The sequence below is a fragment of the Elgaria multicarinata genome, chromosome 2 (genome assembly GCF_023053635.1).
Source record: "Elgaria multicarinata webbii isolate HBS135686 ecotype San Diego chromosome 2, rElgMul1.1.pri, whole genome shotgun sequence".
Taxonomy (NCBI): Eukaryota; Metazoa; Chordata; class Lepidosauria; order Squamata; family Anguidae; genus Elgaria; species Elgaria multicarinata.
In genome coordinates this window covers 79,353,946-79,498,124 of record NC_086172.1, presented here as the reverse complement: position 1 = coordinate 79,498,124, position 144,179 = coordinate 79,353,946, and the positions used below count along the sequence as shown (strand labels likewise).

The window sequence follows — 144,179 nt, the reverse complement described above, 5'->3', positions numbered from 1 at the left end:
GTTGGACGGCAGCTCCCATCATTCTGAGCTAGTGTGGCCCGTGGGAGTTGTGGTCCAACACATCTGTAGGGCACCAGTCTGGGAAATTGGTAGGAGGCACGGCCATGCTGGCTGGGAACACCAGCTTGGGGAACCTGGTGTCGTGCGATGCAGCTCTGTTGCTTCACAGCAAGCTGTGGAGGCTGGTGGCTCCGATGTCAGTGAGCTGGTGGATCCATTCTGGGTTTCACTCAGAACCCTGAGTGAAACCCAGAACCCTTCTACACCTTGGATATCTCTTTTTCTGACTGAAACCCGGAGCTGATTTACCACCCCGCTGTTATTGGTGCCACCGGCCTCCACTGACAGCAAGTGGTATTCCATGGAGGTTCCATATAAATATCATAACAAATCCCCCCATGCATTTCTCTAATCTCCTTTTAAAGGTACCTAAGCTAGGAGCCAGCACTGCAATTTGCTGCATTATTGACGTGTTGGCTGAAGACTTCCTTCTTTTTCTTGGTCCGCCTGAATCTATGCCCAATCAATTTGATTGTGTGCTCCTGAAGAACGTTGGCCCTGTTCAGAAGACACATTAAATTACGGCTTTATCCACAGTGAATAAGGTAAAAGACGGGAGTGGGGGAAAGGGGGGAGCCCTATTTAGCATGGTTAAAGCCATGGTTTAAGATGTCTTCTGAACAGGGCCATTATCATAGTGGCGGCAGCCTCTGTGTAGTGCACATGAGGATGTTTGTGCTGCCTAGTGTGTCCTGCCTAGATTGTCTACTTCAATGTGTTCACAGGTGTCAAACCTCTTTCAGCTCAAGGGTTGAATACAGTTTTGGAGAAGCTCTCAGGGGCTGCATTACAGTGAATGGTGGGACTGAAGGCAAAAGAAGATGAGCCCCCAAATACCAGCATACTTTATGTTAAAGTTCTTACTGCCAATGACTAATCTTTAGGAGAAGGGGGGCAGTGGGAACTGTGCAAAAGCATGAAATCAAATGATCAGACAGTGGCTGATGGAAAGGGGCGGGGCCAGAAGAAGGAGGTGTGGCCAATTGCAAAACACCAAAGGGCAGGATGTGGCTCACAGGCCAGAGGCTCTCTGGTAGGGAGCAATGGCTGGGGGCGGGGGGGGGGGAAGTCTATACTTTGAGGGTTCATTTCTATACTGTCAAACTAGAGAGGTGCAATCAAAAGTGATTGGATGAGCAAACCATAAGGAGTCAAATTGTTCTCTTCTGAGCAGGAAGTGAGTGAGAAATGCTACATTTAAGCAGCTGCTGTTTACTGTGGATGACCTTTCTGCTTTCCTTTTTTAAGGCAGTTGGAGAGGGAGAACACAGACTGAGTAGGGAGTGAGATGACATGCAGGGCCGGCCCTACCATTAGGCAATGTGAGGTGGTTGCCTCAGGCAGCAAATGCTGGGAGGGCAGTAGCAAGGTGATGGAGGAGAGAACTGTGTGCCATGTGGCCTTTCCTAACCCTCCTAAGTGAGCTTTCTGCCTGCAGGTGGGGCAGAGAATGCTGTCCCATCCATCAGTGTTGAATAAAAATGTTCAGTATTGAAGAAGGCCTTTGAACATGGAATGGGAGGGGGCACCATCTTGTTCTTCACCTCAGGCAGAAAAATATCTTGAGCCAGCCCTGACGAAATGGAGATGGCATTGGAGGAGATGTCAGAAGAGACTGGGAAAGGCTGGGGATGTTAACTCCTGGCAGTTGGTTTTGCACTGGCCCCAATTCTGGCCAGTCCCACTGTGTGCCCCTTGCAACGCAGAGATGCAGCCCCATGTCACTAGGCTGTGGACCTTCAAGATACAGGTCCATTTTCTTTCCCCTTTCCAACCATTCCCATCTCAGATGATCAATCAGATTATTATAGAATAGTAGAGCTGGAAGGGACCTATAAGGCCATCAAATCCAACCCCCTGCTCAATGCAGGAATCCACCTTAAGCATCCCTGTCAAATGGCTGTCCAGCTGCCTCTTGAAGGCCTCTGGAGTTGGAGAGCCCACAACCTCCTTGTTGGAACAGTATTGTGATAATGTTCCAACAGTCAGGAAGTATTTCCTGATGTCCAGCCAGAATCTGGCTTCCTGTAATTTGAGCCAATTGTTCTGTGTCCTGCACTCTGGGATGATCAAGGCAACCTTTCAAGTATTTGAAGACTACTATCATGTCCCTCAATCTTATCTTCTCCAAGATAAACATGCCCAGTTCTTCCAGTCTCTTCTCATAGGGCTTTGTTTCCAGACCCCTGATCATCCTGGTTGCCCTCCTCTGAACACGCTCTAGCTTGTCTGCATCCTTCTTGAAGTGTGGAGCCCAGAACTGGATGAAGTACTCAAGATGAGGCCTATCCAGTGCCGAAAAGAGGGGAACCAGTACCTTGTGCGATTTGGAAGCTATACTTCTATTGTTTGTTGTTTATTCGTTCAGTCGCTTCCGACTCTTCGTGACTTCATGGACCAGCCCACGCCAGAGCTTTCTGTCGGCCGTTGCCACCCCTAGCTCCCCCGAGGTCAAGTCTGTCACCTCCAGAATATCATTCATCCATCTTGCCCTTGGTCGGCCCCTCTTCCTTTTGCCTTCCACTTTCCCTAGCATCAGCCTCTGCTCCAGGGTATCCTGTCTTCTCATTATGTGGCCAAAGTACTTCAGTTTTGCCTTTAATACCATTCCCTCAAGTGAGCAGTCTGGCTTTATTTCCTGGCGTATGGACTGGTTTGATCTTCTTGCAGTCCACGGCACTCTCAGCATTTTCCTCCAACACCACAGTTCAAAAGCATCTATCTTCCTTCGCTCAGCTTTCCTTATGGTCCAGCTCTCGCAGCCATAGGTTATTACGGGGAATACCATTGCTTTAACTATGCGGACCTTTGTTGTCAGTGTGGTGTCTCTGCTCTTAACTATTTTATCAAGATTTGTCATTGCTCTCCTCCCAAGAAGTAAACGTCTTCTGATTTCCTGGCTGCAGTCAGTGTCTGCAGTAATCTTTGCACCCAGAAATACAAAGTCTGTCAGTGCCTCCACGTTTTCTCCCTCTATTTGCCAGTTATCAATCAAGCTGGTTGCCATAATCTTGGTTTTTTTGAGGTTTAACTGCAACCCAGCTTTTGCACTTTCTTCTTTCACCTTTGTCATAAGGCTCCTCAGCTCCTCCTCGCTTTCAGCCATCAAAGTGGTATCATCTGCATATCTGAGGTTGTTAATGTTTCTTCCTGCGATTTTAACTCCAGCCTTGGATTCGTCATGCCCAGCACGTCGCATGATGTGTTCTGCATACAAGTTGAATAGATAAGGTGAGAGTATACAGCCCTGCCGTACTCCTTTCCCAATCTTAAACCAGTCCGTTGTTCCGTGGTCTGTTCTTACCATTGCTACTTGTTCGTTATACAGATTCCTCAGGAGGCGGACAAGATGACTTGGTATCCCCATACCACCAAGAACTTGCCACAGTTTGTTATGATCCACACAGTCAAAGGCTTTAGAATAGTCAATAAAACATAAATAGATGTTTTTCTGGAACTCCGTGGCTTTCTCCATTATCCAGCAGATCTATTAATGCAGCCCAAAATAACATTTGCTTTTTAATAATAATATAAAATAATAATAATAATAACAAAAATAATAATAATATATTTCTTACCCGCCTCTCCACTTGGATCGAGGCAGGGAACAACAATGAATATAAAACACATTAAAAACTGATTAAAAACATAACATGCATAATTAAAACATCCTTAAAACATCCTAAAATTTCACTGGGTAGGCCTGCCGGAATAGATAAGTCTTTATTGCTTTTTTAAATTCTAAAAGACTGTTAAGCTGCCAAATCTCTTCCGGCAGGCCACACTGATGAGTTCATGGTTGAGTTTATCCACGCTCTGCTTCTCAGAGTAATAGTATAAGGTCCCAAGATGTTGCAGCTCTACCTTCTTGGGCAGCTGGTGATGCCAGAAGAAATTGTAGTCTAAGTGCAGCTGAATGTCAGATTCTGTTCTCGCTGGAAGTTGGCAAACGATGGCTTGCTGTCTGACTGTCATTGTGGAGCCACAGGCCAGTAAGGCTGAAGGGAGAAAAGAAGCCAATTCAGCTGGAAATGCCAGAGGAAATCCCTGGAGACTGTGGATTAGTAGGGAGATCAACAAGAGGGGGAACCAGCCTGGGACACACAGGGGGAAATGCGTGTCTAAGGAGGACAGCAGACCATGTCCTCACCACCAACTTCTTGAGAATTGTGCCCTGTTCATATCAAATCTCTCATCACACCAGAGGGCAATGAAGAGGAGGAGGTTGGACAGCTCAGAGACCCCATAGTTGGGCCAAATGGATGTTGAAGCCATGTCTGTCTGTTATTGAGACTAGGGGTGTGCACGGACCCCCCGCTCCGCTTCACTTCCAGATCCGCGATTTTTCGATCAGCCCGCCTCGCTCCGCCCCTGCTCCACCCATGTCCGCTCTGCTCTGCTGCGGAGCTCCGGATCCGGATCAGAGCTCCGTTCCCCCCCCCCCATAGGCTTGCATTAAGCTAAAAAAGTATTCAACTTTTTTTCTGTGAAAGTTAGAAACCTCAAGTTTGGCACCATGACACCTCATGGAGGTATACACACACATGCCAAGTTTCAAGCCAATCCCATCATCCCCTGATTTTTGGGGAATTTGTGAAAATCGGGCACCCCATTCACACCCCTTTCGATAGCTCCGTCAATTTGCACGTTAGAAACCTCAAACTCGCCACCATGATAGCTTATCCAGGGATACAGATGCATGCCCAGACTCAAGGCAGTCCCATCATCCCCTGTTTTTTGGCGGGGCTTAAACCTGCAGACATCTCAATGGGGCCATTTCAAAGGAAATCCCAACATGCCATGAATTGGGGAGTAGAGATCATCAACCTAATATGAATCTTCTTCCACACTTGAAAAATGGATTTGGAACTTCCAAAACTCTAAGTGAGCGCAGGAAGGACTTCTCCCCTGAGTCAAAGCCAGACACAAACCATCCCTGCGAGGCGGGCAGGGGAGGAGAGAGGGAAGGTAGGCTGGCAGCAGACATTTCTGGGGGCATAAGGAAGTGAGCCAAGTATAAGCCAGTAATGCATATAAAATGGAATAAATAAATAAATAAATAAATAAATAAATAAATGAAGGAGGGGTGGAATTAAAAGCAGCAGTGTTGCTGAATAAACAACAAGAAGAACTTTTTTAAAAAAGGCTATATCTGTCTTTTACCAGCAATAGGGGGACGTGCCCAGGGGAGGGGGAAGCAGCTGCCATTTGACTGGTCCTAGTAACTAGTCTTTTAAGAAGCAACGCTGTCAGTTCAACTCATGAAAGCCATTGCTCCACCACGAGAGCTCTGAGAAATAGAACTCTCACTTCAACTCATGATAGGCATTGCTCCACCGGGTTACTCTCTTTGGAAGGCTCTGATGGCCCTCCAAGTACAGGAGAGAGTGAGGGCACGTCCACATGGGATGCCCTAGGAGAGCTCATCCCCTTGCACCACATCTTTTCAGTTGTTCCCCAAAGTTAGGGTGGGTAGCAGTGCTGTGTTTCTATCTCTTATTATTGGCTTAGTATATGATTTCACAGGTTGTGTTTGTGCATTTGGTGGGGCTACTGTTTTAAAAAACACTGGGAAAAGTCCATTCAGAGTAGAAAGAGAAGTTCCCAGAATCCCAAGTTACCCGTTTTGCCTATCCCCTCCTCCAGCTTTGGGATCATGTGATCATGACTGGGAGTTGACTCTGCCCCTCAGCCCTTCGAAAAAGGTATTTCCCGCTGGTTTTTAAAAAAATTCTAGCGCACGACCTGCACCACGCAGAGAGGTGAGAGTAGTCTCAAAATGACCCCCATCCACGACTCTCCAAGCACAAGAATTTTCAGAAAGATAGCTTCAAAAACAACACAGTTATCCCCCTTTCTTTTCTGCAATGCAATCCTATGGGCGAAATGTTTCAAGATGGCGATAGAAGCGGACTGCGGAAACCGGAGCGCTCCGAAAATGGGCGCTTCTCTTCGCCTTGCTTCTAGGGGTCTGCGGTCCACTTCTACTCCACCTCTGGGCAAGGTGGAGCAGGCCAATTCGCTCCTGCTTCTGCGCTTCTAATCGGAGCGGAGCACATGCCTAATTGAGACAGCAACTGGAAAGAAACCAGAATCTGCTAGATTTTCTGTAACATCTATGCAAGAAGGGCACAGGTGTTGCTGGTGGATGGAGGAGGGGACAGGAAGTGATACTGACACTGAGGCAAGTACCAGACTTGATGGGCCTGAGCAAGAAGACTCAAGCAGAGCCTGCACAGAGATGGGAGTCCAGTGATCAGTCCCTCCACATTTCTTTGACTCTCTTTCTTATGTTGGGTTTCTGGTTCTTCCAAGAGACTGTTTGAAAATGGTTGGTTGCCTGCACCTGCTTCCTTTGATGCTCACAGGCCTGATTGTTATGGATTGAGTGTGAGTTGTTATTGAACTGTGGGTTGTTGTATTGTACAAACCCAGCTGTGCTAACAAACCATGGTTTGTTAATCATTAAACAGCCATGAAGACAACCCATGGTTTGTTGTTTGGTTGTGAACTATGGGTTATTTAACTTGTGTTGTCTGAACCCAGCCTCTGACAACTCATACTCAACCCATACCCTGGGTTGTTGTTACATGCAAACAGGTCATAGTTTCAAAGAAGATATTATTCTCTGTGATTCTCTAAAGTCTTGGACCCCAGAGTAAGGGCTGCATTTATTTTGTGCTTTCATCACATACAGTAGTTATTTTTTGCAAATATATTTCTGGTCCTTGGGATTGCAAAGATAGAATTGAAAATGTGTGGGCAATTCCTATGGGATCTCAGAAGCTCCTGAGGAAGAAGACATGAATGAGACTTTCAGTAGTTGTAGCTTTACAAACCCCTCCATGGCTAGCAAAAGAAGAATGAATTATGCAAAATCAGAAAATACATGAAAATATTCTTGATTTCAATAATCTATACAGATTGCACCTTGGGTTCCATGGAGGAAAAAAGGGGGGATATAAATGCAACAACAACAACATTTCTTGGCACAACATTTTGGTTTATTTATTTTTTTAAGTGGAGGGATTGCAGAGCTCCCAAACACAGCCAGACAAACAATAGGTTGTTCAGGTTTAGGAGACCCACATTCCAATCCTGGCTAAGCTGTAAAATTTAGTCCCTGGTTTCCTGAATCTTTTCCTCTTGCTTCCTGATTTGGAGCTCAGGCTCTTCTCCACTCTACTACACCACCTCCTCACCATTAAGCTCTCTACCAGTAAATTAATTGACTAATAAAGGGAGGTATATACCCATGTTTTATCCAACCATTCTTGGTTGTTTTCATTTGTTTCTAATACTGAGCATATGTGATCCTCACAGTGATGAGATTTCTATCATTTGTGGCTGAAATGTATATGGGCCAAAAAGACGGGGTGGGTGGGAAGGGGAATGACAAATAGTAGTTAGCTTCTATTTAAATCCAACTGCTATTTCTCATAACATATATTAATGATAAAATCCCTACTACTGATAGAGGTCTACAATTCTCTTTAATTTCCATATTCAGGAAGAATGTGCTGGACAACCTCAAGGCATTCCTGAACCTTAAACCTTTCATTTCCCTCCATCTTTCATAGGAAGCCTGATGGGTTTGGAACTCTTGGAAAGACATGTGGCGTAGCCACTGTGTTTTGGGCTGCATGCTCATCAATTCTCCTGTCAAACATTAGTTAGCCCTTAACTTAACCAACCAGCCCACACTTCCTATTCACAATCATATCACTCAACAAATAGCGTAGATAATGAAGATTCTAATCTAAGCTCATGAACTGCCCTTTATGCATATATTCAGTCAGTGGTAGGCCCCGTGGAAATCTGTGAGGCATTTGCACCAACAAGATGCATAACGTTGCAATCTTAACTTTAAAAAAGAAAGAAAGAAAAGAAAGAAACAAGAGAGTGCTAGGGGGGGACACCATGGCTGTAATAACAGAAAAGAGCAACTAAAATCATCAAGGGGCTGGAGCATCTCCTTTATGAGGGAAGGTTACAACAGATGGGATTGTTTAGCTTGGGGAAAAGGAGGCTAAGGGGAGACATGAAAGAAGAGTACAAAAGTAGGCATGATGTGGAGAATGTGGACAGTGGGACATTTTTCTTCCTCTCTCACAATACTAGAACTCAGGGACATCCCATGAAGCTGGTTAGTGGGAGATTCAGGAAAGATAAAAGGAAGTACTTCTTCACATAGTGCATCATCGAACTATGGAACTCACTATCACAAGATGTAGTGATGGCCACCAATTTGGATGGCTTGGAAAGAGGATTAGATAAATTCCTGGAGAAGAAGGCTATCAACGGCTACTAATCCTGATAGCTATGTGCTACCACCAGTAGCAGAGGTGGTAAGGCTATGTACACTGATTGCTGGGGAACATGGGTGGGAGGGTGCTATTGCACACATGTCCTGCTTGTGGGTTCCAGGTTGACAGCTGGTTGGCCACTGTGTGAACAGAATGCTGGATGAGATGGACCCTTAGTCTGATCTAGCATAGCTCTTAAGTTCTTAATTACACTTTAGCAAACAATCTTCATTTACATTGTGGCAGTTCCAAGTTACCCTTAGTTGTTAGTGGTTGGATCAGGGAGAAGAACTCTGTAGAGAAAGAGTGTAAACATCTTCTGCTACTTAGCTTCTACAGGTAATTATCATCTTCACACTCTTTACTGTCTTCCTTTTTTACTGCATTAAAAATTAAAATAAATAACAATAATAAATAAAAAAAATCATCTAAAAAATTAAAATGAATAAATAAATAGATGACAATACCCAGCAGTTTTAACTTTCAGTACATTTGCAAATAAAAAGATTTGGAAAGGCTGCAGGGTTTTTTTTTTAACCAGCATGGAGATGCAGTGATGGGAAAAGCTAAACCTGCTGAGTTTCTTCCTGATATACCGGTGATAAAGGCAAAAGGGCATTTTAGGGTGGGTTGGGCTGAGGGGGAGAAGAGCAATCCTATATCTTCACTGCAAAGGAGTAAAACAACTCTTTTACTTGTTGCTAAGTCATGATCTGCTTATCGGGGGTGGAAGTATGGCTGATTAGACTGATTTGCACATGCATGATCCTTGCTTGCTGACTGCAATACAAGAGGATGGACTTCATTTGAGAATGGGTGTTTGGAGCTTAAACTTCACAGAAAGCACTTCCATACTCTCTTTGCATTACCTCAGCACAATGAGTCTGAGGGGCTGTCTTCAAGGTGCTGGGTTGGCGCCGCCTCCCTCTGAAACCCTGCGGTTTCACTCTTTTGTGGTGGCATTGGTTAGTCCCAATGCCAAGGAGGGAGTGCAGGGTTTCCTGTGAAGATCTGGGTACCAGGGTTGCCCCTGCCCCCTCCCTGGTGGAAGGCGACCAATTGCCAGTTGCCTTCCACCAGGGACCACCCCCAGATTGGCGTCACTCTGATTGAAAAAGTTTTTCAATCCACAGCTTTGTGAGAAAGCCCCACGGTGCCTGCATCGTATAACTGATGCAGTGCAAATCTGCAGCCACTGTGGGGCTTTCTCTGCATATAGACAGAGTTCACAGTTCATTCAGCTGTGAGTGATCAAATGATGCAACATCAAGTGATATGTGTGGCCTGTCTTGATGTGTAAAAAACATTCGACACCCTGAAAGACATGATGCCAGTGGCGACAGCATTGGCATTGTGCTGGCACTGTGGGAGTGAAGCCATTTGCGTTGAGCTGGCTACTGTGTCCTTGGTGCACATAATGCATTGGATATGATGCACGGTATAAGATTATGGCTTCAACATGCCCAGAGATTCTGCAGAATGATACTGCACGCATATGGCATTGGGTGGGTTTCTTTTCAGCTGCACAGGGGGAAAGCTGGGGATGTTTCTTCCTGGCACTCAGTTTTGCACCAGTGCCAAATCCTGTCTCTCTCACTGTGTCTCTTGCAGCACACAGATACAGCCCTGTGTCATCAGGCTGAAGATTGGTGAGATGCAGGTTTATTCCCTTCTTCCCACCAGTCGTATCATTCCTTTCTGCTGTCAGACGGTTGTCCCGGGTGGAGTCCATTTCTTCCAGTTGGGTACTATAAGTGAAGAAGATCCCAACAACTTGTAGTTCTGTCTTCTGGGGCAGCTGGTGATACCAGAAGAAGTTGAAGTTTGAACCTTCAACAAAGCAGTGGAATGTAAGATTGTCCCCTTGCCGCAAGCTAGCAATTAATGGTTGCTGTGTCACTGTCTCGGTGGAGACACTGACCACTAAACCTGAAAGGAGAGAAAGGGAAGAGTCAGCTGTGAATGCTGGAAGGAAGCCCTGGAGACTGTGGATTCATTAAACCAGTGGAGATCAATGAGAAAGGGATACACATTCTTAGGTCATGAGGGGAAATAGAGATATGTAAGACTGGTAACAGCCCAAACCACCTCTCTCTGTCCTGAGAGTTGTGCCCCTGTTCATATCAAAGCACTTACCACACCAGAAGGCAATGAGGGTGGGGAGGGAGCAGAGTTGAAAGATGCCATAGCAGGGTCGAATAGGGGTTGAAGCCATGTCAGTCTGTCGCTGATACAGCAACTGGAAAGAACACAGAAGCTGCCTGACTTCCTGTAAAGTTCCATGCAAAGAGCATGCAGGTGGTGGTGCTGGATGAAGGAGGAGACAGGATGTGGTTTCCACACTGAGGCAGTAGTAGATTCATTCTGATTGGCTGAGCCCAGCAAGTAGACTAAAGGAAAGCCTGATGCTCATCCAATGGTCTCTCTCTGTATTTCCTTTGCTCGCCTTCTTTTGATGGGTGTCTGGCTACTCCAAAAGAGGCCATTGGTTGGTGGTTGGTTGGCTGCACCTGCTTCAATGTTTATAAATAGTTTCAACGAAGGTGTTATCTTCTGATCCAGGTGTGTCTCCAAAATCTTTGACCCTGGAGTCAGGGTTACATGTATTCTATGCTTCTACAATCACATTGTTCTTTTCAACAAAACACGTTTCTAGGCCTTAGGATTGCAAAGGTAAGGTTGAAAATGGCAATTTGGGCCATTCCTGTGGGAACTCAGACTCTGCTGGGAAAGGGGGCATGAATAGGACTTCCTGTGGTTAGGGCTTCAGTGTCCTGCATAGCTCTTCACTCCATTCCATGGATAGCAAAAGCTGGGTAAATTATGCAATATCAGTAAAGCATGCAAACATGCTTGATTTCCATACGTTATAGCTTGCAAAATCCAGTATTTCTGGTTGGGAGGGTCTAGGAGACCCAGATTCCTATCCCTGCTCAGCTGTGGAGCTTCCTGGCTTGCATTGTGAGTCTTCTCTCCCTCCCCTGCATGCATTCAATCAACACTAGGAGGGGGGAAATGGGACTGAGGCCACTAGCCCTGCCCTCTCCCAATCTTGACTGAATGTGGGAGGGGAGCACCAGAAGAGGGCTATGATGTTCAAACCCACCATTGTGTGGACTTGGTTGTTGTGGGTTGTTGTGCTCTGGGTAGAGCAGCCACCTCTCCAAGAGGCAGGAGAGGCTTGCAAGGAGGAGGTTTAACCCTTTCCTCTCCTCCCCAGATCTTGATGATGATCCTTTACGGTGGTGGGGAGCAGCTGGACAAAGGCCTTTTTCACCTCAGCATCCAAGGCAAGGAAATCATGGTTAAAAACATCATACCATTATTAGTAGCCCTCCATGACCAGAACTGGGATGCAGTGGAGCTTCAGTTGTATCTGGTGAAAGTGGTAGACGTCCTACAGACCACCCACACCTATGTAAAGAATCCCGAGGCATTGAGGGGAAAGCAGGTCTTATTTTGAAAGATCTGGAGAGTGAGCCAGAAGCTGAGCAGCTCTCAATCCCTATCAGGGCAGCCATTGTGGCTGATGAGTGCATGAAAAGGTGCTGAGACAGGTAGAATCTCCAAGAATCATGGAAGTTCTTCAGCCTTTCTGTTGCTGAAGTGAAACTGGAGCGGATGGAGGGTAGTCAGTTTCCTGCCTTCTGGACTGATTCTCTTGTATTGCAAGAGAAAGAGAGTGGCAGTTGTTCCATCTCTTTTCATGTATGCATTAGTGTACATAGACCAACTGTCAGGTTTTCTTTTTTAAATAAATGATTGAATACATATCATTGCTATGGATGCTGTGGAAGTGGTTCCTCTCTCTCCCCCAACTGCCACCAGAAGGGCACCTTAGGAAATATCTCACCTTGAAAGGATGGGAGAAGAAACAGGTCAGGCATGAACTCAAAAGAAGAGAAACTGCAGAAGAGAAAAAAGAAAAGAGGAACAGACCAGCAAGAACAAACTCTCGAAGGACAATGGATGGAGTACAAACCTGAGTTCAATTTGTTAGAAAGTATGAATATAATGTGTATTGTTGTTAAAAATTCATTGTCTTTCATTTGAGTGCTATTCATAATGATCTTTATGATCATAAATGATGATTTATTTATCATAATGATTATAATGATAAACAAATGGTCAAAGAACACCTAATTTCCTTGAATGAGTTCAAATCACCAGGGCCCGATGAACTGCATCCTAGAGTAATGAAGGAGCTAGCGGAAGAACTCTCAGAACCTTTGTCTATTATCTTTGCAAAATCATGGAAGACGGGTGAGGTGCCGGACGACTGGAGGAGGGCTAACGTTGTCCCTATCTTCAAAAAGGGCAAAAAGGAGGAACCTGGGAACTACAGACCAGTCAGTCTGACATCCATCCCTGGGAAAATTCTGGAGCAGATTATAAAGAAGTCAATCTGTAAACACCTTGAAATCAATGCGGTGATCACTAGAAGCCAACATGGATCTGTCAAGGAAGTCCTGTCAGACAAATTTGATCTCATTTTTTGATAAGGTAACCTCCCTTGTGGACCGTGGGAACGCTGTGGACGTCATATATCTTGACTCCAGCAAAGCTTTTGACAAAATGCCCCATGATATTCTGATTAACTAGCTAAAAGTGGGCTAGATGGAATAACTATTAGCTGGATTCACAGTTGGCTACAGAATCAGACTCAAAGAGTACTTATCAATGGAACCTTCTCAAACTGGGGAGAGGCAATGAGTGGGGTACCACAGGGCTCAGGCCTGGGCCCAGTGCTCTTCAACATTTTTATTAATGATTTGGACGAGGAGGTGCAGGGAACGCTGATCAAATTTGCAGATGACACAAAATTGGGTGGGATAGCTAATACCCTGGAAGACAGAAACAAACTTCAAAGTGATCTTGATAGGCTGGAGTGCTGGGCTGAAAACAACAGGATGAAATTTAATAGGGATAAATGCCAAGTTCTACATTTAGGAAATAGAAACCAAATGCACAGTTACAAGATGGGGGATACTTGGCTCAGCAATACTACAAACAAGAAGGATCTTGGATTTGTTGTAGACTGCAAGCTGAATATGAGCCAACAGTGCGATATGGCTGCAAGAAAGGCAAATGCTATTTTGGGCTGCATTAATAGAAGTATAGCTTCCAAATCACGTGAGGTACTGGTTCCTCTCTATTCGGCCCTGGTTAGGCCTCATCTAGAGTATTGTGTCCAGTTCTGGGCTCCACAATTCAAGAAGGATGTGACAAGCTGGAGCGTGTTCAGAGGAGGGCGACCAGGATGATCAGGGGTCTGGAAACAAAGCCCTATGAAGAGAGACTGAAAGAACTGGGGATGTTTAGCCTGGAGAAGAGAAGATTGAGGGGAGACATGATAGCACTCTTCAAATACTTAAAAGGTTGTCACACAGAGGAGGGCCAGGATCTCTTCTCGATCCTCCCAGAGTGCAGGACATGGAATAACAGGCTCAAGTTAAAGGAAGCCAGATTCCAGCTGGACATCAGGAAAAACTACCTGACTGTTAGAGCAGTGCGACAATGGAATCAGTTACCTAGGGAGGTTGTGGGTTCTCCCACACTAGAGGCCTTCAAGAGGCAGCTGGACAAGCATCTGTCAGGGATGCTTTAGGGTGGATTCCTGCATTGAGCAGGGGGTTGGACTCGATGGCCTTGTAGGCCCCTTCCAACTCTGCTATTCTATAATTCTATGATCTGTGTATTCCAAGTGTAAGTATAGAGTGATTAGCTATGTGTGATATAAACTAGCTTTAAGTGCAAAAATGTGCTCTTAGGAGTGGAGCAAAGAAGCTGGATTGATTAATTCTTGGAAATAAAAAGATCGTTATCTTATGAGGAGATGGATCTTTGCAAGAGGGCTTCTGAAGCAGCTTGGCAAGAGGCTCTCTTGAGGTCATGAGTAAGAGCTATGAGTAGGTCCCAGAAGTCAAGGTGCATAGATGTGTGTTAAGGTAAAAGGACGTGAGTGATTGCTACATAGAATGTTAAAAGTCGTAAGATTTTCACATGGTTGACCAGAGAAATCCTGGGAGAATCAGAAGCCAACAAAACACGATTACCTAAGCTCTGCCAACCATGCCTGCCAGATAGGTAACTATAAGAGCTTAATGATGACTACTTTGTTAGTTGAGAGGAATAGAACTTTAATTTTGCTATGCTAGCCATGATTTCCCATTATGCCTCTTATCATCCTAATTCCATTGTATGTAGCAAAGTGTTTTGCTTGTTTTATCATTGCAAAGTTTTGCTAATCCCAAATACTGTTTGAGCAATAAATAAATATGCCTTTTGTGGTACCACTTTGTGTTATTTGGCTTGAGGGGTGTTTCAGGGACCACAAGACGTATCAATTAATTCTTCAAGCCCAGAACACTCAGCTGGGATTTACACATCTGTTGCTGAGTGGGATATACAGCCACTGTTTTCTCTCTTGGTCAGGTGAGTCACAGACGCACCTGTTCATGGAAGAGAAACAAACTAGTGAATGGAGCAGAAATGGGTCCCTCTTCTGAAACTGAGATATTCCCATCCATCTGGGCCATGGCGTGTTTTTAGATGGTGAGCCTGCGGGCAGTGGCTGATGGATGGCTGATTCTTGTAAGCCACTCTTGACTGCAGAGCACAATAGACATGCTTTGAATGAATAAATAAATTGCACACACGAATAGAAGTCGTCTTGTTTCTGATTAATCCATTCAGTTTCTGTCTTTAAGAAAAACCACAGAAATATAATTGGGTGTTTTTGCCATCTCTCCCTCATTTTTCACTTGCACGTGCCCACCTGGCTGAATAGGAGGAAGTGGAGAAATGACAAAGCCACCTTCATCTTCTCGGTAGGGACAAACTGTCATTTGGCACCTCCTGCTATGGTCTCACTCAGGGGCCACGGGAACTGGAAGTGAACAGAAAAACCTAAGAGCCACACTGGATCAGACCAAGGGTCTATCTAGTCCACCACTCTGTTCACACAGTGGCCAACCAGCTGTTGACCAGGGACCCGCAAGCAGGACATGGGTGCAACAGCATCCTCCTGCCAATGTTCCCCAGCCACTGGTATATATAGGCTTACTGCCTCTGATACTGGAAGTAGCATTTGTGCTTATTTCCCTCTTTCCTGCTTGCCCGCCTTCGTCATTTTTACAATCCCTATTAAATTGTAAACCCTTATTTTAAACTGTGAACCTCTGGGTACATGGGCTGAAAGCTGGTATATAACACTAGAAAATAATAGCACTTAACATTCCTGCAGCGTTTTCATGTGCTAAAAGCACACCACATGTGGATTATCTACTTGTAACCTTTACAAAACCACTGTAATGCAAGTTTGCATTATTGTCTTCCATATTATGGGGGGTGGAATGGGGTGCAGTGGGGTGGGCACTGAGGCTGGGAGATATCGGCTTGCTGAAGTCCATCAGATGAGATCATGGCAGAGGCAATATTTCAACCAAGGACTTCCTGGCTGGGAGTTCAGTGTCTTCACCACTACTCTACGCCAGCTTTCTGCATTAATCTCTCTACCGAGGGGTACATTAATTATGTAATAAACAGAGGCATATTCTCACATTTTATCTAGCCAATGTTTAGTTGCTGGGTTCTTTCATTTGCCTCCAATATGGAGTATATACAATTCTAACAGCAATGAAATTTGTATCATTTGTTGCAGAAATATGTTGACCAAAAATGCCAGGGGGAAAAAATGAAACAATCATCATGGGAAAAGTTGTAGTAGATAGGATAGTTATAGGAGATAGTCCTAATTGATTTGGATGGAACCCAAGTTAAATTAACTGGATACTATTTCTTCTGACATAAATTCATGATAAAATCCAGATTACTGACAGAGGTCTGCAATTCTCTCTCACTTGCATACTCAGGAAGAAGGTGCTGGACAACCTCAGAGTATGTCTGAACCTTAAACCTCCCATCTTCCTCCTTGTAGGAAGCCTGATGGGTTTGGAGATGCACATGGACATGCATAAAACCTTTTCAGTGGGGTGGGGAGGGGGCAAGGGAGCCATGAAAACAGAGATTTCTTACCACTGGCCCTAAGACCTGATCTGACCATTTGAGGTGGGGGCAATTCACACATGCATGCTTGGTGACATCAGCAGATGGATTGTATCTGAGAATAGGCGATTGGAGATTAAACTTCACAGAACGCACTTTCAAACCCCTTTGTGTTATCTTGACACAATGCATCTGAGAAAGAGCTGTGAGTGATCTCAAATGATGCAAAAATCAAGTGATATGGGTGGCCTGGCCTGATGTGTAAAGACCTTTAGACACCCTGAAAGACATGACGTCAGTGGCGACATGTTTGGCATTGTGCGGGCACTGTGGGAGTGAAGCTGGTTGTGTTGAGCTGGTTACTGTACTGTGTCCTTGGGGCATATGATGCACCGTATGTGATTATGGCTTTGATGTGCTGTTTGTGTTAACCTAGCTAGTGTGTCTTTGGTGCACATGATGCGTTGGATATTTTGCGCTGTATAAGATTATGGCTTCAACGTGCCCAGAGATTGTGCAGAATTATACTGCATGGCATTGGGAAGCTCTCTTATCAGCCGCTCAGGGGAGAGGCTGGGGACGTGTCTTCCTGGCACTCAGTTTTGCACCAGTGCCAATTCCTGTCCTTCTCACTGTGTCCCTTGCAGCACACAGATACAGCCCTATGTCATTTGGCTGAAGATTGGTGAGATACAAGTTCATTCCCCGCTTGTTATTGTCCAGCCATTTCCCTCTCAGCCATTCCTTTGGTTTGTGTTCAAACACTTCGGTTAGCTTTTCATCATAATAGGAAAAGGTCCCAAGGTGTTGCAGCTCTATCTGCCCAGGCAGCTGGCGATACCAGAAGAAACTGTACTGTGTGTCAGTGCTATCATGCGAGCAGCTGAATGTCAACTCCTGCTCTTCTTGGAACCTGGCAAATGATGGCTGCTGTGTCACGGTCAGCATGGAGCCCCTGCCCAGGAAAACTGAGGAGAAAGAAACGAAAAAGTCAGTTAGGATGCTGAAAGGAAGCTCCGGAGATGGCAGATTAAGCAAAGGCAATGGGGGGGGGGGGGGAGGTACCAGCCCAGTTCAGGACAGACCAGAGGAAATAGGGGTATCTAAGGATGGAAAGGGTCCTCTCCAGTTCCTTTCAAATCACTTACCGCACCAGAGGACAATGAGGGAAAGAAAGAAGTGGAGTTCAAGGGAACGATAACTGGACTGAATGGATGTTGAAGCCATGCCAGCCTGTTGATGATACAGCAACTGGAAAGAAATCAGAAGCTGCTAGATTTCCTGTGATGTGCATGCAAGAAGGATGCAGGTGGTGGTGGTGGAGGAGGAGACAGGATGTGGTGTGCACACTGACGCAAATGGAAGACCTTTTCTGGTTGGATGAGCCCAGCAAGAAGACTCGAGCAGAGCCTGTGCAGAGATGGGAGTCCAGTGGCCTGCCTCTCCATCTCTCTTTTGCTCTCCTTCTTGTGGTGGGTTTCTTTCTGGCTCATCCAAAATGAGGCTGATGGATGGTGGTTGGTTGGTTGCACCTGCTTCCTTGGCTATAAATAATTTAAGAAGGTAATATTCTCCTCTCCAGGTGTTTCTCCAAAACCTTTATCCCCAGAGTAAGGGCTGCCCATTTTCTCTGCTTCTACCATCACATTACACAAGCAGTGGATTTGGCATAAGGCATAGATTTCCCTACCTGAGAATCTCCGCCTTTCTGTCATTTTCAACAACAACAAATTTTAGTTGTTAAGTTTGAAAAGGTGGGCTTGGAGACCTACACACAGTGTCTGTGAGACCTCAGAAGCCCCAGTGCTCAAGAGGGGGCAGAAACCATGTTCCCAGTGGTCAGGAGTCCCACAGCTCTTCAGCCCTCTCCATGACTAGCAAAACCAGAATAAATTATGCAAAATCAGAAAACACATGCAAATGTGCTTGATTTCCATAATTTACACAGGGTTCAAAACCTAATTTTTTTTGGAGCAAAATACATAGCAGAGGGATTGCAGACCCCCAACCCACAGACATTGTTTTAATCTGGATGGCACAATAGATAAGATGTATTTAAAAATAGTGGGGTGGGGGGAACCAGGTTCAAATCCCAGCTCAATCATGACATGCACCAGCTGCTCCCATGGATTCCAAGACCAATATTGAAATTAATTTTGAAGATTAAAGAAGTGTGATAGAGATCATAAAGCCAGCTCCAGACTATTGTCTGACTGGAGTGTCGTCGTCTTCACTTTGGGGACACTGTACCCTAGAATGATCAATGGGTGGCAAAGTGTGTGTGTGTATACATGTGTGTGTGTTGGACTACAACCCTCATCACTCCTAGCCAGCATGGCTGTGCTGTCTGTAGATAATGGGAACTGTAGTCCAATGCATTTGCAGGGCGCAAGGTTGGGGAAGGTGGGGGGGGGAGAGAGAATGAGAATTATTATGCTCAACTAGCTTTTGGTGTAGGGCCAGCTGCAGCCACCATTGGGAGCAATTTAAAGGTGCCGCCTTATAGAGATTATTTATGTGTGTCGGGCCTTTCTTTCTCCTAGGCAGGATCTACACTACTGCTTTAAAATGGTTCATAACAGTAGTGACAAGTGCTGGGGCTTGGGACACACGTCATATGCAGTTTTCAAACCTTTTTCAAAGTGTCATATCCTGTCTCGCTTCTCTCACTCCACAGTATTCTGAGCTGTCAGAGGCTTTCTGATAACAATGACAGGTGCCTCTTGTCCATCATCATCATCACCATCATCATCATCATCATCACCATCACCATCATCTAACAAAATCCCCATTGGGATCATTGGCAGCAATGATTAGGGTGACAATATGAAAAGGAGGACAGGGCTCCTGTATCTTTAACAGTTGCATAGAAAAGGGAAATTTCAGCAGGTGTCATTTGTATATATGGGGAACCTGGTGAAATTCCCTCTTCATCACCACAGTTACAGCTGCAGGTGCCCTGCCCTCATTTAAATCTGGTCACTCTAGTATAGCTCTCGCAGCTTTAACTGTTGTGATGAAGAGGGATTTTCACCAGGTTCTCCATATATACAAATGACACCTGCTGAAATTCCCTTTTCTATGCAACTGTTAAACATACAGGAGCCCTGTCCTCCTTTTCATATGGTCACCCTAGCAATGATGCCAGGGAGCGTCAGCTCTGCCACTCCACATCCTGCCACCCAGGCCATTGCCGGGCAGCCCTGCCAGGCCTGGCCACATTCTGCCATCGCCCAGTGGTGGGCGGCTTGGATGATGGAATGCAGAATCTAGTGGTGGTTGGAGTTTTCTTGCCACCAAAACGCCTTCCCTGTAATGCCTTTCTTTTTATATACTGATCTGCATAGGATATCACATGGATAGCACAATTCTGTGCATGTCTACTCAGGTGTAAGTCCCACTGAACTCAATGGGACTTACTCCCAAGTACATTTGTATAGGATTGCATCTTCTTGGAAGTAAGTCCCATTGAACTCACTGGGGCTTCCTTTGAGTAAGCATGTGTAAGATTGCACTGTAAAGCTCCTATTTTCTTATTTTTATTTATAAGGTCTGCCGCTTCTTTCTTTCCTTCCTTTCACAGCTCTGTCTGCACCCGGGGCAATCGATAGAGATCAGAAGGCTCTCAGTGCTGACCCCTGAACACAGGCAGTAGCTCCTTCTTCAAGATATTTTTAAAACCAGAGGTGGTTCTCCAGTAGTTGCTTAATTTGCTGTTTTGCAGTGGTGCCATCAGGGTAGTGATGAAAAGAATTTCAGCAGGTGTCATTTGTATGCATGCAGAACCTGGTGAAATTTCTTCTTCATCGCAATAGTTAAAGCTGCAGGAGCTATACTAGCATGATTAGATACAAAAGAGTGCAGGGTGCCTGCAGCTTTAACTGTTGTGGTGAAGAGGGAATTTCACCAGGTGCTGCATGTGTACAAATGAAACCTGCTGAAATTCCCTTTTCTACACAACTATTAAAGATACAGGAGCTCTGTCCTCCTTTCCATGTGGTCAGCCTATAAGCAAAAGGAAAAGTAGATGCAAGAGTAGCTTGCATGGCAGGTGATTATCTGGCCTACCTGTAAAAAACAAAAGGGTTATCATCTGTGCAAAACACGTGACTAAATGCAGCAGGCAATGTGAAAGCTTCAATCAAACCACTTTGACTGAGGAAATGCGATACATGATGCGGCAACGGAGGTTATTTTGTCACTCACTTGTGCTGCCTTCCTGCACAGCACCTATTTTTCTGATGATTCTTGTGGTTTTGCGGTCAATTCACAACGCCTTCCGGCACTTATGTTTGCTATACATCTCAGCCTTCTCTGCTCTGTGGTTTTGCTTGTTCTACAAGTATGTGAAAAGAAAGTCTGATTCTATGCCAGGTTACTCAGAAGGAAGTCCCCGCTGTATGCAAGGAGTGGGGAGGAGGGGGGGGCACAATCTGTATGGTTCCAAGGTACAGAAAAGAGGGGGCTTTGCGTCAAGGCCTCAAAGATGTTGGTCAGAAGTCCAGCCTCCTGTTTTCCTCTTTGATTTCCTGGCAGCAACTTCAAGACCTCTACTCAAAAGAGTACAACGAAAGATCCAAAAGGATTATTTTCTGTTGGTGGCTCATTTGTGAATTTGTTCTGTAATCCTTGAAACCTAAGGTGCTTCCCGGTAGAGGGCTGCTAGTGCTAATATTCATTAGACATTGTTTTAGCTAGTCCATCTTTCCTTTCCTTTCCTCTTTTTCATAAGCTTTTTTTTCTGGTAAGAAAAAAAGTTGGAAGAAGCAGTAGAAAAACACGAGAGGGGCCTGCCACGACACAGTCTCTGAACACCAAGCCTGGCTGCCGCTACTCCCTGCTCAAGCCAAGCACCACCGCTTGATACGCCTGAGGCAAGGGATAAAAACCACCTTCCTCCAAACTATGTGGAGAAAGGGGTTAAATGGAGAAGGATTTCAATATATAAAATAAAACACTGTGAGTTATATGTGCTGAGGTGAATTATTGTCAGAGTGGGTGCTAAATGTGTAAACTTCAGATGATAAATACCAAACAGACACGTGGGATTTTTGTGGTAGTTATAAACAAAATAATTAAAATTTCTTTTTAAAAGTTCACAAGCTTTGTTTCAAATAAAACATTTAAAAACCTTCTTTTAACTTTTCATCCAATCCTTTCACTTATTCACATACGTGCTTCCCTTTTTCTCACACAATCACTCTTGAGCTTTCTTTATTATCTGTATTGATTAATATACATCAACTATGTGCACACCACACTCCAAAGACACCACTCTCTACACTGAACCTCAAATTTCCCAGAACTTAAGTACTCTAAACACAGAGAGCACTAAAGACTCTAAGAGTACCTAAAAAGTTCCTTCCAATCCCCTCAGCCATTCCCTTATATATCACTCATCCCCCTCCCAAGACATTCTAACTCCGCCCACTCAGGCCAACATTCTACAAACCACAGACTTACAAACTGCAGACATACATTTGGGAACTGACTTGTGGGGTGTAACGCCACATGGACCTTGTCTGGACCCTGTGTAAAATTCCATGAATGAGGCAGAGCAATTGCACAATGAAAACCTCATCTGGAAGCACCCATGTTTCTTCTGTTTCTTGCACCCTTCCATTTACAGCTATAGAAGAGAAACAAATCGAGCACCTCTTTTCTTGGACAAATGAATGGAAAGTCCTTCTGGATGAGACAGAAATCCATCTTCAGCTCTCTCCTTACATGATAGTACACACTCCACCTAGTATACACTCCTCTTCTTAGGGCACAATGCTATGCATGTTTAAACTAGGGTGACCATGTGCAAAGGAGGACAGGGCTCCTGCGTCTTTAACAGTTGTATAGAAAAGGGAATTTCAGCAGGTGTCATTTGTATGCATGCAGCACCTCATGAAATCCCCTCTTTGTCACAACAGTTAAAGCTGCAGAAGCCCTGCCCTCTTTTGTATCTGGTCAAGAGGGCAGGGCGCCTGCAGTTTTAACGGTTGTGATGAAGAGGGAATTTCATGAGGTGCTGCATGCATACAAATGACACCTTCTGAAATTCCCTTTTCTATACAACTTTAAAGATGCAAGAGCCCTGTTCTCCTTTGCAGAAGGTCACCCTATTTAAACAGAAAAATATCCTACACCTCCTAACATTCCCCAGGCAGCCTGACTGCCTTGGGAATGTTGGGAGCTGTAGGATGTTTCATGTGTAAACATGCATCGGATCGCAGCCTTGATGCTTCTCTCACCTATTGACTGCCCTCGGCTTTGAATACAGAGCTGGATATGGAACAGGGGTGCAGTGAATGGTGTGGAAAGGCTTGATGCTGCAGTATGGCTAAAGCTACGCAGTGCTGGGCCTGCTCAGTCCTTTGGATGGGAGAACCATTTCATGCCCAATGTAAGAGAAAGCTATTCATTTTATAAATAAATAGCTCAAGAGCCAGTGCTGTGTAGTAATTTGAACCCGGGTCCTGAGAGACCCGGGTTCAAATTCCTGCTGGGCACAAAGCTCATAGGGTGACCTTGGGCAGGTCATTCTCTCTCACACTAACCTACCTCACAGGGTGGTTGTAAAGAATGAAGGGGTGTGTGTTCACACTGCCCGAAGCAACTTGGATCAAGCCTGGGATAAAAATGTAATGAGTCAAAATGGGGAAAGTGTATATTCTCTATCTTTCTCTCCACCTCCTGCTCTGCATTTGGTGTATTCGGCTTATGTGTCTGCTTCTCCACCCGTTTCCCTGCCAACTGTCCCCTCCCCAGCCCCCAACATCAACAGAGAGTTGAGGGAGTCTTACAGATGCTCTCAAAACATTTTAGTGGTGAGTATATATTATTGCTCCTTAGGCTAATCAATGCCCTGACTACTAGAGCGAGCAATCAAGATTTAAAGACGTTCAAGTGGAGGGCCCAGCCATTAAGACAGATGAGTCACGATGAAGTGCATATTGAAACTGGTGCTAAGCTGGGCTGCTGCAAATCCCACTGCAGGAATGTTGAATGAGCAGATATTTTACCAAGGTGAATTATGTAGAACCGAGGGAGGGCTTTATTGAATTCATAACCGGAGTGCAAGAGCCTCCAGTCTAGAGTCTGAAATCAGGGCAAGTTACAGAAGCAGGATCTCAATGCAGCAGAGAGCAGCTATGGATTGCACCCGAGGGAAGAAGAGACAACAAGGTGGGAAGTTGTTTTATGTACCACCTCCACAATATCAGGAGGTGGGGAGGGGGCTGTGATAAAAGAAATGGAATTAAAACACAGGCAGGAAATTTGAAGCATGTTTTTTAGCGATGGCAGAGGTGGCATCGCCCTAAGAAGCAACTGGGCAGGGGTCAGGTAACCAGGTGGAAGGGAGTGAGCCCCAAGCATATTGTTCAGGGATGGCCCAAGAGAATTTGCCACCTGACGAGAAGGTAAGAGGGTGCTACCCCGGCCGCCCCGCCCCCAGTTCCATGTACAGAAGCCGAGTGGCCTGAGAGTTGAATTGTACTTGGACGCTTGTGATGCTACAGCACCCTCCTCCACACCAAAAGGCAGTGGGTTAGCTTAGTGGGTGCAGGGAAGGCCATGTGGCACCCACAGCCCTGTCTTCCAACCCCTAGCTGTCACTGCCCACCCTCCCTCCAGCTACTGCTGCTTGGTAGGTGGCTGCCTCACGCTGCCTCAGGATAGGGCCAGCCCCAAGTCCACTGCCTTGAGTGGGTCACACTTGATGTGGGCAGGTCTGTACTTTTCTATCCCTCAGCACTGGACTAATTCTCTCCCACAGAGGGGCCAGTTCACACATACGCATATAGCACTTCATTTTTCTGCATGTGAACTAGCTCCTCTTGAAAGCAGTGTGGCTGAGGAGCTATGGAAGTTTCACCCAGGAAGGTATATCTACCTCCAGTATCAGAGGCAGTAAGGCTATATACACCAGTTGCTGGGGAACATCGGTGGGAGGGTGCTGTTGCACCATGCCCTGCTTGTGAGTCCCTGGTCAACAGCTGGTCGGCCACTGTGTGAACAGAGTGCTGGACTAGATGGACCCTTGGTCTGATCCAGCCTGACTCTTCTTATGTGTGATGATGACCCATTCATGGATTCAAGCCTCCATTGATGCTGCAGTGATCCAAGGGATGAGCTGGCAGGAGTGAACCAGCCCCAGGCCAGTGGCTCTCAACAGCGAGTGATGGGCCTCCCTCGGGAGGCCTGGGCAGTTGCCAAGGAGGCCCACACTTCCTCCTGACTTCTCTCCATCAGTATCTTGACTAGACTATGAGGCAGAGGGCCAATGCATTAGCGCTAAAAGGGAGATGGCATACCTCATCCCTGCTTCTGTTTATTATTAGTGCAAGGGTATCCCTGAGTCCATCATCTATTTCACAGAGGCCTTTTCATCCCCTAGGGTTCCTCCTGTAGGAATGTTAACAAACAGTGATCTCATGCAGCAGCCCCAGCTTGCTTGGCTTCATTTGATCTGCTTGCTTCCGGATTGAGGAGAAAAGCATTCACTGTCAAGCTACACTGCCTGCCGTTGTTGTTTTTGTTCAGGCCCAGCGTCGAGAGTAGGCACGGTCAGGCACCTGCTGAGGTCCCAAATCCCAGCAGGGGGACACTGGCAAGAGCCCCCTAGACGTGCTCCTCCCTTTCACCATTGCAAGCTGCTTGTTCACCTGCCTATTGTGCTGGCCCAGACAACAGTGGTGATGGGATGGAAGAGCAGTAGATACCACTACCCTCTTGCTCACTGGCTGTCTGCCTGTCAGTCAAGCAAGTGATAGCAATGATGAGAATGAGGAGGAGGAGCCATCACAGCTGGTGACAACGGAGGTGAGAAGGCAGACTCACTGAGGGAGGGGACCCATGGAGGGTGTCTTACCCACGGGTCCACAAAATCCTGGAGCCAGCGCTGTTTGTGTCACTTGCCCTAAGCTAGGGATAAACTTGAGGTTCACAGTGGCAGGGCTTTGGTATCCTTTGAAAAAACTGCAAGCCTAGGTGGTTGTCTAGGACAGCCTTTTATGAGAGGCAGAACTTTCGGCAGCAGTAGCTTATAAAAGTGTTGCAGTGCATGTCTCTCTGTTGCAGAGGTGCAGCAGGGCACGTGGAAGGAAGTACTTATGTAAGGGATCAAGGAAGAACCAGAAAACAACAGGCAGGAGATCCTACTAAGAACACAGGGCCGGCCCTACCATAAGGCAGGGCGAGGTGGTTGCCTCAGGAGGCAGATGCTGGGAGGTGGCAGCAAGGTGTTGAAGGAGAGAGCTGTGTTCCAAGCATCCTGCCCTGTGCCACCTATACTAGCCTGATGCCTTCAGATGTGGTGGAGGATGCTGCACCATGGTGAAGAAGGATTCTGCTGCTAGTCCAGTCAGCTTTTGTACATGGGGTGGGAAGGGGCACCATCTTGTCCTCCCTTCTCCCTCTGGCAGCCAAATGTCTTGGGCCTGTAAGAAAAGGAAGGAAGAGAAAAGAATATGGGTGAGGCCTGAGTGGGCTGAACAGCCACAGCCCATAGGGAGTAAAGCTTATGGAGATGCATGGTAGTAAGGAAACCTAGTCAGCAAGTATTGCTGCTCTTGTGAAGGAGGCCTTCTTGTGGTAGCACAACAAGATGGTAGAGAAGAGACTGTCAGGCCAAGATTCTCCAGGATATTGTGCCAGAGCAAGGAAAGGGACATTAGGGTGACCATATTGAAAGGAGGACAGGGCTCCTGTATTTTTAACAGTTGAATAGAAAAGGGAACTTCAGCAGATGCCATTTGTATGCATGCAGCACCTGGTGAAATTCCCTCTTCATCACAACAGTTAAAGCTGCAGGAGCCCTGCCCTCTTTTGTATCTGGTCACTCTAGTATAGTTCCCACAGCTTTAACTGTTGTGATGAAGAGGGAATTTCACCTGCTGAAATTCTCTTTTCTGTACGACTGTTAAAGATACAGAATCCCTGTCCTCCTTTCCATACGGTCAGCCTAAGGGACATCATTTCGTACTTTATAGTTTAATTTTTTTTTTGTGAGCCATCCAGAGTGCTTCAGCTATTCGGCAAGATAGAAATGCAATAAATAAATAAATTTTAATCCTAGCGTACCAAAATTCTTAATGACTGCTCTCTGGTAGGGTGGTGCTTGCTTGCAGGAGGAAACTTGTAAGACAATAGTGTGGTGGAAAGGTATGTCCAGCAGGTGGCACTGTAGAACTATGTCAGTCTGCTCTGGAGCCAGAATGCAAGGGGTGTAGAGCCACATCAAGGTTCCCTCCCTCCCACCCCCCTGGGGGTGGGGGTCGCTGGAGAAAGCAGTAAAACGGACCCCACCCTTTATAAAGCAAACCACATTGAAGCCAACGTCACTCATTTCCAATGATTATTCATTTATTAACGTGTTTGAGACTTTTACGAGCTGGAATGCATGATCTACTTAGCATCAGCAATGACAACATGGACAGAAATAAAGTGTTAGTAATTTAACATTTAAATGTTAGATGTAGTACAAAAACAAAACATACCACAGGTAATTTCTTCCCCAGTATTTAGCCTTTATTTAGGTGCATTCTCTCTCTCTCTCGGCATAGATAGATAGTTATAAATAGGGTGACCACCTGAAAACGAGGACAGAGCACCTGTATCTTTAACAGTTGCATAGAAAAGGGAATTTCAGCAGGTGTCATTTGTATGCATGCAGCACCTGGTGAAATCCCCTCTTCATCACAACAGTTAAAGCTGCAGGAGCCCTGCCCTCTTTTGTATCTGGTCACTCTAGTATAGCTCCTGCAGCTTTAACTGTTGTGATGAAAAGGGAATTTCACCAGATGCTGCATGCATACAAATAACACCTGCTGAAATTCCCTTTTCTATTATTTTGTGATGCGTTGTCATCAATTATTTTAAATACATGTAAAAGCACTGCACCTTTCACAAAAATGATTTCTTCCCAACTTTCTATAAGTTCTGCGCCCTGTGAGGCATGAGCTAAAGGATAGATTTGTGTTGTTGGGTGTCAGTTGGATTTTTGTTTAGCTGAATTGAGTGGAGCAGCCCCATTCTCTGACTTCCAGGGCTCTGGCACCTGCCCCACTTGTCTGTTGCTCATGGTGGTGGCTAATGGCACCCCTGTTCCCAACTACCATGTCTCGTTGTGGTTTCTAAGGGAACATGCCATCTAGAACTGGGATCTCAAGAGCTCCTATTGAGGAACAGGGTTAGGTTAGAGGCTGCACCTTGGATAGCTCCTTTAGAGTTCTGGCAGAAACCCAGAGTGGATTCACAACCCTACTGACATTGGAGCCACTAGCTTCCACTGGGCTGTCATCTTCTAGAAGAGCTCCTGTGCCTGTAACAGCAGCTTGACAAGCAGAAACGAAGCAGGTGAATGTCAGGCTAGGCTGGTAACCTTTCTTCCTGCCAGGCTTTTGTGAAAAGTACAGGAGAAAGATCATTAAAAAAAAGTGGCAACCTAATTGATCAAGAATTGGCAAAAGGGTAGATTTCCCCCTACTCTTAGTATGTGCATTTATAAGTGGTGGTTCTAATCCATTTGGGCTGCAATCCTGTACAGACTTACTGGGGAGTAAACCCATTACACTCAGTGAGGCTTCTCCTTGAGTAGACATGTATAGGATTGCACTGTTCGTGGCTATAGGGAAGGGGCAAGAGGAAGGTACAGCTGGATCTACTGGTACGGCTCTGGGTGATTGGCAGCAGATCTCTGGTAGTTCTCTGAGTGATTTGCAGTAGGGATTTCTGACTCCCAACTGTTTGACAATAGCAGTAACAAAAATATCCCTTCCAACGCTAAATTATACTGCTGAAATGAAAAATGCTTGGGGTAACCCAGGAATGGATTTGTGTCTGGAAGAAGGATTGTGAGCTCCGTTCAGTTCTGGGAGTCAAAAACAAATTCCTGAGCTCAGAATTCTTTAATTCCAAGTGTATCTCTTTTTCACTGTGCTTTGGTTCATGTCTCTTGGGGTTCTAGTAAAAAGAAAGAAAGAAAAAGCGGTAGATCCCATGGGCTTTAAGTCTGCCCACCCCTGCTGTAGGGAACCTGGAGAGCTCGATATTTGGGGATTAATTAATCTGGAATAAAAGGCTGTAATGTTGTAGGTGTACACATACAAAACGCCACATCTTTAGTTCTTTAGTATTTGTTAATCCAAATAGCTACCACCTGCAGCTTGTTTTACATTCACAATTGATTAGAATGTGGGCTTCAGCTATAAGGATGGACTGAAAAGGTGGTGGAAGCCCCAATCCATGTTGAGGGTGGCCTTTGAAGATCAAGAGAATAATTCTTAGTCCCATGACTAGCCCAACACAATGACTGAGTTTCACACAACAGCTGATCCTCAAGGTTGAGTATGGGTTCAGTGGGGGTTCTTGCTGAATCATGGGTTGTTGAAACATGGGTTGTTGTGTTGTGCAAACCCAGGCCCGATCTACACCAAGCAGGATATAACACTTTAAAAACGTTATGAAAATGGTATATGTAATATGTCCTGGGCCTGAACAGTTGTCAGAACCATTATAAACCATTATAAGCAGTAGTGTAGATCCTGCCCCAGCTGTACTAACAAATCATGGTTTATTAACCCAAACAACCTATGAAGAGAACCCAATTGTTTGTTGATGGTTTGTGAACTGTGGGTCGAATGTGGGTTGTTGAGTTGTGTGAACACGGCCTACAAGTCTGCTATACAAGTGCCCGCAGGATGTATGTGTGTAATTCCAAGAGTTGCAGGCTAATGTAGTAGGGATGTGTTCCACTTCTCCTCGAACTGGAGAAGCAGGAGTGGAGCGGGGGGCTTCGCCTACCCTTAAGGCAGAGGCGAAGTGGATTGGGGGGCCGGCGGAGCATGGCGAAGAGGATTGAGGTGAAGGCGGATCCTTCGCCTCGATCCGGAGCTCCGCCAGAAAGGTAAGTGGGGTTTACCGGGCCCTGCCGCTGTCGCCCATGCGGTGACAGCGGCAGGGCCCGGTAACCCCCCCTCCCTCCTCTCCCTTACCTGCGTCTGTCCGCGGTCCCTCAGCTTCTTCAATTGAGCCCGCGGCTCAACCAGGAAGTCTAGGCCGCACTTGCGGCCCAGACTTCCTGGTTGAGCCGCGGGCTCAATTGAAGAAGCCGAGGGACCGCAGACGGATGCAAGTAAGGCGCCCCTCCCCCTTGGTCTCTGCAGGTAAGGGAGAGGAGGGAGGGGGCCTTTACCTGGCATCACTCCCCTCCACTGCGGAGCTCCGATTCAGAGCCAGAGCTCCGCGGCGAAGAGGAGCGGACTATGGGCGGAGCTGCGCGGAGCGGAGCGGGCCGATCCATGCACACCCCTATAATGTAGCACCTTCCCTGCCTGCCCCCATTATTTGAATGTGAATGGAACAAAAGCCTTCCTTTGAGCCATTCAATTGTATGGATCAGGGAAAAGGGTCTGCAAACATCCCTGTGGTTCTTCTTCGGTTTAATTCAGTTTAAGATAATATATGCAAACTGAGACCAATGCTATCAAAGCCCCCTCAAAAAGAAAAGAACAACAAAAAAGAACAAAAAAGAGGAAGGTCCTTGACCCTCTTCAGACAACACGCTAAGCCACGGTGGTTGCGCATTTTGAGCTAAACATTATGGCTCAGTGTGTTGTGTGGACCATTCCTAACCATGGTGGCTACATAACCACAGTTTAAACATGTTCACTAACTATTTGCTGCAAAATGGTTAGTGGCCTAACCATGGCTTAGCGTATCGTCTGAACAGGCCCCTTGTCAGAGGAAATACAACTGCCCCTTCCCACTTTCCAATAAGCTGTCTTATTCTCCAACCCATTTCCCATTCAGTCGTGGACTACAACTCCCATAATCTCAGGCCAGCATGGCTGGGGATGATGGGGGCTGTAGTCCAAGACCTCTGGAAGGTGCCAGGTTGGGGAAGGTGCACACTGGCTGGCAGCTCTCCAACTGCTCTTCCATAGCTCTACCTGGAGAGCCTGATCCTGGGAACATCTGTATCCAAAGCATGTATGTTGCCACTGATCACCAGCCCTATAGCTATGGGGAAAGAATGGGGTGGGCGGAAGCAAAACTAATTCCCATTTGAAGGCAGCAGACAAGCTTGTGGTGGCCGTGCCGTTGGCGTTTCTTCTGAGGCTGAAGTCAGTTCAAAGCTCCTTCCGTGCAAACTGAGCCCAATGTGATCAAAGCAAAAAGAAGAAGAAGAAGAAAAGAAAGCCGGAAAGTAAAAATTGGGAGGCCCTCCGGGTATTATTTATTTTATTTATTCATTGATTTCATTCTTAAATCACAAACCCACCATTCATTTCAAATGAGCCCTCCTCCCTGGCTTGAAACGGTTTCATGGGGGGCAGACGTCCAACAGGTATGGTTTCCTTTCCAGTCACAGCTCCTTCTGCTCCATTTCTTGAATTGCTGCCTGTGGTGCAGTTGTTAAAGGCACAGAAGCCCTTTAAGGTGGTGATGGGGCTAGGAACGGAGCGCGGAAGGAGGCAACCCGAATTGAAAAGCCCAGGGCACGGAAGGACATGCGATGGTCCTTCATTGCTGGCCTCCAACCCACCCCCCGCCCCCATTGCCAAATATGCTTCAAGGGATAATAAGGGGGCGCGGGGGAAGGCGGCAGCGATGAGCAAACGGAGGGACGGAGGGAGGGAGAGAACTAGGAACGGGAAAACAACGTGTTTTTTGCTGCTTAACAGAGAACAGATGGCGCGAAAGGGCTGCATCTCCTGCGGGGGACGGGATTAGGGAGGGGCCCCCAGCAGCAGAGACAGCACCGCGAAGGATTAAACCCTTCGTTTCCCAGCCGGGGGGTGGGAGAGTACAGGGAAGGCAGAAGAGCTCTCCCTTAGGCCACGCCCTCTGGCCCTTTCATTCATAGAGGGAGCTGGCAAGGGGAGCCGAGCGAATAGGGAGCAAAAGCAGGTCTGAGAGCGTGGATTTAGTGATTTTCTTTCCAGCACAGCCAAAGGATGAGGTCCCATCCGGGGATGGGCTGAGCAACAGCAGCTCTTTTCACCCCGAGATCCAGTTCTGGGTGACCCGCAGAGCCCAAGCTGTTTCCAACTCCAAGGACTGGGACATGAATGAAGTTCTGGGAGAAGGCTTCTCTTGGGCACGTGCAGAGTACGTTTTGATCCACATCAGGAACCAACCGCAGCCCATCCCGGGATAGCTGAGGCCAGACTGGGAAGGGCTTCCAGATCAGAGGGTGTGGGTTCCAGGAAGGCGAGCAAACGTGGCACCTGGTTCTGAAACAGCGAGGAGAACAACAGCCATGATAAAGTACAGATGTCAGTGGGGAGCGCTGCCCTGAGTAGAACAACACATGCCGATCTTGGCTTACCCAACATCTCCTCTCCTTGCATTCTGCTGGGGCTGGTGCAGCATTAGCCAGGGCATTGGGCCAGTAGCCCCTGGGAATCACACAGTCACCATAATACGTGTCTCCAGTGGAGGTTGGTGGCTTGATTTCGGCGGGGCTGTGAATTCCATTCTGGGTTCCAATCAGGACAAGCCAGAGCTCTAAAGGAGCTCTGCAAGGTACTGAACCATGGCTCCAAAAGATGTTCAGCACCTTGGATAACTCCTTTTGTGTTATAGTGATGGGTACAAGGTCATAAAGTGAGCAGCAGGGATTTTCACAATGGTCTTCCCAGTTTTCAGTTTTCATCTGACATGTTGTTTATGGCCAAGCCACCAATGTCAGGATCAGAGGGCAGATTTTTGTTCCCATCACAACAGTGTTCTCAATTGCAGTACTTTATATATTATAGGAGTAAGGCTGCAATCCTAATACACACTTATCTGGGAGTAAGTCCCATTGAACTAAATGGAGTTTACTTCTGAATAGACATTTATAGAATTTCACTGTAATTGGCAACAATTCACTAATGTGGGGAAAAGTGGAGAGGTGTGCTAAGGAAGACCACTGGGACAGGGGCTAAATTTGCCTTTGCCCTAGTGACCCCATTATGTGGGGTAATAGGTAAATGTCTCCATTCAACTGTGTATCCCTGTTGGACACAATGTAGTGTGACTGATTGATGGAAATAGGTTTTTATATTGATTTGGGAGGGTAAATGGGAAAACCCCTAACAAATTATCAAGTGAATATTATTAGCTTGAGGGCTAAAATGACATTCCCCTTTCAAACCTTATTTCCAAATCCAAACACAACTTAAAACAAAACACTGAGTGTTCATTTTGAAACAAGAGGAAAACATTTTAGTGTTTTGCACCTACTGGAGACAAAAGTAACAGTGCAGTGTGAAATCTGTTCTCCAAACAACCCATCAGAAATGAGGAGGAGCCATTAAAATTTCAAAATAGATCAGGTTTCAGTTAAAAATGAAATACAAAGGGGGGGGGGAAAGGTGGTGGAGGACAGACAAGTGTTTAGGTTTCGAATAAGGCAACAAAATGTCAGTTACACTTTCAAAAGTGTCCTATGAGAAAGCAAATTATATCTGAGAGGGGATGTTGCCTAGTGACAGAATACAAAACACACACAATTATTTTGGAAAACTGGGTGCGCTGACTTTAGTCTGTTGAATGAGACCAAGTGAAATCATGCATCCTCTCCACATACTTCTGTTTTTCTAGCTGTTTGACTGAGATAAAAGGTGCAATATCAAATTATTAAAATGATTGACGCTGTTGCCATTGAATTCAATGAAATGAGGGTTATACCCTTTCAATTCCTTACTGTAAATGGTTCAGCGCATATGGATGCATAAAGGCTGGGGGGGGGGAAAACACAACTTGATCTCCGGAATGTTTTAAAAGATGACATTCTAGCCTCTCTGTTTAGGCATAATAGCCTATAACAGGGATAATAGACAAACAGCCATGAATATGGTATTCACGTAGATGCCACTTTGCTTATCAAAGCAAGGATATTTAAGAAACAATGCTATACCAAAGCAAGCAAGAAGACTGCTCTGGACTCCTCAACCTTTCTATACCACCTTCCTCCCTTCAAAGTAATTTGCGTGCATGTCTACTTAAGTAAGTGGGTATCAGATTGCAGCCTTAGCACAAGCATTTTATAGCAGGCTTGTTACTGGGCACTTGCAGATTTTTGTAGGTCCTTTTTATGGCGCCATCCACCTCCTGCAAATCTCCTGCTCCTTCTGCTCTTTTTCCCATTGCAAAGAAAGATCTGTAAAATCCGACTTTTGGGGCTGTAGTGAAACGTGCCGCCTTTTCTTGCTGTGAATGGGCCACCTGGTCACTCGTTTCCACTTTCTTTCCAATGTGAAGAAAGAGGAAACTGTTTGTCCCTATTGTGGGACAGAAAAGCGACGGTAGGGGAATGTGATTTCCCCTGTCTAATGATGCTTTTACAAATGTGTATCTTGTCTGTTCTCGCAACAACCCTGTGAGGAAGGTTGCTATTGGCATTTTGCCGACACAAAATGATGGGTGTAAGAAAGTGACTTGTCCCAGGCTAACAGGGGAATCCAAGCCTCAACAAGGCTATGAATCCATTCATCCCAGGACAGAAGAGTATACCAGTCCACATAGCTGGATCTTGTGTAGCTCAGTATTATAGTGAATATTAAACAGCAGGGAAGGGTTAATCCTCAGCACTAGAGCAGTCGGGAGTGGGAGGGAAGGAGCTGGTTGCCACTTACTCATGACTGCAAATTCCAGGAACGTGTTTCATGTTCGGGGGATCACAAATAGAAAGGGGAAAATGTGTTAATTAAGATAGAATACAGATGAGGGGGGAGGGAGAGAGGAAAAAGAATAGGAGGAGATAGGAAAGGTGAGGCAGAAGAAGTGTGGAGCCGTGGGGCAGGGATGCCAGGTCCAAGGCTTTTGTGGGCTTTGTCTGGGTAATGCTTATGAGTTCATCTGTGGCAAGAGCCGGACCAAGATTTGCTGGATCCTCAAGCGTAAAATCCGGATAGTCTCCTTCATTCATGTTAAAAAATATATTTAAAAATTGCTGGCAATTTACAGCCTTTTAATGGGACCTTTTATATGTCACCTGAAGCGGCAGTCTCACGCTGCCTAATGGCAGGACCAGCGCTTCTGTGCTGTGTATAAAGGTTATGTGGCAGAAAAGGAATTTGCTATCATTAAGCTTTCTCTCTCCCTTTCCCTTGCCAGAGTCGGAGGTCTCTAAGTCATGTGAAAAATTCTGATGATACCTCCAGTGAAGTGACTGGCATGATACAACAGAGCGACCTCCTATTTATGAAGCTGCCTTTCTTAAAAATGAATTGAAGGTGACCCCAAGTTTCTTTTCAGTCTGTTTCTGACATAGGATGAACAATCCCAGATGGGTCGAAAGAGATATTTTAGTGCTACTGTATGTGTAATAATTCCACTTCTTCCTCCCAGCATTGCTGCTGTGAAGTAACACTACAACAAAGCCCTCACAGCCCTTCAACAAGTAATTCCCACGAATTCACGCCAGAGCACAACAGCCCCCTGGGGAGGACACACCTTCTAGTTTTAGTCCCAATTAATAGTTTTTGCTTTTGCCAGGGGGGAAAAATATTAATACCAGTGGAGGCTGGTGGCTCTGATGTGTGTGGGTTGGTAAATCCGCTCTGGGTTTGAGTCAGAACTGGTCAGAACTCTAAAGGAGCTGTCCAAGCTGTCTGACTGGTTCTGATTGAAACCTAAATTGGATTCACTGCCCCACTGACTTCGGAGCCACCAGCCTCCATGGATTGCTGCTGTCTCCCTCCCGCCACCCCCCCTGTCTCTCCCTAGGAGTCCTCAACTAGTTGTCTTGCTCCTCTCTGTGTCTCTTTCCCCTTTTTATCACAGGACAAGGGCTGAAGGACAGCGTGGGAAAGTGAGCAGGAAAAGTCTGTATTAAGCTGCCCAGCTTGCAACAGAAATGACAGATAAGCTGTCCTGTAGTAAAGCATCCAGGCAAACAAGGCTAACAACATGAGAAACATCCTTCCAAGAGATTCCCCCTTTGTTGTTTAGACTCAGGGTGGACAGACTTCAGGTTTGTGGGATCATCTACTACTACTACTGCTACTAGAACCACCAACCACTTTGGAAAGGCAGGGATATAAATTGAATAAACAAACAAACAAAGTGAAGCTCGGTGCAAAAGACATACCTTTAGCATTAAAGAATCTTGAGCTTAGGAATTTGTTTTGAGTGCCAGGACTGAATGGAACTCATAGTCTTCTTCCTTGCACAAATCCATTCCTGTGTTTACCCCAAGCTTTCTTTCATTTCAGCAGTATAACTTGGTGTGTGTGGGGGGGGGTGTCATTTTTTTGCTGCTATTATTAAACCGTTGGGCATCAGAAATCTGTAAATTATCCAGAGGTCTGCCAGTAGATCTAGATCTACCTTTTGCCCACCTGTGTTTTCACAAAGGCATCTGCTCTTCCTCTGCTCGACCCAACCCCAACCAGCATCCTGTTCCCTGCCTTCCTTTCGCTGCCCAGCCTTTTTCAGCACAGGCCTGAGCAGAGAGACAGGTGCATGGATGAGGACACAGAGAGGACATCGGCTGGGCCGCTGGCTGAGCAGATCTAGGCAGGATGATAAAAGAGGGAGTGTCTCTGGGGGACAAGGGTAAAAATGCTGATTCAGAAGGTCACAAACTGGCAGAAAGAACGTGGAGATTGGAGACAGCAGGAGGGAATGAGTGCAAATGTTAAAAACTTCTCTTAGCACACATTCTCAAGATCATGAGTTGGTGAATGAGTTAATCCCTGAACATTTTTGTAACTACTCAGGTTAAAAGGGGTAAAAATGTGTGCATATGGAATTGGGGGGAGCTCTTTCCTCATTCAATCCATGTTCCTATGAATGCTCTCAGGCACAATCCTGTGCTAATCTGAAGGTTTTGGACTGGATTAATTAACCTGGAGTGGCTAATTAATCCACCATAACGTGGATTAAGCTCCCCACTCTTTCGATGCTCTGTTTAGAGGAGGAAATGGGAGAGGACAAACTCTGCCTCAATGCCACACAAAAGGAAAAGGCAGGTTCATTCTGGAGGAGAGGGTCCAGGGGAACAAGCAGAGGGTGGAGTTGAAGAGTTGGAATAGTACAATGGAAGAACAGGCAGCCCTGTAAACACAAGGGAACAACTGGAGAGTCATGTGGTGAGGAGATGTGAGCACGGTGGATGAGGATGCTGGAGAAACCCCCTCTTCCCTCCTCCTTATCAGGGCTGGCCCAAGAGATTTTGCTGCCATCCCCCCCCCCCCCGGTCCCATGTACCTCAAAGTCAATTTGCCTAGTACCCAAGGCTAGTCAAGTTATTTTGGCACCTGATACAGAAAATCCCACAAGTACCTCTCCCCCTCGGTGGCAGTAAAAACACAGCAATAATACATTGATGAGCTATTGAACTGAAGGTTACAACATCTGGGAATCTTTAGCTTAGAGAAAAGGTAAGTGAGGGGAGACATGACAGAGGTGTACAAAACTATGCTTGGTGTGGAGAAGGTGGATAGGGAGACATTTTTCTCTGTCTCTCAAAAGTCTACAACCTGGGGTCATCCCATGAAGCTGATTGGTAGGAGATTCAGGACAGATAAAAGGAGGTACTTCTTCGCACGTTACTGAGTTAAACTATGGAATTCTCTACCACAAGATGTAATGCTAGCCACTAATTTGGATAGCTTTAAAAGGAGATTGGATAAATTCCTGGAGGAGAAGGCTATGAATGGCTACTAGTCCTGATGGCTATGTATGTGCTACCTCCGGTATCAGAGGGAGTAAGCCTGTATACACCAGTTGCTGGGGAATGGGGGCTGCAGGGTGCTTTTGGATTCACACCCTTCTTGTGGGTTTCCTGTGGGTAGCCAATTGGTCACCGTGCGAACAGAATGCTGGACTAGAGAGAGCCAGTATGACTCTTATGTTCTTAACAATTGGCTGCCCTTTCTGGACACTAAAAATCAGCTACCTGAGGTGGTTGCCACACTTTGCCTAATGGTAACTCATGAACCTCTTGGGTTGGGATCATTTGGGGAGATGGGGCAGGGGAGATGGTGGGTGAGGGGGCAGGAGAGGATGGGAAGATGGCCTTGGTCTCAGGTTTCAGCAGGTCTGATGGGACAGGAGACATTAAACATACATGGAGGTAATTGGAGTGCCCACTCCTAAATGCCACCCCACCCTCCACCCGCCGCTCCCCAGGCGCATTTCCACTGGCCCGCATTGTCTGCATGCTAACTGTGCTCCTCTCACATTACATGGTTCTGCAGCAAAGAATGGGCACTGCCAGTCATGGTGCAGACACAGAAAGCTTCCTTCTGACAGTGTCCTGCCAATGCCCAATCAAAGCACCAAAGGCAGGAGTCACAAAATAGTGCTCTCTCAATGCCCAGCTAGGGTTGCAGTATCAAAATTCATGCAATGGTACTGTGGCGGCTTTTAGGAGAGAGAGAGAGTGACCTGAACTCTCATCCACCTCACAGTGCCTTTGCTTTGTAACTTGTGTACATAGGAAAGGAGGATGTGTGCATCACAGAAGGCACAACTACACTGCACTTATTTTATGCCTCTTTTCATTGTCATAGCTTCTCCCCACCCCACTCCTAAGAATCCTGGGAATTATAGTTTAGTGGAGATGTTAGAAATTGTGAGGCCTGTCTCACAGGACTGCAGTTCCCAAGGCTCCCTGCAAGAAGTAATGGCAACTAAGGATGCAATCCTATGTATGTTTAGACAGAAAAAAATCCCACAGCTCCCAGCATGCCCCAGCTAGCCATAAATAGGAAACATGCATAGGATTGCGCCATAAACTAGCTTGTCTGCTAGTCTTGTGCTCCTAGAGTTGGAAAGTACCAAGTGCCATCAACACTGTGAAGTAGTTGTAGCTATGTGGTAGAGCAGTTGCTTTGCATGGCAAAAGTCCCAGGTTCAATCCCCAGTATCTCCAAGTAGGGCAGGTAAAATTCCTACCTGAAACCCTGAGGAGCTGCTGCCAGTCAGTGCAGACAATACTGGGCTAGATGGGCCAATGGTCTGACTTAGTATTAGACAACTTCCTGTGTTCCTGTTGCCTGAAAGCAGGGCTATCTCCCCACTTTGATCTTTCAGGGGTGTATGAAGAGCCTACATGAGTACAGCAGATTCTGCCATGTAGGTGGGGTGACAAAGATGCAACCAGGGATGGGGTGGGGGCAGCAAGTACAGCCCTGCTCTCCCTCCTCACGCCATTTGAACTGTGCATACTTGAATGCTTGAATAAGAGTTTTTCTTGATTACCCAGGATTCTTGATTACATCAGCATTCATTGCTAGTGGCCAAGCCCCTAAGCAGGCACATGACAATGGGCCTATACAGACGACATGCTAAGCCATGGCTAGGCCGTTAACCCTTTTGCAGCAAATGGTTGGTGAGCCTGTTTAAACTGTGGTTATGTAGCCACTATGGTTAGGAATGGTTCACATGAAACACTAAGCCATAATATTTAGCTCAAAATGTTTAACCAACATGGTTTAGCATGATGTCTGAACAGGATCTTTATTGACATTGAGTATGGGGCAATACTTTGTGTCCAGAACTATAGAACTGGAAAGAACCAAAAAGGTCAAAAAGGTCAAAGGTTGCATTATCAAAGCCCTGGTGGTGGGTCACGGTGGACTGTGTTTGACTTGGCCAGTCCAATGCTGTGCCCTCTTCCCAACATAGCTGTAAAAGATGCCTGCTGCCTAGCCTTTCTATTTTATTATTTTTAATTAGATTTCTTACACCCCTCATAGACAAAAGTCTCTCTCGGTTTTGTGCAGATTAAAACACAATAAAATATAATAAAATACACAAACAATTAAAAACCAGCACAGATGAAAAGTCCAACAGAGACATACCAGCATAGGACCATAAAATACATGACGGATTACAAAAGCTAAAAGAGAAATAAAGAAAGAAACTAAGAGACTAAAATGCAGATCTTAAAAGCCTGTTGTTGTTTTTAATATCCTCTAAGGAAGCCAATTATGCACTCTTCCTAGATACCTTCCTGTTGACAATAGTGTCCCCTTATTACCGGTATCCTATGGCATGGCATCCATAGGATGTGCTCTTCACGCAGATCCTTTCCACAGTAGGGCCTTTTACCACCATTGAGACATGGCTCTTCTGCGTTCTGCTGGAAACAGAATGAAAACTGTGGTTCCACACAGCACTTAAAGGACCACTATATACTACTTTAAATAGTGTACTTAACATTTTCACAATGCTCATTCCTATGAGGTTGAGATGTCAGAGAAATTCACAACTGATTCCAATGAGTTCAGATTTCTATGACTCTGACTGGCAGATTCCACAGCAGACTGGCATTCCCTGAGTCCATAGATTCTGTGGAGTTGCAACTGTTTTTTGCTTCTTCTTTTTTACTTTCACTTTCTGGGATTTCATGCATATTTAGTCACAGAATAACATGAAAACAAACAAATCACTTATCAAAAATGTGCATTCCCCCTCCCCATAGGCTAAAACTTGAAAATGCTCATTATCGGTTAATTTGCACATTTTCGGAAGTGCACATTTGTGCAAGTGTACATATGCACAAGCGTGCACAAATACAAGTTTGGGAAATTGAGAAAAATCCAATTCTGTCAATGAGCGGACTACAGAATGAAAGGTGCCTGGAAATCCACATAATACAGATAGAATGGATTTAACAAAATCTATACATCCGTAATATGAGCTAGATCATTTTTAATCAGAAGCAAACCCCATTCAGTTCTAAAAAAAATGCATAGTTCAGCTTTCAGTCGGCAAAACTCTCTTTTAGTATGGTTTAAAGCAGCTCCAGTTTCTACTGAAAACAGCCCTCTAATTAGTCATTTCCTGTTCCCTCCTGGCAACCAGCCTTACTGAAATTGACTGTTTAATTACCTCTTTTCCTCTTTGCAGTCAGAACAATCCCACCATTTGCTCATTTATCCAAAATGAATAAATAAAAATAAAAATTATTGATCAGCACAGCTGGACTGTAGTGAAAAAATGAAATAAAATAATTTTAATTCCTGCACTTCGACTTTGATGCAGTTTCCAATACTGCCAGAGCAGTAGTGGAACCTACCATGAACAAAATGGGAACCTGGTGGCTCCAGAAATGAGTGGAAATGCTTGTTTCTGGAACAGCACAGGTGAGCAGAGCTTGCAGAAGGAGTTTTGTTGACCTTTCCCATTCTGGAAAGGAGCATTTACTGGGATTCCTTTAGGAAGATTTAGTTCCTGTTGCACTCATGGTGGGTCCGGTGAGCACAATGGAACCAGCTCAGGTGCACTGGTGGTGTTGGATACTGCCCATTGCACTGAATGTCAGAAAAATGGCCACAAACAGGGTATTAAAATGACAATGAGGAAGACAACATGGAAATCACTGCATTGCAAGTGTTTGGCAGCACCATCATTTGGATCCTCTGTAATAACGGTGTAAACACAATGATGTCAATCAACCAGAGAAAACGGCTCATGTAGAAGCAGCCAATGTCACACAGACACAAGTGTTTGCGTGTGCATATTTTGTGTGCTTAAAAGCTCAACAAGGCATGTTGTGATTACAAAGGTATGTAACAGCAGGAGCCTTCTGCAGGCCTCTGTGACTGTGTCCTGTTCTGTACGATTGTGCTGTGCAAGGTGTATATGTGTGTTGATCTTGGTGAGTCTACTACATGCAAGTGAAGGTGTATGAAAGTATGTGTAGCGTGCGAGAGAAACTGGGAGTGGACGTACAGGGCATGTGTGAAAGGTTCTCTTGGATCCCAGGGACACCCGGTGTTGTCTTGCCTCTTGCTGACTGGCTGGAAATTGGGTCACTGAAATGCTGTGATGTCACACTTCAGTGCTCTGCTAGAATTACAGTGAAGGGGGCCCCTCGGGAGGAGAAACGGAGTCACTGTTAAACAATAAGAGGAAAACCACTTAAAATTGCCTGTCTTCTGTGAAGTGCACCCGCTGCTGCTGGCCCAGTGAGACATCCTTCACACCATGTGGGAAGCTTAGAAACACTTTGTGTGCCCTGCCCTAAACTCAGAAGGTGCCTGCTTTGGGATTGAGAGACAACTCCATGCTCCTGGATTGGCAGTTTGTGCACCATAGCAGAAATAATCGTGAATACTTTCACACCTGCATGGTACTGCTTCTCTCAAAATCCCCATTCATCTCTGCTCAGGCACAGGCTTTGAAACCTGCCAAAATGTTTCCTTCTTACAAATCAAAGCTAGTTATTTAACCTGGGCTCATCTGTTCTACACTGGAAGTACAAGAACACTCTCCTTACCCCCACTGAGACACTGAAAAAAATAAAAATAAAAATAAAAGTGAATATGTGAGTAAACAACAATTAATGTATTGTTTTTATATACTCTCAAATTAACATGTTTGTATTTGAACAACTACGAACGGAAGCAGCTTTTTTTTTAAAAAAACCACACCATTAGCTCACAAGACCATCTTGAATTTTTTGACAACATTCGATATTCCAAAGCAATGATGGACATTGCCATTTCAGAATTGATGATTTTGGTTGCTATTGTGTATACATTTGCCTGGAAGAAAATCCACTGAATACAATGGTACTAATTTATATTTGTTACATTTATATCCTGCCTTTCCTCTGAGGAGCCCAAGACTGTGTACATGATCCTCCTCTATCCTCCTAACAACCCTGTAAGGTAGACTCATTTCCAAGGAAACATGCAAAGGATTGCACTGTCTGTGTAGAAAGTGACCACTAGGAGTTCAAAGAGCAATGAAAGCTAGACGTTCTCTGTGACACAAGTAAATATCACCCCCTCTCAACTTAATTTCACCAGACATTTTTCCAGTGAGGCAGGAATGTTGTCAACAAACCTGCCTTGGCCATGTCCAATTATGGGCTTGAAAAACTGTACACCTTTAAACACTCCAGAGATATGGCTGGCCTTTTTTCTGAATGGCACCAGAGACACTGTGATTTTGTGGGTAGAGGTATTGCTAAGGGAATAATAACAATCACAATAACAACCCCCACTACCCCCACCACCACCTAGTTCAGGATACAAATTTGTCCCACTCGGAATGCCCGGCTGGAGATCAAGAGGTTCTTCGCTGGATGCAAACATAAAAGGAGATTCTGCACTCATTGTTTAGGCTGGACAGGCTACTTCATCAGCACATGCACGTAAGTGTTTTTAATGTTATTCTCACCCTTACTCTCAATGAAACTTTTGTTGAAACTCATTGATCACTAAGAAACAATGTGAATGACAAAGCCAGCTGTTTTGTAGGCTCAAGTGCAGGAGTCCAATGGAACTCTCATTGATTGCTGTGAACTACATGACCAAATTGCCCAACCAAGCAGCATTTTGTTTAAGGAGCATCTCTCTAGTTGAGTCACTTCTTTCTCTCTGCCGTTACTTGCCAATGCTTTATGTGGTGGTGTAGTGGTAAATTTTTAAGTGCAGGTGCTCGTTATGACAGCCCCTGTACACCCCCACCCCTAGGAGAGGCCAAAAAAGTTATGTTGATCCATCTATATGTGTGTATTACATATATGTGTTTTGTAGGTCTTTTGACCCATCCAGGAGCAAGCTCCCCCCGCCCCCAAATACTTTATATTACAACAGAGATAGTGCCCAACAATATATGGTTGCTGGGAAAATCCATTTCCCTCCAGCTATTGTGAGGACTGCAGCAAAGCTCAGAAGGAACAGGAAAGTCTGAAGTGGGGTGGCAGATGACATCCATGTCCCTGCTAATCAAAAAGTCCTGGTGCTCTGACCCCATGAGCCCTGGCTCCACAATGCCACTAGTTTTATGTGGTGGTTGTTCCCCACTCACATCTAAAACATTGTCTTGTAACTGGGTGTGTTTATTTTGGCCATGTGTGTGTGTTTCAATTTCCAAGTGGCTCTCAACCATAACTGATGCTGAGTGGGAACTGCAATTCCTAGAAGCCAATATGATCAGGCGTATGTGCGTGGCACCATCATCATGCATGCCCCAACATTACTTATGAGCCAGGAGAAAACTCAGAAACAGACATATTTCCAGCTTACCTCCCAAAACAACCACCAAGAAAGCTTGTACAATCTCAGCCAATTCCAAATGGAGCCAAGGAGAGTTTGCCCAGCACTGATTTGGTGGGTGGACTGGAACAGGTTGCTCCATCCAGTTTTAAGAATGTAAAGGATGCTCTCTCTCTCTCTCTCTCTCTCTCTCTCTCTGAAACCATCAGCTCTTAAAAAAAAGACAATAAGAAATTAATTTGGCATTCTATCAGCAAGTGTTGGGTATGAATCATTCAGGGTTGTGAAAGGGGACTTGTGTACAAAATCATTATTTCTGGCTGCATCACCAGCTACTAAGTAAGTAATGCATCCTACCCCAGAAGCAGCAGCCTTTTTAATAAAAAAGTGATCAGATGTCCATGATCCAGAAAGCCTGGTGTTTTCCCTTTCAGAGTGGTCAATTCCAGAGGCCTTGTAAGAAACGTAAACCGCCACAGGACATTAATATCAGGCAGCAGTCCTCAGCACCATTGCCCTGTTTCCAGCTTTGCAGCGCTTACCTTCCACAAGCGGGAGTGGAATGACCAGAACACCATTGCTGATACACCCTCATATCCCCATTTTCCACGCATGTGTCTTGGCCTTCTCGGAACACAGTGTACTCTTACCCAACCCTATCGCAAATATCCATTGCCCTGTGGCTGCAATCCAGGACAGAGAAAAGCATAAAAAGGCCATCGATTTCAGTGACACAGTCGGTCATACCATTAGGCAAATTGAGGTGGCAGTCTCTCTCAGGCAGCTGATTTGTCTATCTGGAAAGGGCAGCAAACCATCAGTTATTTACTACTACAACTACATCATCATCATGTTTGTCGTGGTGGTTATTTTACAGCCAAAGAGGAGGGGAGGGACGCTTAGGTGCCAAAATAACTTGGCTGGCCTTGGGTACCATGCACCTAGACTTGGGGGGAGGGCTGCCATTTATTTGTCAGTGCAGTTCAGGCAGCAGACTTTCTTGGCCCAGCCCTGTGCAGTGGGCTTTTTGTGCCCAACTAGATATGACGTGGATGGGAGAGCCATGATAGGACCTCTTGGTGCCATCTTCTGGGCTTAAAAGCAGTCTTGAGGAGAGGTTGTGCTCTGTAGTTGCCGTGCTAAGGGAAGAGAGAGGTATGATCTTCCTCCTTCACCATTTCCCTGATTTAATGATAATCCCCCTCTCCTCTACCCAGAAATTGCAGTTAGCCATGGAGGGAACAAAGATAGAGGTAGCTATTTCTCTCTGTGGTGAATGTCAGCGTGTGGGTGTCGCTCTTAATGCAGGAGAAAATGTAGTTAACCCCACCTCCTGTAGCACTGCATCTCTGATCCAAATTTCCCCCACTCCCCTGCATGGCTGCTTTTAGGCAAAGAAGCAGAGCACAGGAGATCCAACCATGGGTCTCCCACTTCATGCCTTCTTTAGTCTTTAAGGCTGTGCACCTATCTGGGAATAAACCCCATTGCTCATTGAGGATTACGTCTGAGTAGACACATTGTGCTGTAGGCACATTTAATTCCATGCTGGATGGTCACCCTTGTATTAAAAATAGTTTTGTTCTTAAACTTGGGAAGAGTTCATCTCATTTGGTGACTTCTGTATTCAATTAATATAGTAATAGTCCTGATTTTAAGTACCTTTTTTATGTAACACTTCATCGTATCAGGACTCTTGTCTATACATGCCCAAAGCCCCGAGGTGGCTGCGAATCTGTGCTCTGTCAGTTATATGATGCAGCTGCAGATTTGCAGCCACTGTGGCACTTTCACTTGAAACTCCAAAGAAAAAATGGTCAGAGATTTACGCCAGCTTTTCTCTCTGTAGCAAGGCAAATACGGCATATATTATTATTATTATTATTATTTATTTATATAGCACCATCAATGTACATCTGCCATCTAGCCTCGCTCCAGAGTCACAGCAGAGGTGTGCCCCAATGGAAGGTAACCCCCGAGTGGTCGCCATCTGCCTAGGCATATGGCAGAGGATGGGCTCGGCTCTGGAAACCCTGTGCTTTTGCTGCGGTAGCAGGATAGCTGTTGCCACCCTGCAACAGCAAAACTGTGGGGCTTTAGCAACCTGCTGCTGTATAGACTGTCCCTTAATTGCCTGTGGTGTAGTGCTTAAGCCAAAGAATCTTGAGAAAAAACAGCAACCCAAGGAATAGAACTCTAAAGTGGAAGGTATCCCGTACTAGTGGCCTTGTGTAAGTCCTGTGATACCTCTTTGTAGGTGCTGTGATTGAAATGCCCCAGGGCTGTTAGCAGTGTGAGGTTTATAAAGAAGCCATTATTCAATGGTCGCTTATCCTCTGTTAAGCACATCAGAACATCAGAAGAGCCCCTGCTGAATCAGACCAACAGTCTATCAAATGCAGTGTTATGTTCACACAGTGGTCAACTAGCCGTTGACATGAAGCCCACAAGCAGGACATAACTGCAACAGTACCCTCCTGCCCATGTTCCTCAGCAACTGGTATGCATAGGCTTACTGCCTCTGATAATGGAAGTGGCATAGATAGAGGCATCAGGAGAGACACATTGAATCAGGCTAAAGGCCCATCTAGTCCAGCATTTAGTTCACACAGTGGCCAACCAGATGTGTACAGGAAGCTCACAAGATGCAGAACTACCTTTTGTGAGGGAAACACAGGGGCCTCAACCGCATATTTCTCTTGTAACACTAATGCTTGGATGGGAGCATTTTCCAGGGGATAACTGTCAGGTGAAAGAAGGATGCTTAAAACTTTCCCCACCTGAGGATTCTCCCTTTCAAATGCCCCTAGTTCTGCTAAGGAAGATGGTTTCTGAAACCAGGAGTAATCCCAGCTAGGGGAAATTGTCTCAATAGAGCCTACGTATGTGTGTGCATGATTCAGGAGGCATGAGATTGGTGCAGCACCCCTCATTTCCACCCACTGGTTCTCCCCAGATCCTGATGAACATGGCTTTGGGGACATGAATTTGCCAAGATAATAGAATGGACCTAGTGTTAGAGCAGACCCATTGAAACAAGTGGGGTTGGATCCAGATTTAGGTATGTGCAACTGGATTGGCAGAAGCAGATTTCTCCATCCCCTCCTCCCCATGGCACCACGTCCAGCCCCCTGAAAATGCTGCACAGAGGGCCTAGGGACCCTGTTGAATGGGGTAAACTGTGATGCTCAGAGGGGGGATCCCCTGAAATCTGGCAGAGACATCTTCTGTGACTGCAGCCATTCCATCAACAAAAGGCAGATCCTGGCCCCTACTCATGGGACTTAAGTTAGTCATGCCTAAGTTAAGTCCCATTGGTGTCAATGGGTCACCTCTAAGCATGTCTAAGGCCTCATGTGCACTTGAACCCTCAAGAGAGTTCAGTGGGAGTTGTGCAGATGTTTACAAGCCCAGGGAATGGAAATAGTTTTCCTTCCCCAGATGCATGTGTTTGATTCACTTCCAGTGCCTCATGTTCCTTTAATATCCTCCATATGGATGTGCCAGGAAAGCTCAAAGTTATAGCTAGCTGTCACTTCAGGGCTCAGTGGAAATCACTGGCCGGTACAGGATTCACTTCTGTTCCATATCATTCCAACTACATCTTTTAATAGATCATTCCATCAGTTCCTGTTTTTTTGTTTTGGAAAGCTCCTCACTCCCTTGAATGGATCCCTGGCATCCCCCCACATCTGCCTGCCAGTCGACTTTCCTCCGCCCCAGCCTGCTTGCTCATTCTGGCTACCTTCACCGTTCAACGGATCCCATTTTCCACAGCCTGGATGAGGCCTGCTTCTCCTGCCAAAGTGACCTCCCCAGCACCACATGCACATGCTGCTGGGAGGGGTGTGTGTCTTCCTGGTTTGATGCTTACCTCCATTGTAGTGTGGATCTCACAGACAGAAGCTGCACTATTCCCTTGCGGTGGCAGCTGCAGTGGACGGAGACTGAATGTGACCTGCAGGCCTTCAGCGAGTCAAGGCTCCCAGCAGCGATTTGGCCACAGTGGCCCTGCTGCTGGGTTCATTGAGATGTATTTGTGTTTAAAGAGTCCTGTTGAGCCCAGCGGAGTTGACAGGAGTTTCGAGTTTCTGCCCTGAGCGCTAAACTCTGTCCTGCTGTCAGCAGCTGAAGCATTCTTATATTCAGCCTTCTCATAGCACTGCGACTGACAGTGGGGGAAATGGCTAAATCCCAGACAAGTGAATGCAGCCGGACAGGCCTTGAGGCACCCTGAACTATAGTTCCGCAAGTGTGCTGCTCTTCCTACCCAGACCCACTCTGCTTCAGTTCCTTGTGTCTCTTTGAGTGAGGGACAGTCCAACACCGAATGGCAGCATTCTGTCTCTTTTCCACACATGGAGAGCTTGAGGGAGCGAGGTGCCATTTCCTTGTCTTCACTTTCTTTCTTTGCGTGTGTCATCAGGAGAAAAGCCATGCCCTCTTGCCTAGAGCAGGGATGGGGTGATTTTGAATGTTTGCTTCTAGGGTGAAAACAAATCTAACTGCTGCTGGTGGGGACGCGAGGGCAGCCCATGTGGATGGAGGTAGCCCTCTTCCTGAGGCTGGCTTACTCTCTGTGCTGCAGGAGGTCTTAAGATCAGGAGAAGATCACATGAATGGTGTGGAAAACGTGACATAACTGAAGCACAGGGCAACCCAGAATATGGTTCACTGGAGGACACCAAAATCAAAGAATCCTCAGAGGCCTCCCTGCTATATGTGTTTGGGGCTCACGTAGAGCTTGGTTTACTCCTGACACATTTGTTGAAGGCTTGCATCAGGCTGGAATTGCAGAGTATACATGTGTGAAAACTTGATACTGTATGAAGAATGATATGACACTGGGACTGGTCCTGGATCAGGCCAAAATGAGGACCTCCTTTTGGGAGGTTATTGCAGGAAAACAACCTCCCTGTTCCAAGAAGGCAGAACTAAGCTTCCCAGTTCCTCATCCTCTCTTCTAGGGTGACTGGATTCCCTGGTGCCCAGTGGAGGCTGGTGGCTTTGATGTCAGTGGGGCAGGGAATCCACTCACACCTTGGATAGCGTCTTCAGAGTTTTAACTGGTTCTGACTGAAACCTGGAGTGGATTCACTGCCCCACTGACAACAGAGCCTCCAGCCTCCACTGCTGATGCTGCTGTTTTATGGCCTGGGCTCTTGAAATATCTTCCCTTTCCACGTTACTATCTAATAGCCTTATGTCTTTAAGATACAAAACCATTTAAGGCGTTTATCTTTTGCTTTCCTGCTGCCTAATCCGCCTGATCCCCTTCTGAACAGCTGTTTCTTCCATCAAATTGGAATGCAACTAACTTTAGATTGAGTGACCACCCAATGAGTTGTGGCAAGATGGCCAAATTCCCTGTTGACCCTTGAACAGGGGCGAGATGGGTGTAGCTGAGTTATTACCAGTTGTAATCCACTCACCACCAATGGAAATCACAGAGCATCCTTTCGCTTGAAGAGATGGGGAGGGAGCGCCTGTCTAGAAAGTGGGAGGCAGGCAAAGTGGGGCGGGGGGGAGGAAGGTGCCCAGGCACATACAACAGGTCAATGATAGAGCTAAAACAATAACCTAGTGCAACCTTTTCCAAACTGGTGCCCTCCAGATGTTTTGGACTTCAACTCCCATCAGTCCCAGTCAGCATGGCCAATGGTCATGAGAGCTGGGAGTTGTAGTCCAAAACATCTGGCGGGCACCTGGCTGGGGAAGGTGTTTGTTTCAAGAGAGGTGATTCATTACTTTCTAAAACAAGATGCATGGAGGAGAAGGTTAACTAACCTTGGAAGTGTTTCAGAGAGCAGAGTAGGAACCCATAATCCTAATACACAGCCAGTCATAAATTCAGCACACATTTCTTTTCTGTGAGCAATGTTGCAACTGCTCTCCTAATACAAGGGCCAAAGTAGATGAGATGCCATTAGTAATGGCATGAATGGCCCTTTAAAAAGTAAGTGGCAGGCTCAAGAGCCCCAGTCTAGTGTGGAAGCTGGGCAGAGTGTAAAAGGGTCTTTAAGGCTCTGAACACTCCCCCCAATGCAGACCCAATTTGGATTGGGGGTCGGTGGGCGAGGTGCTTGCTATCTGCTTTGAAAAAGTAAGATGACAGTACAGCCAGGACATACATGTGTGTGTGTGTGTGTGTGTGTGTGAGAGAGAGAGAGAGAGAGAGAGAGAGAGAGAGAGAGAGAGAGAGAGAGAGAAAGCCATATTGGGAGAGAAGCCTTCACAGAAGCCAGCCTCTGATCTGGAAGCCAAGCCCCTTAATCCCAGATGTGTAAATGATCAGAAGTATGAAAATGATGTTCTGGTCTGCATTCACGTAGAGGCCAGTGCTCAGATTTTACAAAACAACATCATGCATCCATCATGTGAGAGATGCCGGCCCAAGGACACACATGACTTCAGCTACCCCAGTAGCCGGGCTGGGGGGGGCTGGGGTGGTGGTTGAAAGTCCAAACAGGCGAGCTCAGAGTCCTTTTGGCATAGGTATGTATGGCTCAAGGCAGGCATAAGCCATATTTGTCATCTGACACAAAGGGAGTCCAAGCCAAACCTTTGTTGGGGAAATGCTATTTGAACCTCCTGGCTGAATCCAAATGAAAACAGGGAGAGGGGGATGGGATAAAGAAAAGAAAAAAAGGGGGAAATGCAGGCTACTGATTCAGTAGAAACAATTGACTTAAAACAATAGTACCAACCAGAAATAATCCCAAAGATATAAAATCAGAGCCTGGGAAGATGAGAAAAGAAAAGAAAAGAAAGAGATTTTGTTCAGAGATATCCCTCTTCAAGAACTAGGAAAATGCAAGCATGACAGAGGCCCTGCTGCTTCAAGACAATAGACATCCATAGCAGACTGAAGATGAATGAGATTATGGCAGGGGTACCATTTGGGGGCTGGGAAGCCAATCATTTAGTCTCTCGACTCCCACATGCACGGTTGGAGTCAGGGGTTAGCATCACTGGGCTCCTGCCCAGGACTACTTCCTGAACAGGGGTTGGGAGGGGGGATACTTCTGACTCCTGACACTGCCAGGATCTCTTCTCTATCATCCCAGAGTGCAGGACACGGAATAATGTTTGTTTTATTATGGTTTTAATTTTTGTGAACTGCCCAGAAAGCTTCGGCTATTGGGTGGTATAAAAATGCAATAAATAAATAAATAAATAAATAAAGGGCTCAAGTTACAGGAAGCCAAATTCTGACTGGACATCAGAAAAAACTTCCTGACTGTTAGAGCAGTACAACAATGGAACCAATTGCTTAGGGAGGTTGTGGGCTCTCCCACACCAGAGGCCTTCAAGAGGCAGCTGGACAGCCATCTGTCAGGTATGCCTTAAGGTGGATTCCTGCATTGAGCAGGGGGTTGGACTCGAAAGCCTTATAGGCCCCTTCCAACCCAACTATTCTATGATTCCTCCTTGCTCTCCTTTCCAGTTCACCATCCTTCTTTGCACATGCAAGCAGGGAGGAGTTGGGGCAGCATCCTTCACTTGCCTCAGGCGCTCTGTGACGTCACACGTATGCATATTATGAGTTTGTAGTTATAGATATGTATTCCTGTTCTGTGAAAGTGGGATGAGTGACAGGAGAAATGGTGGATTAGCCTATGGGAGATGACTGGCTGAGCGAGTGCAGGGGGTGGTGGAGTAGATCAGAGAGGGAGGTTGGGAGAGATGGGATTTGTGTGGGGCCAGAAGAGTTGGATTGTGAAGAATGAAGCAGAAGAGAGAAGAGTGACTGGAATTTATGTGTATATAGGGGATATACACAGCTAGAAGCTTCACCAGTTACTGATTTACTGTTGAACAACTTAATGTTACAATTAATAAAGATTTGTTTGTGGTATAAAATCTACACCTTCTGCTCTTGGCTATGTAAGGGTTACAGTAATAAAGGAAATTATATAGGTTATAATAAAGCTAGTGTGTCCTCACAACTTGAAGACAAAGTAAAAAAGAGTTGTACCTGAGCCTAAAGGTTCTGGTGGCAGAGTTACTTGGGGGGTAGCAGATGATGTTGCCTGCTGTGGGAAAGGCCTTGGTGAAGAGATATTCTCACTGGGAACAGGCAGGGACACCTCCCTCTCCTTCTGGGTAGTTGTGTGGCTTGGGACTAGGAGGGGTGGACAAGCAACTGGGTAGAGGTGACAGTGGCAGTCGCTTGGGGAAGGGTGCTAACTGAGGCCATTTTGCCCAAGGGCCCCCTAGAACCTGGAGCCAGTGCTGACTACATGGTATTTTTCTTACTGCTCCTACACACTAAATAACAATTGTTAGAAACAACTAAATAGGTCTACAAACAAGGTGTGCATGCCAAAGTGCAAATCCCTTTGCTCATCTTATTTGTTTTTAACTGTTTGGCCTGTAATGATGACACTGTTATAGTTTCCCTGAAATATAAATATGTCACCACAACACATATCCTTAGAATGCAATGCTTTTTAGGGCGACTGAATCTTGAACACATCCCAGTGTGGAACTTCGAATCTTGCCGAAAATTTTGTCTTCCCTATCCAAATCCCTCACCCCTCTCCAAACCTAAAACGGGTCCCCTGCTTGGTAGAGGAAGGGGAAAAAAGGGTACAGAATAATCTCTGCTTTACCTCATGTTGTGCTCAGCCATAACCATTACCTTTTCTTTTTAATCCTTGAAGTAAGAGGAACATATGCATTGTTTCCAGAGGGTAGCCATGTTAGTTTGTTGCAGCAAAAACGAAAAAGCAACTTGTGGCACCTTAAAGACTTACAAACTTATTTTAGCATAAGTTTTTATGCACAACAGCCCACTTCATCAGAAGCTTGGAATATTGTGGAGAGTTTCAGATTTATAATTTATTTTTGTATTTATATGCCACCTGTTTTCTGCTCTTTTGTACATGTGTACTTTGGACCTGAAACACTCCATAATACTCCATGCAACCCATGAAGTGGTCTGTAGTCCACAAAAGCTTTTGCCAAAATAGATTTGTTAGTTTTTCAAGTGCCACAAGACACCTATACAAATGTGTTGTTGTTTATATGCATAGTTGTAAATTCAAGCGTGAGTTCCAAGCCAGAAAGGCTGTATTTATGGTGGCTAAGCCCATGGGGTCCCATGGAGCAACTTTCCAACAGCCACGCTCTGTGAGACAAGACAAACTCAATCCATGAATTTGCTTTTTCCCTATTGAACTCCAGAACCAAATCAGAAGAGGCTTCAATGACAGTTGAAGCAAAGCCCTAACCACACCGAAGTTCCGTAATTTAACATGGCAGTAGCGTTGCCAACTTTCCCTCCTCTAAGGGCTCCTGTGCTTTTAGAAGCTATGTTACAAACAGAAGTTCAATAGATAATGCTCGCCACCCACCTCGCCACCCAGTACACAGATACCATGATGTGAAAAGTTTTGCCTGCTTGTTGCAAAGCAATTTAAGGCAGAAGAGTTTGTAACACAAATCTCCACTGTGTTATCCAATGGGACAACAGAGTGGCCATTCACACAAAGATCAGTTTTCTGGAGTCTCAAATGTTCCTTGTACACACCAGTCTTTGAAATGCATCGTTGACCTTTCACCTAATTGCTGATTTGCATGTCTGACAAAACACTACTGTGCTCTGTAACTGAATGTCATTTCCATGCTGAAAGAGGAATTTGCTTTGTTTATCATGTGAATGATGCACATAAATTGCTTGAACACAAATGTGAACCAGCCATACAGTTGGTCTGTTGTAATCTGCATCATTAGATGCCAAATAAAACCATTGCTGGTCTTTGCCTGACATAGAGAGTGCGTTTTCCTTAACATTGAACTCAGATCTGCTTTTCCTATACAAAATGCATTCACAGGTTCCAGAGCAAGCACAGGTTTAAATTAAAATCCTAACCCCTAGCCCTAAGGAGACCTGTGCTTAAACCAAGATTAACTTTCCCTCAAGGCATCACGCAATGAACTGTATTGCAGCGAATAAGTGAAAAAAGCTTTCACATTCTAGTTTACTGGTTCAAACCCAGATATGGCAGCAGAACGGCTACATCAATATATGTTCACAAATTAATTGACACCCTTGGTGCAGCGGCATCTTGCAATTCAGGAGGTTTCTTTGCAGGCTGATCCCCTGCATGTTCAATCAGAAGCAAGCTTCACCAATCTCAGTGGAGCTTCCCCAACGTGGCGCCCTCCAGATGTGTTCAACTCCCATCCATCCTTGCCAGAAGAGCCTGTGGTCAGAGATGATGGGAGTTGTAGTCCAAAAACACTTGGAGGGCACCAAGTTGGGAAAGGCTGCTGTGGCATGATCCCAAATAATTTCTGAATGTGGCTGGAGGTTTTCCACGCTGCCCACGCCTACCTTTACCGGGACCCCTGGGCAGAGGGCTGTGCAAGCCACTTGCATTGATCTCTCTCAATCGAGCTTGGAAAAGAAAATTCATCTTTATGACTCGAACACCTGGCTGCATTTAATTTCTTACCATGCCAGGGTTTGCTTAAGCAAGCTCTTCATGATGGCACTTCTCCATCTGTAACACAGAGGTCCTTTATATGCAGCTCTTGATTGATCCAAGAAATTTAGTGAGCCTTTAAACCCCCCTTCCCCATCCGTGCACAGAAATAACTCACTCCAGGGATATTGACATTGCAGATTCCTCCTCCTCCTCATCCCCCAGAAGGGCAGAGTTAAGGTTATGAATGCATAAGATGGCACATTACTACTGGCTAGCTCAAACTATTCTTGTGGGAAAGGGACACAACAACAGTCTCTTCGCTCCTTGAACCACGGGAAGGAGGAGTTAGGGTTCAGAGCAGCAATCTGCATTTCATCAAGCTTCATTTCGAAAATGAGAAATGTCAATAGTTTTAACTCCTTCATTTATTTACATACGGCTTGGGGGTGGGGGGAGAGAAAGGTCACATTGCCCTCTGCAAAGCCTTATAACTGGATTGTCATTAGTAAACAATGGATTAAAAAAAGAGAGAGCAAGGGACTAGTTAATTCAGTGCTCGTTAAGCTGGCCACACAGAAAAACGCAACCCCAGACTCCAAATGGTTTTCTATTTTACCTCCGGCAACTGAAAGTGAACAACATGGAAATGGACAGATCACTCCCTAATTACCCTCTCCACAAGCTCCCTCTGAAGCATTTGGGAATTGGTCCCTATTACAGAAGGGCCATGGCTCAGCCAGCACTGTGTATACTTTGTATAGCCGCAGAAATTAAATTCCACACCAAGGTAATACAATTTGCAGCTTGAATAAGTGGTTTGAAGTAAAGCAGATTTTGCACCGTTTGTTCTGTTTCAAAGAGCCGCAGCAGTGGGGCAGAGCATTCCAGCTCTGTGCCCACCCCACCCACACCCAGTCTTGCTGAGTCTCCTTATAACAGGAGTGAGCCACTTGCAGTCCTCAAGGTGTGTTGGCCTACAACCCCCATCAGCCCTAGCCAACAAAGCCAGTGGTGAAGTTTCATGGAAGTTATAGGCCAAAACTTCAGGAGGGTCACAAGTTGTCCATGCCTGCCATAGATGGTTTCAAAGATTGCACCAGCACTAGGCAAGATTTGCATGGCAAGAAAGCTGAGAAGCCCAGGAAACTGAAGCCCATGCCCTATAAATGCTATCCTCAGGGAAGGAGGCCTCGCTGCATGGATGCTTCTCATGTTTATGAGGTAGATAAGTTTTGGGACCATCTCTCTAAACAGAAGCATTGGTTAGGGGGGGATGCTGACTATTTTAGGAGCAGATGTAGCATAGCGGACGAAGAACATGAGCTGCAAGACCCTAGATCAAATCCCAACAGCCACAGGCAAGCCAGACTCTTTCATCAACAATTTGGGCACAATCCTAGGAACATCAGAACGTGCCCTGGCCTGAATCAGACCATTGGTCCATCTAGCCCAGTATTGTCAGATCTTTTGTAGCCCTACTTGGAGATGCTGATGGAACTTGGGACCTTCTACATGCAAAGCATGCACTCCACCTCTGAGCTACTGCCCTCCTGGTTTAATTACAGGGCTCTAGTACAGATGACTGAGCAAGTATAAAGCCGTTACAAAACACACCAAAGCATTTCAGAGCCAATCCTTCCTTGAACAAGTGCACTGCACATGGAGAAGGGTGGGGGACACAGATCTTCCCCTCTCCCTATATATGTACCAGCATTCCAACTTCTCAGGGCATCGGAGGGATGTGCTTATCTCTCTTATCGCCATGTAGCCCTGATTCCTCATCCCTTGACCAAGCGGAACTTAGGGGGAGGACTGGATGAAGAAATGGAGATATGCATGGGGTTCCTGTGCTCCCAATGATGCTGGTATGGTACTTGCACACATGCCACTTTGAGGGGAGGAAGGGGGAGGAGAGAAGAATGGAGCTCAACTATGCCTTATAGCAGGGGAAGGCAAACTTTTGGGCTCATGGGCACATTTGGAAACGTGAGATACTGTCCTGAGCATAAAATGGCAGCCATGGGTGGGCATGGTTAGTCAACCAGAACAAGTAACCTGTCCAGAGGCAATCATGGGAAATCAAGATGGCCTCAATTAGACACTTCCACTTCACTCTGAATGACATTAAGAGTGTATTAAAATGTTTTTAAAATAAAAATTGGCAGTAGTAGGGTGTCTTGGGGGGAGCCAAGGGAGGTGTCATGGGGCACATTGTTGCCTATGAACACCCCACTGTCTACCCTTAAAAAGGGCCTCTGGAAATTATTATTTAACAACACCCTGCTTGTGACTTGCCCCAGCTCAACAGATTTGCCATTCTTGCTTAAGGCTGAAAATATCTAGCTCCGGGGCAAATTATTCTGAAACGTTTAGCACCCTGAACAAATGGGCTACACAGAAGCTAAGTTGGCATCTGTGGTTACTTGCCAGAGAAACCTCAGCCTGTCTTATTGCAGGAAGAGGTCACTGTTGACTTAAGTTTTTTTTAAGGTTGATTATTATTATTATTATTATTATTATTATTATTATTATTATTATTATTGCTGGGTTCTACAGGAGGGCCAAGCCCCATAGAGTCTGAATGTGCATTCCAGCGCAGCAAGTAGATTTGGTGGGAGGGAGGCTAGGCAGGGTGCACTAGGGCCTCACTGGCGCTACAGCAAACAGGTCACTCCCATCTTGTATGTGGCCGGCAAGCCACATGTGCACAAGCTGCAGAGTTGTTTGCCTGCGTTTCAGAGAAGGGTGGGCAGGAGGTACCAGGACGTGTGTAATTTGTAAAGATTCATGCTGCGACGTATCCGTGTGTGAGAGAGTGCGTGTATCTTCCTGAACTTTCATTCTCACATCCCCCCTCCACCCCCCCGCTGCTCTGAAATAGCATCTGGGATAAGGGGTCATGAATATTTCACAAGGATAATTACCTGACCTGGAAAGACTGAGCCCGCTGGAGTCTTGCTGGCAGATTTAATGGCACTTTCCTCCCATTTCACGGCTCAGCATGGCCTGCTCTGCAGCTCTGGCCTTAGCCTGCCCCCCTGCCAATTAACCCTAACCTCAGACCCATTCAACTCTCAGCCTAGCCCCCCCTTGACGTTACAGCCATATAGCTGCTTCTGTTGATCTGCTCTCTCCCGGCACACACACACACACACCCAACACCCCATCTTCTGTTCTTATCGTCCTCCTGCTCCTAAACCCCTTGGTGATATTCTGCCGGTCTATTTAACCCTTACTCCCTCTGCCAACAAGCACACGCACAGACATCGGCAGGCATATACTGCACCTGTGCTCTTCACATTTAACTCTGGCTACTAACAGGCTTCCGAATGCTAAAAATAACCCACTCTTCCAGCTCTAACTTCTTCTCTCTCTCTCTCTCCCTTATGTGAAGTTAAATTAAGAAAGCTGCCCTTCGACTAGAATGTGCATCCTCTCCTTGCCTTTTCACTCCTAAGAGATGCCCCTCTTTCCACATATTAAAATGATGCCCCCCCCCAGCACCCTCTGTTAGCATTTACCGTCCCTAGGGCAATATTAAAACAGGACAAACCTCAGAATTCGGGTGCCAGCCATCAAATCCACACCCTCCCTGAAGCCCAGAGATCTATCGAATTTTATTTTTGAAAGCATGGGATCTTTCCTATCTCTACAAAACATACTTGGGGCCCTTTTTGAAAACTAAACAACAAAACCACAAATCCAATGGTTGCAGAAAATAGAACATTTTCAGCTTTGGGATATTCTCCTATTGCCAAACACGATGGGGAGAAAGGGAAGAGACAAGCAGAGACATTGTATTTTTTAGCATATTGTGTTGCCAAAAGATGTCATGTTTTGGCAAATAATAAAAGGAATTAAGCAGAACAAGTCCTAAAAAATATATCTGTGTGAGTAATGCCAATGCAGAACATTTTCATTTAACATGCCATTTAAAGACCAAGTTTTTATCCACTGGAATTATCACTGACAAGCTTCTCTCTTTAGAATGGGGAGAATAAACCTGTATAAATGTGTGTATGACAAGGATCTTGCACAACAAGAAAATAAGAGCTCAGGAGGAGTATGTGAATACTGGTATTCTGTGCATCATATGCCCAGTGCTGGACTGGCAGGGGTCCTCCTTCAGTCCCGGGTAAGGCCATCTTCTGGGTGGTTGGAAAGAACTCTTGGACAGATCTGAAAATGAAACGTGTTCTCATTTAATGCTCTGACCCTTCCATATACCTATAGGAAGTCTTACAAGGACCTTCCCTCTTTACCTGCTTTTTCTTATGGTCCATACTGCCCATCCCAACCTTTCCCAACCTGAAGCCCTCCAGATATTTCAGACTACAACTCCCACCATTTCCAGCCATTGACCATGGTGGCAGGGTCTGATGGGAATTGAAGTCCAAAACATCTGGAGGGCACCAGGTTGCAGAAGGCTGGTTTATAAACTTTCAGAGGGGTACCATGTTTATTCTCTATGTTGCTAAACAACCAAGAAGCAAATGTATTATTACATAAGTTCTTATGGACTAGAGTCCACTTCATCAGATGCAACATCGGAATGCCATAATAAATGAGTTGGCTTTAAGTGGCTACAAGTCTTTAAATGCTTTTCCTGCCCTTAGTGTGTTTCTTCCAAACTGCCCTCCAACCAAACCTTACATAGCCCCTGATTTCTTTGTAGTGTAACCTCTTGTGCCACCCAGGCCCAATGCTTGGCAATCTACTTCCACTACAGCACTATTACCCCTATGGCTACTGTGGGTCTAGCCAGGCTACAACGAGAACAAGGAAAACAAGAGGTTTTAGGCAGCTGTTCCCCCCGCCCCTCCAGTAGCCTCCATCACCAGGTGCCAAGAGCTGCTGACACCATGTGTCCAATGAGGCCTTCAAGGAACATCATGTCCATGGAAGAGGGCAAATTAAAGTGCAGTGAAAGCTTTAGAACAGGGGTGGACCACCCTTTCCCCTTCCCCTGTCGATGGCCACATTCCCTCATGGGTCATCTGCCAAGAGCCACATGTTATAGGTGGGTGAGGCCAGAGGCAGAAGTGTGTGGGACAGTCCTCTTCTCTTTCTGCCACCCTTTTGCGCTCTCTCTCTCTCTCTCTTCATTCCATACAATGGGCTGCCAGGGAAGGGACAGAGGTCTGAACTTGACTGCATGGAGACAGCTTTTGAGATTTAGGCCAAGGGTTCGCAGGCAGCCCTAGGGCTGCGGGTTGCCCACCTCAGCTTTAGGAGAAAGGTGTTTCGATTGTTGTCCAATTTTACCACGGCAAACACTTTGGAGAACTTTTCCTTGAAAGGCAGTAAATAAACATTGCAAAAGAAACTATGTTACAGGCTGACAGGATGGAAATAGAGGCCATTCAGACCGAAGGTTGTAAAAAAACCAAAACAAAAAGCCTTTGTATATTTAGAACTGGCCTGGTTCCCAAACTACCACAGCCCATTCACTTGAGGTCACCTTCATCACATTACATCATTTAAGGATACACCTTTACAAAGAAGACATGTGAATGTGAGAAACACTTGTATCATAACGGTACACGTCAGGGAGCAAGGCTCAGCTAAGTTATTCCGCCGAGCGTACACTCTTCTGTGATAAACTCAGGTTACAGAACAGCATAAATGTGCCACGGCCGCAAACCCAGGAAGACCAGCTGCGATAATGGTATTTTGAGTAAGCCAAATAGCACGGATGATTGAAACCTTGATCTCTTTCAATGGCCAAATTGGTGGATGATGGGGTGAAGAGCTTCTCCAACAGGTATCAATAGAAGAATGTGTGTTGGGGGACAAGAAACCTCCGGCTGAGGAAGCAGCTAGCCTTCCCCAGTTGTCTTCCTGCCAGCTGGACACTGTGGGATTCTTTAAGCAGCTTTTCCCTCAAAATGGTTCTCTCTGCATATTCCAGTACTCATTTCCTTGAGTGACCGAGTCTACCAAGCCATACTAAAATAGTTTAATAGTTCTCCAACCAGCCACATTTTTTTTTAAAAAAGGGGGAGACATGGAGGCACCAGGGGAAAGACACTCCTGCAAAAATGAAGACCAGATGTTACAACCAAGGGCCAATTCACATGATTGTGTTTCATTGTGTGCTAACTGCGACCGCTGCCTAAAGATGTAAATCACAGAGCCGGAAGAGATCCATCTCCCTTCACCCCCTGCTGATGCAAGAAATCCACTGTTGCAGCATCCCTGATCAGTGACCATCCAGCCTCTGCCTAAAAACCTCTAGCGAAGAAGAGTCCGCCACCTTCCGACTTAGGTGCGTGAAATAACCAAGAGAGCAGCCTTTACCATCACGGAGGATCATCCTTGCCATGAAGAATAACTTAACCAGTAAAACCTTGTGCTTGGTTAACTATCACCTCAAGCAATTATGTGAATTGGTCCCCTGGTGTTACCACAAAAAACCAAAAATAAAATAAAAATAGATCAGATAATGGGGATAAGGGCCCAAGATTCCTGTTGTCTTCTCCAGCCCTGGAAGTGGACCACACTTCCCTTTTTAGATGAAGAATCCTGTCCTACTGGACAGAGCAGGGACTTGTGTGCATGGCAGGACACTGTCGAAAGAACAGAGGCTCTGAAATACAGTTTCTTGTCCATTCCATCTTTCCTTATCAGGCACAGAAGAGTTCCTTGCTCTCTCCAGGATATGGCAAACAGAGAAGGCCTCAGGAAGCAATAGTATTTTGGGAACATCTCTAACAGAAGAGTTATGCAACTCCCCAGAAAAAAAGGGGCAACATTGCCAAAGGTTCACAAAATAGGACAGATACCACCCAGAAAGTGGCTCTATTGATAAGTCTCACAATTGGCCAGGAAAGCAGCAGCAGCAACGGATCTAGTCTCCCTTTACCCCTGGGGTGAAGGTTAATCACTTTGGCCTCAGCTAAGTGCTGGGTGGGGATCCGTCCTGGCTTGGATCCCCCCAGTCTCAGTTCCCAAAGCCAATGAGCATCCAACAGAGCAGCCACCCCCACCCGCCGTGGTCAAAACCAGGAAGGTCCCAACAGCATCAATAGGTAAGGAAGGGGAAGCAGCAAGAAGCCGATTCTGATAGCTCCAGAGTCCAGGGTTGAACAGCCAGGTCCGGGGCACCCCTTTTTCAGCTGTCCTCCTTCATTGCCATAGCCCCCCCAATAGTCATCCTCTGTGGGTGGGTCATACTTGGGGCTGCGGATGTCATTGGCTGGTACGTCCCTATAGAAGGAGGAGGGATCAGCAGGAGGTGACCCTCCTAGGCCATAGAGGTGATTGGATGAGCCATTGGGGTGGGGGTGGGGGCGGGGAGGAGATGCTCCATTCTCCCACTCAGGGCGGCAGCCCCAGTCAAACCCAACTGGGTGGTGTTGGACCAGAGGGCAGCCCTGAAAAGCAGTTTCCCTTAAGTAACGCATGTCGCGGCCCTTGCGCTCAGCAGGGGATGCACACAGGACATCCGAGACGGAGACGCGCGTGCGCTGGAACCAGCCCCAGAGGGAGCGGGCGCGGCAGTCGCAGGCCCACGGGTTGTTGTTGAGGCGCAGGAACTCCAGGGAAGGCAATTCTGAGAGTGTTTCCCCAGAGAGGGTGGTCAGGCTGTTATTGAACAAGTATAGGATGGTGAGCTTGCCCAGGTCGCGGAAAGCCCACGTCGGGACGGTCTGCAGGCGATTCCGGTGCAGCAACAGGCGGTCTAATCCAGACAGGCCCCGGAAGACATTCTCGGAGAGCTGCCAAATCTTGTTGCCATGCAGGAAAAGGTGGCTCAGGTTAGCCAAGTCCACGAAAAGGTCATCCTGGGAGATTGAGGGAGAAGGACAAGCTATGAAGACCACCCCAAGAGGCCTCTGCTTCACAAGGAGCATTTTAACCTGGCTACAGAGACCTTAATTCGAGGGTAGGCAATGTAGTGCCTATGGGCCCCAATGCAGCCCCCACCTCCCGGAGTCCTTTCTTGGTGACTGCCAAGGTGCCCTCACCCTCGCAATTTTATAAAAAAGTTAACCCATTTTAACTTGCTGTTGAACTAGGTTTCTGTCGGTGCTGAAAACACTGGGTTCAAAGAAGTTGCTTAGACCCCATTCTTGCCTTCTCCTCAGTCTTTTGCCTTGCCTCCCATGGCAGCCATTTTGTGGGGATGCTCACAGTTTCTCAAATCGCCAAATGTGTCCATGGCCCAAAAAGCTTAGCTACCCCTGCCTCAACTCATTACTCCCCACATCCCTGGCATTTCCACCTCTCTCTCTCTCTCTCTCTCTCTCTCTCTCTCTCTCTCTCACACACACACACACACACACACACACACACACACACCCCTGCTCTTTCTGCAGGAATGTACCCCTGGGTGTAAACCCAGAGGTTATTGTTCAGCTGACTCCTGCTTTGGACGTCTCGCACTGCAAGAGCGTAGCTCACTCCTTTCCTACTCATTGAACGTTGTCCTTCCCCCACCCCCCTCCACTAAGGATGTGGCTTGAAGCACTGAGGCATGATCTGCAAATGCATTTTTACTGCTGCAGGCCAGGCTGCAGTTTCCCTACTCTTAAGCCACAGGGCCCAGGGGCGGATAGGCATGTGGTTTTTAAGTGAGTCGCTGGCAGGGCACTGAGCATCTGCCTTTAGGGGAGAACCAGCATGCGGGGGAGGGCTGAGTGCCACACTGGTTCTTTGCCAGTCTCCAGATATAGGGTGGAGGGGCCTCAATTTGCCCCCTCAAGAGTCCACTCACATGCTAAACCATCTATTTTGAGGCCCATTGTCAACACTCACTCCGCCGCCCCCTTCATCTGCCAAGTGAGGTGACCACCCACCCATCCTCAGCATTCACTCAAAATTTGGAGCCATATTTCTTCCTCCACCCTCACTGGCCATTTTTTCCTCCTTCCCAGGCTCTGCAACCCCCACCATGTAACAGCCACATAAACTTTTCTTGGTTTATGATGAGAGCACATTTTCAAAAGGGCCAAAGGTCCACAAATGGAAAGAATTCTACCCAGAGGATGACCCAAAGAGAAAGGGAACCCTACACTCGAGGTCTTCAAAATGCAGCTGGACAGCCATCTGTCAGGGATGCTTTAAGATGGATTCCTGCATTGAGCAGGGGGTTGGACTCGATGGCCTTATAGTATTAGGGTGACCATATGAAAAGGAGGACAGGGCTCCTGCATCTTTAACAGTTGTATTGAAAAGGGAATTTCAGCAGGTGTCATTTGTATATATGGAGAACCTGGTGAAATTCCCTCTTCATCACAACAGTTAAAGCTGCAGGTGCCCTGCCTTCTTTTGAATATGGTCACTCTAGTATAGCTCCTGCGTTTTAACTATTGCGATGAAGAAGGAATTTCACCGGTTCTCCATATATACAAATGACACCTGCTGAAATTTCCTTTTCTATGCAACTGTTAAAGATACAGGAGCCCTGTCCTCCTTTTCATATGGTCACCCTAGGCCCCTTCCAACTCTACTCTTCTATGATTCTATTTCACCACCCTCCTACAAAGCAGCTCTCTCTATAGCAGGGATGAGAAATCTTTCAGCCTGAAGTCCGAATTCAGGTTCGGAGAAGCTCTTGAGAGGCCCATTCCAGTGGGAGGCAGGGCCAATGGCAAAAGGGAGCGAGGCCCAAACACCAAAAAACACCAGCAGACTGAAGCTTAATGCTCTTACTACAAGCCATTAAGCCTTAAGATGCATTTCAGCCTTTTAGGACTGGGGCGGGGGAACTGTGCAAAAGATGGGAAAACTCCAAGCAAACTGGTGGGGTGAAAGAGGGTCGGGCAAGAGGAAAGGGGGCGTGGCCATCTGGAGAACCCTGAAGGGCTGGATTAGGACCCCAGGAGGGCCAGATGGGGCCCGCGGGCCTGAGGTTCCCCACCCTGCTCTAGAGGCCAGCGGAAATGGCCCATGCCCTAGGCTGAACCAGAACTGGTGGTTTGCTCACCTGCAGGCAAAGCAGGTTGTTCTCCTGAAGATAGAGGTATTGGAGGCTGAAGAGGTTGCGGAAGATGGTGTTTGGGAGGCTGCTAAGCTGGCAGCGGTAAAGGTGCAGAGACTGCAGCCGTTCCAGCCCCCGGAACGTCTCTGGGTCAAGAGTGCGCAGGTTGTGGTTGTCTCCAAGGTCCAGCTCCTCGAGAGCTTGGAGGTGGCGGAAGGTGCCCGGGTGGATGGAGGAGATGTTGTTGGAGTAGAGGCAGAGGGTGGTGAGGCTGGGCCCAAACATCCCAGCGCGCAGGGTCCCAATCAGATTGTTTTGCAGGAAGAGGCGCTGTGCATTGGGCGGCAGGATCCGTGGCACCGAGGAGAAGTTGTTGGCCTGGCAGCTGACGGTGGGTGGAGAAAAGTAGCAGGTGCAAAGCATGGGGCACATGGGCGCACCCAGAGGCACAGCTAGCAGGAGGAGGAACGTGGGAGCCAAGCCTGGAAGGGAAGAAGAGGGAATGAGCCCCTTCACTCACTGAGCTCCTGCTTACGTGGCATACTCCAGCACAGGCTGCTCTAGCACTACACTCCTAAAACACACACACACTCACCAGTACGTGGGCTACTTCAAAACAGCTATATTATTATTACCCGGCCATTACTCTTACCACTGCATCAAGGAGAAGAATTCCATCTTGCAGGATCTACCTTTTCTTTTTCTTTTTTAAAACCCTGAGATTCACCAACTGGAGACTGCTACAAAAGACAGAATCTAAGTCCATGCATTGGTTTTGATTGAATTCTACATTGAAATGCAGTTCACAGCCCTTCCACACAAAAATCCATTCCTGGTTACCCCAAGCTTTCTTCATTTCAACAGTAAACTTTAGGGCAAAGAGAGGGGGTATTTTGTTGTTTCTATTGTCAAACAATCAAAAGTCAGAAATCTTTGCCAATCCCGAGATCTATTAGTAGATCCCATTCTGCCTTTTGCCGCCCCCCACTGCACCACACTCTCTTTAGTACTGCCCACTGAGCACAAACCACCTGCTATTAAAAAGGCTTAAATAAACAAATGCCAGAAGATTTAAGACCCACAGCATTATATCCTTGATTGGTTACCTGTTGTTGTTGTTGTTATTATTATTATTATTATTAACCTATCATCATCATCTTTGATAGGTATATTTACCAGCTCTTGTTCTTTCCTTGAGAACTGACTATTTACTCTGATGTAAATTTTAGAAAGCCCAAAGCCTCCCACTTTGCAAGAGCTGAGATGCGAACAGAAAAATCCTGTATCGTGTGACTTCCAAAGTCACCCAAGTTGGCAACTCTGCCAAGGCATAATCCCACATGAGAAGGCCAGCATACGTGTGTGTGTTTGTGTGTGTGCTTCCCTAGGCAAGCGAGCGTTGATTTTCACCATGTGCGGAGGGGCACAGATGGTTTCACGTGAGCACTCCGCTGCGCACGTGCACGGCTCCCAACCTCTGTCTGTATGTGTGTAGGTGGCGTGACGTGGTAAACGAGTAACACAAGCTGCTGATGCCGTTTCAGGAGTTCACACTACCTCCACTCGGGCCCTACGCTCCCTTCCCACTCCCTCCATCCTCCATCCTGCTGGTGACAAGTGCCACGCAGAAGCAGAAGTCCTTCAAGCCGCCTCTACCATACCTCTCACAGAGTGGGACAAATACAGCCTCCTCCCATTTTCCTTCAGCAAGGCGCACATCACATTCCCCTTACCAGGGGAGGCTGATGGCTCTGACGTCAGTGGGGCTGTAAATCTGCTCTGGGTTTCAGTCAGAACTCGAAAGGAGCGATTCAAAGTGCTCAACCCAATCCCTCCACATAGGTTCAGCACCTGGGACAACTCCTTTAGAGTTCTGGCTGCTTCTGACTAAAACCCAGAGAGGATTCACAGCCCCACGGACATCAGAGCCACCAGCCTCCACTGCCCCTTGGTACAGCCACTGTCTGGGGTCTCACACGAAGTTCAGTTTTGGCTGGAATGCAACAGGGTTGTGGCTGCTCAGAACAGCATTTGATCTTTTAAAAAAGCATTCTGGGCTTCTCATCGGGACGTTTCCCCTGGAACCGGAGGCCTCGGCCCTCCCCTTTCTGCGGACTGCATGCGATTTGAAATGGGAAACAGGCAGAGGGAAGCTGGAGCGAGTTTCACTCCACAGGTCAGCAGCCTCAATCTGCGTCTCCTTCCAGGCACGTCCCTGCCCTCCTCTGTCCCCTTCCTTTGCCATAAGATTACCAGCCGAAGTCTTGCACTGACCCAGTTAGACAGAGCAAGTCTTCCTCCGCGCCGTCTGCAAGGGGGTGGGCGAGGTGGCCCAGCCGTCACCGGGGCAGGGGGAATCAGGCCAGCTGATCACAGCCGCCAAGGGGAGAGCGGAGGGCTCGCTGCCTTGCAGCCACCACGGGATCCCATTTCCAACACCGTGAAACAGGGAAGGAAATCCAGCTCTACCTGTCTCTCCTCACCGCCCTGCTATAATAAACCCCCCTTCCTCCCCAAGCCTTGGGTGGGGCGAAAGGAAGCCGGTGTTCCTGGCCATCAGCAATGACCATTTCCTCCCGTAATGGTAGGCCGATTGTCCCCTCAAGGGAAAACGGGGGGGGGGGGGAAGAGAAAAGCCTCTATCTTGAGCTGGGAGGGCGGAGGGAGCTGCAGCTTGCTCATGTTGACTGCTTCTGTCTCTGGACTCTTCGCTGGTGCGGTGGAACGGCTGTAACCCAAGGAGTCTCATCCATAATTCAGGCCTGTGGCTTTCGCTGGAGCTTGGGCAGAGAAAGAGGAGAGGGGAGGGGACTGGAAGCTGCTCCTCTCTCCCCATAAAAGCCCTCTGGCCTCTCTGCATCATCTTGGGGGAAGGGAGCTTGCAGGCAAGTTGGAGATACTGCTGACTCCCCCCACCCCCCACCCACCGCGCAACACTTTCGTACCAAATTACTTCTCAAGCCCACCACCCTGTCCATTCCCCAATAAATCCAGGGGCCGTGCTCAGCCACCTGCATCTTCCCACTATCCCCCCCCCCCCCAAAAAAAATTCTCAGTGTCCTGCAGGAAAAGCTTTACTGGGTTTTTCTCAGTGAAAGTCAAGAAATGGCTCACTCATAATTTTCAAGCTGAAAATGTCAAAGTAGACCGAGCACATTGTACTATGCTGAAAAAACTACTTTCCTGCCCCCTTCCTAATACACGACGCAAAGGACGCCCCCGGTTCCCCCGCTGGGGCACTGATCATTTGTACCCTGTAATCCCCACCCAAACCTATATGAGTTAAGGCATTTCCCCTCTAAACTGCTTCTTCAGAGATTAAAACCTTTGATCTTTCCCTCAGAAGCAAACTTCCCTGGACGTTCATTAACCTTGCCAGATCATTCAAGTTTGTATGCCTATTAGCACAAGCCCCTCAGCGTCCTCCAGCTTTTCACCAGAGCTATGATGAATTACCACTCCCTTGGGAAGGCAGCAGTAACAACTCAACCCATGATGGGGAGGGAGGGAGGGAGAGAGCAGCAGCAGCAGGCCAAGGCAGAGGTGCTGCCTTTGGGAGTGGAAGAGGTGTTGCCCCCCTTCCAGGTGTTCATCATCCAAGGAATGCGTATATGAGTGCCTCTTCTTTGATTATATGGGAGGCAAAAAGGAAGTCAGTGGGTGGGACATCCTGGCAGATAGACCCAACCCTCAAGAAGTGAGGGAGTTATGGGGGAAATCTGCTAGGGGTGAGTGGGTGGGTTGGCTGGTGTGCTTGTGTGTGTGTGTGGGGGGGGGATAGGGCACATGGGCTTCTCTCAACAAGGCATCTTAGGGGCAGCACAACCCCAGACTTGTCTGCCATCAGATCCAGGGCTGTGGCCTTGGCATACCAGGGAAAGTTGGGAAGTGAGTAAAGCTGCTATCCACCCCCCATCCCCGAAGACCATGACTAGGGACCTATCCAACAGATCAATAGCTAGATAGGCTCCTTTCATAAACTAAGAGGTAGGAGCAAAAATCAACCCCACAAGATGGGCTTCCACAACCAAGAGGAAGAAATACGTATGTTTTGAGTCCCTACAAAAAAGATTTTTCTTGGCTTTTTAAGGGCACCCATCACCTCCTAGTTCCGCCCCACCTCGGACACTTCCAAGTAGAAATGCATGCATCAGATTCCTCTGCTCTTGACAGAGCATTTTGCCAAACATCAGGGCATGGTATTGACTTGGACTACTGCAAGGGAGAAAGACTTGCCTCCTCTCCCCTTGGGCTAATTAACCTGGCTTTAAAGGCTTCTTTCACTGCCAGCTGTTGGCTTTGCCTTCGTCCGCCAGGAAAAAAAGAAGTATTTTTGGTGTCATAAGCTTTCATCCTGAAAAAGCTGACTGTATTTAAAGGGCTTCAATATGTTTTGATCACTTTGTTAGCATTTCTAACCTCCAACCTGTGAACTCGTCATTCCTGCAGCTCTGCCCAGCTATTTCCCCAGAGTTCTTTTAAATCTGTTGATGCCAGATCAGGGTGCAATATATGCCACTGGCAGTATTGTTGGTGATTCATTAATAAGGCTCCCTCCCTACCCCAACTCAGTCTTAACACTAGAACGTTCTTCTACAACGGAGGAATAACATTCTTGCTACTGCACTCGTAACTCTTACTTGATTCTGACCCTACAGCCTTTCCATAGACTCCACAATGACAGGTTGCTGAGCCAGGGCCTGCTCACTCCCCCCACAGCAAGGGGAACTATCTGACCCTCCTGTTGCCACATGCAAAAAAAGTGGTGCAAATGGAGTGGTAACAGGGTCCCTTGGGAGGTGCAAGTCAGAGCTTTGGCCCTCCACCACGATTCCATCATCAGAGACACACCTCACCATAGGAATCTATCTAATTGCGATCCAAAGGTGTACAGACCTGTGTTCTGGCTTTGAAGAGTGCCTGGAACACTCCAGGTTTCTCAGCATCCTGGTCAGGGATAGAACCTGCCTAGCAGGTACAGAGGGTGAACTCCCACCATGCCAGCTGGGGATAGTGGGAACTGTAGTCCAACACATGGAGGGCCTGTGTGTGTGTGTGTGCGCGCGCACGCATCTTTCAACACAAACAATGGCAGAAAGCATTACTTTGCTACTAAGGCAGACCACACACAACTCCTACTCTTAAATCTGGGGAGCCCTGACGGGCATTGAAACAAAAGTGGCAACTCCGTGGTGGGTAGTGTGTATGTGTGTGTGTGTGTGTGTGTGTGTGTGTGTGTAGGCAGCATCCTTGGGAGGGGGCCTGAAGTAGCAGGTCTGACGTGGCTGGTGACGCGGATTAAGCCCAACACAACACAATTCCTCTTTCGTCCATAATTCAACACCCCTCAAACAAGCAGCTGCCTGTTGTTGCGTAACCCATTGGGGGCCAGGCTATAAATGGCAACAGGCAGCGTGGAGCAGAAAGCCATCGGCTTGCCTCCAATCCAGCGAGGCACGGCCCCAGCAGCAGCCTGGCTTGCCACATCTGAACTCCGGCCTGGGCTCCTGATCCTGAACCCCACAGGCCCTGCATCTGTCCAGCAGGAGGCTGCCAAGGAAACTGCCCCCACTTGCCATGCCTTGGATCTGGCCTCCATCGCCGACAGCACAGCACACAGCCGCTGTCCTTTATGCATTCAGAGCTGCTGAGCATCCCCAATCAAGAGACAGAAACACATCCCAGTCCCCCCTCCCCTCCCGTGGCACGATCCATCACCTTGGATAGTCAATCTTGCACAGTTCTGCCAATAAGTGGCGCTTCCTTCCAACTTCGGGTATAGGCATTTAGTGGAGAGAATGGGCTTGGCTGACCTGGAGGGGAAAGAGCTTGAACCCTTTCTACGCCTACACACAGGTCAACCTCTGCCTCTCTGCAATCAGTTCTCTGGTGCCCCTAGAAGTTACACGTGCTCTTTTCTTTTCTCCCTCCACGGAGAGAGGAAACAATATCTGGGTGGCTTTTGGAACCATCTGAAGCAGGCGAGTTGTCAAACAAAACCTTGGGCTGAGCATCCCAGGTGTTGTTGTTGTTGTTGGTGTGTGTGTGTGTGTGTGTGTGTGTGAAGGATCGTCCTCCTCGCTCTGCCCTGCCTTCCGCCTCGTCTTGCTCCAGAGAGGCGATCCAGCGCTCCTGCCACGGCCGTGAAGAAACCTAGGATCGGGGAGCAGCAGTTATTTCTGAACCATTAGATCCAGAACGGCTCCAAGCAGACGCCCATCCGCTGGAGTCCACGTGAACCTCATAGCGCCTTTGGGAGATCTATCCGCCTCAAGGTCGCTATGGGGCGAGGATGGGAAGGCACCGGCATGGGCATGTATGGTGTGTGTGGGGGGGGGGGGGCGGGGAGCGAGGATATTCCCCCGAGAGGCGTCCCGTGATCTCAAAGGGGGCATCTCCGAGGGACAAGGAAGGGATTGACTTCTTTCGCTTTCCAAACTCGCATCACCAGCCTGTCCAGGCATCTGCCCGCCGCTGCTTCTCTCCTTTGACCCGCTCACAAGCGAGGTCCCGCCGACCTCTCCCCCTCCCGCGCTCTCTCCCCCGTCCCCAATCTTCGCCCCCCCCAAACCAGCAGCACACGCCAATCTAGACACCCCGAAAAAGGATCAGAGGTGTGGGGCGGAGGATCCTCGCTTACCGTACAGGGTGGGTCCCAGACGGAGCAGCATGGTGCCAGGCAGACTTGGTGGAGGGGCGGTAGAAAAGACGAAAGGAAGGGAGGACAAATTTCAGGAGAAGGGGGGAAGAGGAGGAGGGGGAGGAGGAGAGGGCACGAAGGGGAGCGATGACTCGCAAAGTCCTCCTCGCTGAGCAGCTAAACCACTCCGATGCCAGGACTCCCTAGCGAGGCTCCTGCCGGACAGGGCGCAGCGCAGCCAGGCGGCGCAGGACGAGTCCTTGCGAGTGCGGGTGCCGCCCGCGGGGGCTCATGGCCGGCCGTGGACTCGCCCGCCCGCCTCCTTCGCCCCGCACTACCCTCCGCTCCGCCGGCGAGAGCGGCCGGACGGAGGCTTCATCTTCCCGGGGGAGTCGCCAGGACGCATCTGGTCCGCTCCGCTCCGCTCCGCGCGCGCCGCCACGGCACAGCCAGCGCCACTCCGAGAAAGGGAGCGAAGGCGGCCGGGCGGCGGCGCCTTATTCCCAGGGCCAGCCTGGGCTCCGCCCCCCCGCTGCCGCTTTAACCCTTTCCGGGACGGGAGGGTCCGCCCTGGCCACTCCCGAGCCGGCCGCCCTCGCCCGGCCGCCCGCTCCGCAGCCCCGGCGCGCTCCCACGCCCTCCCCCGGCCACGCCCACGTGCCTCGCCCCACCCTGGAGGCGTCATCGCGTCTGGACCCGGGGTGTGTGTGCGTGTGCGTGTGTGTGTGGAGGCGGAACCCAGCGCCCTCGCCCAGAAAAGAGGTGGGTCGCTTGCGAACGCCGCCGCCTGCGAAGACTTCGCAGTCCCCATTTATTATTCATCCGGATTAATTCCCCATTTCACACTGACAGTCGCATGCCTCTGCTCGATTCTCCGCGTATTCGTCTGAAGTAAGGCCCATCGAGACCTAAAGCCGCAAGCCGATGCACACTTAGGGCCAGGACCCATTCAACTCAATGGGACGGACTTGCGAAGTGAATGCATGGCTGATTAAAGAAAGTTAAGTGCTCACCAACACGCGTTAGGAAATCAGAGCATAGCCCCTCCCCAAGACACCTGTTTCGCTGCACACCTTTCCCCAAACTCCAGACTCCTGCATGGGGCGGGGCCAGCTTTGCCTGACAGCAACTGGGGTAGCAAGCTCCTTGTTGGGGGGGGCGGGGCGGGCTTGCCACCCCCGTCCCCTCCCACCCCCGGCGCCGCCACGGAGGAGCAGAAGTTTAAAATAGGCAAGACCTTCAAATGGACTTGTATGTAGCTAGTGCCTTTTGGGAAGGGGTTCAGGGAGGAAGTGAGTATAGGAGGCGTGCTCAGTGGAGACTGGTGGCTGTGAATCCATTCTGGGTTTCAGTCAGAACCAGCCAAAACTTTAAAGGAGCTTTCCAAACTACTAAATATATTTGGGGGGGGGGCGTTCAGCACCCTAGATAGCTCCTTTAAAGCTCTGACTTTAAAGCAACCCAAGATGGATTCACAACCCCACCGAAATTGGAGCAGCCACCAGCTTCCACTGGTAGTGCCTGGCGAATAATAATAACATCTCTGGGATGCTCGAGAGCAGAGGACCGGGCTTTCAAGAAAGCACGAGGACCCGAGTTCCTCCGCGGGGAGAAGTTTCCCGCTTCTTCCCTCCTCTTGCGATCCTTGTGATTGGCTCTTGTTGGTCCCGCAGTACAGCAAAAAGTATTTTTAGGGATGGAATCTGGTTTCGTAATCAGTGGAAGATGATTCCGAAGTGTTTTGAGCAGCTCGACAGCGGTGTGATTAGAGGGGAGGGGGAAGAACTGGAGTAGCAACATCTGCTCTCCCAAATCGAAATAGCTGATGAGCAGCGACCCTTTTCAAAGGCACTAGTCACCAATCCTCCCCGCAGTGTGCGCACATTAGCGGGAGAGAATCGGGGCAGAGGGAAACCGAAGTGGCTCAAACCCAGGGCACTGAATGCGCAAAAGCTTTCGATGAATGTAGTGCTTTACACCGAAGGGGCCACCAGTGTTGCACCCAAAACCGATTCCTCCTGACCATTCGCGTGGTTTGGAGGGCGCAGCAACACACCGGGCGATACATTCTTTGACCCTCTCACCCACCTACTTGCTTTCCAGCTCAGGGCGAGCTTTCGCAGCGAAGGCCTACCTCCAACCACCGGCGTCTGCCGCGCAGGCCTACCAAGTCTACTCGCAAGTAAGCATAGGTGCGTTTAGGATTGCATTCTTATTCATTCTTTTATTTATAGAAACGTCTATCCCGCTATGTCTATAGAAACTCCCAAAGCGGTTTATCTGCACAGGCAGGTGAAAGAACACACGCACGCGCGCGCCTCTCCTGGGATCTACTCAAGAAGGTCTTGCCTCTCCAAAATGAGAAAAGCCTCATCAAGATGAAGGAACGGGGTGCTTGTCGTTATGACGGGCTGCAGCTTGAACTTGGATCTGGCCAGGATCTCTTGGGTGGGCGGCGGCTTCTTCTTCTTCTTCTTCTTCTTCTTCTTCTTCTTCTTCTTCTTCTTCTTCTTCTTCTTCTTCTTCTTCTTCTTCTTCGAGGCAGGTGCAGGGCGCCTCAGAGCCGTGCCAGCCCTTCCTCCACCGGGATTTTGAGATGCATTGGCTGGAGTGGTATCAGGGCTACCCAGGATTAGTCAAAGCCCACAGCCACGTCTTGCCTCCACCTCAAGGCTGTCTCCAAATCATACGAAAGCCAAAGCCAGCCATGTTGGTCCTGAGAAAAATCCCAAGGTCCATAGAGTGCAGCCTTCCCCAGCCTGGTGCCCTCCAGATATTTTGGACTGCAACGTGGCCATGCTGGCTAGGAATTATGGGCGTTGCTGTCCAAGACATCTGGAGGGCACCAAGTTGGGGAAGGCTGATATGGTGGATCCTATTCATTTCCCACACCTGCTTTTTGTAACTTCTTGCCTGATGATGTGATCTGGAGGCCTCGAATGCCTGCACGTTTTTGGTGGGTTTTGAGTTGGCCTAATAAAGGTGCTACACCAGTGGAGGCTGCTGGCTCTGATTTCAGTGGGGCTGTGAATCCTCTCTGGGTTTCAGTCAGAACCAGCCAGAAGTCTAAAGGAGCTAACCAAAGTGCTGACCCCCTACCCCCCAAATGGGTTCAGTACTTGGGATAATTCCTTTAAAATTCAGAGTGACACCCAGGGTGGATTCACAACCTCACTGAAATCGATGCTACCAGCCTCCACTGTGTTCCACTTCTATGGGTTTGGGAATTGTCTGGTCGACACTCCAGAATGTGGCAGAACCTGGAGAACAACTAGGAACCTACGTGTGATGCAGAACCTACAATTATTTACAAACACACATCTCTGCCAGGGTGGTTCTGTTTCCCACTATAAGAATCTTCATTGAGTCTCCTCTGCTTCTGACCCAAGCAAGCTGGGTTAGTCTTCATTAGGAATGTTTCCCATGGAATTTATTCGGACATGTCAGAAGATGGAGGAAGCAAAGTCCAGGATAAAGACATTGAGCTGAGTGGAGGGACTGAGCCCAGTCTACTTGCCCCCTCACCCCCCAAAACCAGCTAGGTTTCTTCCTCAACCCCCCTCCACATCCATGAATGATGGCTAGTGAAAGAGGACAACCTGGAAGAAAGCTGGGCCTCAGCAAGCAACCCAGTGGAGGCTGATTGCTCCGATTTCGTTGGGGCTGTGAATCCATTCAAGGTTTCAATCAGAATCAGCCAGAACTCTAAATGTGCTATCCAAAGTGCTTAACCCCAATCCAAACTGGGGTCATCACCTCGGATAGCTCCTTTAGAGTTCTGGCTGGTTCTGATTGAAACCCGAAATGGATTCACAGCTCCAACGAAACCGACCAGCCTCCAGTGAAGCAAACTCAAGACAAGCCGCAGGGAGGGAAGGTAGAAAAGCAACAGCAGCAGCAGCAGCAGCCCGTGTAAATGACAACCTGGAATAGGCGCCAGCTGGTCGAAGCACTGCCAGAGACTCCCCTGCCAATAATCGCTGCTCTCCCAAGGAAAGGAAGCAGCAGCTACTGGCAGAGCGCTCGCTGCCGCCTCTCTCTCCATTATTAATCGCTCGCTCCTTCTCTCTCTCTCCGGGCCACTTCATCCTTCAGTACCCACGCGAGGAGTGGGGGAGGGGGAAGGGCAAACGGGGTGCGTTTAGGATTCTACCTTCACAGGTCTTGGTCCATTCCTAGCCAAGCCAGATCACTGCCTACCACAATGGAAGCTGGGGGGTTCGATTTGGGGACGGGCTGTGAGTCCATTCTGGGTTTCAGTCAGAACAGGCCAGACGGCTAAAGGAGCTATCCAAGGTGCTGAATCAAGAAAATGAAACAAATGGAAGAACCTTCTGGGATCAGCACCTTGGATAGCTCCTTTAGAGTTCCGGCTGGCTCTCACTGAAACCCAAAATAGATTCACACACACACACCAAATCGAAGCCACTACCCTTCACTGGCCTGTCTCAAAGCTGAAACGGGCTTTAGTGGGTCCTGGGGGGATGCGTGTGGCCTCTTAGGAGGGCTGGGGGTGGGATCCGTGTGCCCTGAACCTAGGCGAGCTGAGCTGGGGAAAAATCCTATTATGAATGCAGCGAGGTTTACTTCCACTGGAGGCTGGTGGCTCCAATGTCGGTGGGGTTGTGAATACTGGCTGGGTTTCAATCAGAACTTTAAAGGAGCTATCCAAGGTGCTGAACTCACACACCCCACAGGACCAACACCTTGGATAGCTCTTTTAGAGTTCTGAATGAAACCCAGAGCAGTTTCACAGCCCCATTGACATCAGACCTCTCAGCCTCCACTCTTACTTCCAGAGAACGTACGGAAGGATCGGGCTGAAAGCACGACTGCTTGGAAGCCCCTGGTGGCTGGTTCAAATATCCAAGCAGCCAAGCCCCCTCTAGCTCAGCCTTCCTCAATCTGGTGCCCTCAGATGTTTTGGACTACAAGTCCCAGCATTCCTGGCCGTCAGTCATGATGGCTGGGGCTGATGGGACTTTAAGGCCAAAACACCTGGAAGCCACCTACTTAAGGAAGCTGGTTTCACATCTGCTGCAGCTACAATAGCGATGTGTGTGTGTATGTGACTAATAATTCTGAACAAACTCGCATGGTTGATGTAGGTAGAAGATGTTCGTGAAGTGCTCTGAACGCCCTAAGGCCCCCCTTTTAAGGCTAATAAGGAGCTAGGCCTCCTCGAGAAAGCAGCTACTCCGAGGTAATACAAGAAGCAGGTGTAAAATGGGATGTAAATCCCCCCCCCCAATCTTTACATTTCTGGAAAGACAACAACCCGACCAGAAGTCAATCTGGGTCCCTCGGGGTAAAGTAGATGTGTTTAGGCCCACCCTTTGACAGTAATGCAGTCCATTCCCATGCATATTTACTCAGAAGTCAGTCTCATTAAATTAATTGGGTCTTACTCCCATGTAAAGCATGCATTGGATCACACCCTCCTGATCAAGGTTATATCGCACAATTACAACATCTGGAACCGTTGCACTCCAAGTGTAGCCATCCGTCACCCGTCATTGACGGCTCAGTTGTGTGATGCGTACACCACACGGATTTAAAAATGGAATATATATTTATGGGGTGGATTTTTTTTTTTATTTGGTTCTGAAGACTGAAGATTTGCGGGTTCGATCAATTTTGGTTACCAAAGCCTGGGCAAGCAAAACAAACAAACTAAAAACACACACACCACAGTCAAAATTTTCATAGACTTGAAATACTGGCAAAAGCTGGAACATTTTAGGATTTACAAAAATGCTATCTTATGACCAAAAATCAACCCACGTTGAACAGCTTTAGTTATTATAACTTGGAACATGCCAATTTTTATTTTATTTTTTAAAAATCGAGTGACAGAATGTACACGCAGGATCTTCTTAATCTGCATTAAGTAATGCGAGCCAGAGCCGTCGGTGTAAATGACCTCATCTTGCAATGTCGTGGGAGTGGGCCGCGACGGTCGTTTAGAGGGAGGTGCGCCTCTGATTGGCATGGCTACGGAGGAGGGGGCCCGTCTGGGGCCCCGTGGAGGGCGTGTGCGCGCGAGGGAAAGTGGGTGACGGGAAAGGCGACCGCTTCCAAGACCCAGTCGAGCAGTGTCGGCGAGGAGCTCTCGAGAGCTGGGAGGGGGGGGGGCTCTTCGGAACAATCTGGCACCGAGTTTGTTTGCCTCGCTGCCTCCGGAGTGAAATATCACAAGATGGAGAGACAGACGGTGAGGGTGCAGGTGGGCGGTGGCGGGCGGTAGCTCAGGCTGACTCAGGGGGGGTGGGGCGTCATCCGCTTGGCTGGCCATGTGCGGCTCGCTTCGGGAGGGGAGGATCGCTCCCAGGATGCACTGGGGCCAAGCAAGCATTGGCTCTTGCCACCATGAGCCAGGCTTCCTTCCCCTCCTCTTCCATGCTCTCTCTCCCTCCCCCCACCCGCTTTTTACTCCAGATCTCTAGTTCCTCATCGACTTTCTCTCAAGTCATCTGCCCGTGTAACCGCTCCACAAGCCTCTCCCCGTTTCCATTGGGTTAATGGCCTCCTCCTTTTCTGCGCTCCTCTCCCGCCCCACAGATGAGGTTGGCTTCTTGTTTCTGACCTGTCCATCACAATGGATGGATTCAGTTCCCTTTGAAGGCCACAATCCACAAGAAAGAAGGGTTGCTTTGCTGGATCAGGCCATTCCGCACCCTTCCTCCAAGGCTGGCCTGTCAGATGCTTCCTGGAGGCTGGAAAGGAAGACATGATCCCAGTGGAGGCTCGTAGCTCCGATTTCAGTGGTGTGTATATCCATTCCGGGATACGGTCAGAACCAGCCAGAGTTCCAAAGGAGCTGTCCAAGATATCGTCAAAATAGCTTCAGCACTTTGGATAGCATCTTTAAAGTTCTGGCTAGTTCTGACTGAAATCCAGAAGGGATTCACAGTTCCACCAAAATCGGAGCCCCCCTCCTTCACTGGATATACCTTTTTCCTGTTGTTTGTCCCTAGCATTTGACAAACAGGGACATGCGGTTTTTGTGTACAGGGAGGCAATAAAAAAAGAAAAAGAAAAGAGCCGTCCTGGCAAGTAGCCATCACATCTTGTGGCAATCAATTGCATAAGTTCATTGCATTAATATGTCCTTCCCTTTGTTTGTCAGGGAACCTAGGGCCAATCAAATGTCATTGGGTGATCTGAGTTCTAATGGTGTGTGTTTTTAATCAGAGAGAGAGAATGGTAACTAGCCTTCCCCAACTTGGTGTCCTCTGACTGTGTTGGGCTACAACTCCCATTATCCACAGCCAGCATAGGTGTTGTAATCCAATACATCTGGAGGGAACCGGGTTGGGGAAGGCTAAAATAGTTCTTTATTCATTCTCTCTGCAAAGTTGACAAACCTCAGCACCACCCCTCCTTTAGCCCTCTTTCTTTTTAAACAACCCCCCTTCCATTTGTCCTGGAGGGAAGATGCTCCAGTTATCAAACAACTTTTTTGGCCTTTCTCCAGCTCTCTGCCCTCTCCAAGATGGGGGCAACAAGAACTACTTACAGTATTTGAAATGTGGACACATTAGATGATTATACTCACATTATGTTACTTGCTGTCTAAGTTTCAATCACTTTCCCAACCATTCCTAACACTACACTTGCCTTTTTAAAAACAGCAACAACAAACTAGCATAGCGCAATGAACAGTCGTTTTTGGTGAACTTTTTGCTATTGCCATAATCCCAAGGTCCATTTCATGGGTGGTTATGGTCAATTTGAATTCCATCAGAGTATGTGTGAAAGTAGGATTCCTTTTTTTTCTTTTAAGCCAATGTGTGTTGTTACTTTGCACTTATTATTTATGTTGAATCTCCTCTGCCATCTGTTGCCCAGTTACCCAGTTTCGAAAGACCCTTTTGGAGCACATCACAATCTGTTTGATGTTATCATCTATAATAATTGGTGCCATCTGCAAACTTGATTACCTTACTATTCATCTCCTGACATTGGAGCATTTATGAATAATATAAATAGCACTATTCATCCTAAAACCGATCCTTAAAGTACCCAGCTGCTGTGGTCTAGGGGGATTTGTCTTTGGCTATACTAACCCATTCTCTTATGGCAATGCTTACCTAAACCTGCTCAAAAGCCACATCCCCTGGTCTGGAGGCCCTGCGCCTCATCACAGATGTTTGATGACTTGCTATGGTTACTCAGTGGTGCAGAAAATGTACTTTATGTATGCTTTGAAGAGTTCTCAGCTTATTCCACATATTCTAGGATTATTTACTTGCTACATTTATATCCTGGCTTTCCTCCAAGGAGTCCAAGATGGTTACCTCCTCCTCCTCATTCTATTCTCACAACAACCCTGTGAGTAGGTTGGGCTGAGAGTCAGTGACTGGCCCAAAGTCACCTGGTGAGCTTCATGGCTGAGCAGGGGTCTAGAACCTGGTTGTTCTGAGACCCATTCCAAACACTTTCTCTACTAAAGACACTGAGGCTTGTCTCAAATTCAGTCTTCTGTACCCACAATTTATGCATTCCTTCAGTATGCCCTGAATCTCTGCCATTTCTTATTCCTTTATTTTGAACACGTTCAGTACAATTTTCTAAGCATATTCATTCAAAAGGAAGTCCAATTGAATTCAACAGGACTTACTTCCATTAAATAGACAGGGATTAGGATTTCTGATACTGGAGGTGAAAAGGTGAAAAGGTTTGCACATCTGGAGGAATTTGCACCGCACAAGTCTTCCTTTGGGAAGCACAACCTGCATCCAATGAACAACCCATTCATCTCAGTATTTGTCCCATTGCCACTGGTTAAGGTGCTTACTGCAAGGAGCTGCCATGCGCAGATTACTGTTGCAGAACTGCAATGTGAAACCTCTCAGACTTACATTGTTTCAGACCTTTAAAGTCCCAGATATATGCTTGTACCCTTCAGCTGCTTTCCTAATGATGGATAAACAAGAAGACAGACCCGGTAAGGAACTTGTCAAAAGAACGAACCTCGCTAAGGCTCCCTCTGTGGTGCTAAGGCTCCCTCTGCTGGCTGCTGGAAAAATGTCAGAGTTTGGTAACAGCTTCCAGAAGAGTAGCCAAGTCTGTTGCAGCAAAACCAACAAAGGGTGCTTCTTGATGAGCTTTTACTATGCAATCGCCCTGCCTCATCCACTGAATTTCACGGGAGGTCCAGATGATGTCATTTTCCATTTGTAGCCCTCCTGTGTTTTCTCACCACTTCTTCCATCTTTTTTTTACTGGGGAAAAATCCTTTAAGAAAGACAGTACAGCTGTACAATGCCTTTTTATTGTTACCCTCTACCTAGAAACACCCAAAGAGCCTTGCAGTACCTTAAAGATGAACAGATTTATTATGGCATAACCTTTCTGTGGCCATAAAACTTAGGCCATAATAAACCTGCTAGCCTTTAAGATGTCCCAAGACTATTTGTTGTTTTCAATACCTGGAGTTTATCCCTGGGAAATCCTTCTTAGTGAAGTAACATTTCACACATACATTTTTCCAATGTGGAGAAAATCTTGCATCTACCATGACCATGATTTAGTACTTCTTTTGCTTCCGTTCTATGTTTTTGCAAGCCACAAGGCTGTTTCACACATTTCACAAATATTTTCATGTAGGAAATAGCATGTGTAAGCCACACATCTGCTATTGTGTAAAAAGAAGACACATGTGCTTTTTCAATGCAACCATACCACAGTCAAGGATGGGCTTCTAAAGTGCGTACATAAAGTAAAATCAACCCATGTGTATTCTTCACCCTTAATTGTGTGCATGTGTTTTCCCTCATGGAAGTTACATGTGTGTAACTTCCATATATGTGCTATGGCTGAAAAACAGGTGCTTATATTTTTCACTCATTGAGATCTATGTATTCTCCTTCTAGCTGCCACCCAAAAAAGCTGGCCCAAGATAGTTTGCTGGCTGTGGTGAAGGATAAGAAGGTGCCTTTGCCATACCATGTACAAAATTCGATGGGACTGACAGCTGAATCTTACTTCAACATTGCTTTTTAATACACATACTGATTTCAAACTTATAAAAACATATAAACAATAACAAATCAGTCTGTGATAAAATTAGTGAATTCCTTATTATTTGAAAACCTTTGTTTCTCCATGTTGCTATATTTCTTTCAGTCCAACATGTCTTTCCAGAAATTGTCAGGTGCTGTCTGTGGTTTCAGTTTGTCCTAATCTTCATTTGCATATTGCATCTCCAAATTCCAGAGCAGACGTCATCATTGCTGTGTTATCTTTCTATTTTTGTTTTGTTTTTCCATTAGAGCAATTGCCCATAGCCTCTGCCACCATGGATCTATTGATATTTCGGATTTTTCCTTCCAGAATCTTCCTTCTAGTCATGTAGCCATTTTAAAAAGGTTAAGAATTCTTTATGCAGAAAGTTTTTATTTTCTTTTGCATATACTGACAACAGTCCCAATGCCGGACACATATTAAGTTGATCTTTAGTTATTTTCGTACATAGCAGGAAACAATAATGGGGTGGCAATTAATTTTTTCTGCCATTTCAAAATTGTTATTATTAAATGATGGAACAGACTACCTATTTCAGTCACCATTTTTTATTATTTGGGGTAAGAAATTGAATGGCCCTTATTTTATTGATTTGTTTAGGGTCTATTCACAATTGCACCCTGGGTTTTTCTTTATCATTTTGCATAATTGATATGAATTGCTTAATCTGGTATGTTTAATAAAAACTTTATAAATGTGGCATTTCTATTCTCCTTGTTCACTGTTATGATATAGAGTGGTTTTAGATAATCGTGGTGGGTTTTTTTATTTTGGTGCATAAAATTGTTTAATAATTTTTGCCATATTTTAAATGTTTTGTCACTGTTAAAGTAGCACTTGGAACAAAAAAGAGAAATTTGGCAATATTGTCATTTTACTGCCAATATACTACTGCACCATGACATCATCATCATCATCATTTTATTTTATTTCTAAACTGCCATTAATGTGTTTAATATGTGTTTTAGTAATTGTCTGTAGTTCAATTTCCAATAATAATTTCAGCTTTCCTGAAATATAACCCCCTAAATATTTTGTCATTTTAGTTGTAAGCATGATCTTGAAGCTTAATCCTATTTCTTTGATAGTTTGCTCACTTATAATTAATCCCAAAGTATTAGATTTCACTATGTTAATATTTAGTCCTGCTACTTCACTATATTCCATTATCAGTGTTATTGCCCTGGGAAATTCAGCTTTTATATCTGATAAAATTAATGCCATATCACCTACAAATAAGTTAATCACTATTAATTTGGATGCCTTTTAATGAATTGTAATTTCTAATTCCATTTGCCAAAGGTTCTATTGAAAAGCCAAAAAAGAAACAAGAAAAAATATATTAATTTTTAATAATTTAGGGAGTAGAGAGAGAAATCTTACATCATGTGTTTTCAACCTCAAACTTCAAGAAATTGTAAACAATCTTTAAAAGAATGTTCTCGGACTACTAGCCCCTGTGGCAACATGGGATTTGCACTAGTTTTAAAATATTGTTCTATTTCTTCCCTTATTTTTTACTTGTGGTTTGATTATTGTAATATTGAATTTTAATCACCATATTTCCCCCCTCCAAATGAATAATAATATTTGAAGGTGCATGAACTGAGACCTGAATTTGTTCTGTAGTTGATATTTTAATTTTTGATTCTTAGGATTGTGAGATTAATATATAGTAGGCCTGTTCAGACATCACACTAAGCCATGGTTAGGCCACTAACCATTTTGCAGTAAGTGAGTGTGTTTAAACCGTGGTTATGTAGCCACCATGGTTAGAAATGGTTCACATGACACACTAAGGGCCTTGCTAGCCCAGGGTTTAGCCCGGTGCGAGCTCCAGGCCAGCCCCTGTGCGTCCAGATGACGCATAGGAGATCCTGGGCTCAGACAGGAGTAGCCCTCCCTTGGCCCGGGAAAACCAGCACCGGTTGTGGCCCGGTATTTCCTGCGGTCTCAGGCTGAGCCCGAGACTGCGGTGTGTAGCCCATTCCACCGCTTTTCCCAGCTATCACATTTACTTGTGAGTAGCCGGGAAAAGTGGAGAGCGGTGTGTAGCAGAGCGCTGCAGCCATCAGGGCAGGGTGGGGAGATGCGGGGAAACTGGAGCCAGGGGGGATGGGGGGAGCTGGGAACCCTTTATTTATTTATTTTTTAAAAAACCTACCTTTCCCGGTCCTTTAAGGAATAAACAAAATGGAGGATGCGATAGGGCTTTCCTGCAGCCTGTCGCATTTGACGTCTGGACTGGAGCAACGGCCCGCACTACTTGTAGCGTGGGCTTGCCGCTCCTCCAGCACGGATTCCCAGGTAGGTTTAGCAAGGCCCTAAGTCATGGTTCACACGACATGCTAAGCCATAATGTTTAGCTCAAAATGCTTAACCATCATGGCTTAGCATGTCATCTGAACAGAGTCAGTCTGTTCTTGTATGGACATTATGTCATTTAGAAGAGTAGGAATAGTCTTTTTCATTTGGATTGTTCTATTACCATGAGTCTATGAACTTGAGTTCTTTAAAGATTTGAGTGAGCCCTGAATCCAGAGGTATATCTTTCCCCCTCCACATGATACCCTCTTTTATCAAATTTGGAATTTGTTACTAGAGTTAAATCTCCTCCTAAGCTAGGGTGACCATATGAAAAGGAGGACAGGGCTCCTGTATCTTTAACAGTTGCATAGAAAAGGAAATTTGTCATTTGTATATATGGGGAACCTGGTGAAATTTCCTCTTCGTCACAACAGTTAAAGCTGCAGGTGCCCTGCCCTCTTTTAAAGCTGGTCTCTGTAGTATAGCTCCTGCAGCTTTAACTGTTGTGATGAAGAAGAAATTTCACCAGGTTCTCCATATATACAAATGACACCTGCAGAAATTCCCTTTTCTATGCAACTGTTAAAGATACAGGAGCCCTGTCCTCCTTTTCATATGGTCACCCTACCTAAGCTTATACCTCCATCCTTGAATTGTTCTAAGGTTCGTAGTGTCTGTTTTTAAATTTTAGTTCTTGATTAGGACTATACACTGCACCTGTATTGATTTTTCCTCCTCTTTGATGTCCTTTAATAAAAGTATACCTTACCTTCCTTTGTTGTCTCACTTCTATTACATCTTCTACTACAAAATCAAACTCCTTTGCCAGGATTATTAAAGCCCCACATAATTTAGAAGTACCCGTGGTTCAGTTCCTGTGTAATACATAAATTTATCTTGTTTCTCATGGTGGGTTTCTTGTAACAGTAGGACAGCATCATTTTCTTTTCTTTTTGTAAATGTGTTTTGTATTCTATACCATTTAATTGGATTACCCAACCTATGAAAGAATTTTGAGTTCAACCATTTTCTCATATTGACATATTTTGAACTGAATCCACCCTATTTCTGCTTAACCACAGATTATTAGTAATTTTGCTTATATTTATTTGCTGTATGTTTGCTACCATCTGATCTAAGCTGATTTGAACAATGAAAATGAACATGATTTCACCTGAGATCTCCCTCAATATTGATCTCTACATCAATATTGGTCTAACAGGTCTTTTACTGCAGTGGGTACCTATCTAAATTTATAACAACTATGCTTTACTTTTCACTGAAAGTTTATAAGCTTTCCCCCTTTACTGTCAGAGTATATTTAAACTGTATTAAAAAACACATCTTGCCATTTTATGGAAAATAATTTTTTTTAACACCTTGAAATTTCTTGGTTTTCTTGTCCATTCATATCTGCTCCCTTGAATGTATTCTTCCTGTCTTATTTTCACCTTCTTGGTCAGAGGTAATTTCTCCCAAGTCAAAGTTCATAAGTGCTAGAAATGTCTTTACTTCATAGTGTGTGGCCATAGCTAGACCTAAGGTTTATCCCTGGATCGTCCAGGGGTCAAACCTGTTCGTGTAGGTGACACACAGGGGATCCAGTGCTCAGGCAGGAGCAAACCCTGGATGATCCCAGGATAAACCTTAGGTCTAGCTGTGGCCTGTATTTATAACTGAACTTGTGTCATCTTGGTAAACTATGATTTTAAATGGGTAGCCCCATCTATATCTTATTTCTGCAGTTTGTCTGTCAGATATTTGAATGGCCATTTTTGGAGTGTCTCCAGGCTCAGGTCTTGGTACAGCTGAATTATATCTTCTTTGTGCCTTATTTGTCCCGTTTTTCTAGCCTGGGCTAGGATTTCTTCTTTAATATGTGTAGAATGAAAGTGCACAATGAAGTTCTCAGGGTTGAGAGCCCTTTGCTGTGTTAGCAAACAAGGCACGGATGTGCTCTTTCTATGTCCCCAATTTTCAGATTCAAGTCATGAAACAGATCTTGAAACCAAATAAGGATACTAGAAATGCTTTCATATTATGGCCTTCTGCTGATTCTCCCAAGCCTCTGATATGAAGGTTGGGGTCTCCCTTGACTGTAAATCTCCGTTTGTTTTTAAGTGAATGTTAATTACTTTTTGATGTTTTTTGTTTGCCAGCCTGAACACCTCTGATGCAGTCTTGGCTATAGTGGTGAATTTATCTGACATTTTGGTGATCTTTTCTTCAAGTGGTTTCATTGCATCTGATCATTCTTGTCCTAACTGTTTGAGTTGCTTTGCTGTCTCCTGTAAGGGCTCCAGGCTGCCCTTGTTGTTTAGGTCCAGTCACCATTCACCCTCCAGGCTTGTAATCACAGGGACTTTGCTGGCTCCAAAGTAGGATTTCATGTTCCTTCCTTTGGCTCCACTTGTGCCTTGGTGCACACCATTTCACCTTTCCGTGTTTATCTTTGCTAAGCTTTGCTTTTTGCTCCTTATGGTCTTTGTACCGTGCTGAGGGACACTCAAACTGCCACGTCATTCTGTTGATGTTGCCACCATCCCTCCTTTGTGAATGGGACACTCTTCTCCACCATACCTGAGTCCAGCAGGGTAGTTCGGGGCAGGTCACAGAGCTCTGTTCTCCATTACTTTGCTGCCACTTGTTCATTGCTCCACCAGCTGCATCCTGATTGCCCACTCCAATGAATGCTGCAATGCAGAAAGGGTGGTGCCAGCATGCATCAAGTGAACAGAGCAGGGTATGCACATGCACAATGCTCACTGGATGCATGGACTTGTGACGCTGCCTCTCGACCTGCTGGCATGGTCAGGAGCCTTTCCCTATCATGCTGTGATGCATTGAGAGAAGATGTGTCATGTTTCCCATTTCCTCTGGCATTCACACATGCTGGCAAACTGACACAGGACACCCAGTCAGTGAGACTTCTTTTGTTGGAGGAAATCCCATGGTAAAGAGCTTAATGGTTATAAACTTCAGAAATATGTAAAGCTGATGGTCAAAAGGCTTTAGGCTCCAAAAACCAAACCAAACAAAAACAAAACAAAACCCATACAGTCCAAAATGCTACTCACTACAATAACAACCTGGTTTCCCAGTTGCCATCTCAAGGTTCCAAAAATGGGTTCCAAACCCAACCAAGGGAGGGAAAGATTCCTGATATGATCCTTCAGGCAATCACAATGGGACATTCTTGAAAGGCTTAACAAACCATCCCAAGTGAGCTAGACCATATGCAGCCACATATTGGTAGCTCAGGGGAACATGGCCAAAGCCTAAACACGGGTTGGGTAAAAATCTCAGGCACAAGAACTCATGTGCACTGGGAACTCCCTGCCACCTGAGTCTGCAGAGAAAAAGTCTAGCAATAAAAATCAACCCCAGTCTATCCTTACACTGAACGGTTGATGAACAAACACACACAATCCACAACAAACGAGAGTTCAAGTCCAGGAAAACCCTCACAGTACTTTTCATGGCACAGTCCTTAGAAATCCAAATAGGAGAGAGTCCATGTGCAGAGTGCTTTCAAAGTCCCAAATGGTGATGGCTCTAAACAGGGAGGGATCTCAGGCCATGAGTAGAAAGATGATCCTAGCAATGGTGAGGGGCCTTTGCTCCAGCTTATAAAGGGAGGTGTGGGCCTGTTCAAAACCACAGGGGCTCTGGGCAATAAATCATGCCTGTGTCAGCCCACCAAGACGATACCACAATCTGAGTGACTCCTTAAACAAGCCCCCCCCTTTCTAAACACTCTGTCAGTTTCCCACAGAAGTCTTACAGCCCTAAGGCCAAGGGGGACACACACACGAAACTACTCCCTTCTATTCTTCCCCTGAGCCCACTCAGATTCTGACATACCAACCTAGTTTTAAATAAAACTAACTTCAACTTGCAAGCCCGCAATGGCCTTGCTGAGACTTATACGTGACAAGATGGCTAAGTGAGACAGCCAGTCAGCCTAAACAAAGAACTGGACAATTCTAGCAAGACTGTGATAGACCGCACCCACCCTATATACATTATGGAATCCCTATATACATTCCAAGCTGACTCTCTGGTTTCAGCTCCCCTTCCCCCTTGACTCAGCTTATGTTAAAGAACCATTGTAGACATCACCTGGAGGGATGCATGACAAGGTCCTCCCAGACAGCTATTCATTGGTCATTTTGAATTATTGCCCTCTCTGGGAGTTGCCCAGCTCACACAAAAATGCCTGTATAGTTGTGAAATCTCTTCTTTTCCTTGTTTGGCAAAGAAGCAAAATTCTTCCACACTCCGGAGGACTAGTAGAACCTGACACGACTCCCCACATATTTGGTGAGTTACTCTTAGGATCGTTAAGTAACATTTAGTAAGCCAGTTGGATGTTTTGTTTTAAAAATCATCAGACAATTTTTCAGCTTCTCTCTGTTTGGTGAGTTAATAAATATATTGGATTGGAAACTGGAGTTGATTTGATTGTCTTGCTTAGCCTGGAGTCTGCCTTATTGATCCTCTGGACTCCTTGGCAAATGGGCTAACCAGGTTGTTAAGGAGTTTAACAAAGGCTCTCAAACAGGGGTCTGTCCTTTTCCATATATAAAAGTCATGAGCCTGGATTCCCATGCATCAAGCTTATGAGTTGTTAAAAATTAATATCCAATAAGAGCTTATGAATTATTAAAGATTAATATTCAATAAGAGCTACTAATATGTGGGTAGTGGCAGCTTACCTCTGAGAAAAATGGATAAAGGGTGTCTTCCAGTCTGTCCTACCTCACAGGGTAGAGGTGCAGACATATTGGTTTGTCATTACTACTGTGGTGAAATGGAGGACTGTTGTGTATTATTAAAGTTCAATAGATTATTAAAGGGGTGCAGGAATGCCTATTGGGTTAAGGTAATTTGCTGCTGCAGCAGCAGCAGCAGCAACAACAAATGGTTCTGCCATTATAAGCCTCAAAATGCTATTGCTTTTTAAAATGATGTCTATTGAGCTAATAACTTGAAACTTGGTGACCATGACCTACCTACTGTGCTCTACAATTGTGCAAAATTTAAAACCAACCCAAACAAAACTGCCACAAGTATAGCATGTTAAAAACTGCTCAAAATGCATAAATTGGCCTTTTTTACTCCAATTTGCAGCATGACTTATCCTATATTTCTTTCAGATTTTGGTGGAACTATTGATGTACTTTATTCAGGCTTGTCAAGGAGATATATCTTGCATTGGTTTGGTGAGATTCTCAGAAACAGTTAAAAAAATATTAAGATTTTACCTCCCCATTAAAACCAATGGCAACAACTGCTGGCAAAGGTATGTCGTGCATGCTTCATTTCATTCTGAAGCTAGAATGCTGCCAATACGCCACTTTTTTCAAGGTCTATGTTGCGGAAGAAATCTACTGTATTCCATGAGCAATCTGTATTCCTTATGGAATGTGATCTCACAAGCTCAGGCTACACATTACTATGCAGATCAGGATCCTAATGTTAGGGGCAGAGGGACTTTAAAGCTTTGCCCCCCCACCCCGCTGTGGTCCCAATCTGGATCAGGACCACCATGTCTCTAATTTACAAAGGCATCCTCTCATAATGTAAATTGCAGGCTGAAGGCAAAGATTTAAAGCCCTCTACCCCCCACTCTAAGATTCTGATCTATATTAGGTCTCATGCATACATTTGAATAAAACGGTGTGTGTGTGTGGGGACTATATAGCTTTAAAATATCATGTAGTTGGATTATCAGGGAATTTGGGGCAGGGGGGTGGAATGCACCGGTGGAGGAAGCAGAAAGATTAGGGCATCATGGCACTCTTCTGAAAGCAAAAATGGAGCACAAAGGCCCTAATCCCTTATCTTCCTTTTCACATAGAAGGTAAACGTAGGGTGGCCATATGAAAAGGAGGACAGAGCTCCTGTATCTTTAACAGTTGAATAGAGAAGGGAATTTCAGCAGGTTGTCACTTGTAAGCATGCAGCACCTGGTGAAATTCCTTCTTCATCACAACAGTTAAAGCTGCAGGAGCCCTGCCCTCTTTTGTAACTCGTCACTCTAGTATAGCTCCTGCAGCTTTAACTGTTGTGATGAAGAGGGAATTTCATCAGGTGCTGATATTGCCTGTTTTTGTTTGTATTTTATGCTTTTTATGGCTTTAAATTCTGTATATTTGTTTTTAATGTTCACTGTCTTTAACTTTTGTAAACCACCTAGAAAGCTTCAGGTATGGGGCAGTATATAAATGATGATGATGATGATGATGATGATGATGATGATGATGATAATAATAATAATAATAATAATAATAATAATAATAATAATAATAATAACATATACAAATGACACCTGATGAAATTCCCTCTTCTATTCAATTGTTAAAGATACAGGAGCCCTGTCCTCCTTTTCATATGGCCACCCTAGTAAATGAAACATGAGGATTGAGTTCCATGTGATGACTTCCTGAAGGCAAAAAAGATAGTATCTTGAACTGCATAATTTATGGGAGTCTGATTGATCTGGTTCCCACCTAAAACCAAGTTCAAGCGTGATGGAAATGATATGTATTACAAATGGATCTGTTTACCAGTTTACTGAATACACAAAAGATGAAATATGTAGGTAGAAACAATAATCAAAGAAAGCTCACATTCCTTAAGGGTACAAGGCAGTTGTCCACCTGGTTGTATGTTGGTGTCCCCACAACATATGGAACCCCTCTCCTCCAAGCCAAAGCAGATTCTCTAGGCTGGTTTGCGACTCCTTCTGAAGCAAGACCAGCTAAATCCCTTTGTTCCCAAGTTTATATAGATCTCTGAGATATTTTTTCCCTACCCTGGGAACTTGATAAGCTGTTGTCTTTAGAAAGCCAAACTTTCCCAAACAAAAGGAAGAAGGGGACCAGGTTAAGGGATGAGATAAATCACAATACCCTTGTCACTGAGAGAGTAGAGGCAAAAGATATGGAGCTACAGATGCCTGGCAGGATGAGGGAAAGGTCAGAAAGCTTTGCTACTGAAAAGGCCTACTTTGGCTAGCTGAAGCTTTTTAAAAACTGTTTCCTACATTTGACTATATTAGCTTCTATCCATGAATAATATGAACATATAGGATATTAATATATATTTGTACATGGGACAGACCTATGAGAACTCAGTCTCCTTGCCATTTCTTCTGGTCAAAACTACTACAGATAGTATGCAGGCCCCAGTGTTTGCTATTCTTTACTGTGTGGCAGGAAAAAGATGTGCAAGGATTGTGTCTCACACTAGGGGGATTCACACATCACACTGATCCTACGTTCTCATTCTAGGTGCATTCATTAAGATGGTTGTGGGAATCTAACCCTATTCAGTTGTTCTGCTCACGTGAAAACTCTACACAGAAGGAGCAGGAGAGGGAATGAATCCCCTGGTTCTGCTCCCCATCCCCACTGTTCTTGTTGTCCTCTATATATGGAAGCTGACTGCCTACAGAGGGTAAGTTTCTCTATCTGTGGAAGCTCTCCGGGATTTTAGAATCCTTATGCTTGATATAAATCAAGCACACCCAGTCCAGTTCTCCCATCAGCATTCTGATAGTGGAGGAAGGGTAGCAAGAAACTGTCAACCGAGACAAGAGTGAGGTAATTTTGAGGACTAGGGGTGTCATTCTGCCTGACAGATAGATTTCTGATGAAAAGGGGTGGGTAGGTGGGTGTGAAAAAGAAAAGGCTATACTGGAATTGTAGAATCTGAACATATAGGGACAGATCTATTTATTTGTACACATCTACCCAGTTAATGATTTGTTTGAGGTTGAGCCGACATGAGATACCCTTAACTATTTTTAAAAAACACATTGGGAGAAAATATAAACTGTTACGTGGTTATTATAAAAGAACAAAGGAGGCAAAGATATTGTTTGGATTAACTGTACCAATGATAGAACCTCATTGTGATTGGGCTTCCTTCTTGAGATGGGATGGGTCAGTGGGGTTCTGGGAGAACAGGCAGTTGAAGGCAGAGAGCAGCTATGATAGTCAGAAGTCTGAGGAGAGGCGGAGTGAGATGTCTTTGTGTATTTTGGTTTACTATTTGCTTGGCTTTGGGGGGGAATGTGAAATATTGTTACTGTTATTTAACAAGGAAATTAAACACATTGTTACTTATCCAGTGTGGCTTTGATGAAGCTTCAACGGCAGCAAAACGTACCCTGATATATTTGAAGGTACAGGGTAAGAGAAGAAAATTCTTCAAGTGGTGGTAGCAAGCTGGCAATACGAGCAATACGCCTCTTACCCCCACATGGTGAAGTGTCATACCAACTCCACTGCGTGAGAGAGGGAGACTGTCAAATATACCCTTTGCATGCCAGCTTCTGGATCACTTGAAAGTTGCACCTTTTCTTGCCCCTGTTACATGTCCAAACAGTCCTCTAGATATTTTTTTAATTGACCAGACTATTTTTAAAATTCTGTTTTTTCTCTCTCCATTTCCATCATTTGCCCCCTTGTTTTTTCTCTTCCTGGGTCCAGTTATGTATTTTGTGTTATGTCTACTAATTCAACAGTTGTAAAATTGCAAATTTTATTTAGGCTTCTTGAGTATAAAACAGGAGTGCAGGATGCCAGTCCCAGGGTTGCAGGATGCCAAAACACCTCCTGGGCCCCCATCTGGGGTTCCCCCGATGACCACAGCCCTTTCTCACAACCATCAATTGGTGGATTACCCCTTTAGTGCAGTTTCCTCTTTCAGTGCACTTTCCCCACTCTCTAAAAGATTGAAACACTTCCCCTAATGTTTAATTACTGGCAATAAGAGTTATAAGCTTAAATATGCTCACATTTCTTGCATTTCAGCCTTTGGCCCTACCCACTGCTGGAATGCAGCCTTGAGAACTTCTCCAAAATAGAACTCAACCTTTAGGCTGAAAGAGGTTCATCATCCCTGATATAAACAAAACAAAACAAAACAAAACAGGGCACTTCACATTCAAATAGTTCAGACTTCTCTCACTTTTGCAGTGAGATGTGGTCCTCTAGGACAGTGGTCTTCAACTGGTGGGTCACGAACCAAAAGTGGGTCATGAGATCAGTCCAGATCAGTCCTGGCAAAGCTGTTGCTGTCATGTTGGGCAAATGTGAGATTGCAAAATCAGGTCCCGTGTTGCAGGTTGGGAGTCTGAGGTGGGTCTTGGGTCTGGACCAGTTGAAGACCATTGCTGTAGAAGGAGGGGAAGCACATGTAAGCACCTGCCCACATTAGGGCCAGCCCAAAGGACAAGCAGGGTTTGAGCCTCCAGCTCCTGTATAAGCTCTCAGTCCAAACTCAAGCAATAACTCCATGCTCCAGTGCAAAGCCTTTCTGAACAGGGGACAGGGACAAGTGGGTTGACAATTGCCATTCTGGAGTGCCCCCAGAGGAAGAACTCCCATTTGAAATGCCCTTGGGCTCCATAAAAACTCCCTCCCCCTCTTGTGCACCTTTCTTTCTTTGTGATTGGTTTGCAAACCAATCTTCCCATTTGTCTTCACCAGTGGCGGCACCAGAAAAAAATGGGGAGGGGGCCACAGAAAAGGCAAAGTACATTTCTAGGTGGGTGGGCTGTATCCCACATGTTAAGATCTCTGAAAGAAAAATAATGGTATATATCTCACACTAAAACTGCCATCTTATCCATATATTCTGAAATAAGTCGTATATTGATAAATTTAGAGTGGGTTTTTTGTTTTGTTTTTGTAAATATAGCATGTATTAGCCAAATTCAAATTACTGTAGGGAAAAAGACTTTAAAAAAAGGTACAGTCGCTGCACAAGCATTTCCTTGGCATACAGATTAGACAGACAGAGCACTTTCTTTAGAAAACAGTTACTTTTGAACCAGTGCAGGCAGAACCGGGAAGGGAAACTCTTAGGCCTAATCTACAGCAAGGAGGATATTGCACTATGAAAGCAGTATGAAAGCGGTATATAAAAGGCAGGAGCCACACCAAGCAGGATATAGCAGGATATGGTGGTGTGTCAATGGACCCCAACAGTTGCCACTGCACTTCGATACCGCTATAAAGCAGTAGTGTGGCTCCTGCCTTTTAGATGCCACTTTCATACTGCTTTCATAGTGCAATATCCTGCTTGGTGTGGATTAGGTCCTAGTACAAAGAAAGAGCAAACTGTATCCCATTTTAAGAAACCTGGGTATCCAGGCTCAGGGCTGAATCCAGAACCCAAGCTGCGGACCTGTGTCTTCAGGGGGAATGTAACCCCATCCAGAATCCCTATTCTGCCTTTCGACTGACCAGGAGTACCTCTGTCTTGTCTGGATTAAACTCCAATTTGTTTGCCCTCATCTAGTCTAATACTGCCTACAGACACCGGTTTAGCACTGATACAGCTTCCTTGGAGTTGAGTGTCATCCTGTACTAGGGTTGCATGTACTGGGGCCCACACACGCAGCAGGTTACGACCCCCACCCCCCAGTTCAGTAGGATTGGGGGAGCATCCAAAACTGAACTCCTCCTCTCACAGTCCGGAGCTGTAATATTTTGGACAGCAGGGGAAAGACTCGGTTTTGGATGCTGCCTCAACCCCAGGGAGGGTGGGGCACTGCAAATAGAAAGCCAGCACATCCGGAAGGCCAGTTCTAGCCCAACACTTGGCCTCCTGTGCTGACTTTCTCTTTGCACGGACTTTAACAAAATGCAGGGGAGCCTGCAAAATACGCGTCCTTCCATTTGCACTTCGAAGGAGCGGCAGTGCAAATCCATTCTATGCCTTAGGTGCGGCAACGCCTCATTCTGACACCGCGACTTGGCTTACAGCTGGCTATTTCGGAGGGGCTGGCCGAATGTCCCCAGGACAGCCTTAACTTGGGCACAAGTTCCTCCGAAGCAGCGAGCCCCACCGTGTGCCACGGCGCTTGCTCCCCGCGGGGAGATCTGCGCAGCAGGGCCAGAGCGCGGCTGCCTGACCAGGCGGCCAATCCCTCTCTTTGTAATCCGGGCGAAGGAAAAACGCGGCGCCTCCGGGGAAGCCGCGCTCTTTCTCCGAGAGGGAGGGGTCGGCGAGGGGGAAGCGTGCCTGTGTCGACGTCAGAGCGGGGCCCCTTCCCCGCCGAACGTGGCGCTGATGCGCGGGTGACAATAGTCGCGAGGCTGACGCGAGCGGGTCGGAGGGGGGGGGGAGAGTCTCCTGGGAGCGAATGCTCGCGTGCCTCCGCGCGTCCGGCTCCACCCCCCCCCCCGTCGTCCCTCGGGCCTGTAGCTGCCTGACAACGCGCGCTCGGGGGGAGCTCCGTGCCCCCGCCGGCATCATCCCCAGACTGCTCCAAGCGGGCGTGGTCGGGGAGGTGGATCCGAGGCGGGCAGGCAGAGGCCGAGGCCCAATCGGAGAGGGATGTTGAGGGGGCAGAGCGCGGGTGGGGCTGGTGACTGACACCCGGCTGGAGGCGCGACGGAGGGAAAATAAACCTGCAGGGAGAGACAGCGGGCGAGGACAAGTGTGCGCTGCCGCCGGGGGTGGCATGTCAGTCCCCTTCCTCCTCTTCCAGAGAAACCTCCTCTGCTCTTTCCCTCCCCTTGGACTGGTCTCGTTCTCCTCGCGCCGAGGACGACCCCACCGACGCCCCCCGAACTGGACTGCATGAAAGCGGGCCCGTAAGGAGGTACGTCTCTGGCGCACGGCGGAGCCCCCGAGAGGGTGGGCGGGAAGAGTCATTTGATCCAGGGTTACCAGCAGCTAGGAAGGAAGTCCCTCTGAGCTCAATGGCATTGAAGGCACAGTCCTGAAGCGGGCGGGCGGACGGACGAGCCCCATTGAACGCAGTGGGGACACCCTTTTCAATAAACGTGCCCAGGCTGGGCTTGAGCTGCCATTAAAGTATGCGTAGGGTTGCAGGAGCTATGGTTTCTAACCTCATAGGCGAACTTTGGAAAGTTTGGGGAGGGAGGTTGCACGTGCCAGACGGAGAGGTGGGGAGAGACGGTACTTGTTGTACCAAAAACCTAGCTAAAATCATCGGGATCGGAGAAGTAATGGAGCATCAAAATGACAGCCAGGGTCCCAGAGTCATTCCTGGCCAGATGGGTGACTGTGATGGCTACTGCTGTATCCCTTGTCTGTATTTTAATTAGAGTCTAACCACCCCTATCCTGGGGGTTCACTTAGAACAGACCAGTAAATCCAGTATAAACTAATGCCTCCGACATATATATCACATTCTGAATAGAATTTAAATGGCCCTGTATCTGTTCTGTTCTTTGAAAGGCAAGCCAAGGAAACAAATAGCATCGTGCAGCCCACCAGGGGAATGCTCAGAGTTTGATTTCGGGGAAGCTAGAGGTTCAGAGCAGCCAACTATAGCAGAGACTAAAATACGTGAATGTGGAAATTCAGGGGAAGCCTGAATACCTGAGGAAGGGTTGTCAAGGCTAGTCTATAGCTGTTACTACCAGGAAGGATTTGGTGGTTTTCGAGGCTCCAGGACAGGTAGGAGTTTTGTTTTCTGAAGTATAGATATGGGAGGTTTCTGGGAAAAGACATTTCTGGCTTGGAAACTCCCTGAAGTAACCCAAGAAGAGTTCATTAGCTGGAGACAAAAGCAGTTGTTTATTTCCAGAGAATTGCGGGTGATTCCAGGGAGCATCAGGGCTTGTGGTGTGCACACTCATCCTGTTGCCAGGTTTTGTATTGTTTCAGAAATTGTGTGGCCAGAGGTAACAGTGGGGAGGGGTTGCAGCTCAGGGGCAAGCACCTGCTTTGCATGCAGAAGGTCTGATGTTCAGCCTCTGAGCATTTCCAGGCAGGAGTGGGGAAAACTCTGGTCTGAAACCCTGGAGAGCTGCTGCCAGTCAGTGTCAACAATACTGGGCTAAATGGCAGATTCCTATGGTCTGCATATACACCAAGGAAAGGAAAACCCTCACAAGTCACCAACAGTGTAACTCTAGGGCATGTTTGCTCAGAAGTTATTCCCTCTTGGGTTCAATGGGACCCGCTTGCTTGTAAGTGTGCACAATGAACAGTATTTTTCAGGGTGACTGGATGGGAGAGAGGAAATGGTTGGGAGGACAGCATGTTCATGTGCAAGGGATGAGGAATATTTTGGAGGATGGACTGTTGGGTAGGAGGAGTGGGAGTTGGGCAGTTAAGGAAAATCAGTTTAAACTGTATGTGGTTCTGGTGGGAGAGAGAGAGATGTGGAGTCTCAGACAGGGTGGAGATGTTTAGGAGTAGAATGTTCTGTTAAAGGTTTCTGTATAAAAAGAAGTTTGTACACAAATGGCAGTGCATGTGCTAACAGTCTAGTTTTGTGTTTGTTTCCCTTACTATCTTGTGAATAAATCAGTTAAGGGGTTAATCTTAGTCCCATAAAATCCACACTTTAAGGGATTGTACAACCCACCCACCCCACCCCTAAAGTATGGTTTTCACAGTGTGACTGTGACAGTGTTTAGCATCATCACAGCCTTTCTGTAAAAGAACACTGCCTATCTCCAACCTTTATCTCCCAGGTCCTGTCCATTCTTTTGTGGTCCTGAAATTGCAATCAGAAACAATGAAAGGATGTTTGAGATCTACATACTGGTTGTTGTTGTTTCTTGCTCTCATGAGCAAGAACATGTGCTTCTGCCCAGCCACAGTTCTGGGGTTGACTCTAGGGTATGTTTTGCACAGTCCTCCTTTCATCTCCCACTAGCTCAATTATTACCTAAGAGTTTATACAGACTGCTGTTTACTCAGGTCAGGAAATAGCTCCCCTGGACATGGTGTTCATTTCCATGCTAAGGGTGTTCACAGACTTTGGGCACTGAGCCAGATTGGGGTTTTATTCGTACAACCAAATACCAAGTTTGTGTAAATAAGTATTTCCTGTTTCTATGAGTGGGAGATGAGTTTGTATAAATTGTTTTCTTTCTAATGCTTCAGGACCTGAGCCAACTTCCATTTCTGAAAAGGAAAGGAGGGAGCTCTGTGTTAAGAGCTGACAACTTGAGTGAACTACAGGTTTCATTCTATTAACCTATGTTTGTGTCCTTAAATCATAGTATCAATCACATTTGACAGATACTTCTAATTTCTTGCTTCAGTAGGTCAGAATGCTGAAAAATGTACTTGCTTCAACTTCTTCTATCTCTTCTTTACAGAAACAAAATGGGCATGAGCGTGCAGAGATATATACACAGGAGTGTAGCGTATATTATTTAGATGCATAACATACTGTTTATGTGTGTATGTCTAGCTCCTGGTGGCGCAAGTGCAGAGATGGATAGAAGTGTATATGATGGCAACTCATTTTCCATTTGGAAAATAGTGATCAGCAAGTAAGACATGCAAGAAAATGTTGCAGCATGGAATGCTCCTGTTCAGGATTCTAACCAGCCAGTACGCTTTTCAGGACTCTCCATTCTATTTCCTCCCACCAACAGTCAGCCATAATTCCATGCCCACTCAGCATGCTCAGCCTTCATTGAGCTGTTTCGGTGTGTGTGTGTGTGTGTGTGTGTCCCCAATTTGTGTGTGTGTGTGTGGGGGGGGGTTTCTGCTGTAAAATTTGGGGTTCCCCCAAACTTGTCAGTGCTTCCCTCCTGTGCATGCATAGTAGTGTTTTGGCTACATACAGATCCACACTTGGATTATGAATTTGCTATTAATCTATACTTAGGATACACAATAAAGAAAAATGAGCACAGAATAGAGATACTGAATTGCAACAAACTCTCTTCATTTTAATTTTGACCACCATTCAGCCCCCAATTTAACTCACTTCTGTGCTAGACAAACAATAATAATAATAATAATAATAATAATAATATATTTATTATCTCCCTTTGGATCAAGGTGGGGAACAACATTAGTACAACAATACAGTATAAATCAGATACATAAAATTAATTAAAAGCGCATATGAAACAATACAACCTCAAAATAACAATCAACACATCTTTTTTTAAAAAAATCTTGGTTTAACTACACTGCTGTATGTAGGGGGAGTAGGTGCGAAAGAGGAAAGGGTTTCTGTAGGAGAGGGAATTTCAACAGGTGTAACTTTACATATAGGGGTGAGAAAATTTGTGCATGTTTATTTCCCTCTTCTGTGAAACAAAGGTTCAGAAACCCATTTGGTCACCATAGCTTTACTTTTTCTGGATTTTGTTCTCATTGGGTAATATAAAATGTTAGCCTTATGTAGAGTAGACCCATTGAAATAAATGAAACTTAAGTTAGTCATGACTAATTTAAGTCCATTTCAGTGGGTCTACTCTACATAGGAATAGCATTGGATACTACCCACTGTATAAAAACACACACCCAGGAATCCCAAAGTTAGAAAATTTACTTTTTCATTTTTTGGAAGCAACAAAGCAGGCAGAACTAGAAACTAGAATAAATAAACTTAGTCTTGAGCTAGTCAAGAAGTAAATCTCCTTTGGATTAGCCTTTGCTTAACATCAAGGGTAAGAGCTATAAGTAAGTTTGATTTTCTTCTTAACTGTATGGATTTGATTTCACACCCAAGTCCCTGATGAATAGCAGCAAGTGTATTCTTGCCCCTTTCTCTATTAATTTTGGGTAGATATTGCCATAAAAAGGGGATTTGCAAGAGGATTACACAACAGCTACAATGTGATTGGGATTGACTATAATCCTCAGAAGCAAATCCCACTAAATTCAATGGGGCTTAATCCCAGGTAAGTGGGTATTCGTTTGCAGCCTTAGTTTGAAATTAGGGTGCAATTCTATGCATGCTTAGGCAGAAAGAAGTCCTACAATTCTCAGCATTCCCTAGCCAGCCAGCTATAGGATTGCAGCCTTAGTCTCACTGAGCTCAAGAGAACATATTTCCAAGTAGACATGCATAGGACCTGGCTGCACATCTATCTACTTTAGTGCTGGAATGGCTGTCTATAATGGAAAAACAATAGATAGCTAAAAGAAATATTTTGATCAGGTTTGTACAAAACTTTCAGCATGAGTCCCATCAAACTTCAGGGCTCCAATGAAAGTAGGGGAAAATAAACCTTCCAGCGAGTCACTTTATTTTCAGCTCCGTAAACAGGTTGATGCAATGGCTCCACTATGGCAGCAGCCACTTCACCAAAGCTAACCCCAGCATAATAGAGCCGTGAGTCTGTGCTCAATCAGCAGCTGAGTCAATAACACAAAACCCATAGAAGCAAAAGCTGACAGGCCCTCCCACAGCCCTCCACCATCAATCACAATGTTGTTTGCTGATGATGCCCCATGGCTACCTTCAGAAGGCATTGACTAACATACAGTGTTGCACACACCAGTCACATGTAATACACAACCTGGGAACTAGGAAGATGCCATTATATACATTACTGTTAGTGCAGCCTTCCTGAAACTGGTGCCCTTCAGATAGGTTAGACTGCAACTCCCACAGCTGGCTGGGGGATTCTGAAATTTGCAGTCTAAAAAAATTGGAGGGCACTGGATTGTGGGAGGCTACCATAATGCTTCTAGTGGGAGGCCTGCGTAGAGAACGCATGCAGCAGGAATGCTTTCATGAAGATAGTTTTGCATTGATGCCTCTGTGAAGGGAGTTGCCTTTTTGGAGGGGAAAGGGATGGGATCCATATGCACACAAAAAAGACCAGGCTACAGTAGCTCAGAGCTGGCAGTACTATGAGCTGTCTGGTACCTCAGTGGGAATAAGCAATGCCAGGGAAAACAGAAGATATCTCCCTCACCCCCTTGTAAATATGGCAGTATTCATTTTTTGCAGCTCCTTATAGCAACAGTAATTTTGGGTGGAAAGGGGGGAAGCTGTGGGAGTTGAAGCAGTTCTTCCCATTCCATTGAGCAAAGGTCTAACCATACAGGTACAGGAGAAAACAAAAGAGAGTTGTATGTTGGGTCACTTGTAGTCTCCATGATACCTTTGGTGTTGCCAGTAAAGAAACCCATTTCTTTTCTATTGCTGCTCAGTCTTTGCCCCCACAAAGAGGTTATCCTTAACAGTTGTTCTGTCTCCTTGAATTGTAGTTATGTAAGTGAACCATCCAGAGAGCTTTGGCTATTTGGCGGTATAGAAATGCAATAAATGTATAAATTAAGTGGGAGGCAGGGATTTCTGAAAGAACTTATTTTCAGCACCCTTGCCAAGCTGCAACTCCCAGGTTTCTTTTGAGGAAGGCAGGATAGCCAGGCCAATTAAACTGGTATGAATCCCACATACATTTGTAGTGTAGGTGTCACCCTTGTCTAAGGTGGAGAGTTAAAAGAGGATAGGGCTCCTGTATCTTAAATTGTTGAGTAGAAGAAGGAATTTTCGGTGTCGCTTGACACCTGCTGAAATTTCCTTTTCTTCACAACTATTAAAGATGCAGGAAAACTGTCTTCTTTTGCCTCTAGCCACCCTCCTGCATGTGATTCAAGGTGACACATAATAGGAACATTGGAAGTTTGATTATACTATATCTAGCTCAGTATTGTCAACACTGACTGGCAGCAGCTCTCCAGGGTTTCAGGCAGGAGTTTTGCCAACCCTACCTGGAGATGCCAGGGATTGAACCCGGGACCTCCTGCATGAAAATATGTTTTCTTACCACTAAGCTGTGGCCTGACCCAATGGTCTTGGATGCATTCCTACCTTTTGGAATCAATGGTAGTATGGCATTTTTTCATAATGATGTTTTTTTTTTTTTTTTTTTTTTAGCTTCCATTGAGTTTGCTGGTCTTGACTTAAATGTTTTATTGAATCAAAGTCTATAGTCACTGCTTAACAGTCGAACTACTGACCAAGGTCATTCTGTTGAATGCATTTTGCTCATGACCTCTGTGTCCTACTATTCTCACTGTTTCATGTAGTTAATCATTCACAAATTCAAACTGAATTCTTCAAAAAGCAAATAAATTCACTATATCTTCTTTAATGTTTATTCTTCACATATCTTGTTCCTTATATAAGAGCATGTTAAGGCACCACTTTCTTTTATTAAGCTAGTATGGTTGTCAACTATTCTTTTAGAGTCCTCTTTCTGTGCCTGACAAGTAGGAAATTAGCAGGTGTAGCTATTTGTTTATTTATTTACTTATTTAATGCAAGAGGATAAAGTGACAGGGAATACTTCAACTACTGACTTTCAGCATATCTGGCTATTGTTAAAGGCAGAGGGGTAGGGTCAGTTAAAAGCAGAAGAAAAGTTGGCAAACCTATTTTGGAAAGCCAACCCCCTTGATGTTTTGCCATCAACAACATTTTTTGTGCATCTCACAATTAGGGATGCTTGAGAATTTTGTTTTCTTTGCATTTTGAAGTGATCCAAACCAATTCACACACCCCAAACTAATGTGTAGATTGGTATGCAAAATTCTCAATCAAATTTTGCAGTTCTCTGATTTTTACAATACAGTTCTTGTTGTAAAAATTTACCAAAATACACATAAAATGTGTATTTATGCTAAAATATGTACTTTAAGCAGAAGTACATATAAAATGCATATGACTTTTCATGTGGATCCTACCCCCTGACATGCAAAACCGTGATGGAACACAGAGCAAAAATAAACATCCCTATTCAGAAGTGTCTTATAGGTAATATCCCAGAATTCATTGCAAGTGCTCCTTATATTACAAAATAGCCCTGGAACTCTAGGAGCTCCATCACACCCACACATTTCCCCTCGAATTATCCCACTTCGTTTCTGTAGCATATGAAAGCTTACAAACTTACACCTGTGCGCTTGTACATCCAAACATCTTTACACCTCTCCTGTAGCGCTTGCTGTTATCCTGCTGAGGTTTGCTCTCACATGTTGTTTTTGCCATCGCCTCCACCCATTGATCTCCTTTGTACCTCCCCCTACAGTTTATTGGTTGTTGGAAGTTGGACAACTGGGTGTTGCACTGGGAGTAACTTCTCTTGTTACTGAACACTTTTGGAAAAGAACTCCTTCTCCCCTAAGTACTGTCATGAGTGCACTTATTCACCATTGCCTCCTGTTTATTTTACTTCTCCTCTCCTTTCTTTCCCCCCCACTCCTGAGTTGGGTATCATTCTGCACCATCACCCCCCCCATTTTTTTTAACCTTCTTGCCCATTTCCCTCTTCTCTCCCCCCCCCATTGTGTTTCATTCTGCAATATTCACTGGGTTTTGCTCTCCTCTCTTTTCCCTAACCCTGAGTTGGGTACCGTTTGTCCCACCACCTGTATCATTATGCCCCAGTTCTATTACTTTCCTCCCCTGATTCCCCCAGTTTGTGTATCACCTCTCCTGCCATCCCCCACTCCCCAGTTTCTGAACAACCTTCATGAACTTGAAGATGCACAGCTTTGCATGATCAAAGGAATGGAAGAGCACCGCTACGATCCTTTGCATTAGTGAACTGCCAGGACAAGCATTTAAGGGAGGATTTAAAAAATCATTAAAAAATCAATGCATGACCCAATTGGATTCACATTTGGAATGCTGAAAGCCCTCCTTAATAGCTATTACTGTGCCAATTTTGATCTCGTTATCTTTAAAACTTACACAGATGTAAGCATTTTTAATTTATATTTTAAAACTCCCATAGATTTCAATTGATTAATCAACTAAAACTCCTATCACCTGCTATTGTGTTCCCCTTGTCATGCATGTCTAAGCAAGAGGGAAAGGGGTGGGGAGAGAAGCTACACAACACCCCCTCTATGAGAAGCTACCCAACACCCCCCCTCCCCGCCCAAAGCAAGTCATGAAACAAAGGTGGAGGATCAAGAGTACAATAGACCCAGCAGCCAGGAAGCATCAGGAGGAAAGGATTTGAATTTGAATTTTAAAATACCCACTAGAGAAAAGGAATGCCCCTCTCTTTTGTCATCAATACCGCACCTTGAATACACTTTCATCACCAATACCGCCCCTTGAAAACATGCCAACAGAACATCAGATTGAGAACGATGGATGAAAATACTCTTTGAAGTTTGAGTGGGGTGCTTTTGCATTACCAGAAGAACCAGACTTTCCACGTGCCAAAATATGTCACTAAGAGTGTGTATATGTCGGGGGGGGGGGGGGAGAATCACAACCACAGCAGGACATGGTCAGCATCCTCTGAGTCCTTTGCATGCAATTCAACTTGACAGCAGCCTATAACACTGGTGTGATGGAGTTCTAGGAGAGGGAGGAGGCCTGATTCTGGGGGACTTGTCAGTCACTGGGACACAGTGGGGATCTCTGTATCAAAGAGGAAAGTATGAAAAGCCTTTGAGAAGGGGAGATGTGCATTGTAGAGTCATGAATAGGCTGCTTATAATCCAGGGAAATCAGCAAGAAGCTCACCCCCCGGCATCACATGCTGGACAATATTAGTCTGTTCTTGTAGTGTCATATTTGGGATTTAATAGGACAGACCCTCATTTCAAAAGGAAATAGTTATTTACATCTGCCGAGATGCTGACAGAATTGTGTGTCTCATCCATCCTTCCAGTTGTACTATACACTGTACCTCATTTTCAGTAGTCTTGGGCATGTGTGTAGTTGTTTTAATTATTGTGCAGACCCAAGCGTCTTTTATCAGGTTAATTTGGGACCTCTTTATTTTTTTTTATTTTATTTATTTATTTAAGGATTTTTATGCCGCCATTTAGCCAAAAAAGGCTCTCATGGCGGCTTACAAAAGTATTTCTTTACTCCTCAAACACAAGTATTTTGGTGTTCTTATATAAATGCCTATTCAAATTATCCCCTCAAGACCAAGTGAAAGTTCTGTTATGTATATGATAGCAATAGCGAAAGGTTTCTATTAGGTTGCCAAATTTTTAATGGGCCTCTTCCTGCCCTTTTAGCAGTCCTACAAGCAGAAATTGAACAGCTTTTCTTGGCAATGAGATAAAAAAGGTGAGCAAAGTCTCCTCACTTCCTCATTTTTCCCATGTTAGGCTGTTGTTAAAGTCAAAAAGCAGGGCCAGTAAAAAGTTGGCAACCCTAATCATATGGTTCAAATGTCTTGTTTGAAATGTAGAGTTAGATCATCATTCTGTCTCACAAGCTTTATTGCTATCCATCAACTTGACACAGTACAGATTGAATCCTAAACAAACTGAGCATGGGGAAAAACCAGAACATTTTGAACGTAAGACTTTGGAACTTCACCCAGGAGAATATATAATTTTTATCCTGGAGGTGCCTAAGGAGATTTGGCTACCCTCCATTGGCACCTCTTCAAGGAACTGCTCCTGAATTTGCATTCCTGTAAGGCTTGACCACACCCATAACCGTGGCCTTAAAGCAGAGGTAGGCAACCCTCAATGTAATTTCATGCCATTCTCAGTCCCATTTTCAAAAGCTCTCTGCATGCCATCAGTTCACATTTGTGGCAAGAGTGATGTGTCTCTTTCCTGGCAGCCCATTGTAGGAGAAGGAGAGGGAAGAAGAGGGGAAGTGGGAGCAGAAAGAGGGAAAGAAAAGAGCCACTTCTGGCCCTGCCATCCCTATCACTGGCTTTGGCCCTACACACCTCTCTGAATTATGGCCTCTGACACATTGCCTGCAGGTGGATAAGGCTCTTGCTAGAAAAAAAGGTCACCTGATCCTGCTTTAGGGGTCTTGACAATTTAGATTTGACTCTCTCTCTCTCTCTCTTGTTCTCTCTCTCTCTCTCTCTGTGTGTGTGTTTAAATAGAACTATTCAGTCCATATAATGATGAATCTCTGTAGGTTTTCTGAATAATTTCAGATACATCTTGAAAGACATAGCTGTTTATATTTTCACAAATGATACACAATACTGTCAATTTCCATTGCTTCTTTGTGTCATAGTTATTTGCTACTGCCCCCATACCTTGCACATAGAACTCTGTTTTACTGTATGATTAGATTCCTTTCCATCTGCTTTTCCAACTAGGCAGCCTCATTTTCTCTCTCAATCTCCCTTCCTCTCTCTTTCTCTGCAGGTAGAACAATTTGAGTGATTGCAATGAATGTGCTTCTTGTCTTCCTCGCTCCTCTTGCCTCTCAGAACTAATGGGTGAATCCGGCTAGTTTTTCTTCCCCACTTTACATTTGTGGACCTTTTACAGCTCCAGCCACAACTAGGTGTTTACACACATGGAGTGTTCAGATAAGCAACAGATTTAATAGAAGAACTGCTAAGGAGATGTGTATCTGCTGTAGGGTGGCCAAGGCTCCTGCACCTTTAATAGTTGGCCAAAGAGGAAATTTTAGCTGATGTAGTTTGCATGACAAGGTACACCTGCTGAAATTCTCTCTTTGATAAACTATTCAAAGTGCAGCAGCCCTGCATTTTTTGGATCTGGCCATCCCAATTTGCTGTTGGGGAGGATACATGTCCTCTTTGAGGTAAGCCAACAAGAAATTAGTGCTACAAATTATTTTGCTAACTGCTGGAGGACCCATAAGTGGTTCTAAACGTCCTAGGGGAAGCCACTGTGAATGATTCCATGATAAGGCATAATACCTCTCCTCTTAAACAGAAAGTTGGGTTAGAATGTTCTTTTCCTTGTGATGTACGAACATTACCTGATGAGAATCCACACTACATAATAGCCTGATCATCTATCTGTTAACCTGAAAATCTATACACTACAATTAAGATTCCATGCCTTTTGCCCTCTAAACACAGAACATACACACCGCAGAGATATTTTTGAGATATTTTTAAAATATGGTAGCCTGTATATAATTTTTAAGCAATAAAATAATAACTATATATGGGAGTGTAATTATCTGAATAGAACAGGAAAGAAGTCATGTGGTGTGAATAAAGAACTCTGAAAAACCAGTGGAACAGACTGTAGTTAATTTCTAAAATGAGAGATAACGACCCAGTTCAGATGAGATGCTGAGGCTCAGGGGGTCGTGTCATGCAAACCTGGTGAGCATAATTATGTGAGGGTTAAAGAAAGACAGACCATGATTAACTCTCGCATAACCCACACTTGCTGGGTTTTTGCACAATACAACAATTCAGAGTGGTGGCTGTATGTGTGCTGCAGCCTCACTGTGGGTTAAATAATGGTGGTGGGCTGTTGTGTCATGTGAACAGCTTCATTGGGTCTCAATCATACCTGGAAGTCATATTCTGTGCTTTGGTGGCACTCCCCCGAAACACTGAAACCTGGGGCGTTAGGAATGCAAGCTTGACCAAAGCAGGTTTCCTTTGAATGTAACAACTGCAAGACAAGCAGAAATTCAGCAAGTGAAAATTTCCCTGTTAATATATCTGCATGACAGGATTTATGGTAGCTGTGATAGGCACAGGAGCCCTGCATGGGGGAAAGGTGCAACTCTGGTTAGGGGTGGTTGAAGGAGCAGATTTTCCCAATGCCACTTTCTTCTTTGTAACTGCTCCACAAGTTTCATGTTGGACTCAAACCTTGATAAGAGGATATAAGGGTGAAGATAAGCACTTTTGAGAGAATGAAAAGGGTTATGACTAATCTTTTTGTTTGCTTATTTTGAATTCCACTGCTGTGATATCTTATATAATAACATTGTAAAAATATAACAATGAAACGATCCATATATGCAGTGTACCTGTAGTGTACACTACAGGTTTACTCTCTGTAGTCAGAGAGTAAATAAAGCATTCTACCATTATAAAGGGGTAATTGGGGGGTCATTCTAACATTCATAAAATCAAAAATATTTCACCAATCTTATTGAAATTTACATGTGCCAGAAAGAAATGTTGGTTTTACATACCATGAAAATTTCAAGAAGATCGGTGAAAGATTGAGAGAAGGAGGGCAGTTTAAAGTACAAAAGAAAAAAACCCTCTCCGAATCAAAATGGTTCTGATACCTTTCATTGACAATTTTTTATCCATGAAATTTAGCCTTGAGAAGAGAAGGCTGAGGGGAGACATGATAGTACAGTTAAAGTACTTGAAAGGTTGTCACACAGAGGAGGGCCAGGATCTCTTCTTAATCATCCCAGAATGAAGGACATGTAATAATGGGCTCAAGTTACAGGAAGCCAAATTCTGGCTGGACATCAGGAAAAGCTTCCTGACTGTTAAGAGCAATATGACAATGGAACCAATTACCTAGGGAAGTAGTGGGCTCTCCCACACTAGGGGCATTCAAGAGGTAGCTGGCCATCTGTCAGGTATGCTTTAAGGTAGATTCCTGCATTGAGCAGGGGGTTGGACTCAAAAGCCTTATAGGCCCCTTCCAGCTCAACTATTCAATGATTATATTATAATCCTGGTCCCAGGTTGTTTATTATTTATTTATTTATTTATTTATTTATTTATTATTAGTTATTTAGAATATATACCACTCCCCATTGAAAAATTTCAGAGCAGCGTAGAAGATAAAATGAAAATAAAAACAGAATAAAACAGTTAAAACAAAATTTAAAAGAAGCAAAAACAGATTCAAGGCTGCATATCTTGAATTCTGCATGGAAGCTAACTGGCAGCCAATGCAATTATTTTAGCACTGGTCTAATATGGATTCTGCAAATAGATCCTAGCCAATAACAGAACAGCTGTGGGTTGAACCAGTTGCTGTTTCTAGTTTTAAAGGGTAGCTCTGTAAAAAGTGCAAGGTCAACCATGGATTAAATTTGCTCTGTTATCACAGAAATGCACAGGTGGTTGTGACCTACCAGACTCACTAGTGGTGCTTTATGGACTAACAGGTGCTTGTCAAATTCACTGTTTTTGCAGTTAAGAACATAAGAAGAGCCATGCTGGATCAAGCCAAGGGTCCATCTAGACCAGCATTTGTTTCCATGGTGCCCATAGGAAGTTCATAAGCAGGACATGAATGCAATAGCACCTTCTCACCCATGCTTCCCAGCAACTGGTATACATAGGCATACTGCCTCTGATTTTGCATGTAGCGTATAGCCATCAGTACTAAGAGCCATTGATAACCTTATCCTTTATGAATTTACCTAATCTCCTTTAAAAGACACCCAAGTTCTAGGCAAGCAGTAAAACCTGAAGGCTTGCCGAATCCTTCATAGAATCATAGAATAGTAGAGTTGGAAGGGGCCTAAAGGCCATCGAGTCCAACCTCTTGCTCAATGCAGGAATCCACTCTAAAGCATACCTGACAGATGGTTGTCCAGCTGCCTCTTGAAGGCCTCTAGTGTGGGAGAGCCCACAGCCTCCCTAGGTAACTGGTTCCATTGTTGTACTGCTCTAACAGTCAGTTTTTCCTGATGTCCAGCCGGAATCTGGCTTCCTGTAACTTGAGCCCGTTATTCCGTGTCCTGCACTCTGGGATGATGGAGAAGAGATCCTGGCCCTCCTCTGTGTGAGTTGCTCCACAGCAACTCACACAGGTTACAAGTGATGTTGCTCCAGAGCCAGTGTGGTGCAGTAGATAGAGTAGTGGACAAGGCATGAAAGACTCTGGTTGAAATCCCCACTCATCACAAAGCAAGGGGCAACAGCTGTAATAATTGGATATGTGTGTTCAGGAAAAATAAAATCTGAAATGAAGAAGGTGAACACAGAAATTACTGAAGGGATAGTTAGTGTAAATAATGGCAGTCAATAAAACAAAGAAAAGAAATCCAGGCCTATTTTTAAAAGTGACAGTTGAGGGCCAAAGTTAATCTTTAGTAGTGGAAAGCAAGTTACTTGGCATAATTAAGTGGACTTTTCACACACCCTTTCAATAATGTACTTCCATTAAGTGTCCATTAAGGATGTTAAATAAACAAGTGGAAGGTGCAAAGTCTTGTTAGGGATTAAAAGGCTTCCTAATAGTCGGTAGCAGCAACAGCAGCAGGAAGAGATACAGCTGCTTCTCTTTGCAGGTTAAGGCAGCAAAAAAGGAGTGGTGTTAATGGCTCAGAAGATGTGGACATTTGGCTGGTACATTCGCCTAATGACACCCAGGCAGGACTTCAGCAGACATCTGGATGGGTAACTGAGCAGCATAATTAATGACAGACACAAAGCAAGGTAGATAAATCTCCAGGTTTATAGAGGTTCTGGTGGTCTTTCAGGTGAAATGTGCAGAGATGCATGGAAGTTTCCCTTGCTTTTAGACCACTAGCCATGTTACAACTGCAATTCACATTGTATATGAGAAAAATGCTGTGGGTAGTACAGAAAAGCACTACCTGTAAGAAGGATCAGGCTATTTTCTCTCCCCTGCCTCCCCTCACAGACTTTTCTGTGTCATAGCAGTGTGCATGAAGTTGAAACAGACGTTTTGTGGACTGATACCTTCATACCATTCTCTGTAGGACTAACATAGAATGGGGTGTACCACCTCTTCGAATGCCCTGGAATTGTTGGCAGAGAGATGTGGCAGACAAAGTAGTGTGGCTGGGCTGCTGTAGATTTATTTATTAAATGAAATATGCATTAGGTTCTAAGTCAGTCTCCCCAACACCTTTGCTGTCCCATTTACTCATTTGTGAGACTTGAGTTCTGGTTGGCATTCTGGGTGAACCCCGAGTGAATTTGTTGTTTACTCAGAAAATAAAAGTCAAATTTTGACCAACAAACTGGAGAGAATGTTTAAAGAATTTTCATGATCTGGTTAAAAGAAAGTGGCCTTGCCAGTAAGAGGCTTTCCCTTTTCTTTTCTTTCTTTCTTTTTTTTTAAATGTTCAGTAGCAGATCTTGAAAAATGAATGTTATTCTGGATCCATTCTTAAAGACATGAAAGTTTCAGCACCGGAGTTCTCCCTCTCGAGTGAAAGGCTGTGCTGTCCCACTTCTCCACTGTGAGTCCTTATGCAGTCTCTCTTCTTTAAGTTGCTTCATAGTAAAATCAGTCCTAGCAGTATGGCTTGTGTGTGTGTGTGTGTGTGTGTGTGTGTGTATATATATATATATATATATATATATATATATATATATATGAATTCCATATTTGTGAATTTGTAGTTTATTTCCTTGATGGAATAATTTAAATCTTTACTTGGTCTCTACTATATCTCCAAAATTTCAGTTTCAGCACATGGACAGGATATCATTTGTACCTTAGAGAGAAACACTGTTCTTGGGAGAGTTAAAATTTCCACTGTTCCTCTGTTAAGATACAACCATACTTCCTGTACTCCAAAGGAGTGAATAACTGAGAGTGTGTGAGAGTGTCTTTTTAAAAGGGATGTATGGTGAGTATTTAGTAGGGAAACATACTTTGCACGTGCACAGAGGCACCCCATTACCATCATACGATCTTTTGTATTGAAAGCTTTGCTAGTACACAATATTTGGCAGAAGAGTGTCTGACAGGATCTTATTCAGTGGTGAGAGTAATGCACTCAGGTACCTGTTTGTCAGCTGTCTTTTCAGGAGGGATACTTTCGCTTGGGATCTCCTATTATTCTCTTACTCATTGCATGAAATTAATATGAGTTGGATGAAATTTAACTGGGTGTGTGGTGCTTTGTATGTGGATGCTCATTCTTTGATGGTATCCTCTGTGAGGGTGGTCGCATTCCTATTTGGCTGATTTGGGGAGTGTGAATAGGTGCTACTGTGGACTCCAGGATGCAGGGAAAATGTGTGCAAAATTCTACTTTGGGTATCATAGTCATGCTGGAAATGTTTAGAAATTAGGTCATTTGCCATAACAATGGAGTGGGGGAACCCTATATTATCTTCCAAATTTTAGTTCCTAATGGAGATGATTTTGATGGTTTGCTTTAAAATTCAAGTAGAGCTGACATTTGTCTACGGGGGAATTATGCCGTGTAGAAAGTTTAGCTCTTCAAGCCATTTGAGTTGTAAGTTGAGTGAAGAGGGACATCCAGCAGCAATTCACCAGTAAACATACAGACCATACTCTGTAAATGAAACTGGAGCAACCCCTGGGAAAGGTTTTCATCTGCCTGTGGGATGATCTCTTGTGGCTGCCCATGATTAGATAATGGGTTGCCAGACTCCTCTTCTCATTTGCTAGTCTGGTGCCTGAGATAAGGGGTAGGGACATTACAGGCCCCAGGGTCTGAATTGATAGGGGTGGGGAGAATAAGCTGGAATCACTCGTGTACATTGCAAAATGCAAGAATAAGGGATGTGTTGGTGGTGATTTAAAACAAATGGGCCTGGAAATTATATTTTCTGATCTGTAACCCAATTTCCTAATCCTAGATTTGTGTGGGGTTAGCTGTATTGAATTAAAGGTACTTTGCACCTGCTCAGAGAACCTGGGCATATACTCCAAGTGTCCCTATTTACCAGGGATGTTTCTTATTTTCTAGCCCCTCTCCCTGCTGGTAACTTCCCATATTTGTCTTTTGGGAATGCCTTATGACAATTTTTGTAAGTGTGAGTTCCTAGGTTTGCCATTCTTCAAATTTCAGCTTCCTCCCCCAGATCTGTATAAGGTAAAACTGTGAGTTGAGGGAGGAGGTAGGATGCCTCTTGTGCACATACCTGCAAATGCCTGTGCATTAGCACTAAGGCCCCATGCAGTGCACAGACTGTTGTTTCACACACTCATTGCAGCTGCTGAAGTATATTTTGAACTGTTTATACCATACAGCAGGATGTGTTTCACCAAAAAAACAAGCCTCCTCCTAACTTTTAAATCAATGAAAAAGAAGCTGTCATGGAGTAAACCAATATAACAAATGTGGAGTAGAGTCTTCAGTATTGTGTAAATAGTATGTGTGTGTGATCTTTGATCTGAGAATTGGGGGTGTTATAATCATGCCCCTATTTTCATCTGTAAAATGTTAGAAGGGATGCCTCTGTTCCTTATGAGCACTTCTAGAGTTCTTTGGTGAGCGGTGATTCACACACGTTTTTCTTCCACAGAGGTAAAATCCTACGTTCATCAAAATGTGTATGTCAGTATCACTTGTGAAGTGCATCACATGTATTTAATTTATAAGAAGCTGCTATGGGCCTCATTTCCAGGGCATGATCTTGTAGCAAAATAAGCATTTGCCTCATGCTTAAGTATTGGTTACTCACAAGAAAAGAAATGGCCTAGCAGAAACTGGGTAGGGGACAGAACTAGAACAGTTGGATATGCATGAACGTGAACATGTGTCGGTACACCCATGGCATTTGCCATAAATTTGCTTGACATCAGAACTACATAAGTTTCCACACTAGAATTTCTGGCCTTGCAACATCTGTTTCCTTCCTATTGAGAGGGAGGGGGAGGCTTAAGGGAGGAGAAGCTTTGTAGGCGTTCTCTGCTTTGTTTGGCTAGACGGGATCCAGAGACAGTTTCTGTTTCCTGTTGTTGATGGCTCTGCCAAGTTGCACTTTCTTTGCCTGGAAGAGCTCTTCTTCTTGAGAGGATCCCTTCTGCTTTCCAGACCCTCTCCAACAGTGGCTTGGAGAGAACCACATTGATCCTGACACTGAGTGGCACAGGTAGGTCAGCAACCTATTTGCCCCTCTCTTCCTGCTAACTGGTATCCGGTCCACAAGAGCCCAGCCATGAGTGTGATATTCATGTGGAACAAATGAGGCAAAGTGAAAGCTGATGCAGCTATGAGGAGCGAGGGATCTGTGGAAAATTGGGAGTGACTCAGAAGTGAGGGACCTCAGGGAGGGCTTGGAGGATAGAGTGGGATAGTATAACCCAGAGACAGCACAGGAGGATGGTGGTGCCATGGTGTTGAGAAGAAGGGGATTAGGTAAGAATCTGGAGGAAGAAAATTGGAAGAAGTAGGGGGGAGACAATAAACCTACAGAATCTCAAGCTACTATATAGACCACAAGTAGCTGTGCTGGTCGGTTAGAAAAAATCTAAAAGAACTCAAAAGCTTGCTTGCTATTTTGTGACATTTGAGTGTATCCTAATAAAGGCATTGCTGTGCTGTGGCTTTTGGATTCTAACTACTATGGGGCCAGAGAAAGAGAGGAGAGAAATAAGGGATGGGCATGTGTAAGAAATTTTCATTTAAATGGATGGGACAGGGAAGGCTATGCTTATTAGCTCCCTCCTACTCTGTTTACTCCATATTTCCAGTAAAAGATTCCTTCCCTGAGTTATCACCTAGATTAGATGGTACCACTCTGATTTTAGAAAACTTGTAGTAAGGTCAGCTTCCCAGAGGGAGTATGTATTGCTCTGGTACTCTTGTTCTCTCCCCCACATTCCTAACATCTCTCTGTACTCAGCATAGTCCCAGTACTCACTCAAAATGTTTCACTTGTAAGTGATTGAGAGCTGATGGTATTTATTTACCAGCCATTGAGGCTGAGCTTGGGTAGTTAATTTAAATGGAACATGTTGATAGGGCTTTGGATTGAACGGGCCCCAGAAATGCAGAACATTATTTTTAACATTTACCACCACCCACAGCTGAGAGGGAGCAGGCTTTTATTAAAAGAATGTGTGATTAATGATTCACAGACAAAGCTGCAGCTATGAAGGTTATACAATGCAACATACCCCTACACATAACATACACACACACACACACACCACTGACTATCCATAACCAACCCACCACAATAACTAAAGACAAAACCTTTCTCTGTGCATATTATATAGTGCTGAAGAAATACCATGGTGACAAGCTTGCCAGCAAGATAGGATAATGGTAAAGACATAGATAGCGAGGGGGCAACTGGTGGCATAGGCACATGTCAAGCAGGAGGATAGGTGATTGACAGAAAGTTGGGTGTCTTAAATTGAGCAGATGGCTGGATGTGAATCTGTGAATGCTGGAGGAATTTGAGAGGGTACATTCCTATTTAGCAATGATCATTTGTGTAATGAATTATGTGTAACTGCACTGGCTCATATTCATAGCTTCTTACCCTTGCCACTCTCTCCTTCTCTGCTTGAATCTTCCCCCCTCTCCACAGTCTAAATGTAAATTGGAAGCGCCTCAGGGCAGAGAATCAAACATTTTTTTTATTTTTTTGCCTGTGTTGCTCTGCAAAATGCAACGTACAGTAATAGTGGTATATAGACACATTGTTAGTGTTATGTCTTTGGTTGCTTGAAGCATACAGAGTGGGGGTTTGAAACCCACCCCCCCCCAATTCAGTGGCTGATGCCACCAAACAGAGCAGTCTGGTTGAGCTGCTGCCCAGTATTCTATTTATTGTTTCATAGAAAGTACTTTTACCAGGTAGAAAAACTTGTGAACGTTATTTGGGCAGTAATCACATATGTGCAGATTTCACTACATGTATATGTGCTGGAAAGCTGCACGTGGACAGGTGACGATGTGTGTGTGTGTGTGTGTGTGTGTGTGTGTGTGTGTGTGTGTGTGACCACTACATTACATCTGACATGTAGGTTTCATGTTCTTTCTAAGTAGGAGAAAAGCATGAAGTGCCTTATTAGAGTTAAGTTTGTATTGCTGTTTTCCCATGACATTTAACAAGGATGTAATATGAGGTCAGTAGTAGCATCATCATCATCATTGTAAACAAATACATTTCAAAGGTTTAAAGCCTTTCATATGCATCTTTTTATGACCACTGGGTAAGGTGGGCTAGTATGATTATCCAGAGTTTTCTGATGCAGGATTGAGGATTGCTTGCCTTAGACAACTTAGTAAATTCATGGCTGAGGTGAAATTTAATCAAAGGGCCTTCCAGTTCTCAGTGTTAAGCACTATACATTTTTGTTTATCATGGAAAGCATTTTTAAAAAATATGGGGGAAACTATGGTAGAGAAAAATGCAGTGCAGATGTTCTAGAAACAGAGCCAGTGGTTTCGTTGAGCCAGGAGCATTTGATTTAGCAGTGATGCTGGCCTCATCTGACACCCCCTCAGAGTTTCCTGTGTGTGACAGGCTACAGGGGCCTTTGGGGATTTGGGAGAACTTGGCAGCACTGCCTTGGCTCATGTGGAAGAACCTTTCCACTCATTCAAGATATCTCTCGATCAAAGCCAAAGTTTATTAAAACATGTTTGTTATTATTACAATACAAACCAATTGTACAATATAATGGCAGCAGCATAACATGACGAAAGAAAACCTTTGGTACAAATCCCCCCCCCACACACTTGAAGGCCATTTGGGCAGGTCATATTTTTCACCCTGATTTGTCTCACAGCAGGGCTAAGAAGGTCAAAATTAGGTAAGGATATGTATTGTGATACATCTTGAGCCCTTCTTATATGGCATGAAAATAATAATCCCTAAAATCAAGCACTCGACTGGGCAGTCTGTGGGCCTCGGCCTAATTTCAATTTTCAGACAGCCTCTGCAGATGATCAGTTCATACCTCTGTCAAGAAATATCTGTCCCTTCTTCAGGCAGTCTGGCAAGCAGGCAAGAAGAGGGAGAGAAGCGGGTAACAGAGAGAGAGAGAGACAGACAGACAGAAAGCAAGCAAGTGGTTTATCCACTGCCATCATGTGGCCCTCAGCAGAATACCCCAAGGGAGTGTAAAGAATGTTCCCCAGCCTGCTCTAGAGAGATTAGACCACCAGGCCCTGTGCAGTGAAATTCAAAAAGTCGCAGCCGTGAGCTCAAGGGGAGGAGTCCCAGGGGACAGCGGACATCATTTCCTAGATCACCAGATAACCTTGAATTCTTCTGAGTTCAGCACTGAAATCCTACCAACCTTCATCTCAGGGGAGGGCTGATTGAGGATGATGGGAGGTCCGAGGCCACATACTGGTGATGGACATGGTCAAACACAGCACTTGGCATGGGTCAGAGTCCCCCTCAACCCTCTCCCCCCACTCTCTTCACACACCCCTCCTCCTGCCTTGCCTTGTTGCAAAAAGAAGGCTTTTTGCTAAGGTTATTGCCATGCATGGGAAGATTTTCAGGGTGGGTTACAGCCAGGGAAGGAAAGATTCACCCTTCCCAGCTGCAACCCCCCCCCCCACAAATTCACCCCATATGGTATTTAGGTTTAGAAGAAAGAAAGAAAAAACTCCCATCGGCAGCAATTGGAGCTTCTCTCCCTAAGTCTAAGTGCTGCGCAGGAGTGGGGAGCGAAGGTGTAGCAAAACCTTGTGAGACTTGGTGAAATATCATTATGAGACTTCATACAAGACTTAGGAAGGCCTGTTTAAAGCTTCTCTCCAGCCCATGTGTCCCAGTGTCAGTCAGCGGGCAGCTGTCGTCCAGTCGGGTTTTGGTGACGGAGTGCCTGGCCAAGCAGCAGTCACTGCCGTCTCTCTCTTTTGACTGAAGCCCAGGCAGCTACCGTCATTGGAGAAATTGGAGGGAGGGGAGAATGCATTGCTGGTAGTCAAGTGATGGTAGTCAACCCAAAGGGACATTCGGGTTCTGGAAAATCGATTCAGGTTGTGAGTCATGCCCCTGATCCAGCCACTGCACCAGGGCGTAGGCAACCTGGTGTCCTCCAGATGTTTCGGACTATTATTTACCCAGAGAGGTCTGCCTGGCGCCTACACTGTACTCTTTTCGTCGCCAGCTGAAGACCTTTTTATTCTCCCAGTATTTTAACACTTAATTTTAACTTAAATTTAAATTATACTGTTTTAATTCTGTATTTTAATTTTATATCAATTTTGCTGCGTGGTTTTTATTCTGGTTGTGCTTTTTATATTGTATTGTGCTTTTAACCTGTTGATTGTCTTACTATGATTTTAATTTTTGTGAACCGCCCAGAGAGCTTTGGCTATTGGGCGGTATAGAAATGTAATAAATCAAATAAATAAATAAAAATAAAATAATAAGTTCTGACCATTGTCCATGTTGGCTGGGGCTGATGGGAGTTGTAGTTTAAAACATCTGGAGGATACCATGTTGCCTGCTCTTGTACTACACATTCCAGGCCAAAGACAACGGTGTCATGTTTGTGCTGGATGAAGGTTTCCTCTGTTTAAAATGACCACCACGTTCCAACCAAATATGTATGATGAATTACAGAGTTGTAGAGTGACATTGTTACACATTGCTTGAATTTCCAAGAGGATATATAGCTGCATTGATTCCACATTTTCTCTTTGATTGCAGGATCAGAAAAGGAATTGCCTCAGGATCAGCAGGGAAGTGCCCCAGAGGCCATGGAGAAACAGAGCTCAGGGATAGCCAAGCGTTTGGCCACGCTCATCTCAGGTCTGGTGGAGTGCATGTGCTTTGCGGGTGTCATTTTTGGATGGGCATCCCTGGTCTTTGTCCTCAAGGATCTGAACTACTTTAAAGACCTGTGTGTGCCAGCTGCCAATCAAACAGCCAATCAAACAGGTATGATCATGGAAGAGTGGAAGGGGGTTGGGGTTGGTTTTACTTCTAAATTGGGTTTTAGACACTCCGGGTTTATGTGCTGTACATATACACATTACACTACCTGCAGGTCAGGAATGGCCTTACAGCAAAACTGCATAGTTTGTAATCCCATCAAAGGAAATGCAATGTACCAGTCATGAATTATTGCCTGCCAAGTACTTGACAATACTGCAGGGTTTTGCATCCCAAGGCAAGTAATAAAAAACAGAGAGATTATCTCAAGCCCCAAGTGGATCACCATGTATGGCAGGTGGTGGGTCACAAGTTGTGCAGACCTGGCACAAAGGATTAGTTAAGGGCTGCACAGAGAATGGGGTGGGTGGGTTTGAGGGTATCTATGAACTATTGCAACAGTGGGCAGAAAGTAACTCTCCAGATGCTTCGGACTTCAACTCCCAGAAGCACCTGCCAGCATGTCCGATGGTCAGGAATGCTTGGAGTTCAAGTCCAAAACATCTGGAGATCTACATACTTTCTGCCCACCCCTGAACTATTGGACATGAAGAGCCCTCTGCTGCTTCAGTATTATCGGTGGAGTGTCTGCACAGCTGTTCTTCGCAGGATATTTTCTAGGAACAGCTGAAGGGTGACATCCCAGATTAGGGCCTCTCTCTAGTGTGAGTGCACATCATTAAAGAAACACCAACATCCCCATAGTGTTCCTCTCCTGCAAGCATGCATCTTGAAAATGCAGGATAGGTTTCTCCTCACAGTGAGTCAGCTTGAAGAAAGGAATCCAGACTGACCAACTCAATGGCAGGCTAGAGCCCATTCCCTCCAGCCAATCTTCTCCCTAGTCTCCAGCATGCCTCTTTCCATGACAGAGTCGGTCACTCATTCATAAATAATGCTAGTGCTGCTTTGATGTGTGGACTGCAGAAGTTCAAGGAAAAGCATTGGAATGTCTTGGGAAGTGGAGAGAAAGTTAAACTTAAATCCATTTTATCCCCATTTCCACGTCACTTTGTTTTTTTTAAAAAAATCCACACACAAAAACTGTACACATTTTCATATGCATTTCTCCTAATATGCATATTTCTTTTGCATATTTGCCACAATATACACATTTTTGTAAGCAATTTTCCCTAGTATAGTTTTTTTTTTATTTTCACAAATATATGCATTTTTGTGTGCACAAATGCTCAAATGTATACATTTTTGGTAAGCATTTTTTTAATTGAAGAACTGCATCACCAAATTTGGAAATATGTAACTATCGAAGTATAATTGCATTTCAGTTTGCATATTTGTTTGAGAAGTGCAAATTAGGAAGGTCTGCACTAAAATGAATTTCTCTCCCATTCCTATTGTGGAATCAGTGTAACAGCGTATAATCAAGCCAACCACCCTGCCCCCACCCAGGTTCTAGTGCCAAGGCTCATCCCTGGAATATCTAGCGATGAGTTCTTCTGAGCATGTGCAGAATGCACTTTCATCATGATTAAGGAACTGCAGCTAGCCTGCTGGAACTGCTGGAATTAAAGGTGAAGGGCTTTCAGTTGGGAGTCTGTGAAACTTCCAGGAACTTTTGAACTCTTGCTCCTCTCACTTAAAGTGAGTACTGATTATTGGTGAAAGGGCTTGTTGGGGTTTGGCTTAGGTTGAATAATATAGAGAATAAAAGGCCAAATATATTGAGATTGAGGGCTATACACAGTATGTGCTTGAGGACTTATGCACAGGACCCGATATGGCATAAAAGACTGCTTCTGAATTCCCTCTCTCTTTGCAGACTGCAGTGCCCAGGATGAGCAATTCTCCCTCATCTTCACCATTGGCTCCTTCATGAACAACTTTATGACCTTCCCCACGGGCTACATCTTTGACCGCTTTGGCACCACAGCAGCCCGTCTGCTTGCCATGTAAGTGGTGGATGCTCAACCCATTCCCTCTTTCACCTTCTCTGAGCCGTGGAATCAAAATAGTGTTGCCAACACCTGGTCTTATAGGACTCTGGTGCCTTTAACATTTGTGCTGCAGGAAGAAATTTGGCAGTGGCAAATACTCCCAATACTGCAGCACCAGGAGGCAAGCCGTTGAACCTGTTGAACTCTGTCCTGCCATGCAGCTCTTAATCAGTTAAAGGGCTTTAGAATGAGAGTGGGCAATCCTAGGCCAACATATGTTCGTTCTCTGCAGCCCGATTTAGGTGCTGAAATGGACGGGAGAGTGACTCTTGGGTTGCATCTACATGGGCAGCAGAAGGGAGGTAGTTGAATGTTGAAGTGGTTGAACGGACTGCACCACTTCAGACTGCATATCACTTTTGACTGAATTGTTAACATAGGGAGACGTTCAAAGCTGTGATCACCTACCTGCAGATTGAAATGGTTAGTCCATTCTTGCTGTATGTGTAGGGTGACCATATGAAAAGGAGGACAGGGCTCCTGTATCTTTAACAGTTGCATAGAAAAGGGAATTTCAGCAGGTGTCATTTGTATGCATGTCACACCTGGTGAAATTTCCTCTTCATCGCAACAGTTAAAACTGCAGGAGCTATACTGTAGCTATACTGTGACCAGATTTAAAAGAGGGCAGGGAACCTGCAGCTTTAACTGTTGTGATGAAGAGGGAATTTCCACAGGTTCTCCATATATACAAATGACACCTGCTGAAATTCCCTTTTCAATACAACTGTTAGGAGCCCTGTCCTCCTTTTCATACAGTCACCCTATGTATGTGTAAAGCAGGCTCCATCGTCCTTTAGGAAGGGATGGGTGAAATCCTATACATAGCGTACACAGAAGTGAACTGTGATGGTCAGAATTTATTTTCCCTATTCTCTCTCTGAGCTCCATCACACCAACGATTTAGTGCACTCTTACCATGCCTGGTGTGCGGATTTGCAGCATGGTACTCACATGGCGCCATGCCTGTCCTGCTGACACCCCACCTCTTCCCCAGCCTTTCCTAGAATGACTAAAGTCTGGACTGTTTTCCCTAAGTGTGTTTAATGCACCCTTAAGCCCCCGTTTAGTGCTATACTCTCACATTTTCCTTTGCTGGGGGGCGTGTGCTGTGAAAGGAGTCTGGCTGTTGGCTTGAGTAAACTGCATCAGGTCCTGGCAAGGAAAAGTGATCTCTCCCAGTAACCCGCTCCAAGCCTCAATAGAAAACCCGAACCTTGCATCCCAGGCTCAAAAGCATTTTTAAAAAATCATACAATGCCTAAATCTCTGCAGAGAGAGGACTGTACTCCCTCAATGCCCCCAAAGAGCCAGACTAAAGGGTTGTTCCATTTTTGCCGGGCAGAAAGGTTGTCTGGTTGAAGTACTCATCTGACAGGACCTGCTTGTATATGTCTTGTTAAGGGGGGAGGGAGGAGCAACCAAGTGAAAGAGCAGCGTATTCAGGTGAAAGGGACCATAAGTTTGATGTGCTTATGCATCCGGGGTAAAAAATGCAGAGGCAAAGCAGGGGGAAAATTATGTGTGATGGAGCTCTCTCTCTCTCTCTCTCTCTCTCTCTCTCTCTCTCTCTCTCTCTCTCTCTCTCTCTCTCCCTCCCCCTCCCTCCCTCCTTCTACCCCACCCCTCTGATCCTTTCTCTCACTCCTCCCCAGTCCCAGTCTATCAGGGTTGACAGACAGCTAAAATGATAAATGCATTATCTTTGACGACCCAGACTGTCTCCATAAGCCCCAGAGTACTGAGACATTTCTCGTGACTTCATACTAATCTACACGTACTCTAATGCACAGCTTGCTGCCCCTGTCAGAGGGAGCTGCACCCAAAGGAAGGAGAATAGAAACTACTGCCAGCTTTTCATGAGGCCTTTGCACAATGCTGTGTATGCATATGAGCTCCTCTATTCAGGATACTTGATTCAGTGTATGCAATTCGATATGCATGCATGTATGCTTTTATTAACACCTTCAGCAAATTTTAAATGTCTGGTAAGGGTTGGGCTAGCAAAAGGAAACCTAGGAAGGTGAAAGCATGAAGACAGGGGAGAGAAGGATCCGTAGGAATTGCCTGCTGATTTGCAGCAGTGGAATGCCGTCTAGGGTACTGAGGGTCTATTTATTCACATGACCTTTTGCGGTCATAGCAGACACAGTTTTTCATTGGTCAGCTTTGACTTCCAGTTGGGCTTTGGACTGAACTGCCTGCATGACTGCTGATGGCATGTGCTAAACACAGCATGGATACACTTTTGACACCAGGTCAAAACCACTCCTGAAAATTTAATTTAGAAAAATCCATTACTTTTTAAATTTTAACCTGGCTACATTTGGATTTATACTAAACTTTATTTTAACTCGAGCATTGTACTCTGCAACCATCCACTGCTCAAGACTTCCAAACCATAATTTCTATGTTTGGTTTTGGAGAACGTGGAGTAGTAGGAGGAACCTTTTTTTAAGAGTCTGAAATAAAATCTGAAATGCCCACTATATCCAGATTCTTCACTTGTGAACTTGGTAGATAAGATGAAATGTAAGTGTGTGTGTGTGTGTGTGTGTTGTTGTTGTTCTATACTGTTTGATATCCTAAGATTTCTAAGCAGTTTACATAATATATATGCAATGTAAAAACATTATAAAATAATAAATACATTAAAAATATTACAAGAAGAACTGTAAAACAGAGCAGCACATAGTGGAAATGGCACTTCAGGGAAGGCGGCAGGTTATTTTAAATTGTCAGGGATTCTCAGTAGAGAGAAGGTGATAAGGTATGTGGGAGACACTGTCATTTTAGCTTTGGCAATAACCAGAAGAAGTGTAGATGAAAGATTCAAAGATTGTACTAATATTGGCACAGAGGATGTTCTTTTGAAAGAGATTGAAAATAAAACTGCCACTTTTGTAAAGCCATTATATAAATCTGTGGTGTGCCCACACTCAGAATGCTGTGTACAATTTTGGTTGCCTCATCTCCAGACTGGAGCTGGAAAAGGTGCAGAAACAGGCAACCAAATCGATCTGGGGGCCGGAACGCTGGTGAGGGAAGACTCATTCAGCGCTTCTTAATTCATGATAAAGAAGACAACTAAGGTTTAATCCCATGCATGTTTAGACCAAAAAAACCCTACAACTCCCAACATGCCCTAACCAGCTGTGAGTTGAAGAACTTTTTTCCGTTGAAATATTAAGTGGGGACAGGATGCAGGTTTATAAAATGATCCATGATGTGGTGTTTTTCACCCTGTCTTATAATACCAGAACTTGGGGTTCACCAATGAAACTGGTTTACAAGGTGATTCAGAACAGGCAAAAGGAAGTACTTCTTCACAGAGCAGATAACTAAAGATAGAATTCACTGCCACAAGATGTAATGATTATGCACTGTGCCTCTGGCCGAGTGCATCCTAGCTGTAGGCCTGGCTAACTTTAATAAGTATTAATCAAGGGTGATGCTTTGATTGCAGGCTCAGAAGGGAAACGCGGTTCGGGAGCCTAAAGCCATGTGACACCATTTTCAATAGTTGGGAATTTGGCGCTGTTGTCTGTTTATGAAATGCGTTTATGATCAACTAGGAATAGGAGCCCATTTACATTGTTTGGTGATTGGGTTCAAGGTCTTCAGTGGAGCCCTGCTGATTCATATCGGCAAGGAGTCCGTTCTGTGAATGAGGTTTCCTATCAATGCAGTCCTGATCTCAGCTGACAGGGCTGGAAGTCCAAGGGTTCCTGAGTCCAAAGCACAGGAAATTGATATTTGCTGGCACTGCAGTTTAAGTTCCTTAATCGGTTGAGTGTATTAATGGAGTGGGCAAAGTCATGCAGCGCATGTGAGTGGACTGATTAACCATGTGCAGGAGGGCAGTGCTGAGGCGGCTGTTTTGGGTTCCCCCACCCTCCTTCCTCCCAACTCTATTGGGGCCATGTGGCCAACTCAATGAAGTTGCCCACTTCAGCTTACAAAGCAAGGACCTGTTATGAGGCGTACATAACCCCAGTGGAAACCTGTTAGGGTCTCCACTAAGCCGTAGAAAACACACACATTAAAATCCATCAAAATAAGAATGTTATCAAAGAGAGAGGTGCCAGTCAATTGTCCCCAGTAAGGCCATTACATCCACATGCTGGAGAATTAATTAGCAGATCAAATCAAAAGTTGATTTGAATGACCGTATCCACCTTCTATCTTCCTGTACACACCCAGCTGCATCCAGCCAAAATTAGGCAAACGTTAGCAATTTCAGTCAACAAGGAAGTTAAGCATGTGTGGCTGCTCACTCTTGTATTGAAATAAGGAATGCTGAAAAGTATCTTGGTCTGGATTGTATTCACTGGGTTGCGAAAGAGGCTTTTATAAGATATAAACCAGAGATTACAATAATAAGGACGGGTGGGAAATGAATCACCTTGTAAGACACTGGTGTAACGATTCATTTGCTGTTTCAGGACCTCTGCCAATACACACAAGTTGGAGGAGTGGAGGGAAGAGGATGTAATCAGCCTGGCAATGTCAGAGATAGCCTGGCCCTCCTCTTTGTAGCATTAGGCAGAAGGAGCCTGGGAGCAGGCAAATGCGTCAAGCCTGAAGGGCAGGGGGTGAAGTGGGGCAGCAGACCCAGCACTAGGGAACCTTTTCTCATTGGCTGAGACTTGAGGCTGGAGCCAAGGGGCCTGCTGTGAGCAGCGCTTTCCTCTCACGTTGCAGGTGTGCCTTGTACAGCTGTGACCTGCAGGGCTGGCTAAATGCTGCTGTGCTCACCACTCATTGTGAGGGAATCCTGCCCAAGCTCTCGTTATACCAGCAGAGCAAAGCATGCACTGACTAGGGAGGGGCTCTGAGAACTCCCTGGAACTCTGTGAAGTTGGATGAAGGGGGAACTTGATGACTCGGAACCTGCTTTGGGAGCCCTTTATAGCAGGGGTGGGGAGCTTCCAGCCATATACAGCCCACAGGGCCACCCCAACTGGCCTGCCAGCCTCCTGCCAGGCCTCTCTGTGTGATCTCCCCACTTCTCCTGGGCTGCTCAGCATCCCAACCTCACTGTTCAGTTGAGCAGTGGGAAAATAGCTAAGGTGCAGGGGAAACTCCGCAGCCCTGTTTTGCATGCTCTTCAGCTGTTTTCTAGAGATCAGCTGAGCAGCACTGGAGGAAGGGAGATATTTCTTTGTTTGTTTGTTTGTTTGTTTGTTTATTACACTGATATGCCGCCACATAGCCAAAGCTCTCTGGCCAGTTTGCAAAGATTGAAACCACATCTTCCCAACCATACCCCTTACTCTGCTTTTGCTCTGGGAAATCGCCCCAATGGTGCCACTGGGCACTTTCTTCCTAACACCTACAGCAGCTTCAGAGAAACGATTTTCCTCTACTCCACAGCAAGGGAGAAAAAAATGAAAATTCCCCTCCAAGCTGATTGTCACTTCAGTAATTAATCTACCCTTCCAGCTGATGCTGTTTGCCTTTAACTGTGCAAGTTTTTTTATATAGATGTAACACAAAGACATTTTGAACTCACATGTAGCTTGGCCCTAAGTGTCTGTACGGGAATGAAACCAGAGAAACAACGTTAAGCCTGAACTGGAACATTTTAATGGTTCAACTTCCTGCCCGCTCATCCTTTGGCTGGATCTTTTTCTCTGTCCCTCTAATTTCACCCGTGTTCTCCTCTTCCTTGGCATGGTCCCCTTCATCCTTTCCCAGCAGTCTCCCTCTGTTTTCATTTGATCCTTCAATTCTGAACTTGATCATGCTGACTCCTCTCTCTTCCTCTACTGCCCATGGTTCCCACAGCTGCCTGCCTATCTGCCTAAAGGATGGGAAGCTCATGGATGCTCACTGTGTCTGATGGGGGAATGAAGGGAGACAGTAGTTCACCTGCCTACCCACGTGTCCACGGCCCAGTGCCCATTTGGTAGCTCAGGGCATCTCTTTGTCTTCCAGATCTTCCTACACCTCCGGTACCCTCCTCATTGCATTTTCCTCAGCAGGTAAGTGCTCCCGGATGAAGCTAGACATGTGTGCGATGAGAGTGAATCTTGGGCAAATAAGCCCCTTTCTACACCTAAGGATTATCCCAGGAAAATGGAGGGATTGTCCCTGCCTGCTCCCAGGATCCCCTGTGTGTCATTTTGATGCACAGGGATGATCCCGGGACAATCCTAGAGAAAAAGGGTAGGTGTAGAAACGGCCTAAGTAGTAGTAGTGCTGGATTTGAGAGTGCTGTGGGGAAGGACACCTGTCAACACTGGTCCTGTGTGGTTGGTTGATAGCGGGTTTTAATTTTATTTATTACATTTCTATACCATGCATTAGCCAATGTTCTCTAGGCAGTTCACAGAACAGAACTTAAAAACATCAAGTATAATAGCATCAAAAAGAATAATATAAAACCCTTAAGTTTAAAACAGAATAAAACCAAAGTAAAAAACAAGGTAAAAGCTAGCAGCAGTGCAAAGATCTAAAAAGGTATTAATCCCATTTTTAACATGAAGGACTGGGAGAGAAAAAAAGGTCTTCACCGGATGCTGAAAACACAGCAATGCACAGTGCCTTGCATAAGTATTCGTGGGGGCGGGTCGGTGGGCGGGGCGGCGGCTTTGACTTGTCCATATTTTGTTGTCTTACAATCTGGAATTAAAATGGAGTAAATTTGCATTTTTACCACTTGATTTACACAACATACTCAACACTTTGCAAAATATTTTTTTTACTGTGGCACAAAAGTTAAGTAAACAAAAACTGGCATTTGTTGGTTGCATAAGTATCTGTTACTCTGAGTCAATAGTTAGTAGAAGCACCTTTGGCAGCAACTGCAGCTGTGAGTCTTTTGGGGTAAGTCTCTACCAGCTTTGCGTATCTGCATCCTGCAATATTTACCCCTTCTTCTTTTCAAAATTATTCAAAGTCTGTCAGGTTGGATGGGGACAGTTGGTGAACAGCAATTTTCAAATCTTGCCACAGATTCTCAATCAGGTTCTGGGCTCTGACTGGTATATTCTAATATATTCAGGTTCTTGTTTTTTAACCACTTCAGTGTAACTTTGGCTATGTGTTTAAGGTCACTGTCCTGCTGGAAGGTGAACCTCCGCTGTAATCCCAGGACACTTGCAGACTGAAACAGATTTTCCTCTAGAATTACCTCTCTACTTCCCTTGCTCGGCTTCGTCCATTTTCTTCTGCTGCCCCTTATGCCTGGAACACTCTTCCAGAACATTTGAGAACTACAAGTTCAACCGCAGCTTTTAAAGCTCAGCTAAAAACTTTTCTTTTTCCTAAAGCTTTTAAAACTTGATTTTGTTCTGACTTTATACTGTTAGTTTTACCCTACCCAGTGCCTGTTTGCATTCTCTTCCCCTCCTTATTGTTTTATTATGGTTTTATTAGAATGTAAGCCTATGCGGCAGGGTCTTGCTATTTACTGTTTTACTCTGTACAGCACCATGTACATTGATGGTGCTATATAAATAAATAATAATAATAATACCTTGTATTTGGCTCCATCCATCTTGCCCTCAGTCCTAACCAGCTTCCTATTCCCTGCTGTTGAAAACTATCCCCACAACATGCTGTTGCTACCACCATGTGTCCCTGTGAGGATGATGTTCTCAAGGCAATGAACACTTTTAAAAATTGTCATATTAAATGTTTTAATATTGGAATATGTTTAATATACCTTTAACTTTTGTATATCTCTATTTATAGGTTTTTAATGTATATGTTTTAAATTTTGTGATGCCGCCTTGAGGCCCAGCATTGGGCAAAAAGCGGGATGATATAATAATAATAATAATAATAATAATAATAATAATAATAATAATAATAATAATAATAATTTGTTGCCTTTGCACCACACAGCACATTTTGCACTAAGGCCAAAAAGTTCAGTTTTGGTCTCATCAGACCAGAGAACCTTTCCCCACGTTTGCTATGTCTCCTACATGCTTTTTGGAAAAATCCAAACAGGATTTGATATGGGTTTTTTTCAGCAATGGCTTTCTTCTCACCACTCTTTCATAAAGCCCAGCTTTGTGGAGTGTCCAGGTGATAGTTGCTCCATGGAAGGTTTCTCTCATCTCAGCTGTGGATCTGTCCAGCTCCATCAGAGTTACCACTGACCTCTTGGTTGCTTTTCTGACTAATGCTCTCCTTACCCAGTTATTTAGTTTTGGTGGATAGCCTTCTCTGGTCAGAACTATGGTTGTGCCATATTATTTCTGTTTTATAATAATGGATTTAATGGTACTCAAGGAGATGTTCATAGTTTGGTGTGTGTGTTTTTATAATCTCTCCAGAACTTTATCCTGGACTTGTTTTGATAGCTCCTTGGTCTTCATGATGTTGTTTGTTTAGATATGTTCTCCAAAAAAACTCTGGGGCCTTCCAGAAACAGGTATATTTTATCTGAGATCAGGTGACACTTGAATTGCACACAGGTGGACTCCACTCAAATAATTATGTGTTTTCTGAAGGCAGTGGGTTGCACCAGAGCTTATCAAAGGGGGAGAGGGGTGAATACTTATGCAAGGCACTGTAGGGTATTCTACAACTGGGGTCCCACCACTGAAAAGGCCTCTTTCCTTAGCGGCCTCCCACTACCTTATTCGTGAGACACCCAGAGAAGGGTCTCTGAAAATGGTCTTAGGGTCCAGACAGGTATATATGAAAGGAGATGATACTTCAAGTAACCTGACCCCAAGCCTTTAGGGCTTTGTATGTTAACACCAGCAGTTTGAATTGGGCCCAGAAAGGGACTGGTAGCCAGTGTAGTTCATAAAGCACTATTATAATATGATGAAATTGTTAACAGGGACTGGCCAATCTCATTGTCCTATTTTGGATTAGCTGAAGTTTGTGGACCATTTTCAAAGGCAGCCCCACCTATAATGTGTTGCAATCATCTAAATGGGAGGTTACCAGCATGAGAATAAGTGTTGCAAGGCGGTCTCCATTCAGGTAGGGTCAGAGTTGGTCTATTAGCCAAAAGCCACTTGTCCCTCCAGTGACTACTGGATCCAAGAGCACCCCCAAACTATGAAACTGATCCTTTCGGAGGAGTGCAACCCCCTCCAGAACAGGTTGAACATCACTCAAATTAAGTGTGGGAATATCCAGCTTGTTGTAGTCCTCCAAGGGTTTGTTTTCAGCGGTGGTGCTTAAGCCAGGATCTTCCAACCTTGAATGGGTCAGGCCAGTGGCCGTCCTTCAGAACATTCAAAGTGTGATGAAGGATCCTTGACTTATCACTATTTAGCATGCTTGTGCATGTGTGAAAACACCATCAGATGCATCTGGTGGGATATAAATGATTTTAATATAAATGTAGTAAATAAAATTGTATTCATTTGTGTATAGACGAACATAAGATGTCTAGATGGGTCTATATTGGGAAGGTGTATGTGTGCATATGAACTTGAAGGTTTATGCTTTAGAAATGTGCATTAACAACTTCTTTGGTATTATAAGGGGTGCTTGTAGATGTAAACAAGAAAGTGAGGTGTATGTTAACTACATGTGTGGGATGTGGTGTGCATGCCAGAGTTTCTCTGTCCATAATAGTGACAAAAGGAAGAGAGAAACTGGGTTACTCTCTCTCTCTGTGTTTTACCTCTGCCCCTGACTGGCATCTTGTACTAATCTTTATCCACAGATAGAGATAGTCCAAAATGCAAGGTAATTGGGCTCATCCTTCCTATTATGATTTCTCAGTCCCCTGAGCTGGCATAAACAGTTACACTAGAAAAGTGTGCTAAGTCTCTTGTATCAGTGTGTGTATGCTAGAGGATCATAGGGCAGTATGCTTGTATAACATTCTTGTTAAATATATGAACACCTTTTGTTGCACTGGCATAGCTGACTTTTCAGTATTGTGCTGTGTGTGTGTGTGGAGGAGGGGAGAGAATCTGTATTATGAGCATAATAAGCTAGTGACTCTAATGGGCCTTCCTCTGATTTTCCCCTCTCCTTACAGCCACTGCACTGATGCTATTCCCAGCACTATCATTTCTCTCCATTGGTGGAATCCTCCTCATCCTCACCAACATGCAGGTTTGATGTTCATCCCCTGTGCATCCTATGGGAGAAGGGAGTTGGGAGAGGAAATAGTTTTCAGGAGAACTTTTGTAATGGTAGTGGTGGTGGTGGGTCTACTCTAACCATGAAATGGTGTTTTGTTTGGGTGGCAACAGATTCCAGAGTGGGTACCATTTCCCTTCCTCTAGTCTACATCTCTGTGAGACATTAAACATGAGTTAGGGAAGTGGTGCCATTTTGACTTTTTTTTCCAATTTCAAAAACGTTTAAGCCTGATCTAGATCTGAAAAACATCAGATGGTGGGAATAGAAATAGAAGAAGCTGGTTTGATGATGGATGGATGGATGGATGTGTAGCTTTTGACTTATAAGAAGGTTGTTTCTCGACAGCTATAATCTTGTGATCTTATCCAAGCTCACAGAGAATTGGGCACTTTTCTGTGATCAGCTGACCATTCCAGAAAATGAGTCAATTTGTTTGGGGTTTTATTCCTCTCTCCAGGTTGGGAACCTGTTTGGAAAACATCGCTCAACCATCATTACCCTCTACAATGGGGCCTTTGACTCTTCCTCTGCTGTATTTCTTATCATCAAGGTGGGTGGCTGTTTTCTAAAGATTGGAAAAGGTGTAGCATTACCACAGTTTCTTAAGAAACACACACACACACACACACACACACACACACACACGAAACCTCTGCCCTTCCTCGTGTGCTGCTTCCAGATGGAGGGCTCCTAGCGCATTAGTGCAAATCACCAAAAGGCATTGTGCAGCTCTTCCATCTTTTCTTCTTTAAGTGATTCTTTTTCTGGTAAGAAAAAAAAAAGACATAAGGGGTGGTAAGAAAACATGGGAGGGCTACAAAATGAAGACAACATCATCTGGACCTTTCCGCCCCCCTGCCCCAAATTCCTTGAGGGTTCTTCCAGAAGCAGGGCTCCCAGTGCTGCAATATCACTGCTTTTCCAACATCAGCTATGGTCAGAATTGCAATAGAATTTTTGCTTTTTCACTTATATGCATCCAATTATGTTCCAGCCACACTACTGGGATGGAACATAGCTGTGTGGGTGGGAAAAGAACAGTTCTTCCCCCTCCTTTTTTCCTAATGTGCTTGTGGTCTCTTCAGAGAAGCTTTGTAAAAAGAAAACACTGGCTATAAAGTGGGGGTGGACGGGTCCTTCTCTCTATGCTGCCCCCCCCATCCTCAGCCCTCCCTCTTGTGCTTTGAACTGCTCTTTTCCCCCTCCCTGGCTCTGAAACCAAAAATGAACTAGACAGGGAGAAAACTCCAGTTTAAAATAACTTTTTCAAAATTACTGTTTTAAAACAAGTGTGGGGACTTACTGTTGCATGGAGGAGACTCCCCTGCCCTTTCTCTTCCTGCACAGGCTCCCTGTAGCCTCTAGCAACCAAGCCTTTTAAACTTCTACACAAAGCTGTTTGCTGGCAGTGAGAAGAGACTTGGAACTGAACAGATTCCCTCTCCGTCAGGATGCACAATTGCTGCTTTGTAAAACGAAAGCCTCAGTTCCCCAACAACACCACAAAATTGTTCCACGCTATTACATTTTTCATAGCAACTCTATTTCCCCAGAAATCCACTGACATACTTTCATTCGAAGCAAACTGTGAAGTGAAGCTGACTATTTCAGGGAGGATGTTGGAAGAGTTTAATGTTCTAGGAGTAAAGCTATAGAGCAGGAGTGGGGAACCTCATTTGGTCTGGGGGCCGAATTGCCCCCTCCAACCAATGAAGCAGCCAGATGGCATCAGGAGGAAATGCTGCCCCATGAAGCTCCTCCACATGACACTAACCTCAGGGCCGGTGCCAGACTATTTTGCGCCCTAGGCAAGGTGAGCTACTTTCACCCCCCGCCCCCAAAAATGCCAACTTTGATTTTTAAGAACTTATGTTTCCTGGAAAAAATAAGAAGCACAAAACTTGAAACTGCTAAATTTATTTTAAAGTGCAAGAAATACGTCATGCCAATTATAGCAAACAAATTGGAAAGGAACGTCTACGGGTCTAAAATGCATTATTTAATAGGAATATCACCTCCAAATCATCCCCCACAACTCACACGCGCGCACACACACTCCAAACTCAGCATCACTCACTCCAAACAAACACACGCATGAACACATGCATTCACTCAAAGACCCCATGCACCCCCTTCACCCATACTCTCTCTCTCTCTCTCCCTCTTCCGGGAACCTTCCGGAAGTCCGAACGTGGAGCCGCCCCACCCCCACCCCAGCATCCCTGGCTTCGCTTTGGCTGGGCGGGCGAGGGGTGCCATCTCGCCCACCCAGGCCCAGATGAAACCTTGGGCCGGGCTGGCTCATAGCCAATGCACATGAGTGCTGCGCTGCGCCCGGCCCCCCTCTTAGCTTGGTGCTCTAGGCGGCCGCCTGAGTGGCCTCTATGGTAGCACCGGCCCTGACTAACCTCACCTCACCCATTTTGCCTTTCTTCACACAGAGAGAATAAGGGACTCAGCCAGCTCTTCTCCAAGAGCTGGCTTTGCTGGGTGCCTTCTTTGTGCACCACTTGCCATCCTGATTGGGGCAACAAGTGACATGTGAATGGAGTCAGTCCGTGCTTGGAGGAGGAGCTCTTCTAAGTGCTGGCCAAGTCAATGGCTTCACATGCCACTTGTCCTAGTTGGGATGATGACCAGCAGGCAAAGCCGGATCCCACTGTTATCTCCAATCTGTGGCTGAAGATAACAGTGGTAATTCCCCTGCACTTTGCTCCCCATCCCAATTGGCAGGAATCCAAGGGGTGCCCCAGGTTGCAGGTTCCCCATACCTGCTGTAAAGGAAATAATTAATTAATTGGCTGCTAATGCTGTTGGAAGAGCTGGAAGCAGATTGCACCAAATGCATGCATACACTTAAAAAAAAAAAAGAATTGAGAAGATTCCCCTCCCCATCAACATCAGGATCACTTCTTTGTTTTTTAAAGCAAGTAAGCAAGCAAGACTTGGCATTCCATCCCTACCACGAAGTTGCCTCACACAAATTTGTTTTACAGACTTTGTGCACTTCTGTTTATCAGAAGTCTGCTAACATACATTAATTTTAAAAAAAGGAAGCTGCAAACAGGCAATTCCAGTGCTATTGTTGGCAGGGCCGGGCAAAGCTGGTAATAGGCCTGGGCCAGATGGGAAGTGTAGGCCCCATTTCAAACTGCTCATTAAGTATTTTTAATCAGTTCTAAATACATATGAACTAGAACGATTCATAAAAAAGGTAATGGCAAGCACTTTTATTCATGATGTATATAAGACATCACTTCTTCACATTCAGAAATGCTTTACGTGCTTTTCGTTGGGCAAATTCATCAACAACAACAGAAAAATCAAGCAACTTTGCCTTGTAAGTGTTAGTACTGCTCACTCACAGGAGAGCTACTTTGTAACAAATCTTTACCAAAGGGTCCCCCTTTGCCTCTACCAGGGGGACTTGGAGTAGGCCCCCTCAAAATCATAGGCTCATGCCAACTGGCCCCACTGCCCCCCCCTCCGCCCAGCCCTGATTGTTGGAGACATTCTGTTCCAGAAATAAAGTAACGAAGCAAACAATTAATTAAATGGAATGGCTGTCTGTGCTGTCTGGAAAAGCCAGAAGCAGACCTCGCCAAAAGCATGCATGCAGTTCTTCTTTTTTAAGATCAAGCAAAACATGACAAAATACTGGAGGAAAATGGCAAAACTCCTTAGGGGAAAGGAGTTGAGTTTCAGGACACAAAATGCTTCTGCAACAGGAAACGTACAGCAAGCAGTTGGGAAAGGAGGGGCATCTCCAACACGTCATCAATCTTCCCCAAAGACAACTCCTCCCACAAACTTCCATTACACATTTTCTTGCCCACAAGTCATGAAAACTGCTGCAAAAACGTGGAGGGGATTACAAACGTAATGCCATCATCTGGGCCTCATGAAATGTGAATGAATGAGCCATGGCAACTTCAAAATAAATGCTCATCTGGAAGCAGCCTGAATGAGGCAGTGCCATTACATGCCCAAAAAGCTTTGTCTGAAAGCTCCCCTGCTGTGCACTTTCCACCTAAGAAATGATGGCTGGCCTCTGTGATACTGAGTCATCAGCCTAGGCATAGCACCATCACATGACCATCTGTGGCAGGGAGGGAGGAGTGTGGACACAGCTAGCCAAGGTGTCACCTCCCTTCTGCCCCACCTAATGTATCAGCACTCACTGAGCCAGTGACTGGCTTTCTTATGGCCTGAACTAGCAGCTGGTTTAGACATTGAAAGAAACAGCCTGGGGGCTGTCTACACACTTTAAAAGCCCTGCGGTGGCGCTGTGTTGTTGATACGATGCAGCAGCCACCACGGGGCTTTCCTGTGAAGCTGCGCACTGGAGAAGTTGGGGACTTACCCTGGCTTTTCCTGCTAGAGCGAGGTCACTGCAGCTCTTCAGCCGTCTGACCTCGCTCTGGCATCACACCGGAGGCGTGGTCTGATAGAAGGTGACCTCCGATTGGTCACCAGAAGATGAGTGAAGTGCAGGGGCTGGACCCAGTGAGGCGAATGGCCGCCGGAAATCCCGCACCACCACCCTGCAGCAGCAATACCACAGGGTTTGGTGGTAGAGCAGCACGAACGTGGTGCCATGAAGGCAGAGTCCTGTGCAAAAACAGGACAGATAGAAACCTTAAGTGAGCAAGATATAAGGGTGGGTGTAAATCAGCCTTCTCCAACCTCATGCCCTCCAGATACTTTGGACTACAACTTCCTACAGCCCAAGCCAGCATGGCCAGTAGTCAGGGATGATGGGAATTGCTAAATAAAACATCTGGAGAAGGCTGGTATAGAGAAAGGAATAGAAGAGAGAGATACGATTTGGGTGATTGGAGGGGACGAGGCAAGCAATGTCAGAGAAAAATTGGAGGAAAATACTGAGATTTCATATTAATTTCATATTTAGGGACATTTAAACTGGATTCACTTCTCACACTTAAAGCTAAGGTCATATGTAGCAGTTTGTCTCTCCTCATCCTGAAGCAGATTCATTTTCTGGTTAAAACACAGAAACAAACCCTATCCTCTCATCCTTGTACTACTGATTGATTAGTTAACTGATGCTCTCTAAAGAGCATTAGTTTAGCAAACTGTCAGCCGCTTTGCTATTGGACACTGGAGAATTAACAGCGTTTGCAGCTTGTAGTGAACCTGTGACATTTTCAGACCATTGATCCTCTTAGTAGCTCAACTATGTATTAGGTGTCATCCTTGTGCCTTCAGCTGATTACTAGTTAGGTCAGAGCAGAGGCTAAGGGACAAACAAATGATGACATACAGTTGCCTGTCTCATTCTGCCCACAGTCTGCCCACCGCACCCAGACACATCTCAGGGCTCCATCACACCTACTTTTCTCCCTGGTTTGTTTCCGTGATTTCTAGCTCCATTTCATTAGCATGTCAAGGTAATGGCTTCTTTCATGTGGGTTTGTGGTATCGTGCTAGAGCGATGAACCCTCCCTTTCACTTGTTTGCTCCACTCCACTCCACTCCACCCCACCCCATCCCACCCCTTCTCCTTCTGCCTCCAGTTCATTGGTTGTAACATTGTGATAGGTGCAGGCTCCTTCCCCCCTTGCTCTGGCTTTGCTGTCTAGTGATTTGCCAACACGGTGCTAGAGGGGAGAACTGCACCCTACCCTTTCGTCTGCAAGCTCTCCAAAGTGCATGCGCCCAACAAAGGAAATAGCGAGAGGACAGCACTACATGGGGGCTGAAGGGTGCTTTCATTCCGTTTGGGGGAAATAATCCAGACTTTCCCCGCTCTAGGAAAACCCAAAAAAGGGAGGGGAAGAGGCGGGGTGCCTGCAGGACAGGCATGATGTCACCTGAGTGCCGTGCTGCAAAACCTCAAACCAGGCATGATGAGAGTGGGATGAAACACTGGTGTGATGGAGCCCTCAGGGAGCTGTCCCTTTGGGTGCTTCTAGTGAGGTTTTTACTATGCAATTGCTATGCCTCATTCATGGAATTTTACAGGGGGTCCAGACAATCCACCTCTTCAAATTTTAATCCTCCTACAGCTCCTCCCCCTTTTTTTTAAACCAGAATTATTATTATTATTATTATTTTATTATTTATATAGCACCATCAATGTACACAAAAAGTTATACAATGTATTTTGATTGGAAAGGCTGGGAGCACTGTGTTTGGAACACCTTTGGAGCAAAAGATCTAGGTGGGTATGGGGCAGAGAGGTTGTTCAACCCTTTGACTTCTTGCCATTTGTCTACTGACAATCTCTCCCCCACCCCATCTGCTTTTCTCCTGTGGAAGAAATTCTGCCCTTGTCCTTGTGGGTGAGAAAGTAATGTATGGGGGGTGGGTGAATTTTGAGTGGATAGACATCAGGAAGGAAAGGGGTTAAGCAGCCCCCCTATTCCTCCAGCACTTAAACACACAATGCCTCAGCCCTTTTTTCATTAAAACAAACCATTGAGGAAGAAGAAAAGTCAGGCAGCCTCATGTCCCTTGCAGTTTGGCCTTGGGTTATCAACTATTCAGTCAGGGACTCAACCCTTTGCCTTGAATGTATTGATAGATTTTGTTTTCCCCACTGAGCCTTTCCAATGAGGCTAACATACCCAAGAGATTCCTGACTGGATTTCTGGAGCACCATGCACCACAAGGACCCATGCACACAAAGCAGAAGACAGTCCCTCTGTTCGTTGGCATTACAGTTGTCTCTTTGGATGCAGAGAGTTGAGTTAAGAGATTACTGGGATCAGGTGAGAGAGCTCATCAGGAAACTAAGACTCAGACAGAATCCTTTGGTGACCTAAACCAGCCATGTGACAGAGAACATGGGGAAGTAGCGAAAGCAGAGAGAAAGTGCAGCAGGCCTGGCTGATTTCCTTAGGAAGTTGTGGTTAAGTGGAAGACTTGATGTTTACCCACAAGGGTTCAATTCTAGCTTCGGTATTGCACTATATATGTGTGTGATCATGTTGCTTCCTGAACTCATGAGTCAGTTTCCTAAAGCTGCATTGTGGCAAAACTCTGATCACAGTAGGGAATGCAAGGCATGGTTTCTTGAGGGCATTTTACTTCCTCTTCATAGGCAGAATGAATAACTGAGGTCCAGAGATCAGAAGCACCTGTTCTATGGATTGTTGGGCAAAGCATATAGGAAACCTACCAACTAGGGCAGGGTGTATTTGTTGAACTTCAGGCCCGCGAGTCAAATCCAGCCCTCTGTGGTTCCGATCCAGCCCTTTTGGGGTTCCCCAGCTGGCCAGCCCCTGCCCCCTGGTTTCCTAGCTTTTGCATGCTTCTTTTCCCCTTCTCCAAGGTTGAAATGTTCCTCCTAAAGCTTGATTATTGGCAGTAAGCGCTATAAGCTAAACTGTGCTTCAGTTGTCCCCACCCCTTTTGCCTTTGGCCTCGCCCACCACAGGAATACGCAGCCCCCCCCCCAAGAACATCTCCAAAATTGGCTTCTGCCCATAGTCTGAAAACACTCCCCCCCACACACACACCTAGGGCCTCTCAAGATGTCAACAGAAGGAATGGCAGCTCGTGGAGGGCGATTCACCTGGAATGGTGACAGGAGTGGCAGGCAACAACTTAAGTTGCTGCTAGCACCTCTGATTCTCTGGAGGGCTAAATTGGACAGGAGGTGAAATACACCTTTGCATTTGACATGCACATTTTCAAAAAAGAAAACAAAGCACTAAAGGCAGCTGCTGGAGAGAGCGGATAATTGTCAAGATTGCAGCTAGTTGGGAGGAGGAATTTAACCCTGCCCTTCCATGCTGTGGTCCTGAGGGAAATGAGTGATCAGAGGACACTGACAAGCGAGTAGACATGCAGGCAGGGTACCTCAGGCTTGTGCTGTTTGCCCACAGCTGCTGTTCGAAAAAGGCCACTCGCTGAGAAGCATGTTCCTGTTCATGTCTGCCTGCAGCGCCTGGCACTTGGTCCGCACGTTCTTTCTGATGCCCCGACGCCATATCCCTTACCCACTGCCCCCCGATTACACATATGGGTAAGCAGCATTTGTCTGTACCCCCGTCTCTGATATGCAGCTCCACCCACCCACCCATCCTGTGTGTCCTCCAAACTCTCAGTCCCTTGTCTAACCCCCTCCATTTTTTCCTTCTTTCCGTTTTCACACTACTATTGTGCCTGGAACTTAACTGACTAAACAGAAAGAAGATGCCCAGAAAATATTGTATCAGTTGCTCTGTTAAAGGCAATAATGCCTTCTGAATGCTGTTTCGAGCCGCTGCTTTGAACACAAGCACTGGAATTCACATAGGGTTAGCAACTCTTCAACGGACCACTGTAACTGTGCCTTTAACAGCAGTTGGGTGTGCAAAGCAGCCATTCTCTCTCAAGTTGATTTTCTGCTGACTTTTTGCACATCATCCTGCTCTTAAAGGCTGAAAGGTAGCCAGGCAACTTTTGGGGGTGAGCTGTCAATCCCAGATTCACATCCTTCCTTGTATTTGCCTCCCTCCCAAGCTTTTTCTGAGATGATCTTTCAGCAGTACCATCAGAAGTCCTTCTGAAAAATGTAATCTGGGCTGCTCAGAAATGGCCCTTTTTGGAAAGAAAAAGCCACTTCTTGAAGGGGGAAGGATGAGCAGAGGAGCAGCCAGTAGAGATGGAATACTTACCTCTTGCACTATCTGTATTTCCCTGCTTCAAATCCAGTGGTGTAGTGATAAATTTTGAAGTGGAGGTGGTCTTCATAACAGTCCCCAGAGCCACCCCCCACAAGAAGAGTCCAAAAGTGTGTTGATCCATATCAACAAACCAATTCTGTCGGTTTTCATCTATATCAGGAGCAGATTTCATATAAAGCTGTTGAGTCGGAATTGCCCATTCAAGACCAGGCCACCTCAGAATACTTTGCATTACAACAGGGATTGCTCACAGCTATATATGGTTGAGCTTTCGGTTTCTTGTGCCTTTCCCCTTTTTTCTTTTGTATGTTTGGCTGTCCATTTATAGGTTATGTATGTTGTCAAAATTGTTATTGATTTAGCATTGTGATCAACATTGTTACAATTTAATATTTTCTTGTCATGTTGCATTGGCTGGAAAAATTAAGGCTTCCTTGTATACATCTGTCTCTCTCTCTCTGCACATGTGTAGAATTTTTGTTTTAGCTCTTTGTATGGCAGATGTGGGGAAATACATCCCGAAGATGAGTATGTGTAGGGGGATGTGGGGACAAGGTACTAGTCATATTCCCTGTGTCCACAGATTGAGCTGTAAGAGAAGGTCCCAGTCATATCGCACCTATGAGGAACAACGTTCCAACAAGAACCCAGGTGTGGATGAAGCCCAGGACTCAGATAATCTCCATGCTGACTCAGCACTCAAAGAAGGAAATGCTGCCCACAAAGGTAGAGACCGGGTGAAACCAGTTTGCAGGATCTATGGTTAGAGGTTATACACTGGTGGATCTTCATATTAGCCAGTTCTTTCTAGATCATCTCCTAGGGTCTGCTCCCCTACAGTCTAGCTACTAATAAATCATAGGTGGTCACCCATCCTCACCTTTCCAGTTAGAGAATAAAGCCCCATGTGCTTCTGGACTATCACAGTCAACACTTATTATTTTGGGGGTGGAGTGGGCAGGCAGGAAGAGTGAATGCAAATGTCATAATGGTTCACTCTGTGTGGTTCTCCCAAGAGGTATGAACTATTGCCTGAAATCCTGTAAGATTTTAATCATGTTTAACGTCACATTACTACTGCCAAAGTATAAAACGCATACTAAAATCTGCTTCACATGACCACTTTTTCTGTGTTGAAGTCAGCATGAACTCTTCTCTAGATCTCTACGTGTTGAGCCAATTAATTTTTTTTAAGCAGTCATAAAACCAGTTCAATGCTTGTGTATGTGATTTATGCTTAGGAAAGTCTCTTTCACGCTGCGAATGTCAGCAATGAAGCAGTAGTAAAGTGTAAGTGTGAACACATCCTGGTCTCTGTGACATAAAGATTAATTCAGTGTTGATACCCACACATTGTATCTTCTCCCCTTCCCCTTCTTTTTTTAAAGCTGATACTGTGACTGCACCAAGCTTCAAAGAGCCAGCTGTCAAATCCTTCCGGAACTGTGTCTTCTCCCAATTGTTTTTCTGGCATCTGATGTGGCTGTCAGTGATGCAGCTGCGCCATTACCTCTTCATCGGCACCCTCAACCCCATGCTGACACAATTGGCTGGTGGAAACACCTCGCTTGGTACTGAAGGAACCCAGGGAATCAGGGGTGGGGGGAACATTCAGGTGATAATTAATAGGTTATCTCCTTTGGGGAAGACTATAGGACCACCAAAGGTAGAGTCGGGAGGGGAGGTAACGGATGTAGGATGGGTGAGAAGCAAACACAGAGAAAGATGCAGGTGGAGATGGATAAGACTTACCGAGAGGAATTAAGAACATGAGACCATAAGAAGTGCCATGCGGGATCACACCAAGGGTCCATCTAGTCCAGCACTCTGTTCACACAGCGGCCAACCAGCCATCAACCAGGGATGAACAAGCAGGACATGGTGCAACAGCACCCTCCCACCCCTGTTCCCCAGCAATTGACTGGAGCACGGGAGTGTAGAGAGAAAAGAATGAGTTGTGAGAAATGTTGCCTTACTAGAAAGAACAATAAGTTCATTTTTTAAAAAATGCTGGAGGAATGTTTCTAATGAAATGCAAAAGCACTCTTTTTTCTTCTCTCTTTTTTAAAAGTTTCAAGTATAGATATTTTGAGTATATGTATATTTTGAGGCTTTCTTCTGTTTTTGCTCGCTTGGTTTTGGTGTCGTCGTCCCCTGCCTCTTTCCAGGAGAGAAAAGCTGCTTCTCCCCAGGAAAGGCCTTCTCTCCTCAGAACCGCTCTTTTCCTCAAGCTTTGGGGTTGGGGTGCAACCATTTCACTGCTGCAGTGAAATTCAAATGGTGTCATCACAAAAGCTTGTATACAAGCAGTGCCAGAAACTTGCTGCCAGTTTCTGGTCTGGTAGCTAAGGGGAAGTTTTTCTCCTTAGTGTGTCATACTTGCTGGAAGCAACCAAGAGGAGGTACTTCCTAGAAATAAAGACTGCTTTATCCTGGGAACCAGTGGAGAGCTAAAGAATTTAGACTTTCATTCCTCCTGGCATCACATTAACACCTAGTATGGGTTATATCTATGAAAAGCTTGGGAAGATTTTTGTGCTACTGCAGAAAGGCCGTTTGGGGGGACTTTGTCATTCCGTTGTCTTTATTTTTTCTTTTGTCAACAGTGAGTGTCTACACCAATGCTTTTGCCCTCACCCAGCTGTGTGGAGTCCTCTGCGCCCCCTGGAATGGTCTTATTCTTGACCGTCATAAACATCGACAGAAAAAGGGCGAGAGTTCCCAAGGTATGTCCTTCACAAGTTACGGGTGCTTACTTCCTTCAGAAGGGATTTTGGTGCTCCGAGGGTTTCTTGGCTGGCCTCTGATTTCTTTCTGGTGGCATTCTCTGTCTCCCATCTCAGGGGTATCGGATTCTCTTGCGGACCTGCGTTCCTGTGTGTTATCGCTGGCCATCACGGTGTTGCAGTGCATGGCCTTCTCAATCTGTGCCTCCATTCCAGTGCTCCCTGTGCAGTACGCCACCTTTATCCTGCAGGTTCTGAGCCGTTCCTTCCTCTATGGAGGCAACGCTGCCTTCTTAGCTATTGCGTAAGTGATTGGGTCTCTCAGTGAAAAAGAGGGAAGGGTTGGCTTGGAAGAGGTGGCTTAGGGATACAGGAAGCTGCCGTATACCAAGTCAGACCATGAGTCTGTCTAGCCCACTTTTGTCGATTCTGACTGGCAACAGCTCTCCAGGGTATCAGGCAGGATTCTTAGCCAGAGAAGCCAAAGATTGAATCTGGAACCTTCTGCATGCAAAGCATGTGCTCCACCACTGAGCTGCAGGCCCACCCCGTACTATGGCCCCTGCCTCCCTTAGAGGTAGGGGAAAGAGAAAGGGAAGGCTGAAAACAGAGAAGCGTTTTGATATCTGCCGTTCAGTGATACTCAGACCCATGGCATTGGGGGACATGCATGATTAGGCTGAATAAAAAGCAATCAGTCAGCTCTTTTGCACTCCACAAGTCTCCACACAATCTCTTTTTAGCATTGATTCTTTTCTCTTTTTTGGCTTTGATTTGTTTGTTTTTCAATAAAAATGGCCCATCATCGGCCTTAGCTAGCCTTAAGGTTTATCCTGGGTTCATCCCAGGGTCATCCCTGTTCATGTAAATGACACACAGGGGATCCCGGGAGCAGGCAGGGACTACCCCGGGATGATCCCGGGATAAACCTTAGGTCTAGCTAAGGACATCCTCATCCTCATCGTCTACTACCTCTACTACTGTTGTTGTTGCTAATAACAATAATGGCTTTAGCTGTTAGACTTCAGTGCAGACTACAGAATTATGCTTTAGAAACAACTTACACAGTTCATAGACATTTGCTCTTTTCTGGGTTTCTGGAGCTGGTCTCTGTCAGACACAGGAAATTGGGTTAGATTAACCACTGATCTGGCTTGTTAACACTCCTCTTTTGCAGTTAGCTATGCTGGCAGCACTGTGGAGAAGTGGCTGTTGTACTCAGCCGAACGTACTGTAGAAAACTGTGTGTAAGCCTGCTGATTGTTTTCTGTTTGTGTTGGTGATCAAGTAGATATGGAAGTACATTCCTAGGCTCAGTTGCATTTAAGCACATGCCTTTCCTTAAATTATTCCATGAATTAAATCTACTGAACATCAAAATGCCGTTCTGCTGTGTTGCTTGGGAGTCATGAAATATTGATGCAGATACTCCAAACAAATGTTCTGCCCTGTTCCTTGACCTTACCAGGGATGCAAAATCTGCTGTCCTTCCTCCTGATGAGGAGGAAGTAAAGGGACACAGAAGGCAAAGGGTCAAGAAGGGAGGTGAACAAGAAGCAGAGCAGCGGCCACTTAGAAATGCCGTGTCCCCTTTTCTCATGAGCCTCCCTTTTTTTTATTCCCTCTTGGCAGATTTCCGCTGGAACATTTTGGGAAGCTCTATGGTCTGGTGATGGGACTCTCAGCGGTGGTGTCTCTCCTACAGTATCCCTGCGTCGCACTGGTCAAGGGCCCACTCAACGGGGATCCCTTTTATGTGAGTGTTCCATATCCCAGTGCACCTGTTTCACTGTGTGGCAGTCCATGCCTCAAAGCAAGGCTCTATTGTGAGGGGAAACATGTTTGCAAGACACTGTGGGGTAGTAGTGGGGTTGGAGCTAGGAGACTTGAGTTCAAATTGTCCTAGAGCCATGGAGTCATTTTGGTCAACCGTGGAGCTATCCGCTCAATTGGGTGATCAGTTGTAAGGGTAGATGTGGGTCCTGTATTTTTGATAGTTGTGTAGATGACTGGCTTCTGGCAGGTGGCGTCTCTCTTACTTCTGCTTTGCCCCAAATCCCACTTCTATCCTACTATTTATAGAAGCACAGGAGCCCTACCTGCTGTGCATCTGGTCACTGGACCACACAAGGCATCCTTGGAGGAAGGGAAGGAGGCTCATTCATTGCATCAGAGTTCTCACATACCCTCTCTGAAGCAATCTTGGCCCTTCCTAGTCTTCATTTCAAAGCAGGCACTAGGAGGACTGGCCTGCGCTGCAAATAATAATAATAATAATAATAATAATAATAATAATTAATAATAATAGCGGTATAACTTGGATTGCATGCACTGGAGGATTCCCCTCTGCCACATCAAACCTACTTTTGGGGTTTGGGGCATTAAAATGGAGTGATGCTTCCATGCAGACACTATCACAGGCAACTCACACGCTTCCAAGCTTCTGTTCCTTAGGGTATTAATAATTATCTGCTCTCACAGGCGTTGATGCTAAAGGGCTGCACACAATAACTTGAAACTTCTTTACACATTGAAAGTGCTATATAACTGATCACTGCTAAGCCTCAGTGTAGCAGTGGTGGGGATGGAGGGAAAGATGAGAGAAAGAAAATATGAATACACAAGGGAACATTAATCAACACCCAGTGTCAGCATTTCTGAGAGCCAGACCAGGCCCATGGGTGCCTGACCTTGAACTGGACTGAAGTGTCCTTGAGGTCAGTGGTAAGAACTAGAAGTTGGCAGGCTGAAGTACAGCAAGCCAGAAACTACCCCTTTGTTGACCAGTCAAAACTAAAAGTCCAGGCTCCTAGTATTGCTATTTATACCAGGACTGTCCAATCCAGAGGCTTCATACTTCTGCCCATTGCACTGTATGATGCTACACACCCCTATTCCTTCTGCACCTGAAAAAGGCTCTGTGAGCGCACAGGTGCCCAGCTCCGAATCTTTACGCTTCGAGTTCAAGCTCTGGAGCACTTGACAGCAGCAGTGAGGGCCCCCTGCAAGGGAAGGTTGTTTGTCTTATTTCCCCCTCCCTTCTTTCAGGTGAACATTGGCTTCATAGTCTTAATGCTGCTGGCTTTGGTCAACCCTTGGACGGTGTGGCGGGAATGCAAGCGGCAAGAGAAGGAACAAATTGCAGTGCACGGCACAGACCCCACAACCTTGACTGCGGGGAAGTCAGGCCTGGAGTCCTCCATCTGAGCCCTTCCTTGTATAGACTTTGGGAACCTCTGCTAACAAAAGGGAACCTTAAGAAGACCTGTAAAGGGAAATGAAGAGCAAGCTGCGAAGATAAAGCCTTGACTCCCTGGGCCTCGCTTCCAGGAAGCCACAACCCAACACGATCAGCCATGCTTCAGCCCACTGAAACAAATGTGCTTAACCATCTCTGTCTCTGTCTTGGATTATCACCCTTGTGTTTCAAAAAGACATTATTGGTTGCTTCCTTTTATACAGCATTATTTTTCTAGGAATTAAATCCATATTGTTTTCTCCTAATATGTGGAGTTAGAAGTCCTTTTACTGACTCTAATTTTGTTCTTTTACAGAGCTATATTTTTGTGGGTCATACAAAATTGCCAGTATTAGAACTAATTTAAACATTTCCAATAATAAAGTGTAATGTGTCTTTTTAAGTGGATGACTTAACGTTTCTACCTTCCCTTTAGTTCGATTTAATTAGCTGTAAAACCTTCATGGGTTTGGAGTTTTGAAAATACATTTCAGTGTTGATTTTCAGGAACCAAAGTCAGTACCAGAGCTTGAAGAAGAAGAAATGTTTAGAATCAGGAGAATTTTTTAAGCCATTAAAATGCATTTAAGAAAAACAGGTTTTTTAAAAAACAGCAACAACAACCATCATGGAAATAAGTACCTATTTTGTTAATTAAAATAACATGACAGAGGAAATGTTTTTAAGTGGTGGGACGGGGCAGGGAGGGGGTGGTTTTATGGAAGTCCAATGTTAAATTGAAAAGGGACCCAAATTGTCCTCACTCTGGCATTGCGCCGGGGGTGTTCCCGGGCGGAAGGCAACCTTCCCTTGGCCACCAGAAAGCCCGCACTACCTCCTGCATTGGGATTACCTGATGCCACCCCACAGCAGCAAAAGGGTGGGTTT

At 45.5% G+C, this 144,179-nt stretch overlaps 2 protein-coding genes, 1 long non-coding RNA gene and 1 other non-coding gene across 6 annotated transcripts; 2 read left to right on the top strand and 2 right to left on the bottom strand.

The window, feature by feature from the left end:
- The first annotated feature begins 1,126 nt into the window (after positions 1 to 1,126).
- LOC134393867 (small nucleolar RNA U3) lies at positions 1,127 to 1,341 on the top strand. The gene has a single exon (XR_010025135.1). It is a non-coding gene; the product is annotated as a small nucleolar RNA U3 (small nucleolar RNA).
- A 37,969-nt stretch (positions 1,342 to 39,310) lies between these two features.
- On the bottom strand, positions 39,311 to 43,871 carry LOC134393643 (uncharacterized). Its single transcript, XR_010025092.1, has 3 exons — positions 43,679 to 43,871; positions 43,352 to 43,532; positions 39,311 to 39,450 (listed from the first exon to the last, which is right to left on the bottom strand). It is a non-coding gene; the product is annotated as an uncharacterized LOC134393643 (long non-coding RNA).
- A 15,591-nt stretch (positions 43,872 to 59,462) lies between these two features.
- Positions 59,463 to 70,696, bottom strand: RTN4RL2 (reticulon 4 receptor like 2). Its single transcript, XM_063118704.1, has 3 exons — positions 70,323 to 70,696; positions 63,689 to 64,164; positions 59,463 to 61,544 (listed from the first exon to the last, which is right to left on the bottom strand). The coding sequence occupies exons 1-3, from the start codon at positions 70,351 to 70,353 to the stop codon at positions 60,756 to 60,758; spliced, it is 1,296 nt and encodes a 431-aa protein (XP_062974774.1). The 5' UTR covers positions 70,354 to 70,696; the 3' UTR covers positions 59,463 to 60,755.
- Positions 70,697 to 93,923: 23,227 nt separating this feature from the next.
- SLC43A3 (solute carrier family 43 member 3) lies at positions 93,924 to 143,694 on the top strand. Of its 3 annotated transcripts, none has more exons than XM_063116930.1 (14): positions 93,924 to 94,284; positions 109,178 to 109,287; positions 116,438 to 116,668; positions 118,443 to 118,572; positions 124,558 to 124,604; positions 128,585 to 128,661; positions 129,149 to 129,241; positions 136,545 to 136,684; positions 137,911 to 138,053; positions 138,716 to 138,898; positions 139,934 to 140,053; positions 140,171 to 140,357; positions 141,686 to 141,809; positions 143,102 to 143,694. In XM_063116930.1, exons 3-14 carry the CDS (start codon positions 116,488 to 116,490, stop codon positions 143,258 to 143,260), a joined length of 1,584 nt encoding a protein of 527 aa, XP_062973000.1. In that variant the 5' UTR covers positions 93,924 to 94,284; positions 109,178 to 109,287; positions 116,438 to 116,487; the 3' UTR covers positions 143,261 to 143,694. The 3 variants fall into 3 exon arrangements, with proteins under 3 accessions (XP_062973000.1, XP_062972998.1, XP_062972999.1); XM_063116928.1 differs by having other exon boundaries at positions 109,175 to 109,287; XM_063116929.1 differs by lacking the exon at positions 109,178 to 109,287.
- The last annotated feature ends 485 nt before the right edge of the window (positions 143,695 to 144,179 follow it).

Coding starts and splice junctions, on each gene's coding strand:
- RTN4RL2 (XM_063118704.1), bottom strand. CDS start 70,353: ATGCTGCTCCGTCTGGGACCCACCCTGTACG. Junction 64,165..70,322: donor TCTGGGACCCACCCTGTACG/GTAAGCGAGGAT, acceptor CTTCCCTTCCAG/GCTTGGCTCCCACGTTCCTC. Junction 61,545..63,688: donor ACAACCTGCTTTGCCTGCAG/GTGAGCAAACCA, acceptor TCAATCTCCCAG/GATGACCTTTTCGTGGACTT.
- SLC43A3 (XM_063116929.1), top strand. CDS start 116,488: ATGGAGAAACAGAGCTCAGGGATAGCCAAGCGTTTGGCCACGCTCATC. Junction 116,669..118,442: donor TCAAACAGCCAATCAAACAG/GTATGATCATGG, acceptor CTCTCTTTGCAG/ACTGCAGTGCCCAGGATGAG. Junction 141,810..143,101: donor TCAACGGGGATCCCTTTTAT/GTGAGTGTTCCA, acceptor CCCTTCTTTCAG/GTGAACATTGGCTTCATAGT.